Raw genomic sequence first — 144,179 nt, forward strand, 5'->3', positions numbered from 1 at the left:
GAAATACTATTAATTCAGTATTCAATCATAAATCATAATATGAATTTACATATTGTAATACACATATAGCCACATATCCTAAATATATATATATATATATATATATATATAACACACATATAGTTGGATTGTCCCGAGCCTTCTGGTCCCCAGTGACATTAATGTGGTTTGAACGTGTATGACCATGTACTGAAAAGCCCCAGTTGTGGATCTACCAGGAAACATTATAGTCGACCGAAAACCTCAGAATTCGTCAACAGCAGGGATTAGACACCAGGCAAAAATACCAACTTGCGACCCCAAGCGGTCCGAGAGAAGCAACGTACAACGGTATATACCCAGGTATAAGTCAGATACAGCATGTCCATTTACCCCAGCGACAACAGTCGGTGTCGACAGGGTCACCCACATAGCATTGTGCTCAAATAAGATTACCTTTTATGTTGTAGCGAGTACCCACATACGTTGGCGATGCCGACAGGGAACTCCATAGGTGTTTATAACAGAACACTGACGCCCGTCGACACAAGTGTACTAAAATGGGTATATCTGATAGGGGGCACACAGAAAGTACACACAGGAATGATTTCATGGTCATTCCTAACCCCACTAGTGTTATACAAGTGCCACATAACACTAAAACACCTCCCCCCCCCCATGTTTGTGCCTTACAAACTTCTTGGCAGGGACAGAAAGAAAATGGCACTGACTGTACGTGTGAGGCTAAGCCCTGCCCCCCCTCGGCGCGCTCTAGCTTCACCCTATTATATATATCATGGTCAGGCCCCGTATATAGTGTAAAACCACTACATACCCTCAGAAACAATGCTGCTCAGGGCGCCCCGTGCGCCCTGCACCCCAGGCAACCGTCGGCGTGTGGGAGTCCCGGCGCGCCCGCAGCGGGTCATCGCCTGCGGCGCCCGGGACCCTAAAACCACATAATATATATATGCTGCCCAGGGCGCCACCCCCCCCCCCCAGTGCCCTGCACCCATGGAAGCCGGCGGAGGGGGAGAAATGGTGCGCAGTGCACCATAACGCGCCGGCGGGGGTCTGGTACACGGAGCCCCCGCAGCGCAAGTTGTCACCTGAAAACTAAGTCGCTGCCCAGGACGCTCCCCCCCCCCCCACCCGCAGCGCCCTGTACCCGTGTAAGCGGTGGCGGGGGATCAAAGGCGCGTAGCGCTAAAACATGCTGGCGGGGGAATGAAATACGGTACCCAAGCACCGAAAATCTTTTAAAGGCCAGACTTATTAAGAAAACCAGTAACTTGCTGCCCAGGGCGCTCCCCCCCTTCAGCGCCCTGCACCCTGTGAGTGCGTTGGTGTGTGGGAGCATGGAGCGCAGCGTGACCGCTGCGAGTTACCTCCGTTACTGAAGTCTTCTGCCGTCACTGAAGTCTTCTGTTCTTCCATTACTCACCCGGCTTCTTTCTTCTAGCTTATGTGAGGGGGGTGACGGCGCGGCTTCCGGGAACAAGCAGCTAGGTGCACCAAGTGATCAAACCCTCTGGAGCTAATGGTGTCCAGTAACCGAGAAGCAGAGCCTTTAAACTAAGAAGAAGTAGGTCCTGCTTCTCTCCTCTCACTCCCACGAAGCAGGGAGCCTGTAGCCAGCAGGTCTCCCTGAAAATAAAAAACCTAACATAAAGTCTTTCAGAGAAACTCAGGAGAGCTCCCCTAGTGTGTGACCCATCACTCCTGGGCACAAAGTCTAACTGGAGTCTGGGGGAGGGGCATAGAGGGAGGAGCCAGTTCACACCCAGTTTAAGTCTTTATAGTGTGCCCAAGCTCCTGCGGATCCGTCTGTACCCCATGGTCCTTTTGGAGTCCCCAGCATCCTCTATGACGTAAGAGAAATACCATGTTACATAAACAATGAATTGTACACTGATATTAATTTAGTGCCTATCTATCCAGGACTGTATGGCTCCCAGCTGACTTTGGGGCAGGCTTCATCTAACACTAATGACATTCTATGATTCCCATATGGTGGTTCTTTTCGTGATTGGAAAAGCACGCAGTAGCATATTTATTTAATTTAAAATTCCAGGCACTTAGACTATCTATTCCCTAGCATAGACTAACAGTATTTTAGTATATTAGATGGGTTTTCAGGAAAGTGGACACAGCAAACAGTATTTATAAAAGCCCACAATTAGAGAGAAATAACTAATACTAACCATGTAATACCAATAAGATAAGTCCTACAATTCTGCAATAGGGTAAATGAATGAGGGTCACCACAAAATGGAGCACTCCAAAGTATATTCAGGAATAACAAAACTACATGTAGTTTACAATGAAATCATAAAATTATTTCTCCCCTGGATCCTGTGTCAATTAACCTCATTGGGGGTCTATATACGAAATAGCCCCCTAAATTCCCATTTTCTATTGCTATTCATCATAAGATAGAAAATATTTTTGGGTCTATTTGTTAAAAAAGAAATTAAAACTCTCCAGGTAACTGAACAATGCTCCACTCTCCGGATAGAGTGTTCATCAGCAGTAAACTGTCCCATCGCCGACCAATCAGGTCCCTTCTACACAAGTCTTGCTTACAAGTAATAATTTGGGAATTTGGGAATATACAGGAGCAAATGACAATCAATGATTTGCTCTCAAATGCTGTAAAACTGACAATGGTGGTTTTTGTTAATTTTACAGCATTTGGGAGCAATAGTGAAGTGTCATTTGCTCCCATACATTACCAGATTTTGTTTCCACCAGACAGGTTGGACAGATAAATCTTTAGGTGTGTGCCCATATTTGCATATTGGCCATCACTTTAGTGGTATGTGAAAGGATTTGCCCTTATACCTTAACCCTCGATGTGATGGCCTCTTAGACGTCTGGAGTGTAAACTCTTAGCCACAAGGTACATGCACAACACAAGCAGTAAGAATTCACACTGTTTTATTGAATGTTTAACATTGGTATAAAAAGAGAACACATAAGGGTGTAACTGATAAGTGTAAAAGGGCTCATTGGCTTAGGGGAGGTGCCTGGGTGGGGTACGTAGGGGTGGTTAATACTTGACATAACATAATTGGATATAGCAGTTGCTAGGCAGATGTTATATACGTTGCATCAGACGGAACTTAACAAAGGATCTTTTAGTAACACACAGAAGTAGAAAAAGCAGGTTTCATCTAGTATAGAGCTGACCTTGGATGCCAGACCCACACAAGCCTGGTATCTGTATGAGAGACAAAGGCATCTAACACAGGGCAGCACGCATCCATTGCAAACACATAAGAGTTCATAAAGCATGTTTTAACCCTTCACTAGGGAAATAGAAATATTCACTTTTACACTGTAACCACCACAAGGAAACTGATCATATAAAAAGTAATATGTACAAAGACAGAAGAGGTAACCCTTCAATCCCCTCTTAGAATCATGATTATTATATGACATGATTCTTGAGTGAGGCTCCTTTCTTGTTTCTCCAGTTCTTGAGATATTGGACATAATCGTCGGGTCCCTTACTATCAGAGGAGGTGACAGGACTGGTGGTTATGTCATAATACATCAGGGCCTTATCAATGCCTTTGGAGGTAAGTTTCTTTCCACAGGGAATTATACAATAAACTATAATGCCTAAAAGAATTAAAGTTATGAGTATAAATATGCTTATTTGCACAAGAGCCTGTTTCCAATTTTCAAACCACCCAAAATATTGGCTCCATGGGTTATCAATACCTGAATTTTTTTTAAGTTCTATGGATAAGGTTTCTAACTTGTTTATGGCTAAAGTAACCTTACCATTGGGACCAGTGTTGTCAGGAATATATGTACAACAGCCTTCCACCTTACTAATGTAAACACATGTACCGCCTTTTTCTGCTAGGATCATGTCAAGGGCCATTCTATTTTGGAATGTCATTTGGGAAGTGGCTTCTAGCTGTTCAGCTATACCTTTAAGAGCATCTTTGGTATCATTAACAAATCTTTGTTGATTATAATATATATAATTAATCCAGGCTACGTTTTTATTTACAGTTACTATAGGGAACAATGACTCAAAACCCGCAGCCACCTCATCTCTAGCTTTGAACTCATTTGGAACACCTCTTGGGACCCCTATAGCATCAATGTATACGTGGGGGTCAAAGCTACCTCCTGGGAGTGCTCTTTTCTTTCGATTAACAGGAGTATTAGAGGGAGGAGTGGGGTCATCGGTGATCATTAAAAAGGCTGAAAAAAAACAATTTTCTTGTTCTAGGGGTATATTAAGGGGCACTGTACCTAGGTGGGGCCTAGATTTGCCACAGACATAACAGTTGCTTTTATTGTGTTTGTTAGCACTATACTTCATCCATTCTAACCAAAAATTAATGGACAATCTTTGAAGTAAGTTCAGATGTTGACCATATCTGTTTCTGGCAGCTGATGGGCGATATCCCCAATCTGTTCCTGTATTCCACCCCACAGCTTCCCAGGAATTACAATTAGATCCATAATATCTAATGTCATAGTACCATTCGTCAGTAACACAAATATATACTGTCTCAGACATTCCTGATTTCCTTTTCTGCTGTATGAAATGTTTGTTGTCAGCAAGTTTAGGGAACATGAAATAATCAAGGATATATGTGGCTACGTGTGTGTTGGAGGAATTGTACCACAAGGTGGGGATCCCATTTGTTTGTGTGATGTCGACTTCACATATTGTGAGGTGAATGAGGGCCAGTAGGGCTATCGAGATAGTCCCCAGGATAGAGATAGGGGACAGGTTCCTCATCTTCTTCTGTTCTTCTTTCTTCGCTAGGTGGGAGGTCAGGGCTGTCTGCCCCGGTTCGTACCTCACTGGAATCACTTGCTTCCCTCTCTAGGTCTGGTCTAGGAACCTTTTTTACTCGGGATGCATGGATCCAGGCAGGATTTTCCTCTGTCAGGACTGCTGTCCGGGTAACTGCTACGACCTCTGTCTCTGGACCATAGGTGAAGTCTCCTGGGCTCTTGTTCCTGGGGAGCACCTTCACCACGACTCTGTCTCCGACTTTAAAGGGGTGTGTAGGTTCCTGTGGATTCAAAAGGGTTTTTACAAACAACCTCATGTTCAATTTCATTCAGTTTTGTTATCAGGGACCTGACATACTCTTCTCTGATGAGTTCTAGATCTCCTTCCTGTATTACTAGTGGTTTCTTAGCCCAGGGTGTAGGAAAAGGGTCTACCCATTAGTATTTCAAAGGGTGAGTAACCTAGAGTTTTCTGTGGGGTATTCAAGATGCTGGTGTTTAGCTTTATTAGGGTTGTTCCTGAGGCAAGTGATGCATCTGCTAACATACTGGTCCACAAGTGATTTGGCATTAGTAACATAAAAATCATTGGTTAGTAGGAGGAGTGTTGTGGCTTCACCACGGTGACCAACACCACGGCACTGGGCAACGAGCAAAGGGGCACTGGACTGGGGTATACAGGGTTTCCCCTCTTTGCAGATTAATCCTGATTTAGGATTTTTTCTGCAGAATTGGGTAAGTCCAGTCGGAGAGATCAGTATTAGTCGCAGCAGCTTGAAGTTGAGTGAGCAGATGGACGTTGTAAAGGGAGGGACATGCTCTAGTGAGTGCAATGAGTTCTGCAGCTTGCGCGGACTGATAAGGTATTGGCAGGGTTTCCAACACAGTGTCAGGGAGGGTGACAATGGCATAGCCAGCCTGGTATGCACTGTCATTGGGCCTACTACAGGAGCCGTCAACAAAAACTATGTCTGCGCCTGGTATGGGAACGGGAGACATGTCAAGTCTGGGAGAAGTTTCAGCTTCAATAGAAGCAGCACAGTCATGTAGGTCGGGTGGTTCATCCTCGGGACCTTTCAAGCCTAAAAGGGTATTGAGAATGGGTGCAGGGCCAGAAGAACTAGCAGTGTACTTGATGGTAAGGGTAGGGTTACTCAAAAGGAGTACTTCATATCCACTAAGGCGTTGTGCTGACATGTGCTGTGTGTAAGCCTTTAAGTATTGCCAGGACATCATGTGTGGTGTGGAGTACTGTGATGTGGCCTAAAGTGAGGGTAGTGGCCATTTCTGCAACCATTGCACAGGCTGCCAAAGCCCTGAGGCAGGCAGGCACACCTTGCACAGACACTGGCATGACTTTGGGAAAAAAATGCCACGGGGCGCAACTTCCCTCCATGAAACTGTGTGAGCACCCCCGCCATGGTTTTACAATTGTCCCTTGCATATAGATGGAAAGGTAGTACATAATTGGGGAGGCCAAGTGCCGGACTTTTCATCAACATACATTTTAAACTTTCATATGCAGTTAACATTTCTTGTGACCATTGTACAGTTTTAGGTTTGTCCTTCAGTGTGGCTTGTCTCAAAATGTTATCACAATAAGAGCAATCAGATATCCACTGTCTGCAGTAATTTACCATACCCAGGAAGGACAGTAGTTCCCTCTGGGTAGTTGGGGTGACCAGGCCCAATACAGACTGTATGCGTTGTGGACTGACTTTCCTCTCTCCCTGAGTGAGCACAAAACCTAAGTAATCAACATGCTTTTTACACCATTGCATTTTTATTTTGGACACCTTGTGTCCACATTCACAAAGCCAGTTTAGTAATGAAACACCATCCTCTCGGCAGGCCTCCTCAGTTTTACTACAGAGCAGCAGATCATCTGCATACTGTAGCAGGACTGAACCATGGTGAGGTTGCCAGGGCCTCAATGTGGCCTGGAGACAACAGGTGCGTCAATAATCTGCACCAGGTAAGTTGTTTACCCTCAAAAGAAAAGGCAAAAGTAATTGTGTCTGTGAATCTACAGGTATGCTGAAAAAAAAGGCATTCTTCAAATCAATTACAGAGAACGCAGCATCTGCAGGGATTGCAGAAATGAGTGAGTTTACATCTGGAACAATTGGTGCAATTGGGACAATTAGCTGATTGATTGCTCTGAGATTCTGTACAAATCTTATACTACCATCAGCTTTGGCAACAGGGTTCACAGGAGTACAGTATGGTGATACAATATGTCTGAGAATACCCTGTTGTAAGAATTGCTGTATCACGGGGCGGAGACCTTCTATCTTTTCTGGTGAGAGGGGATACTGCATAGGTCAGAACACAAAACACTGGTTGTTGCACCGCTGTCCACTAAAAAGGGAATTTTACTTCCATTTATAATAAGTGGCAGCAGAGGTGAATCTTTACTATGACGGGTGAGTTGAATAAAGGCTGGGATACCCTCCTCCGGGCCCCGTCAGTGCACGGGGTCTTTGGAATCTTCCCTGACTGCGGGGTTGGTTCTGTCTGTCAAAGCGTCTGGGGTTCTGATAGTTATGAGTGAGTGGGGAAGTGAGTAAGCTTTCTGAGTTAAGCAAAGGTAAGCCAGCGTCATCTGTCCAGCAGTCCTTAAACCTTTTTCAAAACGCAGTAACAGACTATGAAGGTTTCTGTTTACAAGCTACAGCGACAGGCAAAAAAACACAGGCAAAAAAAACTTCCTTCATATGTGTATAGCTGCGTCCTTTGCAAGCTTTGCGCAAATAAGATATACAGCCATCGAGGGTAATAGTGGGCTTGGGACAGTGTTTTACTATTATCTAAACTCTGGGTTATTGGTGCTAGGGATAGAGCTAGTGGACGCACCCTCCAGCAGTGGAGCTGGAGGCAATCCCATCTAGTGTGAAAGGGTTACTGCTGCCAAGAGATTTGTGTCTCTGAGCGCAGGATACATTGGAATGCAAAGGGGGGAGGCGAGAGGGATCTCTCTGCAGCCTCGCTTCTGTGCTGTTGGGAACTGACATTTTTTCTTAAATCTCCATATAGAAAAGGTAATTACTGCCTTCCCGTAGGAATGGGTCCTGTCCTGCTTTCTCTGTCCATCCCGCTAAATTATCCACCCATGGGTTAACTAAATAATACTCTGAGGTAGAGTTACGGGCAACATACATCTTGCATGTCTCACCAGGGAGGGGCGGGGGATATGCAGTTTTTTACTCTGACTAGAGCCCATTGTCAGACAGTAATATAAATCAACAGTACAACTTTAAAGGAAAATATCTAAAATTTACAACTCTACTATACATGCATCAGCTAACCAGTTAATTAGTCATTGACAATATCACAATATTATCTGTATAATGAGAACATGAAATCTTTTGACGGGTACGCTTACCTTCGTACAAGATGTCAGAAAAATACAGCGTTTTAGACAGGAAGCAAGAAAAGTGTTTGAGCATAGATATCTGGCAGACGAAAACTTACCAGCCGTCTGAACCAAATATAAGAACTTATCTCACTACAACATACAAGAATATATAGGCGATCAAATCGGGGTATTCTCTACGTTACGTATAGACCCCAGGTCTATGTTTTTTTTTTAAGTATCCCAGATACTGACGTCTTTGGAGAATTGCGCTTGGACCCCGGGTCCTTTCTCAGACGTATTCTTTAAGTCCCAGACATTAAAGATTCTATGGTATCCCTGATACCTGTTTTATGCTTTTACATAAAACTTCGTAATATTAAGTCCCGGACTTAAATATTACCTTGTCACGTGTTCCCGGAACACTGACACGGATTCAGCTTCAGTGTATGACCGCAATCCTGTATGGCAAAGACAGACAATAAATTCTCTATTTTTACCATTCAGGGACGATCACTGAATCGCGGACGTAGCCCCCAGCTGAAAGGATTTGCCCTTATACCTTAACCCTCGATGTGATGGCCTCTTAGACGTCTGGAGTGTAAACTCTTAGCCACAAGGTACATGCACAACACAAGCAGTAAGAATTCACACTGTTTTATTGAATGTTTAACATTGGTATAAAAAGAGAACACATAAGGGTGTAACTGATAAGTGTAAAAGGGCTCATTGGCTTAGGGGTAGGTGCCTGGGTGGGGTACGTAGGGGTGGTTAATACTTGACATAACATAATTGGATATAGCAGTTGCTAGGCAGATGTTATATACGTTGCATCAGACGGAACTTAACAAAGGATCTTTTAGTAACACACAGAAGTAGAAAAAGCAGGTTTCATCTAGTATAGAGCTGACCTTGGATGCCAGACCCACACAAGCCTGGTATCTGTATGAGAGACAAAGGCATCTAACACAGGGCAGCACGCATCCATTGCAAACACATAAGAGTTCATAAAGCATGTTTTAACCCTTCACTAGGGAAATAGAAATATTCACTTTTACACTGTAACCACCACAAGGAAACTGATCATATAAAAAGTAATATGTACAAAGACAGAAGAGGTAACCCTTCAGTATGCAAATGTGTGTTCCGGAGTGGGATGCCCATTGTTTGCCCATTGTTTTTGCAACCCAACAGCATGGGGTTTAGCCAGGGCCGGATTAACAATGGGGCGGATGGAGCTGCAGCTCCAGGCCCCCCATTGAAAATAGGCCCACAGAGTTCCTGCAGTGCAGCCAGCGCCAGCCAGGGTGGTGTACCTGCTGGAGTCAGTGTCATCTCGCCACTCGCCGGCCAGTGTATGTTAAAAGCCCTCCCACTGCTCCGCCTCCGCTCTCTGCCATCCAGGGGTGGGTGGGAAGAGTGAATCTAGGTAGCCACGCTCACGATGTAATTGACGGGCCAATAGGAGTAGGATGGGGCGGGGATGCAAAGCCAGCATCAAAGGGGTGGGCGGGGTGTCCAGACCCCGGAGGCTCTGAGAGGGGGACAGGGCTGGCGCCAGACTGTGCTTTTAAATGTCACTCGTAGTTACCGCGGTGCTGGATTTTAATTTTAGCTGCTACGAGCCCCAACCAGTTCTCTCCCCCTGCAACGAATAATGCTACATATGTTTGAAAGTACCACAGTGCACGCCACGCCCGCCTCCCAGCAACAGAGAGTCGGGTCGGATCACGCCGGGCAGCTCCCGCCATCCTACTGGCAGCATCAAACGGACCACCAGGATGAGAGGAGCCTGCACCCTGACGCCTCCAAGAAGTAGCTGTACATCCAAGAGGTGAGCGCTCAGCGCCTGTAGTGAGCTGCAGAAGCGCTTACACAGTGAGAAAATGAGCAAGGCTGGGAGGTGTGCCCACTCATGGGGGAATGCTGTGGAGATGAGAAATAACTCTCTAGCATCTTGGGGAGAATGGGGGTGAGGCATCATCCCTGTGTGTGCCTGATGCCTCACCCCCATGTGTTTACTGATGCCTCACCCTGTTTATGCCTTCCACCTCACCCTATGTACCTGCCTCCTCACCCTTGTGTGGCTGCCACCTCACTCTATGTACCTGCCTCCTTACCCTTGTGCGCCTGCCACCTCACCCTGTGTGCCTGCCGCCTCGCCCCTGTGTGTGCCGGCCAGGGCTGGATTAAGGCCCTCATTCCGAGTTGAACGCTCGCTAGCTACTTTTTGCAAACGCATAGTCACCGCCCACGGGGGAGTGTATTTTCGCTTTGCAAGTGTGTGATCGCATGTGCAACCGAGCGGGACGAAAAAGTTTTTTGCTGTTTCAGAGTAGGTCTGAACTTACTCAGCCCTTGTGATCATTTCAGCCTGTCAGGTCCCGGAATTGACGTCAGACGCCCGCCCTGCAAACGCCTGGACATGCCTGCCTTTTCCCTAACACTCCCTGAAAACGGTCAGCTGCCACCCATAAACACCCTCTTTCTGTCACTCTCCTTGCGATCATCTGTGCGAATTGATTTGTCGCTAGAAGCATTGCCCAGCAACGATGCTGTTTGTACCCGTACGACGCGCGTGCGCACTGCGATGCATGCGCAGTAGTAACCTTATCGCTGCGCTGCGAAAAATCGGCAGCGTGCGATCAACTCGGAATGACCCCCTAAGGGTGGTGGAGGCCCAGGGGCAATGAAGCTGTGTGAGCCCCCACTACTATACTCCTGAGCACACCCCGACACACACATCCTCCTCCTTCCATCTACCCCCTACCAACTCTATCTAGCCTCAACTCCTTCTGTCTACTTTTTGCCATCCTCTATTTACCTCTGCTGTCCTCTGTTTACCCCTTCCTGTCTATACTTACCCCCATAGTCCTCTACCCACCCCCTCCCGTACTAAACCCCACAGTCCTCTCTTTAACCACTCCTGTACTTACCCCCACAGTCCGACATCCAGCCCCTCTTGTACTTACCTTCAGTCCTCCCTACCCCCCTCCAGTACTTACCCCCACAGTCCTCTCTCTACCCTCCTGTACTTTCCCCACAGTCCTCTCTCTGCGTCCATCATCTCCCACCACTTAGTGTCAGCAGTCTCCTTAGCTAGAAGCTTGCACTCTCTATCTAACCTAACAGCCTCCTTCCCTGATACCCCGGTTGCTGCTGCTCTGCTGGTTTTGCCACTATCCGCAGGTCTGCTGTCTCATCCCCATGTGACAACACTGTGTAACCTGACCTGGCAAACACTGACCCTCCTTTGCTTCTTCCTCCCTCCTTGCGCGGCGACGCGGCCCTCCTGAGCCTCCCGTAGACCCAATGCACATGTGAGGCCAGGACTCCACTGGACACACACGGCTCACTAATAAAGAGGAGCTCCGGGCGGCTGCTGTTAATGAACAGCAGAGCCAACGAATGGAGACTCCTCCGATTCAACCAGCTATGTGTCGGGGCCCAGGGACGACCGCACCTGGCACCCATGCTTTAATCCAGCCCTGGTGACGACCATCTCACCGCTGTGTGTGCCGGCCGCCTCACCCCTGTGTGCCTTCCACCTTACCCTATGTTCCTGTCATATCACCCCTGAGTGTGCCTGCCACCTCACCCCTATGTGTGCCTGCCACCTCACCCCTGTGTATCTGCCACCTCACCCAATGTGCCTGATGCCTCACCCCTGTGTGTGCCTGCCACCCTGCCCCTGTGCTGCCCCCTTACCCTCACCTTGTGTGCCTGCTGCCTCAAGGCAATTTAAGTGGAGCAACATCATGTGTGGGTACCACTCCATGGGGGTTGCAGCGCGGCCATCGCCAGGACCGATGACTGGCGGCAGCCAGCCACCAACACTACTGCATCTGTATGCAGTTCCAAATAAAAAATAATTTCTGTCCCAGGATGTGTTTGAGCCCAGCGCTACTCGGAAGATGAGTCCAGCGCTGCCTTGGCCATGACATCATGGAGGTCATGCACCTGCGCACCGCACAGTGCATACTGAGTTAGGCTGCCGCTGAGGGCAAAGGAGGAGGAGAGAAGCCAGATTCCACTGCAAGTTCTGCAATGACAACTCTGACAGACTGTCTTCATTTCAGGTTAATCTTCTGTGAGGGCCAATGTGTGTTATTATTTTCCTGTGGGGACAATGTGTGTTTGTCTGTCAATAAGTGGTGTCTGTGTCAGTAAGTAGCATCTGTCAGTGTGTCTAACTTTATTTGTGTTATGTGTGTCAGTAAGGGATATCGGTCATTAAGTGGTGTCTGTCAGATAATGATATCTGTCAGTAAGTGGTGTCTGTCAAGTGTCTCTGTATCAGTAAGGGGTATCTGTGTCTAAGTGTGTGTGTCAATGTGTATGTGTCAGTAAGTGAAATCTGTGTTCGTAAGGGGTGTATTGTCAGTAAGTGGTATCTGTCTGTGAAGGGTGTCCATGTCGGTAAGTTGTGTCTGTCAGTAAGTATGTATGTATGTATGTATGTATGTATGTGCCAATAAGTGATGTCTGTGTCCGTAAGCGGTGTGTGTGCCAGTCTTTATGCCAGTAAGTGTGACTGTGTTTGTAAGTGAAATTTGTGCCAGTAAGGGGTGTCCAGGGCCGTCTTTACAGCAGTGTAGGCCCCTGGGCACAGCAATGCACTGGGCCCCCTACCCACCCTCCAGCGGTAGGGCTGGGGGGTGCTATCAGTTGCAGCTTTGATGTCCCGCGGGCGGTAGGGGGTGTTCTATCTTCCGCTCAGCATGTAGGACCTGGAGCAGTAATTCCTGATAATTACTCCTTTACTGCACAGATGGGGCTAAACTGTAGAAGGGGGCATTGGGCTGAATGAAGGGGCCCTGGTACATGACTTCCAGGGTGTTAGAGTGTGTTTAATGCGTAGGGGAGGGTGGATAGTGGAGTGGGCTTAATATTTATCATTTTCTGGTGGGAGGGCAGCTTGCTTGACTGCAGATATCTCATGTTCCTGAAAATATATTTCTTAGCTTTGAATGGTATAAAAAAAACTAGAGAGTCCCACCTTTCAGAAGGTACTGGGGACTTGGGGATCAGAGTTCAGGAGCCAGAGCAATCCACCAACGAAAATCTAAAACTGCATATTAGGTGTGTGGAGCTGGAGCAGGGACCAGCTGCTGGAAGGCTGATATCTCTGGTTCTGGGCATAGTACAGACAAGCTGCCAGTGTCCACCAAAAGGGGAGAGTCACAGCTTTTTGGTTATCCACTCAGAGAAACTCTAAGTCAGACAGAACCAGAGATATCTTTCTGGGAATAGCAATTAACAGGCTTGGATGGGGACCCCTGCTTTCAAGTCGGATATCTCCAGTTCCCCACTGCCAATTTTCAAAAACCTGGTACCCCTGGAAAGAGGGGACCCTCAGCTATCAGCCTAGGGCCCTTACACTCCTGGGGCCCTTGGGCAAGAGCCCATTGAGCCCATACGAAAAGACGGGCCTGGGGGTGTCTGTGTTAGTAAGTGGTATCCGTCAGTAAGGGGTGTGTGTCAGTAAGGGTGTCTGCATCAGGGTGTCTGTGTCAATAAGGGGTCTCTGTCAGTAAGTGGTATCTGTGTATTTGTGTCAGTAAGGAGTATCTGTATCAGTGTATTTGTATTAGTAAGGGGTGTCTGTGTCAGTAAGTGTATTTGTCAGTAAGTGGTGTCTGTGTCAGTTTGAGTGTCCTTGGAGCCCTCAGTTCCCTGTCTGTATTGCCCCTATCTTTTCTAATCATTCCATATCTGCTCTGTTTTACCCCCATCTTTTCTAATCATTCCATATCTGCTCTGTTTTGCCCCATCATTGCTCCCCTTTTCACTTTCTTTGCATGTTGTGTTATATGGAGGTCACTGTGATGCTCTCTGTATCATATGGTCAGCACTGATGCTCTGCTTTATATACAGGTCACAAACTTTTTCTTGTTATAACTATTAAGTGGTTGAAGGTAGGCAAGGTGGGCACTAGCTATGACCGCCATGGAGATAAATAGCCACACTCATGGCACCGGCCACACCCCCTATTTAGACCACACCCACACCACACTGATCGCACACCCTCATCGCTAATTACACCACTGCAGCACTTGTTGCACCTCCTTCCGAGGCACACAATAGGCCCTTCATAAATTTCAGCTCCAGGCCCATGTGGATCTTAATCTGGCACTGGGTTTAGCCATGCAAAGCAGCAAGAAAAATGTGTGAAAACCCAGACTGTTTTCACATCTCTGCTTGCCCCCCTCAGGAGGCAATTGCCCCCATAATGTTAATGTTATCCCACTTTGAAACATCAGCTATAGCTATAACTTTAAAAAGTGTTAGGAAGCGATACATCCTCTGTAAGTGTAATACCAGTCAAAGGACAAATTAGGACACAAAGCACTGACTAAATGAAATGTGTCTGCTTCAAATGTCTTCCCTGCTTTAATCTGTTTGCCAGTATTTAGCAGCTTATATGGCTGGTATTTAACCTATTTTCCCTAATGGCAATTAGGAAATGTTTTCATTTCACGTGAAGGGGATTGTCTGTGAAATCCTCTCTCTCTCTCTCTCTCTCTCTCTCTCTTCCTCTTTCTACTTATCCTCACATTCTACCTCCCTCCATCGCTCTCATATATCCCTCTCTTATATAACCCTTATCCTCTTTTTCATTCTCTAACTCTGTCTGACTTTCTATTTCTTTGTCTTTCCTTTGTCTCTTTCTCGTTCTCTCTCTCTCGTTCTCTCTCTCTCTCTCTCTCTCTCTCTCTCTCTCTATATATATATATATATATATATATATTTCTCTTTCTTTCTCCAGTCCTGTGTCTTCATGCCCCTTGTTACTTTTTTTCCTGTGCTTTTCTATCTCAAGTAGAGCAGGGCTCTCCCAATGTCTTTGGGTTCGAGAGAAGAAATGATTAAGGAGCTGAATGGTTGAAATCCAGCTAAATGCACCGATTATTATCTCCTTAGAGCTTTCTTATCTCAGACTATGAGGTGCTTACTGGCTGGACTATTGTTTTTAGCTTGGAGGTATTAATGTAAGAATCAGGGCAGCAAGTGTGATGTCACAGGTGGTGGGAAGGTGACCCAGTGCACTGATTTCTCCTCTCCTCCTCTCTATAAGCTCTGTCCAACTTGCACATGAGTGCTTGTATTTTTAGATGGGAAGAAAAAGAAGATTGTATTGACGTGTCTGGCTAAAGGATTGCAGAGGCTCCCAAGTATCCTGCTTAAAAGATGTGCCCTCCGCTCATGCTCCACTTTCTAAGTTAATAAGAGCCATTACACTCAGGCAGGGACACATTGTGAAAGTACTTGCTTGGCTGTGGCACTACAGGCTTCATCCTTTTGTGCTGAAGGTGAGCACCTAAACTTAAATATTGAAACTTATTTTGTAAATCCATTTACCTCTATATCCAATACTTCCTTCACATTTAGATTTTATATTTTATAAGTCTTTAGCAACTGAATACTTATCAGTTTTTTACAGCTATGGGATGGAAATGAAAGGCAGGAAAATAATTAGCAAAACAATATTCATTTAATATGTTTAGTGTAACAAGTTTTAGTAGTTCACTTACAAAACACTTTATAATTATTATTTCATTGTGTCCTTGCTGTTTCTAGGCACTGCATCCCCTCAGGTTTACACATTCGTTTATTTTTATAAGTCAGCTCAAACGTCAATTACAAGTTATTCAATGGAAAGAACCAAATTGTTTTTAAATATTATTCTGACCACTCAGTGTCCACTCAGAAAGCTTTCTTTTCCTCAATTTACCTTTGCTCTGATTTCTTATTGAGGAAAGCATAAATCTACAACAGAAAGTGTGCTTGCCCCGAAGGTCACGACCTATTAGAAGCCAAACTATTGCTGACAGGGTTCATGTTCTAAGATGGTATTAGGCCTTATGTTAAAAATGTGCAAATTTTATTGAAATTAGAAACCAGCTAGCTTTCGTAATAAATACGGTAAGTAAAAAAAGCAGTGGCAGCTCCAGAGGTAGTTCTGCAGTGCAGTCCTAAGTTCACATAGGGGAGCCCCTCCAACGGGTGTAGTATGACTGACCGGCGGTCTCCTGACCGCCAGTCAGCTTACCGACGCCGGGATCCCGGCAGCATACCGACGCCGGGATCCCGGCGGGGAGGGGCGAGTGCAGCAAGCCCCTTGCGGGCTCGGTGCGGTCGCCACGGGTTCTATTCCCACTCTATGGGTGTCGTGGACACCCACTAGTGGAAATAGTCCCTGTTGGTCGGCATGCCGACCATCGGGATAGTGGGGGTCGGGATGCTGGTGGAGGTCATGTGACCGTCGGTCTCCCGACCATCGGTCACATGAATACCACCCCCTCCAACTGCCAGTGAGTCAGTTTGGGATGACATTGGTGGCAGTAGGTGTGGCTGCCCTATTTGAAATTTGGACTGCTCCGCAGCCCCACCTCTGGAACCGCCTCTGAACATAAGCAATTTACCACTTCTGTATCTTGTTAAATAAGCAGTTTTTACAATGTAAATGTAAGAATACTGTCACATTGTTACATATGCAAACAACAAGTGAAACAATGATACTTAGGGGTAAATTTACTAAAGCTTCTAAAATAGAAAATTGGTGATGTTGCCCATAGCAACCAATCAGATGCTATCTATCATTTATCTATTGCCTTTTAGAAAATGATAGACAGCATCTGATTGGTTACTATGGGCAACATCACCAATTCTCTGTTTTAGAGGCTTTAGTAAATCTACCCATTAATATCTAAAGAATAAAGACACCACATCACTCATTATAAGTAAAAAAATTATTTGGTAGTAGTGTTTAAGTGAAAAAGCACATTTACAATGCATTATTAAAAACTGAACATAAGTAATAATAACATTCAACAAATAATAACATCAGATCCTTAAAAGCGTAGCTAAGACAGGCCAGGCAAATTCCTACATCTTCAAAGTACTTCAAATTGTTCAAAGAACTGTAACTGCAACAAATATAGAGGGTAGAAGAAGGGAATTTGTGGAGAGGTCTTTTCAAGAAGTCTGGTTTGCTCAGCTGAGTTGTGCAGTTCATTTGCCACTCACTTTAACCGCATGGGTGTGTCTCTCTACAATATACTACTGCTCACAGGCAAAGGAAGAGATGGGATCACCCGTGTCTGTCCCAGAGGTGGGCTGGCCCGGGGGGCAGGGTGCCATGTGCCCCCCCGGGCCACGCTACTGCCAAGGGTCACGGGCCAGCCGCCACCTTCCACTACCCCAGCGGTGGCCAACCCACGGCTCTCGAGCCGCATGCGGCTATTTCTATCTCCGCATGCAGCGCGTAAGCTTCCTGCAGCGCCCTCCCGCTGCCCTAGTCTGCAGTGCCCAGCGCCGGCCCGTGAGCCAATCAGTGCTCGCGGACCGGCAGCCAATCAGGATTCTTAGCTGCCGGTCCGCGAACTCTGATTGGCTCCTAATTAGAGAATCAACGCCACCAGAGAGTGGAGACTGAGGGGCAGGAGAGCACGCTGCGCTCTCCTCCTCTCACAAGCAGCAAACTGAGCAGATCAGCAGCGCGGCGGTGAGCATGTGTATCTTACACTGGGGGCATATCTGGCACTGGGGGGATGTGTATCTGCACTGGGGGCATATCTGGCACTGGGGGAACATGTGTTTCTGGCACTGGGGGCATGTTTGGCACTGGGGGGACATGTACCTGGCACTGGGGGCATATCTGGCACTGGGGGGGCGTGTACCTGGCACTGGGGGCATATCTGGCACTGGAGGGGACGTGTATCTGACACTGGGGGCATATCTGGCACTGGAGGGGACGTGTATCTGACAGTGGGGGCATATCTGGCACTGGGTAGACGTGTAGCTGGCAGTGGGGGCATATCTGGCACTGGGGGAGACGTGTAGCTGACAGTGGGGGCATATCTGGCACTGGGGAGACATGTAGCTGACAGTGGGGGCATATTTGGCACTGGGGGCATATCTGGCACTGGGGAGACATGTGTATCTGGCACTGTGGGCATATCTGGCACTGGGGGAACATGTGTATCTGGCACTGGGGGCATATCTGGCACTAGGGGAACATGTGTATCTTACACTGGGGGCATATCTGGCACTGAGGAGATGTGTATCTGGCAGTGGGGACATATCTGGCACTATGGGGACATATATGTATCTGGCACTGTGGGGGCATATATGCATCTGGCTTTGTGGAGGAATATATGTATCTGGCACTGTGGAGGAATATATGTGTCTGGCATTGTGGGGACCTATATGTATCTGGCACTGTGGGGACATATATGTAGCTGGCACTGTGGGGGCATATATGCATCTGGCTCTGTGGAGGAATATATGTATCTGGCACTGTGGAGGAATATATGTGTCTGGCACTGTGGGGACCTATATGTATCTGGCACTGTGGGGACATATATGTAGCTGGCACTGTGGGGGCATATATGTATTTGGCACTGTGGAGGCACCTATTTTTTGGTGTTTTTATATGTATGTGGCACTGTACAAAAGGTGTGCGCATAAAAATGGTGTGTGGCTTTGTGACAACTATGCCATGCCCCCATTTTTGCTTGTGCGCCTTCGGTGTACTGACCAGGTCTCTGTGTTTCTGACTGCTCTCTCTATTCCCAATTGCTTCTTTATTGTCCACAAATGTACCAGACTTTTGCACTGTATAAGACCACCCTTTGATGCTGTTTGTCCTGCAAATGTGTACCGGAATTGTGCTTTTCCCACACTATAGGGGTCATTCCGAGTTAATCGCTAGCTGCCGTTGTTTGCAGGGCAGCGGTCAGGCTAAAAATCGGCATTTCTGCGCATGCGTATGGGCCACAATGCGCACGCGCGTCTTTTGGGTACAAAGCGCGTTGTGGTTGTGCACAGGTTGTAGCGAAGTTTTCAGTCGCACTGACGGCCGCAAGAAGATTGACAGGAAGGGGGCGTTTCTGGGTGTCAACTGACCGTTTTCAGGGAGTGTTTGCAAAAACGCAGGCATGTCTGAAAAAATTCAGGCGTGACTGGGCGTTCGCTGGGCAGGTGTATGACGTCAAATCCGGACACGAATAGGCTGAAGTGATCGCAAGTGCTACTCTGAAACTGCACAAACTTTTTTGCAGAGCTCGGCTGCACATGCGTTTGCACTTCTGCTAAGCTAAAATACACTCCACAGTGGGCGGCGGCATAGCGTTTGCACGGCTGCTAAAACTAGCTAGCGAGCGATCAACTCGGAATGACCACCTATGCCTAGATTTACCAAGCCTTGGAGAGTGATAAATTGCATGGTGGTAAAGCACCAGCCAATCAGCTCTTAACTGTAATTTTTCAAACACAGCCTGTAACATGGCAGTTAGGAACTGGATGGTTAGTACTTTCTCATCGTTCAATTTATCACTCTCCAAGGCTTGATAAATCTGGTCCTAATGTCTGTCCCTTGTGCCACTGTACAATGATTCCTGATATATGTGCTGCTTATTTGTATTACCAGTTACCATATAAAATATACTAATGCCAGGAATACCTGCTTTGTTTTTCTGCTTATATACCTAAACATACCTGTTCCCTACAGTCTTGCCTCTGATTATAGAGGTCTAGTCATTGGGGGTCTTCCATAAACATACGAAGGAAGCAAATCTATAATAATTACATGACAGGGCTGTACAGTAGGGCTAAGGGGGAATAGAGCACAGCATCATAAACATGGGTGTAGCTAAAGTGGGGAGTGGTCTTCAGTATGCCGAATGTCGGGATCCCGGCGCACAGTATACCGGCGCCGGGATCCCGACACCCGGCATACCGACAGCTATTCTCCCTCGTGGGGGTCCACGACCCCCCTGGAGGGAGAATAAAATAGCGTGGCACGCGTAGTGCGCCACCGTGCCTGCAGCGTGGCGAGCGCAGCGAGCCCGCAAGGGGCTCCTTTGCGCTGGCCACACTGTCGGTATGCCGGCGGTCAGGCTCCCGGCACCGGTATGCTGGTCGCCGGGAGCCCGGCCGCCGGCATACCATACTACACCCATAGTGGGTGCAGGGGGTGCAATTGCTATCAGGCCCAGAGGCTTAGGAGGCCCTGGAAACAGGTCATAGAGTTGTCTACCAAATTACAAGAACTGCCTGCTAAGCAATTGGGTCTGACCTGTTGCCAGGCCTGTATGGGGTGACATTCTGTGTTCAGTGAATGATGTGTGGATGTTACAATGGTAAGGGAGTCCTGTAAGGTGGCATAAGCTGAACTGGCCAATGTAATATGGAAACAATATGAACTGCGGCACTGTAATGTGGCAAAATATGTTGTACTGTATGATCTATGGGTACTACAGCATGGCATAATATGAACTTGAGACACTACAATCTGGCATATTAACTGGAAGCACTATAATGTGGCATTATGAACTGAGAACACTTCAATGTAACATACTGCAAGTGACATAACACATACTAGGAACACTGTATGGCATAATGTGAATTGGATGTACTGTGTGGCATAATGTGTACGGTCAGCACTATACTGTGACATATCGTTAACTAAGGCACTACTATGGTGCATACAACAAAGTATGGTCCTACCACTGGACCTAAAATGAAACTGGGCACTGTTATGGGGCATATCATTAACTAGGATACTACTATGGGGCATAAAATGAACTAGGGCATTATTATGGGTCAGAAAATGAATAACTGCTGCAGGGAAAGGTATCTTTCTAAAAGCATTGGGGAGGACGCCATTTCAAAATTTTGCTATGGGGCCCAATAAGTTCTGGCTACGTCCCTGATCATAAATAAATTGCTGTACATGCCAATCAACTGAATACACCAATATGCTTGTCTAGGTTGGTGTCTGTGACTTGTGATCAATTGCTTAGCAGCTCGCGTTGCCTAACTTCCAAACACCAGTTGCCCTGCGTAAGTGAAACTTAGAAAAAGGTTTAGTAACACCAAGGTGGGCTTCCAGTGTGTCACATGGACACACCCAGAGCACTGACTTTCTATTTGGCCTTATATTATCCAAATATGAATTAAAATATCTGTTAGCATATGTCTTGGTTCTTAAATTTGTACATCAGTTTATGGAGAGCAGTGATATATCTTGAGTTTGTCACAAGTCAGACAGATGGCGTTAAATTATTTGTTTCTGAGCATTGCTGGCTATTTCACATTAGGTGCACCACACACAGACAATGAGGTGTCTCAGCCATATCAGATGTGCTTCCTGTTAGTAATAACTTACAATGCTTTTGGCCCAAAACAGTTCCAATTGAAGTAATCATTCTGACATATTTAAAGACACAAATTTTTTTGCATACACAAATATAGCCACAGGGCACCTTGTTCACAGTTGTTCACTGTACAGAAACACATTGCACAACCAGAATTACGGTAGATTGCATTTCCTGGGAAAAATTTAACATTTCATAATGGCAGTATGACGAGCTAGCACGTCTCTTTATTTTCTGTCTTACCAATTGTGTTCTGCAATTCTTTCTACATGTAGTTTTAGCAAGCAAATGTTGTTTAATGTTAAATTCACTATTCAGCAGTACGGCTGTCGGAGAATCTAATATTCCAGCAATAAAAGTATGCCGTCTTTTTATTTATTATTCTGCATTTTAAGGAATTAGACATTAGATAATCTATGTCAGGGACGGCCAGACTTTTGGAGTTGGCGATCTACTTTGAAAGCTAAAAAGCTTTTGTGATCTACCTAGGAGGAATAATAGCGCCTGCGGCGCGTGCTATTATTCCTCCTAGGTAGATCACAAAAGCTTTTTAGCTTTCAAAAAAAGGGCGTGGCATAACAAAAGTGGGCGTGGTATAACAAAAAGTGGGCGTGGTATAACAAAAAAAGGGACGTAGCCTTGCTGCACAGAGTGTAATGACTGCCTCACATGAAATAACACATTGGACCCCACAGGTAAAAACCTCAAACTCATATGCCCCCACAGTGCCAGATACACATACCCCCACAGTGCCATGTGCCCACAGTGCCAGATATGCCCCCACAGTGCCAGATACAGATATGCCCCCACAGTGCCATGTGCCCACAGTGCCAGATATGCCCCCACAGTGCCAGATTACAGATATGCCCCCACAGTGCCAGATATGCCCCCACAGTGCCAGATATGCCCTCACAGTGCCATGTGCCCACAGTGCCAGATATGCCCCCACAGCGCCAGATTACAGATATGCCCCCACAGCGCCAGATTACAGATATGCCCCCACAGTGCCAGATATGCCCTCACAGTGCCATGTGCCCACAGTGCCAGATATGCCCCCACAGCGCCAGATTACAGATATGCCCCACAGTGCCATGTACCCACAGTGACAGATATGCCCCCACAGTGCCAGATATGCCCCCACAGTGCCATGTGCCCACAGTGCCAGATATGCCCCCACAGTGCCAGATACAGATATGCCCCACAGTGCCATGTACCCACAGTGCCAGATATGCCCTCACAGTGCCAGATATGCCCCCAGTGCCATATGCCCACAGAGCCAGATATGCCCCCAGTGCCACATATGACCCCACAGTGCCAGATATGCCCCACATTGCCAGATATGCCCCCACTGAGCCATGTGCCCACAATGCCAGATATGCCCCCATAGTAGAGCTCACCGGAGTGGAGAGCGCAGCGCAGCGCGCGCTTCTCCTGTGTTCAGCCCTGCTTCTCAGTCTAATCTCCGGCGGTGACGGCAGCGTGTATAGCTCAAATCAGGCGCCGGTCCGCGAGCTCTCATTGGCTAACGAACCGGCACCTGATTGAGCTATACACTCTGCCGTCACTGAGGAGGCAGAGCGTCAGGCAGGAGAGGCGCGGCTTCAGGTGGCTGGGCGGCGGATCGCGATCGACTAGTCGCATGTCTGTGATCGACCAGTCGATCGCGATCGACTGTTTGGCCACCCCTGATCTATGTGGTACCATTCTGTCAAGGCTTATGTTTAAATATTAGGCCCACTTTTTTTCTTTTCATATTGGTGTGTATTGCTAATATGTGCTTGGAGGGATTTTTGCTAATATAATGATGTAATTTACTGCCAGTCAGAAGAAAATGAGCTAGAAAAGGATAAAAATGTTGGTACAGTGAAAAAGAGGCATTTTGTGTTATATTGTGTGTGTTATATTGTGTACAGGTAGGGCACTGAGTGTCATATTACAGTATTTACAGGAGGTACTGAGTGACATATGTATTGTGGGGTCACCTAGGGGTAAATTTACTAAGGTGGGAGATTTTTAGAACTGGTGACGTTGCCCATAGCAACCAATCAGATTATATCTATTATCTGCTAGAAGCAGCTAGATAAATGGTAAGTAGAATCTGATTGGTTGCCATGGGCAACATCACCAGTTCTAAAAATCTCCCACCTTAGTAAATTTACCCCCAGGTGTGGATCCATAAGAAAATTATAGGGGAGCACCACGATAAAGAAGGTAGGAAGGAGGGAACAATGGTATTCTACTACACTGTTTTTAACTGTTGAGGTTTCAAGATTAAGGTACAGGATTTGGACCCTTTGTAAACATTATAACATCCTGATAATCTATAGATAAAATTGTTGTATGCATTTCTCAAATTTATTTTGAAATGAAAAAACAAACTGTGATAATGTGAAAGGAAAGGTGTTATCTCTTCCTTCATTTGTCCTGATGCTGATCCCATCCTAAATTAAATGCAATGCTGCTGAAATTACTTTCAAGTTTTGAAAATTTAATCAAGAAAGGCCTTGGTAGTTATAAATTTGTGGCAGCAATCCTTAATTCATCTTGTCATAGTCTGAATTGACTGTCTCTGACCAGGCATCACCTCTGTGGACATTTAATGAAAGACCAGAGGGAACGTGAAGGTCATCCCTATTTGATGCAATTTTCCTTTTTCCTTGATATAATAGATACATGTGCTCACATTTAAAGCATTTATTTGTATTTTTTTATTCTCAAAAATATAGATATCACTGTAGAGCAGTCTAAAAAATGTCTTGTCTAGATTTATAGTTGGCTAGACCTAGCTGTGGCACCTTTTGTACTGTACTGGGGAATGTAGTAAGAATTAAGCATATGATATGTTGTGTAATTGCAAAGTCAGTACCATTTCCAGTTATAGGGAGCAGGAGAAAAAAGAAATTCCCAGGAAATCAGTTGACAGACAAGTTGTTGTACAAGAGAGACTGCCTTCTGCCTGACGTCTGCCTTCTTTACCCCCAAATTGATTTTACTAAATACAGGAAAAAAAGGGAAAATGGTTAGACATGATGAAATGTTGTATTTCTGAATCTATTTCTACTCTGTGGTTCTAGAAAGAGGAACTCATTTCCAGACTGCCTACATATTGCTTGTTTGATAATGTCTTCTTGCTTTCTAGCTTATATAGCTATTTGTTGTTTTGCTTAAACGCTGTTCCTTTCTCCCCTTCCTGCTTATCTTTAAATTGCAGAATTACAAACTTTAATTATTTGAAAAACTGCAGCTTCAGGCAAAGAAAAAATCCTATTGCTAATGATCATTTTTACTAGCAGAGAGTATTTCCCCCTTTCCAGGAAAAGGGCTCAAGTCTAAACTACACTTCATGTAAATTGAGGAGAGCCCAAAAATGAGGTCAATTTGAGGTCCGTGGTCCTGGAGTTAATTATCCAAGATGAAAAGATAAAACAGCAAGGAAACCAGAATAACATTTTGGAACCCTTTTTGAAAATGCTAAATGTTACAATTTTTTGAAGAACAAAAACCGAAAACAATGAATATATTTAGCAAAAATTAACAGTAACCATATGCAATTGCGCTTAGACATGTAAACACAGATATTCTTTACACACTGTTGTTTTTGGTGTGCTGAGTGTCCAAAATTCACCGGTCACAATGTTGCTCCAGGAACATGAAATATAAACAACAATAAAACCAATATAGTGTAGTATTTTTAATATGAAAAAATGTCCAAAGGTGGATAGCCACTCTGTGAATACAGTAGGAATAAGTTGTGGACCCTTCTCCAAGCAATTTTCTTCCACCAATTGTTGCTCCCCTTCAATAAAGGGGGAAAACCACCAAGTGTACCACCAATATGCATGTATGTATGCTTACATAATGCTTACTTGTAAGCCTGCTTGGTAAATGCCCATAAAGGTATCTTTTCCCTTCTATGTCATCTGAGTTTTAAGGGTTAGACCACAGATACGTTTCCAATGCCAAGTAACTTTTTCTTCAGCTCATAGTCTAACCTTCTTCTTCAGCTCAACGTATCTATGTGGCAAATCTAATGGGGGCACAGCTACTAGGGGCACAACTACTGGGGGCACAGCTACAGGGGGGGCATAAGTACAGGGAGATAACTGTGGTCATGCCCCTTCCCTATGAAGAAGCCACGCCCCTATTTTTGACCGCACCAACTCCATTTTACCGTGGTGGGAGCCACAGGAAACTTTCGCCCTGGGCGCCACAAGGTCTAGAACCGGCCCTGTGTATATAGCGTCATAATGCTTACATCGGGTGGTCTTCTTTATGCCGAATGTCGGGATCCCGGCGCACAGTATACCGGCGCCGGAATCCCGACACCCGGCATACCGACAACTATTCTCCCTCGTGGGGGTCCACGACCCCCCTGGAGGGAGAATAAAATAGTGCAGCGCGTGTAGCACGCCACCGTGCCCGCAGCGTGGCGAGCGCAGCAAGCCCGCAAGGGGCTCCTTTGCGCTCGCCACGCTGTCGGTATGCCGGCGGTCGGGCTCCCGGCGCCGGTATGCTGGGCGCCGGGAGCCCGACCGCCGGCATACCGTACGACACCCCTTACATCAGTTCTATTGAATTAGGTTTTGATGACTGTCATAATGTATTTTACAGTAGATGGTTCGGTGTGCAATATATTGGGATCAAGCAGAATGATTTGAGATGCTATACAGTTTCTCTCAGAGTCATTCCAGTGACTTAGATGTGGGATGGACTTTAACAGATACTTAGCAATGTTCATTGAATAATTTCTGACTGATTTAAATTTCAAAGGAAACAGCTGTTACGACATTTTTACCTGGAAGAACAAAACTGCAAATTTTATTGTATTTCATGGAAAAATATATTTTGAGGCACTAAAGATTGTTACATTTTTCACATACTGAGAAGTGCTGTCTGTTATGTTGAGCATGCAGTGGGGTGCCGTCATACTTTATAATTTCAAAAATATTTGACTTTTGCCTAAAGGATAGTTCCAATTTAGCAAGTGGACTCAGTGTGTTTCTGTGCAAATTTATGCTATTTATGGTGCATAAAACAATACTTTTGCTTGCACTACTAGAATTGATCAGCAAAGTTTATTACAATAAATATCCTGCAAATACACATTACTACTGAAACAAACACTTAGTGGTTCTTGGTAACCTTCAAACCTATAGGTGTTCCTAAATTCACAGTAAAACCCCAAAAATCACAGTAAAACCAAAACATTTTACATCTGTGGTGGTACTACAATCCTGCGTATACATGTGTTCATATCTTCCAATATATATATATATATATATATATATATATATATATATATATACATACACATACTATCTGAATACCCGTGCTACGCTACGGAATTTAAAGAATAATGGCAATCTTTGTCAGGCTGCACCTCTGGGCTTCTCCGGATTGATGCTGTCAAATGCTGGTGCTGAGGAGAATAATCAAATCAAATTTTCCAGTCCCCCCTCCGTGACTTGGTATCGCCGGCACCATGACTCACCTCTGTGAAGGGGGGATTTCCAATAATCATCTCACCCCTTTTAACCCCTATGTGGGTGGAATTTTTAAAAATCCCTTCTTAGTGGGTGCCTGCGTCACAAAGGCAAGCTACTGTCCAAATGTCCTTATGGTTCAGGAGATTTTGTGATGAGTCAGTGGTAAGTTTAAGTTCACTACTCCTTCTCACCCCCCACGCTGATGGGGGCTGAACTTGGACTGAAACGGCATCGCGAGTGTCACTATTCATCTCGGCGCCCCTAAAAACTATGTATTTCTACATGTCACCCCTTTCCCACCCCTAGGGTGCTAGGGGTGTCTTAACTCTACAGTATTTTTATCCAGATTGTAAGCCATATGTGTCAAGTTTAGTGTAAATTGCTCCAGGTATTCCAGAGTCATGCTGGAACATACATACACACATATACACATATATATATATATATATATATATATATATATATATATGTGTGTGTTAAGTGTGCTTTCATTAATAATAATCAACAAAACTCTCAAAAAGAAAACATTTCAAATCATCATCAATTTTGTCTCATTTTGTTTGTGCTTGGCTGATTTTGTACAATACTTTATTATTTATAAGGACGTCTAAGATAATAATTTATATTCTCAGATATAGCATACACAAAAGAAATAATACAATCAGCAACATATTGGTGCAACTCTGATGGGATGTATGTGAATTTGGAGTAATGTTAAATATTTTAATTAAAATCTGCCAGATCATACTGATTACAGTAGCTTGATGTTTAGGCCTGAGCTGAGAAATCAACCACAGGACAGCAGATCTAGAAGATGGGGATGCCTTTAGATACTGAGAGAAAGATTACGTCCAAGGTGATTAAAATACAGTCTTTCCATACAACAGCAATAGTTTATTGTGATATTTTGTATTATACCTAGAAATTAGCATACAATAAACCCAAGAGGGCCTGCAGTGCAGGTGGAGGGAGGTAACGTGCCTTGATTACCCCAGAGTGAGATGACATTTCCAGCCCTCCCCTTTCACAGCTGCAAACACAGATTAAACATTTTTCATCTTTACATTATATGGTCTGAATCACTGGCCATGACCACTGCAACACCATGGAGATGCATAAACATGTGACCTGCTTGATACTCCTGTTGACATACAAGGCAGTGTGATCTTCATCTTAGGGTGGCAGAAGCAATGAGTTGACAGTGCAAGTTGTTCTTTGACTGCAATGAAGAGCGAAAGCTACTCAAGTGCTTGTGAAGTACAGGACCTTGCTGAGCCCTTAGTGTGGAGTGCAGGCACTCAGGAGATCCTTGACAGAAAAGTGAGTATAAAAGGCACACTCTCATGTCACTTAAGTGATGGAGAGGGTAAGACACACACACACACACACACACACCACACACACACACACACACACACACACACACACACACACACACCAATTGTATTAGTTTACTCATCCACTAATATGAGTGTGTTAATGTTATTTATTTTGTACTATTTGAGTTACTTGTGAACGAGTGCTATGTTACCAAATGGTAATACTATTTCCTTTCTGTGCTTGGAAGCATGTCTCTCTATGGCTGTCAGCACAGGCTTATTTATAACTAGTGAATCAAATACTGTATTTAGTATCTTTTTGCCCCACACTTTATTGTGTAAATATGCCTTAATAAAACATTTTATTCAACAGGCCTTGCCATTACACTAGACACTATCCCATATATCTTATAGATTCATAAAGCTATCATTACCTATTATTTCATAATATTAAGTAAGCAAAATATTATTTTGGAAGCTGTACTTCTGTCCTAAGTAACAGCAGATGGACTAGTAAAGCTTTCACTACTATCATCATGTAGAAACATAAATACATTTGGTTTCTTTAAGGCTATTTTCATATAAAGAGAAGAGTGCACAGGTCTTGGAGATGTCTTGAAATGAGGGAGGCATCTGTCCTGAATTGCTCAGCTGTTATTTTGCTTGTTTAAGTGACTGTTGTCTGGACAGGTGCCTGTTTCAAGAGAAGAGATGATTGAGATGACTGGCATAACTTGTCTTAAGCAGTTCTTACTCAGTTAAACATGTTGATGCAGTAAAATGGGACATCTTCCTAGTGACGGTACTACAGGTTGAGTATCCCTTATCCAAAATGCTTGGGACCATAGGTATTTTGGATATCGGATTTTTCCGTAGTTTGGAATAATTGCATACCATAATGAGATATCATGGTAATGGGACCTAAATCTAAGCACAGAATACATTTATGTTACATATACACCTTATACACACAGCCGGAAGGTAATTTTAGCCAATATTTTTTATAACTTTGTGCATTAAACAAAGTGTGTGTACATTCACACAATTCATTTATGTTTCATATACACCTTATACACACAGCCTGAAGGTAATTTAATACAATATTTTTAATAACTTTGTGTATTAAACAAAGTTTGTGTACATTGAGCCATCAGAAAACAAAAGTTTCACTATCTCACTCTCGCTCGAAAAAGTCCGTATTTCGGAATATTCCGTATTTCGGATATTTGGATATGGGATACTCAACCTGTACCACTAGTTTATTATGCTGGATTACCTTAGAAAATGGTGATGCAATGATGATTTGGGTTTGTTAAAGAAATGCTAACCACACAATTTTTAAAAACGTGTACATACAAATAGGTACAGTCCGGCTATAGGGGGTTATTCAGAGTTGTTAGCAAACCAAATAAGTAAGCAATTGGGCAAAACCATGTGCACTGCAGGGGAGGCAGATATAACATGTGCAGAGAGAGTTAGATTTGGGTGGGTTATTTTGTTTCTATGCAAGGTAAATACTGGCTGCTTTTTTTTACACTGCAATTTAGATTTCAGTTTGAACACACCCCACCCAAAGCTAACTCTCTCTGCACATGTTATATCTGCCTCACCTGCAGTGCACATGGTTTTGACAATTAGTGTGCTTTTTTTTGTTTGCTAACAAACCTGAATATCCCCTATAGTCTGCTGTATCATACACTGCTGCACACAGGAGCCTGACTCTGAATCACATTATGCCGATGTCGGACATGGTTGAACTTTTTTTTCACTGCACTGGTGTCCAAAATTGTGTTCGTACAGAGGCGTACACATAAGTGTATTGAAAATGTTTTCAGGGATCCTGCATGGAGACGGAAGGGGAGATGTACCAAGCCTTAGAGAGATAAAGTGGAGTAGTTGCCCAAAAGCAACCCATCAGCTTCTGTCACTTCAAAGACTGCGCTAGATCAATGAGAGAAGATGATTGATTGCTTTGAGCAGCTTCTCCGCTTTATTTCTCTCCAAGGCTTGATACATCTCCACCTGATACTGGGAGGTGGCTATTCAGAAGCGTGGAAATGGCGTGTCTTATGGCTGTGTTATGGCAGTGTCACGGGCGTGTTGCTGAAGTGGTTGTGTACACCTATGCATAATCACTTACATTGAACAGCGTACTAGGATAGGGCTTTTTTTAAGTTTCAAGATGCAGCAAGCGGCACTGCAGTGCCCGGAGAGACTGGAAGTGGGCGTTTCAGTCCTTGCACATTCATACGCATGGATGTACATAAGGGAAGGCACTTGTAGTGGTATTAGAATAAAGTTGCAGACATGCGACCAGCAAAAGACGCAGACTGCAGTCAAATCAGGCCCACAGTATTTTGTTTATTGATCCAAATTGACTGGATGTGGGTCAAATTTTCAAAGAACCTCCATTACTCATACGTGTGAGGAGCAAATCAAGACTGAATTATTTTGGGCTAAAGTTGATTGATGATGGAGATAATGTACCTGAACCTAACCTGAGACGGCCAGTGACTTAGGGGTCTATTTACTAAGCCTTAGATGAGACAGAGTGCACGGAGATAAAGTACCAGCCAATCAGCTCCTAACTGTCATTTTTCAAAAACAGCCTGTGACATGGCAGTTATGAGCTGATTGGCTGGTACTTTATCTCCATGCACTTTATCTCCATGTAAGGCTTAGTAATTTGACCCCTTAGAACGTTAGTTTGCCCTCAGCCACACAGCAAATGCTCAAACACTAGGAAATACGTCAAGTTCTGTAAAGGTATGTAAACTTTCACATAAATATATTTTAAGGTGTTAAGAATAGTTGCTGTATGTAAGACAACTTGTGTTTTAGTTTTAGTGACCCTGTAATGCTTGTACCATTATCTATAATAATAACAATATGAAGTCAATTGGATCGTTGTTATTGGAAGTACATTGGTTATGTGTACATCATTCTATTACTACTATTCAAGAGTGGTTTAGATATAGTTAAATTCCTGTAAATATGAGGCTTAAAAATTCCTGTAAATACATAGTATTTATATAAAATGTACATAATAATTCCTTTCTATGAAACAATAAATAAAATGGTTAATTAGATTTTTTTTTAATCTACATAGATTTACCAAGTTGCCCTAATTTAGACTGTTGTATATCCTTCCTGTCAAATCAGTTGGCAAACGGGGATCAGAAATAACACACAAGCCATCTGGGGTAGATAGGTTATGCACTCCCTGTAAAACCTATTGAAATAAAAGTCTCCAGGGAATCTCCATTACACAAGCAGATTATGTCTGTATTCGGTGGCCTCCACACACAAGTAAGAAAATACTGAGACTGATGCACATTTGTAGATCACACTAAAAATGCAGTTTGTATTTCATACATTATCTGTGCTGTATAGGATCTGACTGAACTGTAACAGAGAGGAACGTAAACATGTTATTTTAGGCTTCAGTTATTCTGGCATTTATCATGGTTGTAATGGATTTTAAAAAGCTCAATATCCATGCAAGCATTATGGGGGGTAATTCAGACCTGATCGCTGGGCATCGATTTTTGCAGCCCTGCGATCAGATAGTCGCCGCCTACAGGGGGAGTGCATTTTAGCTGTGCAAGTGTGCGAACGCATGTGTAGCAGAGCTGCACAAACTGATTTTGTGCATTCTCTGCGCAGCCCAAGACTTACTCAGCCGCTGCGATCACTTCAGCCTGTCCGGGACCGGAACGGACATCAGACACTCTCTTCCAATGCTTGGACACGCCTGTGTTTTTCCAGACACTCCTTGAAAACGGTCAGTTGCCACCAACAAACGCCGTCTTCCTGTCAATCTCCGTTGCTGCGGTACATCGCGCCTGCACATTGCGGTGCATACGCAGTTCAGATCTGATCGCAGGCTGTGAGAAAACGTAGCCTAGCGATCAGGTCTGAATCGACCCCTATATACCTTAATGGGGAAAATGCTACTACAGTATGTTTTAATCAGTTGCAGGGGGGGCTGTCAGCTTATTGACCACAGAGCCATTGTATCTCTGCAAAACAACTTGATGACCAGTGACCAATATTGTGCTTTCAGAAGGATGCATGTTGAAAAATTCATACATTTTAACAATATTAAAGTATGGAAATGTACAAATGTGATGCATGAAACTTAGACATCACAGTATCTACTCACTTTCATGATTTGTTTAAGTCAGAAATGAAGAGTAGGTGTATTTCAGAAAAATATGGAAAAGTTTGAAGTGGTGTAAAAGTGCAGTTGACTGGATTTACAGTAAGTGATATTTTGACCTTTGTCACATGAGCATTTCCACCTCCACCACAGGTCACACAGATGATACACAGGGCATATGTAGGAAGCAAGGCCGGCTCTAGGCATGTTTGACAGGAGCGCTTGAAAGGGGCACCAGGCTACTAAGGGCAAGTGGCCATTTGAAATGTGGTGCCGGCCGTCAACCAATCAGAGCTTGTGGACCGGCTGCAGTGGCTCATGATCGGCTGCCGGACCGCAAGCTTCAATTGACTCATGAGCCAGCACCATATTTCAAATGGTCATCGGAGACTGGACTCAGTGAGGGGTAAGAGAGCTGCGCACTGCACTGTACTCTCCTCCCCTCAGACATGGACCGAAGCAGCCCGGCAGCAGCCGCAGCTCAGCCCTGTCCAGCAACCCAGCCCTGTCCAGCAGCCAGCAGCAGCCCAGCCCTGTCCAGCATCCCAGAAGCAGCAGTAAAGGCAGAGGCTGTGGTGGTGGTGGTGGTGGTGAACACTACTGGGGACATTGTGTATGTGTCAGCAGTCATGGATGAGACGGGAAGAGAGATAACAGCCTCCCCATATGGTCCGAACTGTTCCATTTTTTACCAGATCCTTGGATCATACAGAAAGGCTGTAATCTCACTCCCTGTTTCCCCGGTGACTTCTGTCACATACACGTCCCGGGACAAGACACCCCTGGACAGGGACACACACTACTATCTCCGAAGTAGCTGAGATTGCTGTAGGGATCTGGTCCGGCGTTCCGGACCATTACGGGTTTTACCTAATCCCCATTACTGGGGGCAGTTTGTGTATGCAGCTATTACTGTGGACATTATGTGTATGGAGCACTGATGTGGGCATTATGTGTAAGGCTGCCAATTGTGTGTGTAAACAGAGGTGTGATTATATATATATATAGTTATAGTTTGACAACACAATATATAGTTGCAAGGCCACACCCACTTACCAAGGAGCGCGCGCATTGGAGGGGGGCGCTTCAAAAATTCTTGCTTGCGATGCTAACGGGGCTGAAGCCAGCCCTGACAGGAAGGTACTCTTAAAATATAAAAATTGAGGGTGCTATTATGAATGGGGACATTACTTAAATAGTGATGCAAAATTAAATGCATTACTCATCTGCACTGTTTTATAAGGTTCCAAAAAAATTTGAACCATGAGTGTAAATCTTTGCACAATGCATTTGTAGCCAACCCTGAAAATGCTTCTTATTTATCTCTAAATGGATAGGCTTCATGTGATTAGCTTTTTAAAACCCTGCACATAAAACCTGAGTAATATATGAGTAAAAGAGAAAAAATAGCCACTCTCTCCAGCGTTTCCATTGGGATGGGACATTGTTAAAAAGCTATAAAGACAAAGCCATTCACCACACCCAGGTAAGCCCACCACCTTTTAGGTGTGATTCAATGTTCTCAAAACAGTCTAACAAACATCAACTGCTAATTATACTCAAACCGTAGAAGCCAAAAGCCTTTAAAAAGAAAAAAGAAAGAAGCTTTCAATCCCTGTGGCACAATCAGCCTTCCCTCTTACTCCATTAAGATAAAGAGCTTGAACAAACTTTGAGATGATTTTGCTGGTGTAAGGAAATCACATTTTTGACACATTCTGCCACTCAAGGCAATTCATTTATCTTCAGCACAGAGGGGTTTTACACTAGGTGCAGCTTCATTTCCTTACAGCAGATAAGCAGCAGTTAGGCAAACTCACAGCTCTGTAGCTACTAAGTACATGATGTTCAATGTGTTAAGTCTTTACTTTGAAACGGAATATTGTTATGAAAGTCATGTAAAGATATGGAGAAGGATCTGGGAATACTGTAGCCAAAGAACAACCATTTGTATGCATCTTAATAAATAAATAAATAAATAAATAAATAAACAAACTGTAAACTGTTCCGTTGTCTGAGATGTAGAACTTCAGTACTGATAGAATAGGTAAGGGACACTTATTATTTCCAGGCAGTACATGTTAACATAACCTACATGTTTATTCAGTAGGAAAATGCACCTAGCCCCCTCTCTGTCAAATATATTTCTGAAAGTTACTAATAGTCTCTTGTACCTGTTCCGCAGTCAGTGATGAAAAAACGCACCTATAGTCCAGTATTAATTGATATAAATAATCTGATTCCGATTTAGGTTTATAATCAGCCACAAATTCTGCAATACACAGTTATTATGGCTACAGTGCTGTCGTTTTTAACATACACTTTTATAAATACTAAAGATGTTTAACCAACCATCATATGCTATACAGGGGGCCATTCTCTAACTGTGAGGGAGTGAGGTCATATTTGTTGCTAGAAGATTGTATACTGGTGCAATTATGCCATTGCACATTCAGACTGTTTAGGACTGCTGGATTTCAAAAATAAATAGTTATCTTTTGTGTGACGTTATTTTATTTTTAGATTCTTTGATCCCACACAATATGTCTATGAAGTGTTTCCTGTAGTCTTCATCCTTCCTGTCAGTCATAATCTTCCTTGCGTCTGGAGTTAATCTTCACTATATTAGGGCCCATTGTACTCTACTTATATTGTTGTATTATCCTTACAGACTGAGCAAAAGTCCAGTTATGAGTAATAAAGTCTACTTGGTCATATTCATTGTGCTTGATTTCATCATTTTCTTTAAGGTACAGCCATAGGTGTTTTTAAAGCAAATATATTATATGCACTAACTCATGTAAGATGAACAAATGTAACCTACATTGTGAAACAAGCTGCCAGGAAGATACACAGTCATGTGAACACTCCACACAGTGGATGCATTGCCATAAGGGACTCTCTACACCAGAGTCCCCTAGGTACACTAAAGCTGGGTACACACTAGACGACGTTTCACACAAATTTGCAGATAATGACCAATCGTTACAACAAATTTGTTTTATCATCCAGTGTGTACCCACTAGATTGTTGGTGATGCGCGCGTCCTCGGGCTGCTAGCGACATCCCCAGTCAGCTATACATGCAGCTCCATCTAGGGATATCGCTAGCGATACCAGCCCCGCTCATCCTCCTACCGCCGCTCCGTCACTGTCAACATTGCCAGGTGTGTATACACTTGCCGAAGCTGTCACCCTGCCGGGACAAGCTCACCGAGTACACACATCGTTTAGTGTGTACCCGGCATAACGGTCCAGGTTTTAAGGATATCGATATTTGAGCACAGGTGACTTAATTAGTACCTTATTTATTTTGATTTAAGCATCTGTGTTCAAGCATGGATATCAATAAAACCTGGACTGTTAGTGTGCCTTGATTACCAAGGTTGGGAAAATAAGAATTTACTTACCGATAATTCTATTTCTCGTAGTCCGTAGTGGATGCTGGGAACTCCGTAAGGACCATGGGGAATAGCGGCTCCGCAGGAGACAGGGCACATCTAAAGAAAGCTTTAGGATCACCTGGTGTGCACTGGCTCCTCCCCCTATGACCCTCCTCCAAGCCTCAGTTAGGATACTGTGCCCGGACGAGCGTACACAATAAGGAAGGATTTTGAATCCCGGGTAAGACTCATACCAGCCACACCAATCACACTGTACAACTTGTGATCTGAACCCAGTTAACAGCATGATAATAGAGAAGCCTCTCGAAAAGATGGCTCACTACAACAATAACCCGAATTTTTTGGTAACAATAATTATGTACCAGTATTGCAGACAATCCGCACTTGGGATGGGCGCCCAGCATCCACTACGGACTACGAGAAATAGAATTATCGGTAAGTAAATTCTTATTTTCTCTGACGTCCTAGTGGATGCTGGGAACTCCGTAAGGACCATGGGGATTATACCAAAGCTCCCAAACGGGCGGGAGAGTGCGGATGACTCTGCAGCCCCCAATGAGAGAACTCCCGGTCCTCCTCAGCCAGGGTATCAAATTTGTAGAATTTTACAAACGTATTTGCTCCTGACCAAGTAACTGCTCGGCCAAGTTGTAAAGCCGAGACCCCTCGGGCAGCTGCCCAAGATGAGCCCACCTTCCTTGTGGAGTGGGCATTTACAGATTTTTGGCTGTGGCAGGCCTGCCACAGAATGTGCAAGCTGAATTGTACTACAAATCCAACGAGCAATAGTCTGCTTAGAAGCAGAAGCACCCAGCTAGTTGGGTGCATAGAGGATAAACAGCGAGTCAGATTTTCTGACTCCAGCCGTCCTGGAAACATATATTTTCCGGGTCCTGACAACGTCTAGCAACTTGGAGTCTTCCAAGTCCCTAGTAGCCGCAGGCACCACAATAGGTTTGGTTCAGGTGAACGCTGAAACCACCTTAGGGAGAAACTGAGGACGAGACCTCAATTCCGCCCTGTCCGAATGGAAAATCAGATAAGGGCTTTTACAGGATAAAGCAACCAGTTCTGACACGCGCCTGGCCCAGGCCAGAGCCAACAGCATGACCACTTTTTCTGTGAGATATTTTAACTCCACAGATTTAAGTGTGTCAAACCAATGTGACTTTTGGAAACCAAAAACCACCTGGAGATCCCAAAAGTGCCACTAAAGACACAAAAGGAGGCTGTATATGCAGTACCCCTTTAACAAATGTCTGAACTTCAGGGACTGAAGCTAGTTCTTTTTTGGAAGAAAATTGACAGAGCCGAAATTTGAACCTTAATGGACCCCAATTTCAGGCCCATAGATACTCCTGTTTGCAGGAAATGTAGGAATCGACCCAGTTGAATTTTCTCTGTCGAGCCTTACTGGCCTCGCACCACGCAACATATTTTCGCCAAATGCGGTGATAATGTTTTGCGGTTACATCCTTCCTGGCTTTGATCAGGATAGGGATGACTTCATCCGGAATGCCTTTTTCCTTCAGGATCCGGCGTTCAACCGCCATGCCGTCAACGCAGCCGCGGTAAGTCTTGGAACAGACAAGGTCCTTGCTGGAGCAGGTCCCTTCTTAGAGGTAGAGGCTACGGATCCTCCGTGAGCATCTCTTGAAGTTCCGGTTACCAATTCCTTCTTGGCCAATCAGGAGCCACTAATATAGTGCTTACTCCTCTCCATCTTATCAATCTCAGTACCTTGGGTATGAGAGACAGAGGAGGGAACCCATACACTGATTGGTACACCCACGGTGTTACCAGAGCATCTACAGCTATTGCCTGAGGGTCCCTTGACGTGGCGCAATACCTGTCGAGTTTTTCCCAACGGTTTATGATCATGTGGAAGACTTCTGGGTGAAGTCCTTACTCTCCCGGGTGGAGGTCATGCTGAGGAAAACTGCTTCCCAGTTGTCCACTCCCGGAATGAAAACTGCTGACAGTGCTATCACATGGTTTTTCGCCCCGCGAAGAATCCTTGCAGCTTCTGCCATTGCCCTCCTGCTTCTTGTGGCACCCTGTCTGTTTACGTGGGTGACTGCCGTAATGTTGTCCGACTGGATCAACACCGGCTGACCTTGAAGCAGAGGTCTTGCTAAGCTTAGAGCATTGTAAATGGCCCTTAGCTTCAGGACATTTATGTGAAGTGATGTCTCCAGGCTTGACCATAAGCCCTGGATATTCCTTCCCTGTGTGACTGCTCCCCAGCCTCGCAGGCTGGCATCCGTGGCCACCAGGACCCAGTCCCGCATGCCGAATCTGCGGCCCTCTAGAAGATGAGCACTCTGCAACCACCACAGGAGGGATACCCTTGTCCCTGGTGACAGGGTTATCCGCTGAAGCATCTGAAGATGCGACCCGGACCATTTGTCCAGTAGGTTCCACTGGAAAGTCTTGCGTGGAATCTGCCGAATGGGATTGCTTCGTAGGAAGCCACCATTTTTACCCAGAACCCTTGTGCATTGATGCACTGAGACTTGGTTCGGTTTTAGGAGGTTCCTGACTAGCTCGGATAACTCCCTGGCTTTCTCCTCCGGGAGAAATACCTTCTTTCTGGACTGTGTCCAGGATCATCCCTAGGAACAGAAGACAAGTCGTCGGAACCAGCTGCGATTTTGGAATATTGAGAATCCAATCGTGCTGCCGCAACACTACCTGAGGTAGTGCTACACCGATCTCCAACTGTTCCCTGGATCTCACCCTTATCAGGGAATCGTCCAAGTAAAGGATAACTAAAATTCCCTTCCTTCGAAGGAATATCATCATTACGGTCATTACTTCAGTAAAGACCCTGGGTGCCGTGGACCATCCCTACGGCAGCGTCTGAACTGATAGTGACAGTTCTGTACCATAACCTGAGATACCCTTGGTGAGAAGGGTAAATTTTGACATGAAGGTAAGCATCCTTGATGTCCCGAGACATCATGTAGTCCCCTTCTTCCAGGTTTGCAATCACTGCTCTGAGTGACTCAATTTTGAATTTGAACCTCTGTATGTAAGTGTTCAAAGATTTTAGATTTTAGATTTTAAAATCGGTCTCACCGAGCCGTCTGGCTTCGGTACCACAATAGTGTGGAATAATACCCCGTTCCCTGTTGCAGGAGGGGTACCTTAAATATCACCTGCTGTGAATACAGCTTGTGAATGGCTTCCAAAACTGCCTCCCTGTCAGCGGGAGACGTCGGTAAAACAGACTTTTGGAAACGGCGAGGGGAATACGTCTCGAATTCCAATTTGTACCCCTGAAATATTACCTGAAGGATCCAGGGGTCTACTTGCGAGTGAGCCCACTGCGCACTGAAATTCATTGAGAACGGGCCCCCACCGTGCCTGAACTTGTAAAGCCCTAGCGTCATACTGAGAGCTTGGCAGAGGCGGAAAAGGGTTTCTGTTCCTGGGAACTGGCTGATCTCTGCAGCCATTTTCCTCTCCCTCTGTCACGAGCAGAAAAGAGGAACCCTTTTGTCCGCTTGCCAACCAGGACTGCGCCTGATAATACGGCGTCTTATTTTGAGAGGCTACCTTTTTTAAGGCAATACTTCCAAATGCCGTTTGGAATCCGCATCACCTGACCACTTTACTGGTATAATTGGACAACGCACTTATACTTGATGCCAGTCGGCAAATATTCCGCTGTGCATCATGCATATATAGAAATGCATCTTTTAATTGCTCTATAGGCAATAATATACTGTCCTTATCTAGGATATCAAATTTCCAGTCAGGGAATCCGACCACGCCAACCCAGCACTGCACATCCAGGCTGAGGCGATTGCTGGTCGCAGTATAACACCAGTATGTGTGTAAATACATTTTAGGATACACTCCTGCTTTCTATCAGCAGGATCCCTAAGGGCGGCCATCTCCAGAGAGGGTAGAGCCCTTGTTCTTACAAGCGTGTGAGCGCCTTATCCCCCCTAGGGGGTGTTTCCCAACGCACCCTAACCTCTGGCGGGAAAAGGTATACTGCCAATAACTTTTTAGAAATTATCAATTGTTATCGGGGGGAAACCCACGCATCACACACCTCATTTTATTTCTCAGATTCAGGAAAACTACAGGAAGTTTTTCCTCACCAAACATAATACCCCTTTTTTTTTTTTGGTGGTATTTATATTATCAGAAGAGTGTAAACTTTTTCCATTGCCTCAATCATGCAATGTGTGGCCCTATTGGAAATCACGGTTGTCTCTTCACCGTCGACACAGGAGTCAGTATCCGTGTCGGCGTCTGTATCTGAGGTAACGGGCGCTTTAGAGCCCCTGTATGAGACGTCTGGACATGCACAAGCTGAGTAGCCGGCTGTCTCATGTCAACCACTGTCTTTTATACAAAGCTGACACTGTCACGCAATTTCAACAGTACATCCACTCAGGTGTCGACCCCCCAGGGGGTGACAACACTATTACAGACACTCTACTCCGTCTCCTCATCATTTTTCTCCTCATACATGTCGACACAAACGTACCGACACACAGCACACACACAGGGAATGCTCTGATAGAGGACAGGACCCCACTAGCCCTTTGGGGAGACAGAGGGAGAGTTTGCCAGCACACACCAGAGCGCTATATATATACAGGGATAACCTTATATAAGTGTTTTTCCCTTTATAGCTGCTGTATTGTTTATACTGCGCCTAATTTGTGCCCCCCTCTCTTTTTTAACCCCTTTCTGTAGTGTAGTGACTGCAGGGGAGAGCCAGGGAGCTTCCCTCCAACTGAGCTGTGAGGGAAAATGGCGCCAGTGTGCTGAGGAGATAGGCTCCGCCCCTTTCTCGGCGTCCTTATCATCCATTTTCTTGTATGTTTTGGCAGGGGTTAAATGCATCCATATAGCTCAGGAGTTATATGTGATGCATTTATTTTAGCCATAAAAGGTATTCTATCGATTTATTGCGTCTCAGGGCGCTGCCCCCCCAGCGCCCTGCACCCTCAGTGACCGGAGTGTGAAGTGTGCTGAGAGCAATGGCGCACAGCTGCGGTGCTGTGCGCCTACCTTTATCTGAAGACAGGAAAGTCTTCTGCCGCCGATTTTTCCGGACCTCTTCGCTCTGCTGGCTCTGTAAGGGGGCCGGCGGCGCGGCTCCGGTGACCCATCCAGGCTGAACCTGTGATCGTCCCTCTGGAGCTAATGTCCAGTAGCCTAAGAAGCCCAATCCACTCTGCACGCAGGTGAGTTCGCTTCTTCTCCCCTTAGTCCCTCGATGCAGTGAGCCTGTTGCCAGCAGGTCTCACTGAAAATAATAAACCTAAACTAAAACTTTCACAAAGAGCTCAGGAGAGCCCCTAGTGTGCACCCTTCTCGTCGGGCACAGAAAATCTAACTGAGGCTTGGAGGAGGGTCATAGGGGGAGGAGCCAGTGCACACCAGGTGATCCTAAAGCTTTCTTTAGATGTGCCCTGTCTCCTGCGGAGCCGCTATTCCCCATGGTCCTTACGGAGTTCCCAGCATCCACTAGGACGTCAGAGAAACCTACATTACACTCTACACTCACACACACTCCAACATGACAATTTACGGTCAAGGAACTAGGAAGCAGTAGTGTTGTAAATGTAGTTTTGATGCTGAAAAATACATCTCCATTGTCAAAGCTATGCAGGTGTGGTCACAATCTGAGCCCACTGTTCTTCTGGGGAACTGTCACAAATTTGATAAAATGGAGAGAAATAAACTACCAACCAGCGATGCCTTAAGAGAGGAGGAGGCCATTGTGCAGTCTCCGACTGGGCCTTATCCGCGCTAGCTGGCAGAGCAGTGGGACCCTGAACACTAGGGTTACTAAGAGACCCTAGTGCTGTCCCAGAGTGCAGTGCACATGCGCAGGTTGTGGTAAAATGGCATGGTGGTCATTTTCCTACTGCACATGTGCACAATGATGGGAAAATATGCGGCAGCCATTTTACCGATGATTGGTGAAGCACTGCTGCTGCCAACTCGGGACTCTGGAGGGGTACATATTCAATAAATGGGTGCAGGGTCTTGCACCCATTATAAATACACCACTGCTACCAACCAACCAATCAGCTCCTGTCATTTTTTTACCCAGCCTGTAACATGGCAGTTAGGAGCTGACTGGCTGGTACTTTTATCTCTCTCTATTTTATCACTTTCTAAGGCTTAGTACATCTGCCCCTGGGTCTGCAACCACCACTGCGTATTTGCAAGCAGTTGCCTGGATCTTCAATCCTGTCTGTGGTGTCTCAATGCATTTCCAGGTGGCTACAGCATTAGCATTCAATCGCACATCCACTGTGTACAGGATCATAGCTATGAATGCATTAGTGTACATCTCTGAATCATGCCCTTAGTTTGTCTTTAGTAGACAGAGACATTTTTACTATGAGTGAAATCACTATAATTAATATCAATCTGAAAACCAAGGAAAAAAGTGAATATGTATATTCCATTCCACAGCCTATTTCAATGAGTAGTAGATTGTGAGTGTTGTAAAGGCAGAAGGAGAGATCAGTCCACTTGATTTAAGAGGGTCATGGGTCCTTTTACTTGACCATTTTTGTTTGCTGAGTGATGTAATAGTTTGCTAGCTAAACAATTTGTGGAGCTGTTATTCTCAGCAGAAACTGTGGTCATTTTACCAATTCAACAGTTTATTGCTGTAATTGAGGGGGGTGCTGTGGTGTTTATTAACTAGTGTTTGTTCCATATTTACTTTGTGGGTATGTGAACAACCTTTGAACATACTCCATTGACATGCTCCAATGTTCATATTCTACCTGTGAATTTACTTCATCTTAACATTGGTGATTTAATTCTTTGTTTTCTGAAGAGTGTGTGATTGATTTACCCCTTCATTGCTGCAAAACTGTTTTCTCACAGGAATATTTATTTTACTACATTATCTGTTTAATGGAAAAATAAGACATTTAGAAAATAACATAAAGAAATATTTAACTGTAATTAAAGCTCCCAGAATTATCCAGTATGGAAGTGTCAACACAAATCTGTCTGGTATTCCATCCCTTAATGTAACAGCATGGAGCAGTAGCTATCAACACCAAGTACTCAGCTGAGTGAATAATTATGTGGAAATGAACTTTTGAATAAAAATAAACCCTTTATGCCGCGCTGCTGCAATCAAAACAGTCCAGTGATTAGATAAGACTTACATGGTGGTGACAAGACGACGTTCAGCAGAATTTCACCCTTGAGAAACTTAGAGCTTATTTAGAAGAAAAGGAAAGGTTTTAGAAAATACTTAGCACATGGGGATTATAGTGTCCCACAAACACACAGACAACAGCGTTACTCACAGAGCGGCAAAACAAATGAAGAAGCATACATCAATTTTTTTGCTTTTTGTCAGTGTTGACGACAGAATTTGCTAAACTGTAACACTTTCATAGCCCTTCTATGGCATCAGTGGGGGCTATGAGGGGCTGAAACACTATTTACTAAGTCTTGGAGAGAGATATAGTACCAACCAACCAGCTCCTCCTTGTCATTTTTCAAAACAGCCTGTAACATGGTAGTTATGAACCGATTGGCTGCTACTTTATCTCTCTCCAAGGCTGAGGAAATGGACCCCATAGTCTGTAAATGTATGTACGTCTATTAGCATGTGCGATTTGAGCACCATGCAAAACTCAGTTTTCATAGAAATTATATATCAGTGATAGTATGCCTAACCCAGAGGTTCCCAAACTGTGTGCCGTGGCTCCCTGGGGTGCCTCGGGACACTTGCAGGGGTGCCCTGGGTTGATGGTCCAGGACCAATTCAAATTATTTATGGTCAATATAATAGGCAAAACCAGTGCTGGTGGCTGCCAGTCATAAAATATGTGGCCAAACAGAAGAAAATCTTCTCCCTCACCACACAACTGACCCTAAGGAGGACATATAAACGCGATCTACTTAATGTAATATTTATTTCTAAATTTCTCAAAAAGAAATTTTTGGCCTAGGGGTGCCGTGAAAAAAATTCTGATATTCGAGGGCCCCGTGATTCAAAAAAGTTTGGAAATCACTGGCCTAACCTATTTGTTTGTTTTAGAGCAGTGATCAATGAAATGCAGCCACGACCCCCCTAAAGGGAGAATAAAATAGTGTGGCGTGCCCGTAGCGTGGCGAACCCGCAAGGGGCTCATTTGCGCTCGCCACACTGTCGGTAAGCCGGCGGTCGGGCTCCCAGCACCGGTATGCTCGTCGCCGGGAGCCCGGCCGCCGGCAAATCGTAGTGAACCCCTAAAGAGTATGAGGGTGTCTATTACTGCTTAAGAGAATGTGTATAACAGTGTTATATAGAAAAAATTAAAGGAATGTTCTTTTTTAATATTTTTTATTTAAACATGTTTATCTGCAGTTCACGTTCATACTCATTGCCAACCGGCCGTTTCATCAAATATATTGTGTTTTCAAATTGTTAGCTATTGTACCTGAGTGCACACTGCATACTGCAATAAAGCCAAGAGCTAATGTAAGGAATACTCTGCACTTTCCAAGTACCTGTATTTCACCTAAAGCTGTATACCATCAAACTTTTATTTTGTGTGATATCGTTTTTATAAAACAGTTTAAAAGAACATTTGTCATGTATTGCTATTTCTATATTTAAGTGAATAGTGAGAATATCTTTATTCTGTCTGTGATAAATCTATATTAGTTTTTCAATATTTGTCTGAGGAAACCAGAGTGTTGATGAATGGTTTATCTGGATGTGCTACTGTACTCGTGCTCTGAGCTGTACGGGTAACTCCAACAGATTTTCTCTTGCATATGCTGTTGTCCCCAAATCCTGTGTTGGTGTAGTACAATGCTGCATGTGCAGGGAAACAAAGAGCCCTGATTTGTGATAGGTCTTTGACCTCCCCCATTAAAACTGGTTAACTAGAACTAATTGGCTGCTCCTGAAGAGCAATTAGTGGATTTATTAATCTAGCTATGACAGGTGTGAAAATCAGTTAGTGGTCTTTATTTAACCCAATCACCAATATGCATATCTGATTAACTGTTTAGGATTACGCTATCTGTTAATGCATCACAAAAACTGCATCAAATTTATCCCTGTAAATTGAACCTGACTAGTAATTAACATTTGTTATAATTGGCCTCCTGTTGATATGTTTCTTTTTCTAGGGTAGTCAGGTTAGTTTAATCGTATAAATGCGATGTCAGAGTGTACTTGTCATTTTCTGCTTTGTTATTTTATGCACGTGTCTGGACGCTGAGAAACAATATCAGGGGATTCCAGATGGCACACTTATCTGGTACACGTGTACACACATTACCCCATTGTTGTACGTTACTATATGCTTCCCCAGAATTCCTGCTATAAGTATACCAGTCATATAAGAGGTGCACCAAATCCTTTGTCTATTGGTTTTGAGACGTTTGTTACCTTTCTTTCACTAAAAAGCAATCATAACTTATTTTTACAGAAGCCCACTTACTAAAAAAAAATAATTAATTCCTAAAAAGAACTATTAAAACATACTGCTGTTTACACTTGCATGTCATATCCACCAACTGTCTCTTAATTTCCATTCTTCTTGGCTTAGATAAGTATAGATAACATCCTGTAACTGGCTCCAAATATTGTCTCTTTGGCTATCTATAGCCCTTTTCCACCTAAAACCGGGTAACTGAACATGGCTTTAAGCCGTGTCACAGCAGCTTGAAACCCAATTCACATGGCAGGCTGGACCCAGAGGATGGTCTTCCCTCTGTCACACTTGGAGATGACATTATCTGCTTCTCCATAGGCTTTTAACGGAACTCATCATTACCCGGGTCCTTCCCGGGCCCAGGGTCGGACTGGCCCACAGGGGTACCAGGGAAACCACCGGTAGGCCCCACTGCCTGCGGGCCCACTCCTTCCTCTAGGGATCAGGTTCCAGACTATGCACTTGTATTATACATGGTAGATATGTTGTATTATACTGCACTAAACTGTTGTCTATTTCAAGCCTCTGTGGAGGCTGGCCACACCCCCTTTGTAGGCTGGCCACACCCCTAAGTATGGGCCCCTATAACTGCATTCCCCCGGTGGGCCCTTCATGTACCAGCCCAACACTGCCCGGGCCCGACCTGGTAGCTACCCGGGTTGGATCCACGGGGTCAGTGGAATGAGGTTATTTTTCAAGGACCCTTTTCCACTGAGCTGCAACCTGGATTATAGCGGCAGTGAATAAAGGGATATAACTATATTACTGCAGTCATGTTACTGCATACAGGGATCTTTGAATGCATGAAACAAATAGTGAATATTGGGAGGTAATTGATATGCTTCATGAAATTGCAATATCTGCATCTGTTTAGGATTATTTGTTCATGTTCAATTAGAGTTTTATTATACTCTACGTAATATGAGCTTACATAAATGGAATACATACGAAATCCCGGCGGTCAGGATGCCACATGACTGACAGCGGCATCCCAACACTAAAGATCCCAACCTTGGAGGGAGTAAGTATTTATGCCCTCCCCCTGTCCCCTACCCTAAGCCTCAGGGGGTGTTGGCTATGGCTAACCCTCCCCCCAGGTCCTTATCCCAATGCTCACCTACGAGATTCCAGCTGTCGGTGATCCGGTAACCGCCAGCTTCCCAACAGCTGGGATGCTGAATGCATCCCACACATGTTATTTTGCACTGCTCCTGTATGTGTCTCACAGTGGGTGTTATCTGTTGATCTGCGGTGTATTCATCAATATCAAAGTACAGCTACAGTGCACCTGCAAATACAGAAAATTGTTCAGTTTGGAGATAGGATCGTCTGTACACAACAGCATTCAGAGCCAATGCAGAGTGACTGATCAACTAAGATAATTTGGGTAAACTCTGTTTTCATACCTGATTTTGCAAATTTGCTAACACTGCAAAAATGATTAGGTCTTTGAAGGTCATGAGTCAGATTGCAATGGCTAACTAGAAAAATGTGCTAATCACCAAAGACTGAAGTACAGGTTGAGTATCCCATATCCAAATATTCCGAAATACGGAATAATCCGAAATACGGACTTTTTTGAGTGAGAGTGAAATAGTGAAACCTTTGTTTTTTGATGGCTCAATGTACACAAACTTTGTTTAATACACAAAGTTATTAAAAATATTGTATTAAATGACCTTCAGGCTGTGTGTATAAGGTGTATATGAAACATAAATGAATTGTGTGTATGTACACACACTTTGTTTAATGCACAAAGTTATTAAAAATCTTGGCTAAAATTACCTTCAGGCTGTGTGTATAAGGTGTATATGAAACATAAATGCATTCTGTGCTTAGATTTAGGGCCCATCACCATGATATCTCATTAAGGTATCTAATTATTCCAAAATACGGAAAAATCCCATATCCAAAATACCTCTGGTCCCAAGCATTTTGGATAAGGGATACTCAACCTGTATATTCCCAATCAGAATTGCCCATTTAACCCACGTTTAATGTTGTATTATGTTATTTCTTTAAAAAAAGGTTTCCTCCAAAATGTGTTGCATTTGCCTACAATTTTTGGGTTATACACCACTGGGGTTTTTTTTTATAGTTAAGTGTCCACCTAAACAGGTATCACCTATTAGAACTTGGAACAGCTGACATACACATTTCTCGCTCTAACTAAAATTACTTGTCTACTACTAATATATTAAGATCAATGACACAACAGTCTGCTGTATGTATGATGTACCATCTTGTTGTTAGACACAATGGGGGTTATTCCGACCTGATCGCTAGCAGGCTACTGCGATCAGATAGTCGCCGCCTACAGGGGGGAGGAGGAATCGCTGTGCAGGGCTGCGCTCGCTTGTGCAGAGAGCTGCACAAACAAAAATGTGTGCAGTTTCTGCACAGCTCAGGACTTACTCACCCGCTGCAATCATTCAGGATGGAGCTGATGTCAGGATCCCTCCCTGGAAACGGCTGGGCACGCTTGCGTTCGGACGGACACTCCCTGAAAACGGCCAGTTGACGCCTCCGGCCATCCTCTTCCTGTCAATCCTCTTGCGGTCGCGGGTGCAATCGCTTTCTTCATTAGTTCTGTCGCTCCCTGGTGACGGCCGTCGCCAGGGAGTGACGCGCCTGCGCATTGTGACCCATGCACAGGTGCACTACAGACCTGATCGCACCGCTGCAAAAAACTGCAGCATGCGATCAGATCGGAATGACCCCCAATGGCCCTGATTTTGCTTCTTTTGCCGCAGACGTATCTGTGTGCTAATGCCGTGACTGACTGTATTCATACTGAGGCATCTGTCTGCAGCGGTGCAAACCCGTCTCAGTGTTTTTAGATGCACCACTGGATGCACTATTGAAACTTGCGCCAGCCCTATGACAAGTGCAGTTTCTCAATCTGAATAGGGCATCCTGTGTGAGACGTTCTGCATCTTTGGATGCAGCCACTGTCAGCAACACACCCACTTCTGCCTACCCACCTCTCTGTTACCTCCTAGGTATGCCCACTAATATCCACACTCCACGCATCCAAATCTGTTCTGTGTCTCTGGGCAGGATGTACTAATATGTTACGCTGCGCTGAGCTGCATTGCGCTAATAGCCCTGTTACTGCTCCGAAGCCCCCAACCTCCACCTCCTCCTTCGATAACGATCTGGGGCCTGGCCACCATGCCTCAGGTCACATCACATGGGGAGAATAGCCACAGCCTGATCCCGGCCTACCCTGGGGGAGGGGGCAATGTGGGGCACCACAGTGTCATTACACAATGGGAAGGGGGGGTATCGCCCAGGCGGATAGATGCGCCATTGTCCGGACGCAGCTCCATGACGTCTCCCATTATCCGCTCACTTGCTGCCGCCTGCAGCTAGCGCCGGGTGGGGAGAGTGTGTGCAGCTCGGGGCAGCACAACATCTTAGTACATCCCGCCCTCTGTGTGGTAACTGTCAGGAAGCATGTACAGTACATCATTGGACAGTTGTGTGCCTATCCATGTTGTGTGCAGTTAGTGTCTGACTAAAGCTGGGTACACACTAGGCAATAAATCAACAGTTCAATTGAGTGGCTGCTATATCACAGGCACATTGGCGGGTGTGTACCAGTGATGTCCGTGAACGTCGTTCACAGACATATCATGTCAGCTGTGCAGTACATGTAAATGCCCACCCACTTGTGACGTCAGGCATGACACATCGTGATTGGTAAGTGTGTATGCAGTCACCAATTGCCAGACAGATTAACGGGTCAGCCAGACAACCGATCAGTCATTTTGGTGTGTGCCGAATACAAGAATCGGTCCCAATTTGTGCCACATCCAATCACAGAAATCCATCTGGCTGATGGTCTTTACTCATATCAGAAGTTTGTCAGGGCAACATACATGACCATAGATAGTCATGATTCATGATCTGTGCTAGAGATACCTTCCAAATAAAGACTATTTGCAATCAAAACTGTGATAGAACAACATACTATATGCTAGTATTAATGGTATCATCAGTCCCATTATTATGGATCAATTGTCAGTTTTGTTGAGTCCTCCGGGTTATATTACCTCTGTATTAGTCATTTGCAATGACCTCTCAATTTTGAATATATATTAATGTAACTATATTATCTACCTTACATTAGAGAGGTGTTGAAGAAACACAGGTCATTCATAATACAAAAAGCCAACAGTTGAATCCAAAAATGCAGGCAGCTGTTTGAGATATATGTCTGTAGTTTTAGAACGAGACAAGGAGATTTGTATTTCCTGTTTTAATTAAAGAGGACTTTCTCAGTACAAGAATAAAAGAGGATTCTTGTCCCTTAAGGCACGCATCTGTTCTGCATAAGGCATAAGTGTAGTATAAGTGTGAGAAATTGCTCAAGGATGGTCGTATGATTCAGGACACTGCGTGTTCCTGCCTCACAGACGACTAAAGTCTGTTTTCCACATCGGACTTATGGATCTCACGAATGTTTGTACTCTACTAGAAACAAAATGTTAATCTCCAGGGTATTGTTTACATAAGGAAACATAATGTAGCATTTTATCAAATGCTGTTTGCTTTCTTTAAGTCACTGCTCGCTATATTTATGACTGCAAAATGTCACTGCGCAATTAAGGTCTAACATATTGGCTTTTGTCAGATTAAATCAGAACTATTTTGCCTATACGGAAAAATCTATGGTGAGAGCTGAGTTTAAAAAAAAACATAAATACTTGGAAATATCCGACACCTAGTCAATATTAATTTCACTGGATGGTATAATTAAAAGGATGGAATTTACTATTTCATTTTACTTAGAAATACCCTTATTTCACAAATTCAAATCATGTGGCTTTTAAATCAGGCTGTACCAAAAAACATATAAGGGAACTGTCACAATGAACAGTATGGTATAGATAGATAGATAGATAGATAGATAGATAGATAGATAGATAGATAGATAGATAGATAGATAGATAGAGTACAAAACCTGTATCTCATATACTAGGGCCTACTGCTATAGCATTGCTTCCTCTTTTTGTTCTGGGCACCTGAAATTATTTTTCCTAATATTATTTAGTGAAATCACAGTTTATAAGGCATAACAGCTACCATAGCCAGTAAAGTAGTGATGTGAAACCTCATGTGCTCAGTGACAGTGATGTATACTCTTGTCTGCACTCTGATAGTCTGAGGCCAAGGCATAGAAAGGTGAAAACGGGGATAATAGCTACTGCTGTCTGCATTTCGAAAGTCAGAGGAAATAGCAGTAAGAGAACGCAAATGAAGATGGATGATTTACTAAGGGATGGAAGTGATATGTCCTGAGGAGTGGCAGATATGGACGAATGGCTCCTATTCGGCCTCAACTGTTTCTTTTCCTTGTGCTGTTTAGAAAGGGCAAGGTTTCAGAAAAGTACTTCCTGGCGGTGACCGCTGCGCACTACTTTGTGTACTGCAGCACAGGGTCAGATACAGGTCATCATGGGCAACCTCAGATATGTAATGAGTAACTAAGACTAGAGTTGGGTTTTTACAAGCAATTGTATAGAAATATATTGGTCTTTTAAATGCATTTGCGAGACTGCCAAACCTACTGAAAATGCATATGATGGGACATTTAATTAAGACCTGATTCTTAGGTGAAGTTCTATCTTTCAGTTGCATAATAATATGTGGCAAGAAGTGGATGTGAGAGACGAAGATAATGGATTACGCTTAGTGATTAAGGTTCACAAAATATATCAACATTCATAGAAGTCCAGTATATTTTAAAAGGATTAAGCCTCTAGTCACACAGCCCTTGTGGTAGCGCAACTGCAGAACCACCTACAGCGACCAAGGGATGCTCTGGGCAGGCACCCAGCAGCCTGTGGAGATGCCCAGAGCATGCTTAGGACACTCTGGGCAGTGTTGTACTTCTCAGAGCCGTTGGTCCCACCCCTAGGCATGACATCACAAGTAAAGGGGGTGGGCATAGAACAGGGAGCACTGCCACCCTGTAATGGCACTGGTGACATGCATTAATGCATGACAAACGTCAAACGTCTCTGCAGCCATTCAGTAGTACTCCAGTTTGCATTTATTATCTTCAGTAGATGGTGGAACATATTTTAGCATTCGGTGTGTACAACAGAAGTGCATCTAATGTTGTGTGATCACCTTTGTAGTGCGTGATGGCAAACAGACAAGCCACTGAGCCGTCACCCATGGCCCATCTCCTTCCTGTTTTATGCCACAACCTTTTCCCTGCTTTTTGGCCTGTTGGCATATTATTCTCGGCTTTATGTCATTCTGCCATTTACAGTCTAACTTTCAAAGGCTGGTAGTAATCTGATCACTCAGATGTCACATATAAGCATCAGATTTGTTTAGTATAACTTGTAAAACTTGTTTATTTTATAACAAAATGCCTACTGACATGTTGTTAGGTTGCTTTGCAGTATGTATAGCTTGTGCGACCCATCTGAAGGTTACAGGGCCATGTATGCAGCCCTGAAGTCTATCATAATGCTGCCGCTGCTATATACTCATACAAGTCAAAATGTTGCAAGTTGAAGATATAGAACTTTTTCTACATGGTAAATTGGTCACATATGTGTTATATTTTCTGCCAATGCAGCTAATTTGGTGCACATCAGCATGTCATTACCATGTGTACTGGGTGCACCCACCCTAATTCATGCTGAAAATGCAGTCACCGCCAATGGAGTCTATGGAAGACCAATTACCAGGGTTCACTACGATCTGCCGGCGGCCGGCCTCCCGGCGACCAGCATACCGGCGCCAGGAGGCCGGCCGCCGGGTTACCGACAGTGTGGCGAGCGCAAATGAGCCCCTTGCGGGCTCACTGCGCTCGCCACGCTACGCGCGCCACACTATTTTATTCTCCCTCCAGGGAAGTCGTGGACCCCCACGAGGGAGAATAAGTGTCGGTATGCCGGCTGTCGGGCTCCCGGCGCCGGTATGCTGGTCGCCGGGAGCCCGACCGCTAGCATACTGAAGACCACCCCAATTTTCAGCCTAATCACAAAAGGTCAGATTAGGCCACTCATGCACAGAAAGCTTATTCCATTTGCATATTACACTGAAGGTTAACTGCTGTTTTGAAGCATATACAGTAGTAGTATAAATATTCAGATAAATACTGTGAAGTACTACAGCCATTAAAACAAATGCATATTTCCTTGTATGCAAAATTCAAATTCAAATCACTTGACTCCGAATGACAATAGGTTTGACTGATAAACCTGTGCTTAGCACATGGAAGAAGTTAAAGGAACAACATTTACAGTACTATGGCCCTCATTCCGAGTTGTTCGCTCATTATTTTTCTTCGCATCGGTGCGATTTTCCACTAACTGCGCATGCGCAATGTTCGCACTGCGGCTGCGTCAAGTAAATTTGCTAAGAAGCTGGTATTTTACTCACAGCATTACGAGGTTTTTTCTTCGTTCTGGTGATCGGAGTGTGATTGACAGGAAGTGGGTGTTTCTGGGCGGAAACTGACCGTTTTATGGGAGTGTGTGAAAAAACGCTGCCGTTTCTGGGGAAAACGCGGGAGTGGCTGGAGAAACGGGGGAGTGTCTGGGCGAACGCTTGGTGTGTTTGTGACGTCAAACCAGGAAAAAAACTGACTGAACTGATCGCAGTGGCAGAGTAAGTCCCGAGCTACTCAGAAACTGCTAAGAAATTTTTATTTGCAATTTTGAGAATCTTTCGTTCGCAATTCTGCTAAGCTAAGATTCACTCCCAGTAGGCGGCGGCTTAGCGTGTGCAATGCTGCTAAAAGCAGCGAGCGAACAACTCGGAATGAGGGCCAGTATGCCAGTGCAACTTCTCAGTTATAATAGATAATTGACAAGATACAATTTCATTTTAAATTAATTTACCATCATGCTGAAACTGTGTTACGTACATCATTCTCGGCAACACTGTTCTGGTGGTGCTATTGTTTCTGTAACACAGACTGTCATGTAGGTTGGTTGAACTCTGCCATTCGATCTGGGCACATTTTCACCACTTCCAGATTGTAGTCTGTTATTGTTTCGTGCCAACACACTCCCAGTGTCTTACCTACAGCCAGGAGTAATATGGTTTATCTGCCCAAATGGCAGTATATATGTTTGCCTTAAAGTGTGTGTTTTTGGATGACCCCCTCCTTAATAACAAAAAGGATAGACCCCAACAGAAAGCACATCTTATTACCTGAATCTGGGATCAGGATCTTTATGTAGCCTAATTTTCTACAAGCCGTCCATTGTTTTTCTGTAGAAATATATTGAAGAAATAATGAATGGATTGCGCTCTCCAGTACGTCAAGTCATGTTGTGATACAAATCTCAAATATAACAATGATGGGATCCTGGGGGACATAATATATTAAAGATAGGCCATGTTAAAGTCATCAGTAAGAATTGTTTCACTTTAGAGAAAACTGAATCATGGAACAGGAGCAAAATTAAATAATAAAGATTAGTAGATACAGTAGATGATCAATGGATCACATGGTGGAAGTAGACACCCAACATTTTGATGCGCATGTAGAGTAGGACACACAGCATGTCTATTTTTTTCATAATATATAGTATTTCAATTATATGCTTGCGCACCAACAATCCATAGAATATATATGTATGCAGATTGTATATGCTTGTACGGTACACCAGGGCAGGAAAGGTTTGGTCTAGTATACAGTATGTAGAGTACTGTAAGAGCGTATAAACATATCTATGACAGAGGTAGCCCAGGACACTTAAGGGCCCCATACACTACCGCGACATGTCCATCTGACATGTCACGGGCGATCACCCCCGGCAGACTCACGGGGGGCAGGATCGCCCATGATACATCGTATGCTGTCCTTTTGCATACGATGTATCTTGGACGATCCTGGACGATCCCAGCCATGCCTGCGGGGTCGGGCCAGATAGAATGTGCAGCACATTCAATCTGGAGGATCCGATCCGATGCTCACGGGAACGCGGATCGGATCAGAAACACCTCCAAAATGCCCGATTTCATCCGATATATCGGGCTGAATGCTCGAAATCGGATGAAATCAAGCATTATCGTCCTAGTGTATGGGGCCCTTTACACTCAAGGGGGCAAATCCCTTGCAGGTGCCATGATGATTATTGCCAAAACTAGCTAGCTTCTGATTTGCTGAAGGAGTCTTGGCTCCTCCCACTGACAGTAATTCCTTAGTGTGGCCACTACATTAGAAGACGTAGCTATTTTCTTACTTTAATAGTCTTCAACTGCACCGGTTTTCTGACACCTGATACGTATTTCAGTGTCATCTGCGGCTGTAGCTATGTTTATTTACCCTGTACTTGTCCTATGTTGTCTTCAACTGTAAGTCACTATTTTCCTGTTTTGATTATTTATGTACTCTGTAATTGGGCGCTGCGGAACCCTTGTGGCGCCATATAAATAAAGGGTAATAATAATAATAATTCAACATTATTTAATTGCAATTTCTATTTGAACTGTAGCAGGAAATATATTCTTAACGAAGAAATCAATAGATGTTAGCATTTAATTTAACTTGTATTCAAACCTAATTACATTTTATATGGAAAGTGCGACTTTTGTATCTTTATTCACTATTCTCTATTGTTATTATATTGTGTACAAATAGGTAAATGCAAAGCTTTCCTTGTCTATTATAGTAGGTAAGTACAAAAGTTTGCTGCTTCTGATGTAAGCCTGGCTCATGTGCTAGTGTGCAGAGCTGGATGCACCGTTAGACACATGTATATTTGTTTATAACTATGCGCTGGGGAGAAAGTACATCCAGCGCCTCTACATGATACCTTCTAGTTGAAGCAAAAGCTGCCCCCTGCATAACTAGCTTTTGCTGCTATGAGTCCATTGTTCATCTGATCCTGTTCCTAAACACTCAATTGCACTGACTAACTATTGGTCATAAGGTCTGCAACAGTAATATATAAATGGCTTTTTTTCTTTGTTCCGGAAGCATTAGTGCAACTTTACTGAAATTGTAATTAAGATAACAGTGAAAGAGAAGAAACATAGGATATCTTTAATTAAAAATAGCTTCAAGTGAGTAAAGTTCAAACATCAAAGCACCTCACAAGGGGTATGATGCCCGGTCTCTAATTTTACCTAATATCCAGCATCTGGTGCAGACTGGCTTGTGGTATGGCAGAGACTCGGAGGAAGTACATTACTCACAGATGAAAGGAGGAAAATCACTGTCCTCACTAAAAATAGCTTTTTTTGCCAGCCAATATTAGTTGGACATATGATTAAACAGTAGTTGTCTGGGATCAGTAAGGAGACAATAATTAAGCACAACTGTTTCCTTTCCAAGGCTAGATCCAGGTGGTGAAAGTTAAGTGTTCTGTCACTCAGATAAGGCACTGAAAGCCATTTTCCTGTATGTCCTCTCTGACTCTTCTTCCCATGGTGTGCTGAGCTGTGGACAGACACAAACCAGGCCTTCTCAGCACACACAGGCTGGGCCGTGGGGAGGAAGGACTTACGGCCCACATCAGATAGGATTCATTTATCCCACTGGTAGAGTCACCTGCAGCTGGTAGCGTACACCCGACAAGTGGCTTGTGTTAGGGAGAGTACCTGTCCTGACACCTACTAAATAATATCTGGTTTAGAATTACAAATACCGAGGCCCCCCCATGAGATATAAAAATACATGTTCTATATGGATAAGTCACTTGAACTATGTCTAATCGATATTATTTTCCGGGGGAGGGGGGATTTTTATTTTTTGGGGGGGAAGGGGGCGATTACTATTATTTCTTCCTTTTAACAGCCAGCTTAATCTGTTAAGGGGTGTACACACGGAACGATGTTCAGCTAATTTCTAAGCAATCTGACTAGATTGCTTAGAAATTAGCTGAACATTGCTCCGTGTGTAGGGGTACCGGCGACATCAATGCGCGGTCCCGCGTGTCGCTATCACCGGTGCTAGATTTGGCCTGCATGCAGGCACAATCTAGCAGGTTGCTCATTTCACCGCTGGGTGAAATGATCGGCCCCCCGTGTCCCCCCCTCGCTCAGCATATCGCGCTGTTCTCAGCGGGAAGAGATGTGTGCTGAGCGGTCTGTGCTAGACCGCTCAGCACACATCTCTGGGGAAATCTCCCCGTCAGTACAGCCCTTTTGTTTATCCTCAGACACAATGCAAATACCACAGATTGCTTTCAGAACAGAGAGGAGGACTCTACTGAATATGCCCAGGCAACATGATGCACCAGACTTGTAACATGTTTTAATGATAGACACACACACATACAATTGTGTCCCCATACATCATTGCTGCAATTGTGCCAAACAGCCCCTCTCATCACACAAGGTTCCATGAGACTCTGCTAGCATCAGGCATATTTTTTGCTGAAAATGCATCTTAGTATTGCGGCTGTTATGCACTAGGAGACTGTGCTGATTAATTTGATATTCAACACTTGTATATCTGTGTGTGACTGAGAGAGATATCCAATTAGCCCCGGTAATTTACCGGGGCTAATAGTTCCGCCGGGGGCTATCTAAATAGCCCCGATAAGCCGGCGCGTGACGCGGCTTATCAGGGATTTTGTTTCACCTGCCTCCGGCAGGCGAAGCAGAATCCCCGGGAACAGCACCGTTTCACTGAACCTGTGTGTTTCGGGAGAAAGAGTTTTTTTTACAGGCGATCAATCTGGAAAGCCTGTAAAAAGAAAAATCGGTGAAACATCGGAAAAAAGTCAGAAAAACTGCAGTTTTTCGGACCCGATGTTTTACCGGGGATAATTGAATATCCCCCTGAGTCTCCTAATCTGTGTACGAAGTGCTACGATGCAGCAGCCACAGTTTTTTTTCCATGCCAAGTTCTGTTGTCCTCCATATACAGACTCAGGGCCTAATTTGTAAATCTATCATTAATTAACCAATAACTTTAAAAATATGTGAATTCATATGCAACTTTTAAAAATAAAAATGTCATGTCTCAATAAGTCACGTGAGGAGAGGAGATAAAGTCAGTCTTGGGAGCTTGTGGCTTCCATATTTTTAGGCTGTGGTTTCCAAAATCAAAGAGCTGTCCTAATAATCCTAATGGATTGACTTCCAAAATTCTTTGGATTTGCTGATCTAGTCTCTCCCTGTGGCTTATCTCGATCCCTCTAGATGATTTTCAGGGTTATATACCATAATTCCACTTAGGCCAGCTGTAAACTTGTGGCTGTATTTTAATGCACCATTTTATGGATGATCTTATATTGAAAATGTTGAGACACACTTATGTCAAAAGCTGAGCAAGCAGGCAGCCCTTTTAAATGAGTTGCTTGTGCGGCTTGGTTTAGAAACGGCCTCCATGCTAACAATGCTTTGTCTGTGGTATCAGCTTGCTCCTCATTTAGAAGGCCAAATAAAGAGTGATTCTGTGGTTTGTCATTAATGGCATCACAATCGGGCAGGGGGTTTTGTTCTTAAATGGGGGCTTTGTCTTATCCCTGCTGTGTAAGCCCCAACCAAGCACTCCTCACCTGTCATAACTGTCATACATTTAATTCATCATGCTGCCTGGTCACAAGCCATGCGCTGATACCATCAGAAGAGGAGTGGGAGGTGGATATATTCTTATAACTTTAGTGATCAAAAGGAGATTACAGGGCAAATAAGAATTTAATGAAGAAAGGTCTGTGAAGAATTTGCTGCTTTTCATTTTAAAGAAAATTCTTTATTAATGTAGCATATTATTTTTTTTTTCTGGTATATAATCAAATGTTTCTGTGTTGCTAAAATAGAACTAAAGCTTGCAATCGAATGTTGATTTACTTTTAAGTATGTGTAATATATCGATTTCACCGTGTATTTCTAACAATATACTGCAAGGCTTGTATTCAGACCAGGCAATACACATCACTGCCGCATCACGGTGTACAAGTGTATATTTTGAAAGCCTTGAAGAGTCAAAGAGAGAGATTTTTGCTGTAAACATTATATTCCATAAAAGTCACAGAGGCATTTTATTTTATTTTATTTGGGTGGTCTGATAAACGTCTGTTCTACTTTCTCCGCACTGTGAGAACATTGAGGCTGAAGGTTTTGTCCAGAAAAGAGAAGGATGATAACTGTTGCATAGATGATGAGCATTGTGTGAGATGTGCTCTACGTGTGAGGTCTCCAGAATATTATGTCTATATCAAGCTAGTTTCACTGGCTTAGCTAATGCTGCCAACCCCCTGGCAGACAGCATGCCACTCTGCTGGGTATGGCCCCGTATTTCAAAGTGTTTATGTGTGAAGCCATATGGATGCCCATGGCTTGTGCCAACAGTATTCTCAAATTCCCAGGAGTGGTTTAGAAATCAGCTGTAATACAGCTTTTGTTATTTGGCTAATGGTAAGCCTAATTTACATGGTTCTCAGAAAGAAAGGAGTCTATTTTATTACGAGAATTTAAAATGTTAGTTGAAATTCAGTTATCAACTGCAACCTGTCCACACCGCAATGGTTCACTAATACAGACTATGGGTGCGTAGTATTAATGATCATATTTATTACTGACTATTAACGTACTGTACATCATCACGGACTTCAAAATCTGTATCAAAATCTTGAAATTAAATTCTGTATTGTTTGTAAAGGTTACGATATTTTAGAAAATCATCATTCTGTAAGTTCATAAAACGACTAAGGGGGAATTCAATTAGCCATTGCTAATTGATCCCCAGGGGACTATTTAATTAGCCCCTTAAGCTGGCAGTATTGGGGGGGTTTTTTCACCTGCCCAGAGGCAGGAGAAAAAAAAATCCCTGATAACTGACCCGTTTTCGCAGCCGCGATTGCAAAAAAACACGGATCCAGGAATTTATCACCGGATCTGTGTTTTTTTCGCATGAAAACTGAGTTTTTTTAAAATGGAAGAATTGTAATTCCCCCCTAAGTCTAGAAAAAATAAGAATTTACTTACCGATAATTCTATTTCTCATAGTCCGTAGTGGATGCTGGGAACTCCGAAAGGACCATGGGGAATAGCGGCTCCGCAGGAGACTGGGCACAAAAGTAAAAGCTTTAGGACTAGCTGGTGTGCACTGGCTCCTCCCCCTATGACCCTCCTCCAAGCCTCAGTTAGGATACTGTGCCCGGACGAGCGTACACAATAAGGAAGGATTTTGAATCCCGGGTAAGACTCATACCAGCCACACCAATCACACCGTACAACCTGTGATCTGAACCCAGTTAACAGCATGATAACAGAGGAGCCTCTGAAAAGATGGCTCACAACAATAATAACCCGATTTTTGTAACTATGTACAAGTATTGCAGACAATCCGCACTTGGGATGGGCGCCCAGCATCCACTACGGACTATGAGAAATAGAATTATCGGTAAGTAAATTCTTATTTTCTCTGACGTCCTAGTGGATGCTGGGAACTCCGAAAGGACCATGGGGATTATACCAAAGCTCCCAAACGGGCGGGAGAGTGCGGATGACTCTGCAGCACCAAATGAGAGAACTCCAGGTCCTCCTCAGCCAGGGTATCAATTTTGTAGAATTTTACAAACGTATTTGCTCCTGACCAAGTAGCTGCTCGGCAAAGTTGTAAAGCCGAGACCCCTCGGGCAGCCGCCCAAGATGAGCCCATCTTCCTTGTGGAGTGGGCATTTACAGATTTTTGGCTGTGGCAGGCCTGCCACAGAATGTGCAAGCTGAATTGTACTACAAATCCAACGAGCAATAGTCTGCTTAGAAGCAGGAGCACCCAGCTTGTTGGGTGCATACAGGATAAACAGCGAGTCAGATTTTCTGACTCCAGCCGTCCTGGAAACATATATTTTCAGGGCCCTGACAACGTCTAGCAACTTGGAGTCCTCCAAGTCCCTAGTAGCCGCAGGCACCACAATAGGTTGGTTCAGGTGAAACGCTGAAACCACCTTGGGGAGAAACTGAGGACGAGTCCTCAATTCCGCCCTGTCCGAATGGAAAATCAGATAAGGGCTTTTACAGGATAAAGCCGCCAATTCTGACACGCGCCTGGCCCAGGCCAGGGCCAACAGCATGACCACTTTCCATGTGAGATATTTTAACTCCACAGATTTAAGTGGTTCAAACCAATGTGACTTTTTGGAACCCAAAAACTACATTGAGATCCCAAGGTGCCACTGGAGGCACAAAAGGAGGCTGTATATGCAGTACCCCTTTTACAACGTCTGAACTTCAGGGACTGAAGCTAGTTCTTTTTGGAAGAAAATTGACAGGGCCGAAATTTGAACCTTAATGGACCCCAATTTCAGGCCCATAGACACTCCTGTTTGCAGGAAATGTAGGAATCGACCCAGTTGAATTTCCTCCGTCGGGCCTTACTGGCCTCGCACCACGCAACATATTTTCGCCAAATGCAGTGATAATGTTTTGCGGTTACATCCTTCCTGGCTTTGATCAGGATAGGGATGACTTCATCCGGAATGCCTTTTTTCCTTCAGGATCCGGCGTTCAACCGCCATGCCGTCAAACGCAGTCGCGGTAAGTCTTGGAACAGACAGGGTCCTTGCTGAAGCAGGTCCCTTCTTAGAGGTAGAGGCCACGGATCCTCCGTGAGCATCTTTTGAAGTTCCGGTTACCAAGTCCTTCTTGGCCAATCCGGAGCCACGAATATAGTGCTTACTCCTCTCCATCTTATCAATCTCAGTACCTTGGGTATGAGAGGCAGATGAGGGAACACATACACTGACTGGTACACCCACGGTGTTACCAGAGCGTCTACAGCTATTGCCTGAGGGTCCCTTGACCTGGCGCAATACCTGTCGAGTTTTTCCCAACGGTTTATAATCATGTGGAAGACTTCTGGGTGAAGTCCCCACTCTCCCGGGTGGAGGTCGTGTCTGCTGAGGAAGTCTGCTTCCCAGTTGTCCACTCCCGGAATTGCTGACAGTGCTATCACATGATTTTCCGCCCAGCGAAGAATCCTTGCAGCTTCTGCCATTGCCCTCCTGCTTCTTGTGCCACCCTGTCTGTTTACGTGGGTGACTGCCGTGATGTTGTCCGACTGGATCAACACCGGCTGACCTTGAAGCAGAGGTCTTGCTAAGCTTAGAGCATTGTAAATGGCCCTTAGCTTCAGGATATTTATGCGAAGTGATGTCTCCAGGCTTGACCATAAGCCCTGGAAATTCCTTCCCTGTGTGACTGCTCCCCAGCCTCGCAGGCTGGCATCCGTGGTCACCAGGACCCAGTCCTGAATGCCGAATCTGCGGCCCTCTAGAAGATGAGCACTCTGCAACCACCACAGGAGGGACACCCTTGTTCTTGGTGACAGGGTTATCCGCTGATGCATCTGAAGATGCGACCCGGACCATTTGTCCAGCAGGTCCCACTGGAAAGTTCTTGCGTGGAATCTGCCGAATGGGATTGCTTCGTAGGAAGCCACCATTTTACCCAGAACCCTTGTGCATTGATGTACTGAGACTTGGCTCGGTTTTAGGAGGTTCCTGACTAGCTCGGATAACTCCCTGGCTTTCTCCTCCGGGAGAAACACCTTTTTCTGGACTGTGTCCAGGATCATCCCTAGGAACAGAAGACGAGTCGTCGGAACCAGCTGCGATTTTGGAATATTGAGAATCCAATCGTGCTGCCGCAACACTACCTGAGATAGTGCTACACCGACCTCCAACTGTTCCCTGGATCTTACCCTTATCAGGGAATCGTCCAAGTAAGGGATAACTAAAATTCCCTTCCTTCGAAGGAATATCATCATTTCGGCCATTACCTTGGTAAAGACCCGGGGTGCCGTGGACCATCCATACGGCAGCGTCTGAACTGATAGTGACAGTTCTGTACCATAAACCTGAGGTACCCTTGGTGAGAAGGGTAAATTTGGACATGAAGGTAAGCATCCTTGATGTCCTGAGACATCATGTAGTCCCCTTCTTCCAGGTTCGCAATCACTGCTCTGAGTAACTCAATCTTGAATTTGAACCTCTGTATGTAAGTGTTCAAAGATTTTAGATTTAGAATCGGTCTCACGAGCCGTCCGGCTTCAGTACCACAACAGTGTGGAATAATACCCCGTTCCCCGTTGCAGGAGGGGTACCTTGATTATCACCTGCTGGGAATACAGCTTGTGAATGGCTTCCAAAACTGTCTCCCTGTCAGAAGGAGACATCGGTAAAGCCGACTTTAGGAAACGGCGAGGGGGAGACGTCTCGAATTCCAATTTGTACCCCTGAGATATCACCTGAAGGATCCAGGGGTCTACTTGCGAGTGAGCCCACTGCGCGCTGAAATTCATTGAGACGGGCCCCCCACCGTGCCTGATTCTGCTTGTAAAGCCCCAGCGTCATACTGAGGGCTTGGCAGAGGCGGGAGAGGGTTTCTGTTCCTGGGAACTGGCTGATTTCTGCAGCCTTTTTCCTCTCCCTCTGTCACGGGGCAGAAATGAGGAACCTTTTGCCCGCTTGTCCACGAAAAGACTGCGCCTGATAATACGGCGTCTTCTCATGTTGAGAGGCGACCTGGGGTACAAACGTGGATTTCCCAGCGTTGCCGTGGCCACCAGGTCTGAAAGACCGACCCCAAATAACTCCTCCCCTTAATAAGGCAATACTTCCAAATGCCGTTTGAAATCCGCATCACCTGACCACTGTCGTGTCCATAACCCTCTACTGGTAGAAATGGACAACGCACTTAGACTTGATGCCAGTCGGCAAATATTCCGCTGTGCATCACGCATATATAGAAATGCATCTTTTAAATGCTCTATAGGCAAAAATATACTGTCCCTATCTAGGGTATCAATATTTTCAGTCAGGGAATCCGACCACGCCAACCCAGCACTGCACATCCAGGCTGAGGCGATTGCTGGTCGCAGTATAACACCAGTATGTGTGTAAATACATTTTAGGATACCCTCCTGCTTTCTATCAGCAGGATCCTTAAGGGCGGCCATCTCAGGAGAGGGTAGAGCCCTTACAAGCATGTGAGCGCTTTATCCACCCTAGGGGGTGTTTCCCAACGCACCCTAACCTCTGGCGGGAAAGGATATAATGCCAATAACATTTTAGAAATTATCAGTTGTTATCGGGGGAAACCCACGCATCATCACACACCTCATTTAATTTCTCAGATTCAGGAAAACTACAGGTAGTTTTTCCTCACCGAACGTAATACCCCTTTTTGGTGGTACTTGTATTATCAGAAAATGTGTAAAACATTTTTCATTGCCTCAATCATGTAACGTGTGGCCCTACTGGAAGTCACATTTGTCTCTTCACCGTCGACACTGGAGTCAGTATCCGTGTCGGCGTCTATATCTGCCATCTGAGGTAACGGGCGCTTTAGAGCCCCTGACGGCCTATGAGACGTCTGGACAGGCACAAGCTGAGTAGCCGGCTGTCTCATGTCAACCACTGTCTTTTATACAGAGCTGACACTGTCACGTAATTCCTTCCAACAGTTCATCCACTCAGGTGTCGACCCCCTAGGGGGTGACATCACTATTACAGGCAATCTGCTCCGTCTCCACATCATTTTTCTCCTCATACATGTCGACACAAAAGTACCGACATACAGCACACACACAGGGAATGCTCTGATAGAGGACAGGACCCCACTAGCCCTTTGGGGAGACAGAGGGAGAGTTTGCCAGCACACACCAGAGCGCTATATATATACAGGGATAACCTTATATAAGTGTTTTTCCCCTTATAGCTGCTGTATCTTTAATACTGCGCGTAATTAGTGCCCCCCCTCTCTTTTTTAACCCTTTCTGTAGTGTAGTGACTGCAGGGGAGAGCCAGGGAGCTTCCCTCCAACGGAGCTGTGAGGGAAAATGGCGCCAGTGTGCTGAGGAGATAGGCTCCGCCCCCTTATCGGCGGCCTTATCTCCCGTTTTTCTATGTATTCTGGCAGGGGTTAAATGCATCCAAATAGCCCAGGAGCTATATGTGATGTATTTTTTGCCATCTAAGGTATTTTTATTGCGTCTCAGGGCGCCCCCCCCCCCAGCGCCCTGCACCCTCAGTGACCGGAGTGTGAAGTGTGCTGAGAGCAATGGCGCACAGCTGCGGTGCTGTGCGCTACCTTATTGAAGACAGGACGTCTTCTGCCGCCGATTTTCCGGACCTCTTCTGCTCTTCTGGCTCTGTAAGGGGGACGGCGGCGCGGCTCTGGGACCCATCCATGGCTGGGCCTGTGATCGTCCCTCTGGAGCTAATGTCCAGTAGCCTAAGAAGCCCAATCCACTCTGCACGCAGGTGAGTTCGCTTCTTCTCCCCTTAGTCCCTCGATGCAGTGAGCCTGTTGCCAGCAGGACTCACTGAAAATAAAAAACCTAATTTAAACTTTTTCTAAGCAGCTCAGGAGAGCCACCTAGATTGCACCCTTCTCGTTCGGGCACAAAAATCTAACTGAGGCTTGGAGGAGGGTCATAGGGGGAGGAGCCAGTGCACACCAGCTAGTCCTAAAGCTTTTACTTTTGTGCCCAGTCTCCTGCGGAGCCGCTATTCCCCATGGTCCTTTCGGAGTTCCCAGCATCCACTAGGACGTCAGAGAAATAGCTCTTGACTCTCCCAACCTAGTCATAGCATTCAATTAGGTATATACTATTGTTATACAGATGTGTCCCCACTTACTGGGAATCCATAAGTCATACAACGCAAGATTCCCTGCGTGGCTAAGATGCTCCAAGATCAGTACCGTAATGTATTTTCCTATATATTTTGTGTTAAAAACAAGCCACTTACAGTGTACCAGAGACTGTAGGCTAGATGTACTAAGCCTTGAAAATTGATAAAGTGGAGAGTGATAAACTACCAGCCAACCAGCTCCTTTCATTTTTCAAACAGGGCCTGTGACATGGCAGTTAGGATCTGATTGGCTGGTACTTTATCATTCTCCACTTTATCACTTTTTAAGGCTTAGTACATCTGGCCCACGTGACTTTGGGGGTTATTCAGTAAGTATTGTAGATTCTGCTAAAAAACAGACCCTTCAATCCTTTCTATCGCATGCTGGGGGCCGCCCATCGCAGGGCAAGGCCTCCAAACATGCTAAATGGTCTGCCCAGTGGCTGCAACCACAATATAATTGCAGTTGCAGCAACTGTGGATGACCCCCTGCAGCCGCCATTTTCTTGATCGGAGCGAGTGCGTGTGATGTCATGCAGCCATCCCGAAAACACAGCCGACCTGTCCCCGTTATGCTCCGATGCCAGTCCGCGAATGCCTCTGTCTGTCAACCAGGCAGAGGCTTTTGCAGGAAACTGTTAACATACTGCCAGTCGGGATCTCAGCGATCACAGTACAGACGCCAGAATCCCGACAAGTGGTGAAATGTCGTTGCTGGAATCCCGCGACACAGGCTATTCTCCCTCTGTGGGTTTCCACAACAACCATAGAGGGATAATATAACCTGTGGCGAGCGCACCGTGCCCGCAAGGGGCTTTCTAGCGCTCGGCCCACTGCCGACATACTGGTGGCTGGGTTGCCGCTGTCGGTATACTGACGGCCGGCATCCCGGCCGCCGGTATATGATACTGAATCCGCATTCGCTGCCAATGCGATCAGGTCACCTTGGCTGCTAGTGCACATGCAGCACAGGGTTATTGCTGTTGCATTTATTAGCGATGTGACCTGAATAAACCCCTTTACCCGCACAGGAATTTCTATTACACACGTACAAGGTCGCAGATGAAGCCCATGGAACCTGTTGTGGGGAAAAACTGTTGCTGCTTGAATCGGAGTCCTTTTTAGACAGATTTACACTCAGTCGCACAGCAAATTGATCAGGGTACACTAGTAATGCAGTTTAGTCACTTCTACATGTTTTTTTAGTTATAAGAATAAGAACGGACGGGATAGAGCCTCACAACCAGTGGCATAACTACCATGGGTGCAGGGGAAGCAGCTGCTATGGGGCCCCAACTGCCTCCAGGACCCACGTTTCCTGCACCCAGTCACAATGCATGTCCTCCAATAGAAACGGCCCTGCTCCGGGGTCATGCAGGGAGAGGCCTGATAGGCCACAGGAGCCCAGCAGCCCCCGCTAGTAATCTGGTGCGCGCCCACATGGGACCCCATATTCAGCCACTACCACGTGCCCCTGGCATATCCACAAACAGCTTCCCCATACCCAACAGTTACTGCGTGACCTTACAACACAGTTTCCCCTTACCCGGCCATAGCCGACCGCTTCGACGGCACACCCGCACCTCTCTGACACCTCACACCCCCTCCCAGTTGGAGGACGGGCGTCGTGAGCAGTAGTAGCGCTGGCCAGCGCTTCTGTGCTCCATGGCTATCTCAGCCTCAGCTCATCCGCGCTCCCCACCATGGCTAACTAAATACAAGTCCCGCCGGGTTCCCCCGAGGTGCCCCGCTTGGTACTGACTATGCTGAAAGTGGCTACCGGGAGAGGGCCATGCATCTGGTGAAGAAGCTCCAGCCAGTTTGAAGACGGAGGAGGTCACCACCCAGATGCAGGGCTGTGTATGTGTGGGGATAGGGCAGTGTTTTTCAACCACTGTGCCGTGGCACACTAGTGTGCCCTGAGCAGTCTCCAGGTGTGCCACCATAGAAGCACAGCCAGGCCCATCAGTGTTTTGCCGCTACTGAGGCCCTGGAACGATAAATACTGGTGGGTTTAGTGGTTGCAGAGCCAGTTCTAATTTTGGGTCCAGGCAGTGTTGGGCTCTTCTGGCTTTCTCAGATGTGGCTCCGGCATTACCTATGGAGAAGCTGTGACATGACATCCTAGGACACGCAACTGCATCCTGCATCACCATTATATTTGAGTGTGCCTTGGCAATATTTAAATCTTATTCAGTGTGCCGCGAGTTGTAAAAGGTTGAAAATCCCTGGGATAGGGTGTGTATGTGGGGGAACAGGGGGACTAAGGGGTGCGTGTATAAAGGAGTATGGGGTGAATTTGGGGGACAGGAAGAGTAGGGTATAGGGTTATTGGGGGGGGGGAGGGGGCTGTGTGCTGCAGGATGGGACTCCCATGGGGAATTAGAGGTGATGGAGTTTCTGTCCGGCACCCTCCAAAACTCCAACAGCCGCCCCTTGAGGTGGAAACAAAGCTCTGCCTCCCATTCCAAAGCACAGCTACCCCTGGTCCCGAACCTGACAGAAGAGGCAGCTCCGGTGCTTAGGAGAGCTATGGAGGCCTGTACCTGGGTCCACTGTTCTCCCTCTCCGACACAGAGCGTGAGTGCATAGGGAGCCCTGTATTCCTCTACGCGTGTGTTTCTGACACCCCATACCCCTTTACTCCTGTGTGTGTGACACCCTGTACCCCCCTACACCTGTGCGTATGCACTCTGTACCCGTGTGTATAACAATAACAATGTGCCCCCCTAATCCATGTATGTGACCCTGTACCCTCCTACCCGTGTGTGTGTGTACGTGACACCCTGTAACCCTACTCTACCTCCCCTCTCTGTAGTAGGGGGGCCCTTTCAAAATTTTGCTATGGGGCCCACAAAGTTCTAGTTACGCCCCTGCTCACCACCACAATATAATCAAAGGCGCGTACCAACAAACTCACTTAAAGAATACAGCAGAAAAATATGGAGGGCTGTTCACGCTGCTGGGGCCACGGAATCTGCATGCAATGAAGCAGGCCCTGGCTTCTCCACTCCCAGAAAACAGGGCGACACACCGCCCATTTTAGAAACACTGCCCAGCTCTTATTACTCCCCGCCTCCAAACGCCCGCAGTCTGTTAACTGTCAATCAGGCTGTGGCTTGGGGGCACTGCATGCGAGGACGCAGGATGATTCCTGCACATGCGCAAACGGCCCACCATCGGAGATGTACGTAAACCCTATGTTCCCTTCTTTTAATGGGAACTAAAATGAAACATTTTTATGGAAGTAAGTTACATATGAAAGTATGGGCAGTTTAAGAAATGTTATTTTATGGAAAATTACAAAAAAAACAAACTTATTAAAGTGCAATTTTGTAGTTCTCCTACATACAAGTTAAAGCGCAGCCACCTGGTGATTCCACCTTTTGTTTCCAGCTTTGATGAAATGTGTTTTCCCAATGCAAATAAGTTGGCAAGTGTTATAGTCTGTTAATGTTCACAGCAGCAGAATAAACTGCAGCAGAACTGCCAGACTAGGTGAGAACATCCCTCCCCTCTTGGTTAATGGGGTGTAAATGTCTGTATGCGTCTTAATGGGGTGTGAACATACATCACTCATTACACAGCACTGATTGACTAATAAATACATTCATCTACTGTGCGGCTGTAATCTCCCTGTTTGTATTTGTTAACATACAATACACATTGCTGAGTGTGTGTGTGTATAACTTTAAGAGGTGGTTCATGACAAAACAATAGTAGCACCCGATAAAATTTTACTCTGTGTTAAATTAGAATTATAAATAATTTTCAAGACCCTTTTTTTTTTTGCCTTCGTAGTACTGTATATATAGCCATAAGAATAATATGCCTTGTTGCTTAATATGAACACTGGGCTTATAATACTAACAGATAATACTAACAGATAATAGTGCAAACACCGTGGAGATCAAGAACAAATACTGAGAACGAAATGTAGTGCACAGAACCAAGGATAGAGCAGTTTATTATTATATTTAAAGAAAATGAGGCTAAACCTTCAATACCTGTACATTTTCTTTATAAACAAGCACAGCTGGCATCTATGGGCTGTTTTTAAGTGCGTATGTAAATGCAATGGACACAGCATTGTGTCCAGTCATAAAATGATTAGAATTCACCTTTTAAATATTAGTTTATGTCCCACAGATTCAGTTTAATACTTCACATCCACTGTACAGGCTGAAGGAGAAATAGAGTGAGTGGAGAGAGAGTTGCTAAGAGTCTCTAATGACGCGTGCCAAGCACGTGGAAGGTAAATCCCCTAATTCAGTCTATTCTTCCAGCATTCTCTGGCTGGCGGCCAAGCTAAATATTTCTGCTGGAAAAATGCACTCTTGTGAGCTGTGCTCTTAGTAACTGCAGCTGAGATAGAGGGGGCTTTCCTTCCAGCCAAAGCACTTCTGTGTCATCTTGTGTGTTCTCAGCACATTTCCTCTTTCATGTCAATACACTCTCCCAAAACCCAAAAATCAGATTTACAGCTTGTTCTATGTCTTACGTGCTTCATTTTTTTAAATTAAGATATTTAGATTTGTTGGGTTATTTACCTTTATTATAAGTGGTTGTTATATTATAATTATTTTTATTATTATTAAAGTAATCACAAATATGTTTGCCTTTTTGAGACTGAAAGCAAAGATGTTGTCACTGTGGAAACTGTCTGTAGTAATATACATTTGCTGTGTTTATTTTTTATAATAAGAATAGTGGTGTTTTAGTACAAGATAAATACTTGTGTGAACCATAATTGGATTATTTTAATGAACCTAGAAAGAAGAAGAAAAACAAATTGGCAAAACGGTTTTGAGCTCCCACCTCGGTGACATCTTCTGGGATTTCCTGGCTGGCTGCCACCTTGAATCTGCTGAATGTTCTTTAGATAAATCAATTAAAGGGGCTTTAATATTTGGGTGATTGGAACACAGCATATGGGCTGCCTCAGCTTGTGCCGTGTGCTGCCTTCACTTAATTGAAAAGATTAATAGAGGTGTTCTTTTAATATATATTATTCCTTTATGATAGCAAGTTGGGAGTGTGCACTTGCACAATGTTTTGCGAGTATATACTACTTAAGATACATTCAGTATTACTTATAAAACAGTTATTTCAGAGGCTTCAAAATAGAATGATAGTTCTATTACTGTTATTATGCTATCCAATCCTGTAATTTTCTGCCAAAGAGTGGGTTACTTCAGTGTTTCCGGATGTTGGTACATGTTCATCTGGAATTGAGCTTTGTCTGGAACAGCGAGTGATCACCAATTGTGGGAGATATTCCTTTCCAGTGTTTCCATGTTTTCCCTTCCCATTAGTATTATATCTATCAATTTAAGCTAATTATGTAATAGCATAACTAATGTATACAACTAAACATAGAAGTATAGATTTGAAAGGATAGTCTCTCATCATCTACGCAATCTGCTCATTTTTTGGACATTATCACAAGAAGTGTGTGTGTGTGTGTGTGTGTGTGTGTGTGTGTGTGTGTGTGTGTGTGTGTGTGTGTGTGTGTGTGTGTATTTGCATTCTAATAATATTTCAAGTGTATAAAGTCCTACCCATTCTATTGAACTTGCACAGCATAACAATAAGTGAGTGGAAACCCCATATTTACTGGAAAATGAAAACACAATGAAAGATAAATGCTAGCTAGATGTATACACACAAACACGTTCATGTAACCTATATGAATAAATAAAAACAGAACATTTAATCAGTGAGTTATTTCAGGAATGCCAAACAGGTGACATGCCAAAGTGTCAGGATCTCAGTCGTTTGGTACATAAAAACAAGGGAGGGTAACTTGTGGCACACTGGAACAGTCATAAATAAAGGAAGTTGGTGGTAACATGCATACAATATTATTTTATGTTCCCATAGAACGTTTATATTGAGAGTACTTGAAACACTATATAAATGAATGGTGAAATTATTACGGAAGGTGTAAGAAAGTAAGACAACCTATGAAAATGTATTAAGTCAACAGAACCTTTTTTTTTTTTTTTTACATTGAATGTGATCTTTCCTACTGAGTATACATCACTGTCCAGTAAATGTAAATACAAAGCAGGGTAATATAAGGACAATGAATTCCAGTGTTATATACAAAATGTTAATGTTACCTAATTCTGCATATAAACTGTACCTCTAAGACAAGGCAGAAATGTGGGGGGCAATATTTAAAAAGAAAAATCTCTCATTTTTTTTATCTTACAAACAAGACCAAAAATATCGCTAGCCTTAACAGAGCAGCAATTTAACACCAGAAATATGCTGAAATGCAGGTCATTTCAATGCATGTTGTTTGTCTGTACATTAAATAATTACAATGTAGCATGTCTATTTTATGTGTCCTATTTTAAAAAGCCATTCTGATCACCTTACATACTATCAAGTAACACTATCAAAAATGTGTGATTCTGTTTTAACATTCCTTTTATGGTTTCATTATAAAGATGTTTGCTGTTTGTGCAGATCAGAATTTGTTGTGAATATAAAATTTTCACTGTCCTTTCTCACCTCCAAAGGGACGAAATGTGGTTCAGTATGGCAGGTCTGCATATATAATGAAATTAAAACTTATATTAATTGTAATATGGTTGTTTTGTAATAAAAAAAAAATTCTGCCTTAAATATCTATAATATACATTAAAGTATTCTCCAGTTACAATTTGAGTAGACAAAAATAATCGGTAAAATATACCATTTATTTCTCAGTTACAGCGTAGAAATGACTACAAGTTCTCCTTTGACAAAATAATTTTGATCAAATTTGTTAAATATATAAATCTTAGTTCTGGTGATAAGCATCTTGAATTCCAATTTAGAGGCTACTAAATAAATAAAGTTATTTTATTAAATGTAAAAGAAATTATAGTTTGACATTTTGTCAATCACATAAAAACTTCTATATAAACTATTAACATTTAGGGGTTTACATGCATAAAAAAGATTGCATTATGACAAATTAGTATGCACAAGCCTTGGCAAGAGAATCTAGCTTTTACATAGTCTCTGTGTCATTTTTTGGCACTGTTTGCTGTATTTTATGATCATCAATACACCTGTACAGAGAATTCTGACTTTGATCGCACTTCTTTAATATTAAAAAAAAGTCTGATTTGATAATTAAGAAAAAAAAGGTTATTTTTCCAAACCGCACAACAAATGGACAATAAACATATTCTAACCTTTTAAAATGGATAATTCCACATTTTTGTGCCTTATGTACGTAGATTTATGGTATATTTCTTGTTCTACACAATAAGTAGTTATATATGGCCAATACGTATTTTGTGACTAGAAAGGTTACTCTTTATTTATAGTAGTACGTTTTCCTTAATAAATATTATATATGTTTGTGTAAGACTAATATATTTTGTTTTCAATTAGAAGTAGTCTTTTTAAAGTATGCCAATAACAACAATTATTGTCAATATATTCCTTTGGAGGTGAATGGTTCTGCCCTCTTAAACAGTTCATGTGCTAATAAAATAAATTCAGAAACTAAACCAGGCTGCTATTGTGTCGTTTTATTTTCTTTCTTTCCTTTTCTTCCTGATTTCACTCAGCCTAAGCAAACTGTCTTGCACATCTTAAAACAATTTGGCAATCGGACTTATCAGCCTGGCCAAAAAGAGTTTGTTTTGTTAATTGCTGTTGTTAAGCCTAATTACTAAATGGGGGAGGAGCTGATGGAAGGGGAGGGGGAAGCATGTAGTAAGGGAAAACTTTAAAATCCTTGAAGCAGTCTGGAAGACGGCTAGATTTAAAGAGCCAGTGAGAGTGTGTATACAGACAGTGAATGCGTGCAAGTTAGTCACAGATGTTACACATGGACTAAAACTGGAATGCACTTACTCCAGACTGAAGAATACCTGCTGTATGGAAATACCACAAGGTACAAAATTGCATACTCCTTTTATACATGGATTATTTTTATTTTATTTAATGTATTACGTTTTGGAGATGGAATTCCTGGTTCATTTTTTTACTGGTTTTATAGTTACTATTAAATGTCATTCTGCAAGTAATTCTTGTGTTTTGCAAGCAATAATACATGTAATATATGTGAATATTTTTATAAGGATCACTGCTAGACATATATACAGTAGGTTTGGATGAAATTGAGTTCACTTCTATAATTAAACCAGTTAGAGGGGATTTGCTACATACAGCAGGGAAAGGTGTTGGGCTCCTGCTGATTTTCTTTGTTTACTGGAGAAACTGTTGAGAAGCAATGTTTACTTTTGTGTGTTATTTAGACTAGTTAATGTACTATACTAGATAGATCTACTTCCTGGGCCCCATGTTTTAGCCCCGGACCCTTTTACTTGACAAATGGTTTTGATTTGACACCATTTTATCAGTAAAGCTTCTGCAGGGTGCTGCTTGCTTCTGCTTTATCATGGAAAAGTGAGTTATCTGAGACACATTAACTGTCTGACAATCCTCTGTGGCAGAGACCGATGTGATGTACTGTGGGGAAACTGTACACAGCATGGTTCTCTCATACTCTGGGATAATTCACCGTGTGGGACATATATCATTATAGAGCCTTGTTTGGGTTGGCGTAGTCCTGTTGAACTGCATGTGGTATTTGAAATGTTGATAAAAAGAGAGATATTGATAAGAAAGTCTGACATATTTAGTTTATTGCTGTGTGTGTGTGTGTGTGTGTGTGTGTGTGTGTGTGTGTGTGTGTGTGTGTGTGTGTGTGTGTGTGTGTGTGTGTGTGTGTGTGTAGATGGATATAAAGATAGATCGAGTCAGGGCTATTTCGTGTTTGCAAGTTTGTCTTATGCTTTATCCTTCCTATTGCCTGGGACAAATTGGTTGGTGCTGTAAAAAGGGGTTAAGTTATAGGATTCTTTCTATTAGCATTTTGTAAATTTGGCAACTAATTCTTCAGCTTGTCAGTGTGCATCTGTCTTGCTATCCGAATGTAATGAAAAGTACAGTTTAATCACTGGTGAGCCAAATTGAGCATGATTAGCTGTTATTGCAGATTAGTGTACAGTATTGTCTGGTGGTGCAGAGTATTGATCTGGTGGGTCTCACCTCGCTGTTGGCTGTTTTCTATGTGGCGATAGACTCTGAAGTGAGGGGGGTTGGTAGGAGGCAGGCGCAGGTCCAGATGGGGCAGGAGACTGGTCCTGAAAAGACCGTGCCAGGAAGTAGGTCAGGTACTCTGAGAGATTATCGGAAACACGCATCATCCCTGTGTGGCAGGAGGCAAGACAAGCAGCACACAATTATGAGGAATTAGACCAGCAACAAGTAGTGCAGATTTATCAGCATTAATTGTCTATTGTCAGGACAGGGCCCTTCTTGCAGATCACGGCTGTTGCCAGCCTCCTAATACCTCTAATGGACTCTCCATTGTAGGATTATCTCTTCTAAGAACAATGTCTTTCTTTAAGAAGAGTTGCTTGTAGTAAAAACAGCCACTATACTGCCTCAGTGTGCCTTTCTTTTCTGCCTTCCATTTACAGAGGAAGTTAGAAGAGCGCCCAGTGTTACTCTTCTGTCAGCAACTGTATTCCTTGAGGGGATTGAGAGCTACCTATTGAACATTAACCGTATTACTCCACCTTCCTCAATGAGACCCATCAGGAAACAATAGGCTGTTTGATAGTGGTAGAGATAAGTAAGGACACCGTTTTAAAGAGTCATTTCTCCCCCTTTTATTTTCAGTGTTTCGCATAGTAAACACTGCAATGTTTATAAATGGATAAGGTGCCAACTATGAATTGAACAGCGGGAAAATTTGCGAAAGGAAAATATTAGCCGTGTGTGTGTGTTTCGCATTGATTGCTTTTCATGTTGCTGCAATGGGGAATTTCTCAAATCCGCCTCTATTGCCAGTCACAACTTGATGCAGATATGAAAGTAGCATGAGACACTGCGTGAGAACTGCTGATTAATGAGGTAATTGAGGCTTTTTGGGAACACAAGGAGGGGGAGACTTAGTAAAAGCACAGTCATGACTTTCAGTCTCTTAGGGGAATACAGATACCAGTTATTGGCAGAAGCATAAGTGAGAGTACAATAGTACATGCACAGGTGGGCAGCAAGTAACACCGGACCCTCACATGGCCATAATAGCCAATCTTACATTCCTGTAGGACCCATTTTATATAAATGACCTCTCTAACTAGTGTCCATAATGCCAGCACCCCACTATACATACAAATGAGGTTTTGGGGCTCAGTCTCTCAGAATATAAATAAGATTGCTTTAGATGAGATCCTGTACACTGCTGCAGCAGCGCTACATAGAGAAACATGGAGACACACAGACCAGGGGACAATGTAGAGTTTAGCAACTGTGAAGTTTCTGTTGTAAAAGCGGAGTTTAGCATAAGAACAGTCAGTGTGTGTAACAGGCTCCTTCCCCCACACGCACACCGCACTACGTTATGCCGGTGATCTCTGCATGTGAAAGTGCTGCTGCTGCCCTGGGCGGCTGGGGCCACCTCCCGTCTGTACTGCGCGGTGCACCTGATTAACCCGTTGATGCCCACCTGCAGACACAACAGCTGCACATGTGTCCCGCGAACTATGATTATCATGAGTGCCTGTCTGTGTGAGCAGCAGCATGAGCTGGGTCTAGCCGATGTCTGTATAGAACAAGTCTCGGGTCAGAGTAACGCGCCGCCCTGGTTGCTCAGTGAGACGTAGAGTAATGAAAGGTGTAAGAGCGGAGGTAATATACCTGCCCCGTCCTTATCAGGCGGCAGCGGTGGCAGCAGCACCAGCAGCAGCACGGACTCTCCGCTGGTGATAGCTGCTGAGCTGATTGGCAGAGCACGCCAGGTACTGGAGCTGAGTGGCCCCGCCTCCTGTCCTGTGTGAGCGGCGCGCTGTGCAGTCACCCTAGTAGTAGTGATACAGGAAGAGAGAGGAGCCAGTCAGCAGCCGGTCACCCTGCCTGTGGGGTTATTATAGCAGTGACATGAGCAGAGCAGGTATGCGCCGTCCTCCAGAGCAGCAGGGAGGCGAGAGCACAGCACGCAGCACCTGTCTGCCAGTGTACTAGGCGCCGTGCTCCCCTGTTTAAGTTCCCGTGTCAGGGTGGGAAGGAAGCGTCCTCTGTGTGTATATGAGAGAAGAACACTCCAATGTTGATTTTTTGTTTGGAAAAGTGTGTGGACTCTGCCTGGGTGAGACACTCTTCCCTCTATCAGCTTCTCAGTAGCGAACACTTCTCTGGATTCTTTCATCTTATGTCATATTCATCTTTTTCCTTTTTTTTTCTTTCTTTTTTTTTGGGGGGGGGGGTTGTTTTTTTTTTTTTTTTTTTTTTATGGGGGGGTAGTTTCACGTCAAAATATAGTATTCTGTGCTGCATATGCTTTTATGTGCAATATCTATTATCCTACAGAATGTTTAGAATTATTAGGAAACTTTATTTCAATATAAAGTTGCTCCCCCCCCCCTATAATTTTGTTAAATGACTATCTGTACCTTATATTGAGCGGGCTTCATGTACTGTAGTTGGAGCAAAATGTGTACTACATTGTATAATACGGTTCTTGTATTGTGCGGTTACTAGAGAACGGTCTGACTTGAAGCACACAGATGGGAGTTGCATATGCTCAGAGGAAATGCATGATGTGTGCACTGGAATTAGCCTGACTGTCCAGGAATATCTAAGAGAGCCTACATGAGTGCAGAGAAGGAGTATTATTCAATATGGTATAGGTATTGTGGCTAAGATCTGACTCTGAAGGAGTTAACAAGACCCCCTCCCAGTAGTCTAGGAGATGTTGTTGCTGCAAGGGATGCTGGCAGGATGTAAAAGTTTTTGAAGTTTTTTTTCTTACATTTTCTTTAACTTGGACAGGATGAAAAAAAAAAAGACGTCAGAGGAGTTAGGTTGTTTTGAAAGTTGTTTGTCAGCTGGAAGCTGGTGGGAAAGTTCAGGCTTCCCCATTCGGAAGAGTCAGGCTGATTTCCGCTCCTTGTAGCATGCAAGTTCCATTTTTAGCTTCATTCAGACGTAGACAACAGCTTCTTCCCCTTCCTTTCCTTGTTTGCGACACTTTCCAAGGCAGTGCTTCCAAGGGGACAGAATACTCTTAACGTGTGTACACACGGTGAGATTTCTCCTTTTGATTTTGACTATATAGTCAAAATCACAAGTAAATTTAGTGGAAATTGCAAGGTGTTAGGCAGCTTGCGGTACCGATTCGATCCCGATGCGCGCTCCCGTGGGGTCGGTATCGTCAATATAGATAGACTGTGCAGGCAAGCCAATCTTGACTATCTAGTGTACTATCTAGCACAAAGAATAGTCAAAATTGGCACTTAGTCAAAATCGTACATAGACAAAATTGAAAGTACAGATCGTTAAAATCTGTGCTATCTGGGCTCTGAGGGAGTTCAATGGAAATGGCATTGTCAAAATCAGGCATAGCAAGGATCTTACCGTGCGTATGCACCTTTACAGTTACTACACTAAAGGGGACATTTACTAAGCCTTCGATGGAGATTAAGTACCAGCCAACCAGCTCCTGTCATTTTTCAAACCCAGCCTGTAACATGGTAGTTAGGAGCTGATTGGCTGGTACTTTATCTCCATCTAAGACTTAGTAAATAGACCCCTAAGCATGCTTACTTGTAGTATATAACATGCAAGAAGCCATTTAGTCATTACTTAATTGATTAGCATATGCACAGGTATGTGATACTTGGTCATTTTTTTGTATTATAGATGTCCATATTGTATGATTACTTGAAATTTGTAATATTAAAATAAACATTCTATTACGATATCTAGTTTCTGTTTATATGTGGACTTTCTGATTTCAATTATTTGGATAGTAATTCCACTTAAACTTATTGCTTGTTACTTACACAGACTCAAAGGAAATCACATTATTGAAGGACTGTGAGAACTTAGCTCTGTCTTCTCTCCCCCCCCCCCCCCATATTCCAGGTTGCCACACCACAAAGTGCAATTGCAAATTTTGAATCTCCCCATCCAGAGGGGACATAACAGACCATGAAAATGGACATGGAAGGAGTTGATATGACGCTGTGGCCAGAGGCTGAGTTTGAGGCGAAGTGTACATACATAGTGAAGGATCATCCATGGGACAGCAGCTCAGATGGAAGTAATGTTGTACAAGCTCAAGCGTCATTGCCTAGGAACTTGCTCTTTAAATATGCGTCAAGCTCCAAAGAGGTTAGTATATTAGAAATGAAATGGTTAATCAAGATCCTGTTTCAATACTTGCTTCATCTATCTATCTATCTATCTATCTATCTATATATATATATATATATATATATATATAAAATCTGTGTGTGTAATATTCCAGTATTGCTGTGTATTGGGGGACTTTTGTTATGTTGGCCTATGACTTAAGAGGCTCATTGTCATTTGATACCTATAGTTCGGTTCCCAGTACGTGAAACTTTTGCAAGGTGTTACAAAAAGGAATGAAGAAATAAAAAATGTAGAACAACTTTTTAGGTTCGATCCTTTACACACAGGAAGGTATACCTAGGATGGTAAAGCATTGCTTGGTGTCACTTAAGGTTGTGAAGCAGTCTCGTCTGATTCCGTAGCGGGCTCTGTCTGCGTTGTCTGTAGTGTTTTGTTTTGTATTTTAATTTCTCAGCAGACTGAGAAGTATCTATTTGTGAGTGGGTGCATTCTTTAAGTTTTTGTTTTTATAAGGGCTGTGAAGTGAGCAACGGGCTGTTTACATTTTATTTGGCAATTATAGTTAGGTGTATTACTGAAATGATCACCTGGATTGTAATCTTAGAGACCTTCCTTTGTGCCACTGCATTCCGCAGCTTTCCAGCAGAGCAACTTCTTAAACTGTTTTCCTGTAAGTACGGTTACAGTCCTAATGAAGGCATAGTCATAACATGATGCGTTTGTTTTTTTACTACAGGCATATTTAGAATATTACAATTCCATATTTAGCATAGATATTTTTTTGTTTTAATTTACACTTTTCACGAGCAAGAACTGTAAAGAAAATTGCCCAGCCACTTCTCGTACATTTGAATAATGTAGTTTAATAAAAATCAATTACTCATGGTAATCTAGCACAAAGAAAGGGTGGTACAGTTCCAAAAACGTCTCCTTGAGTTAGCCCCAAATATCAGTAATCTTCTTCAGCAAATGGCTCTCTGGCAGAGCATTACAGCAGCACCCCCAGGTATATAACCTGGTGCACTCATATTTAATTTGTGTGCTAGTAAATGTATGTGCATAGAGAGTGATGTGTGGGGCCATAGAAACAAATGTGATCACTGTATGCGGTCCATGGGCCTTGTTCAGGGGATACAGTCATTAGGTCGACCACTGTTGGTCGACATGGAAAAAGGGCGACATGCGTTTTTCAATTTTTTTTCATTTTTTTTTTTTCATTTTTTGAACTTTTTCATACTTTACGATCCACATGGATTTATGATGAAAACGATACCAAAAAAAGTAAAAATAAATAAAAATAAAATCAAGTTGACCTTGTTCATGTCGACCTAATAACTGTGCCAACCTATTTCAGGTGTCGACCTGGTCACTGTCGACCAATAGCGGTCACCCTAATGACTGTCTACCTAATGCATGTCGACCCTATGACCCATACCCTTGTTCAGGTCAGCTTTTAATTGTTGTGGTTGGAGGTTTTGTTTTTGGAACTGTGTTAGTGGAAGATGGGTCACTGTTTCTTGTCTGCTCTGCTGCTGGTTGTCAGGCAGCACTCCATGGACCAGAATAATGACAGCTATTATTTTTTTTTAAATTAGTGGAGAGGTCACTGGTGCTTGTAAAGGAATGGACTAGGCTAGGAGGTGGGAGATTAAGTATGGACTTGCTAAAAGCCCTCTGCCTTCTCTCCTGATGTGTTTACAGTAAAGGCCTTGCTCCAGCAATGAATCATTAGGACCTCTGGGCCAGTTCCAGTGGCAGTTTCATCCTAGTTTAGATTAGCAGTGTTGTAATGAATTTTTAAGCACTTGACAGATAAATACCAGTAGAGAACATGGGCCAGAATGATTGTGTTGCATAGCTTTCAGATCTAGCTTTATTCTTTCAATAGACTTTTAACAAATATGACAGCTACTGCAGGTCAGCCTATTCCTCTTTTGCAGACCATTGGCCATCAAAAACTATGTTACGATTGACCATATTCATATGACCTAGCTTTCGTGATGTATATATAATGTGTGATGTCCTGCATTTCACATAGCAGTTGAGAAGTTCATTTCACATATGAAAACTGAGGTATCAAATCCAGTCATTTGAGCAATGCTGTGTCACTGAAACCTAAGCGCCAGATGTTTTTCACTTTATTCTTTCAAGTAAGGGGGTTTTCAAGAACTTGTTACAAATGCAGTGTGCTAATCTAGACAACTGCAAATGCCTTACATGAAAGTTTTTGTGGGGCAGCTGAAACCCTGCTGTTCATGGCAGGTGAGGAATGGCTATACATCTGCATTGTTAATATGATTCTAGATTAATATGCGCTTAAGTACATAAACTGTCCTTTAATAGAATATACATATTAACACAAAATATTCATTGTTGTGGTGGGCATTAGATGTTTTTCATACATAGTAACACACTTGTTAGTGCTTGTTCAAATGATACCGATTACGCTAGAACACGCAGAACTTTATTTCCAATAATTAGAGGTTCATATAAATCCAGAGGTTCAAGGTATCTCATTTAATACAGCACCGCTTTTGGCCAATTCTAGTTATTTTGAAAAACCTATATAGTCCTCTAATTGACCATATTTTATTTTTCTCGCTAAACAATTGTTTCCTAATACATCTTTTTTTTTTTTTTTTTTTATGATTTTTTTTGTTGTTGTCTCTTATGTGCTAATGTCATGTCTGTTATTACCCATGCTAAATATCTCACCTCCTTTTATTTTGTTGTTTTGTTTTTATAATAGGTGATCGGTGTCGTAAGCAAAGAGTATATCCCAAAAGGAACTCGCTTTGGACCATTTGTTGGGGAGATATATACAAATGACACTGTTCCCAAAAATGCCAATAGGAAATACTTTTGGCGGGTGAGTTGCTAACTATGATACACATCTACTTTTTGCTGTGTATTGCCAGAACCGTATGTTTTGTAATTGAGTAAGTGTCTCCATTTATTACTGGAGTGCAGTGTGTATGTTTTTCTGTCCGCTTTTCCCTCTATTGTTATACTGACACTTACTGTGACATTTTATTACTGTTTGCATTATTGTATAATTGGTGCTTTAAAACTGTGTTTAAAAGTTAGAAACAGAAACCCACATATTTCTTTATCATTATAAATCATTGAGGAGGAGAAAACCCACAATTCTACCAGTCTTCCCTAGCTGCCTGTAATAAAACATTAGAGGAAATGATAGCAAATCACTTCCCATATGATATAATCCACATCCTGACTTTGATGGCTGTAATAGAAATGACTGCTAGGAAAGCAAGGTTCCCTTCTTCTCATGTATAGAAAGAGAGAGGATGTTTGGGGTTGAGCAAACCCCAAATGTGACATTATTTCTTGTAAGTGTACTGTGAGTCAGCAGCTTCTCTGTACTTTGTAGCATATGGAAATAGTATGGTTTTGTGTAGTTTCTTTCTCTGTAATCCTGTGATCTCACGCTGCCGCCTTTCCAGTTGCCACTTACAAATGTGCACCCTAATTCCAGTGAATAAAGACAACAAGAAGCCAATCACCCCTAGTTTCAGAATGAAATTAGGGCGCTTATTGCTTTCCTGCCACTGTAGATTTCTCTGTATCTGGTCTCTAGGTTGACCACACTTAGGTCGACGTGCATTAGGTCGACCACTATTGGTCGACATGCATTAAGTCGACATGACAAAAGGTCGACATGAATTTTTCGAACTTTTTCATACTTTACGATCCACGTGGCGTACAATTGGGAACGGTAACCTGTGCCAAGAGCAGCGGTAGCGGAGCGAGGCACCTTGCCCTAAGTGGACACTGTGCACTAATTGGGGTTCCCGGTCACTCTATGAAGCAAAGGACACCAATTTTTTTTTTAAACTCATGTCGACCTTTTGTCATGTCGACTGTGTTTGTCGACCTATTTCAAGTGTTGACTTAGTTACTGTTGACCAATAGTGGTCGACCTAGACACTGTCGACCTAAGTGCGGTCGACCCTATGATCCACACCCGATTTCTCTAAGCCTGTTGACCCAATGGTACAGGTTACTGCTTACACATTTGTTTGATACTTCAGTGTATACCCCCCTCCCTTAATTTGACAGCAACATTGCTATCATTATTTGTCAATAAAGCTATTGAGCTTGATTGCTGTGTACTGGTCTTAAATATTAATTGCATTTGGTCTTAAATATTAATTGCATTTGGAACCAGCACTTTATTTAAAAAATAAATGAATATGAAGTTGGTGTAACAGCTGTACAGGTAAACATATAGGCGCTTATGTAACAGTCTGCAGGATTTAGGCACATGCGAGAATCCATCGAGTTTGCCTGTATTTTGAAAGCGCCAATCACGTGAAAGGTCAAAACCAACCTGGTTTTGCCTCTTAAATGATTGCCACCTTAATAATGTAGACAGACTGATCAGAATTGCGACCATCCCTACATCTCGCAAACAATTACATAGTCATACTGCAGTACTCCATTTAAATAGTTCACATTATGAACCCGGAGTTTCAGAATATTTTAGAACTCCAGACAAAACATAAAGGGTACTGGGACAGTGACTTCCTCCTTGTGTGCAAAATAGAAGCTTTATGCGATCCATTGGCAGAAAAGAAATCATTGTGTGTTTTTAACAGCAGTCTTTCCTGTAGTCTCACTTTCAAAAGCAGAACGTGTTAAAAGAAGCGTATAAAGTTTTGTCTCGTGGCATTTTTTAGTCTAAATATACACTGTCTTAACTTTCCATTGTGTTTTTATTTTTAACACCCGGATTACGAAGGCAAGGGAGTCTTGTTTTTTTGTAAGTGCATAAGGCAAAAAAAATCACAAGACTGTGCTTGTCTTGCAAGGGAAATAGTGAGTGTCTTGGCTAAGAATGAATGGCAGAGCTGCCCGTGTTTGTGTTCAGCTCATTGTTTTGGCAGGTGAAATGCACCTTTGCTCCACCCAGTGTTCTGACAAAACCACTGCATTCCAAGTATTTATATGACTAAGTGTTACTTTAGTCCTATGTGAGGAAAAGGAAGATTGGGAGAGGCGGAGATTCTGCAAGTGCAAAAGCCTGTTTAGTTTGACGTATTGTTAATGAGCCTAAACTGACTCAGTATCTTTTTAATGCATGTGTGTAATAACAGATAAAGTTGGTATGATTAAATCATCATGCCTATTAAAGGAAGGAGCGGTTTTTATAAAACAGCATAGCAATTATGAGGACATTACTACTGAACATGTCTTCCTTTGTGAATTTTATGATATGAGTGAACTAGAGTGCTCAGTACAAAAAGAACAACTGTCACTTTGCGACTTTCACAATTCTTTCATCACTTGTACTTCCGTTTGGTGGTCATTGTGTTAATGACAATCTGCCTGTCACAGAAGATAGTTTGGTCCTTTTTTTTCTTTTTTTTTTCTTTTTTACCCATTGTCTTCTAATAGATTCCTTTTAACTTTACAGATATATTCAAATGGAGAATTTAACCACTTTATTGATGGTTTTAATGAAGAAAAGAGTAACTGGATGCGTTTTGTGAATCCTGCACATTCCATTCAAGAACAGAATCTGGCAGCCTGCCAGAATGGCTTGAATATCTATTTCTACACCATCAAACCTATCCCAGCCAGTCAGGAGCTGCTTGTGTGGTACTGCCGGGACTTTGCGGACAGACTTGACTATCCTTCCTCAGAGGAGCTGGTGATGAATCTTAGTAAGTAGATTAAAAGTGTAAATAGCAGGGAATGCTTGGAATGTTGCATGCACTGCCTCGGCGATCTAATAATAAAACCTATCATTATATGGGCGCAACAGCCAAACAGTTTCTGACAGGTAACAGGGTGACGTGTGTTTCTGTTCAGTAGAAGAACTTCCTCCAAATTATCTGTTGTAGACACAGATAACTTCTAGGCCTCCAGCAGTTTTTTTTTTTTTTAACAAAGTCACGTCTGTCTACCAGCCATTTCCTCCCATGAACCCACAAGATATTCAATTAAATATAAAATGTTATGGTCAGTGATGTGTAGACTTTAAAAATTATAATTAGGAATTAACACTTATTTGGGTCAGTGACATTTAAAAATAAAGGGAGGAATGTAGGGCTTAAATAAGTTATTACAAAGTTGAAAGTAAAGTACATTTATTTTTCACACGGTCACAGACACCGCACAAACCAACATGTGTGTTCTCTCTCTCTTTTTTTCTTTAAGCAATTTCTGTAGAATTTGTTCCTCACTTCCTATCTTAAGGGGAAGCCAACTGCATCACTTGTCCTACAAGACATATCTCTCCATCTCCCATTTACTGTCAGCTTCTGGTCTTTTTACTTAACTTTCACTTATGTGGCTTACTTAAAACTGAACGCTATAATGTCTTTATTCAAACTTGCCTGTAATTTGTGAAGTGGTTGCAGCGGTAGATCTGAACAATATGAAATGCACTGGTTTGCTTATGATTGTTGCCTAGAAGTACAGTTACTTAGGAAATATTACTGAATTTTTTTGTGTTGTAATACACTGTTTTAATGAAGTATCATTACAGTTACTTCTCATTCAGACCTCAAGTCTCCTTTATGGCCTTATTGTTCAGTATTGCACATCCTAATAAATGCTTATATTGAGGCAATATTAAAATTTCTGAAACTGAACTGTATACTTGTAAAGGTGGTCAGTTCCTTATGCCCCTTCATTTGAAGAACACATTTGAACTTCCAGTCAGTTGTGCCAAGTGATAGATCGATCAGTGAAAGTCGTAGTGGTTACTAGTCTACCTCTTCTCAATGCTCTGAATCAGCCTGTTAGATCAAAACCAGCGTAATGTCCCTACTTGTTCATTAAGGACCTAGTGAGTGACTACTGAGACTAGTGCCAAACACGTAGCATACAAAATTAACATTTCCTGTCCATTACAGATAAGTTTGTATGAGGTCATACAACCTACAGGCAGCGTAAAGTGTGTGCATGTAATATACTCTCACTGATGGGTGGTGTAACATTTTGCACATCTATCGGTTGATCTGTTGTATTATTTGATGAAGCGTAACTAATTTCTACATTAGATGTCATTGTTTTTATTGTTGAAACTTTCCATTGTTGTTCATTTGGCTGGTGCACAGGATAAATTGAAACTTTTAAATATTATTCTATTGTAGAGCAAAGTCTGATCATTACCGAGGAGCAGATTTCACGGAAAGAGATGACCTATCAAAAAATGACACCCAAAAAAGAGCACAGTGTGAAAGAGATCCTCAAAAACACAAATCATTCAAAGTCCAAAGAGGTACTATTGAACAATATTGATGTTGTCCCCACTGAAAAAGAAACCACAGACCTGCTTAAAAACTGTAGCCCTGAAAGGCCTTTCTTCCCAAGGGTTGTGTATCCTTTCCGTTCCCACATTCATGAAGACTACTTAAAGGCCTCTGTGGGGTACGGCATGGAGAGACCAAATTATATGATGCATTCACCAATACAGCCATCTACACCACCAAGTCCTTCAGCAAGAAGTAGCCCAGACCAAAGTTTTAAAAGCTCAAGTCCCCACAGTAGTCCGGGATCTGCAGTTTCACCGCACCATTCATCTCAGGACAACAGAGAAATGTATCCCTTTCTAAACAGACCATACAGCACTGAAGGACTGGCATCCTTCCCCAGTTATGCACCCCCAGCCAGTCATCTACCACCAACATTTTTATCTTCCTATCACTCTTCCTATCCAAAGTTCCTGTTACCACCATATGGTATTGGCTGCAATGGCCTTAATACACTGAACAATATAAACGCCATGAATAATTTCAGTATTTTCCCAAGAGTTTATCCATTTTACAGCAGTATGCTTGGAGGTGGTAGCCTCTCACATCACATGCTCAATCCTGCAGCCCTTCCAGGTTCCCTCCCTCATGAAGGAGGACGCAGGTTGATGCAACCTGACCAACCTCGAGACTTTCTCATTCCTGCACCCAATAGTGCCTTCTCCATCACAGGCGCTGCTGCTAGTATGAAAGACAAGCAAATCAGTCCAACAAGCGGATCACCTACTGCTGGCACAGCAGCAAGCTCCGAGCATGTAATGCAACCTAAACCTACCTCAGCAGTGATGACCACAAACCGGGAAGAAGCCATCAATTTGATCAAAAGCAAAAGGAACATGACTGGCTATAAGACTCTTCCATACCCACTTAAAAAACAGAATGGGAAAATCAAGTATGAGTGTAACATTTGCTCAAAGACATTTGGACAGCTCTCAAATCTTAAGGTAAACAAACAATATTATTTTTAGCTAAGCATATAGGAAGCACTGATGTGACCCATGGCCACTTATAATATATATTATTATTATTTATATATTATTATTATTATTACCTTACAGGTGCATCTCCGGGTACACAGTGGTGAGCGACCATTTAAATGTCAGACATGCAATAAGGGATTCACGCAGCTGGCACATCTACAGAAGCACTTTTTGGTACACACAGGGGAAAAGCCTCATGAATGTCAGGTATGAAAACACTATACATGTCTATGCATGGGTTTGGTCTCCTACTGGAAAACTATCCCTTTCACTCCAAGAGGATTCTAGATTATTTAAGTGCATGGAAAGTAGCTTGCTGCCTTCTTGCTGAATATTAATATTGAAAAGCGATAATTTATCCGTAAATTTCAAATTGAAAAGTACTTAATTTATTATGCAATAGATCATAGTAATTCATAGTTTGACGTTTATTGTCTATTTTAGGTATGTCATAAACGGTTCAGCAGCACAAGCAATCTAAAGACTCACCTACGGCTACATTCTGGAGAGAAACCCTACCAGTGCAAGCTGTGCCCAGCAAAGTTCACCCAGTTTGTTCATCTCAAACTTCACAAACGTCTTCACACAAGGGAGCATCCACACAAATGTGTTCACTGCCACAAGAGCTACATCCACTTGTGCAGTCTCCACGTCCACATGAAGGGAAACTGTCCTGTGTCCCCAAGACCTGGTCTCACTAAGGAGGACCTAAGTGTGATCAATGAGGAGATTGAGAAGTTTGACATCAGTGACAGTGCAGACAGATTAGAGGACAGTGACATGTCACCAGCAGTGGAGAAAGAAATAATGACTCTCCTGAGAAGAGAAATAGAAGGTGCCAGTATGAAAGTCTCTGTATCAAGGAGCATGGGAACTGGAATAATTACATCTGGGTGCAACTTTTATGAACAATCTGACTCTGTCATAAAGTTGCCTCATGGCACCCCCCTACCTCTGTTACCTGTAAAGGTCAAGCAAGAATCCATTGACCAAATGGACTCTTAAGACTAAAGGAAAAAGTGTTATTTATGGAAAGTTGGGGTGCCTGCAGCAGGTCTTTGTACAAATGAAACTGCTGCAACGTAGTCTTGGCTTGTGAATGGTAGAAGTCTCCCAGAAGACCAACTCCTAATTCCAAGAAGGAACTCCGAGATAAATGTATTCTCAGGGCATGGAAAGAGGCAGGGATATGGGTATTGCCTACTCACTTAATATTATTATAATTATTATTATTATTATTATTATTGAAAGACAATCATTTTATCTAATTATTTGTCATTGAAAAGTACTTCATAATTTATTATGCAATTTATCATTACAAAAGCAATAATTTGAAAATGTTTACAATGATGAAAGAAATCATTGTAATCCAAAATATATTAAAGAAAAAAGGTGTTTTTTTTTTTTTTTTGTGGCAATTGATGTAGATACTTTCTACAGATTTTGTTATTACTTTAAACTAAAGCAAATCTTCACATTGTTGCAAGTCCAGAATCTCCAGACCAATGAACAAGATTTTGTTACCAAAGCTGGACATTAGATTTGTAATTATTTGTTGTTTTTTTAATTATTTAATTTTTTGTCTTTTTCCTTACATGTTCATTTATTTTTTTTGTTTGTTCCTCTTCATTATTGCCCTGTCTCCCATGGGGCTTTGCCGAACAGAATTACTCACAGCTAATGAGAGTATCAAAGAAAGTGCACATGAGATGTTGTGGTGAACATTTCTTGCTACTTCTATATCTGTATTTCTTACCAGTCATACAGAAAATCCCCCCTCCCAGATATTTAAACTCCAAAAAATAATTTAAACTGTGTATGTATGAAGTTCAACACAGTTTCACACGTCCTAAAAATGGTCTTTTTAATATTTAAATGCAAATATTTAATAAAAAGTAAGGAAATATGTCTATGTTTTTATACAGCTCCTCTCCAGAAAAAAAAACTAAAAGCAAAGTTTTTGTTGAGGATTGATTATATCTCTCGGTCCAGTAGTAGACACGGGTAATAAGTTGTTGTTTTTTTATTGTTACTGGCGCCCATCTCATTTATTTTTCTGTGAGTCATTTCCTTCAGTATTTTGTGTCTTGTACATTTATTTGTTGTGGTTAATTTAAATGAAAAGGGCATTGCAAAGTTGTTCAACAATTTTTTACCTCATTGCTTGTGTCCAGTGGTGCAGAAAAATAGCTGGTTCAACCAAAAGCTTTGTGACTTCAAAGGAGAAACCAAATATAAGCAGTTATATAAGACTGCACTTACTCTTCTACTGTTGCTTTGCTCTCTAACTCCAAAGATATTCCATTGGCAGCCTTGAATATTGGGATATGCCCCCCTGGACCTTCAGGAAGCGAACTAGCAATAGTCCTTTTTCTGAACCATGTAGGCATTTCAGCTAAACAACTACCCCACACAATAAAGGGGTTTATAGCAAAACTATTTGACCATTGCTGCTGGAGCCCCCTCTGCTGGTGATGTTGTGTTGTGTCACAAGGCCGATTGCTAGGAATATTCAGCCTTGTATGTTCGCTTCCATATATAGCATAGCACACTTTTGAAATGCATAAACCTAAGATGTACACAAACCAGTAGCACTGATCATTTCTGGCATTGTAATGTTTCCAAAAAAGCCATCCGCTAAAGCAATGTCACAATATCTAGGAAAGGTACCAAAAAGACAGCTTTAGAAGATCATTACTTGATACGCTGTGTAGAAGCAGTGATCTGAACTAATGTAGCAACAATTAAAGTATTAATGTAATATATACCAAAGTATCACTACTGTCTGTGGGCATACACTTTCCTTACTTGTTGCCAGTAGTGCTTTTTTGTATTCACTTCAAAGACTTATTGTATGACTTTTTTTTTTTTTTCAAAATGCGTTACTTGGTTTCTTAGTTTCTTTAATACAAGTGAATGTAGCAAACAGTGGTTTCTAAAGTGTTTTTTTTTTTTAATAAGAATAAAATCTGACCAAAGTTTAACAGGCTTTTTACTTTGATAGAACAACGAATTTCTTATGTTTACATAATGGTTTACATTGTTATTTATGTGCAAATTGTCAAAAGATGTAAATTAAATCTAAATGTGCATTTCTTTATACTGAAGTCCTGCTTTTTTGTCTTATTTTTGCAAGAGGTTACATTGCTTGTCCTTTATTGCTTTAATACTGGAACATCATCATTTAAATGTGCAAAATCTTGGTGGAAATATCAGTACAACACAGCTGAAATTGAAGCGAGAGAGTTCTCAGTATAGCACTTGGTTGTGTAGCGTGTCATTTTGAGGATCTCCCTAAAAGCTATGTTGTAAAACATTGAATACATGTGAGAGGTGCGTGTAAGTACAAAGGCAGTGGTACAAATATGAATTTTGAAATATTATGAGGACATCTGTGAAGAAACAGGCTGATCCACATCACAGAAACCTCTTTAGAAGCATTCTACTGGAGTGCATTGGACCATCTGCTCTCCGTATGTTCCACTGTTTCTTTTTTACCTCAGGAAAGCCTTGTAACAATAGTCTACACTACTATACACACCCATGGAGTAAAGCAGGTTCTCTACCATATTTTTGTGTAGTGTTTTTATTTTCACTTACACTATATGTTCTGTAAAGCTCAAGAATGTAAATTTTATACTTCAAACCTACTATCTCTGCACAACTGGGAGATATGTGCTTGAAGCAAAATGAAACTTATCTAATTAACTGTGGCCTAATTAACATATAAAATACTAAAACACTTGGTTGTCTTTAGTAAGAAATACATTTTAAACCAAGAAACCTCAGGCGTGCAAATTACTCAAATAACTAAAAGCTATAGACCATATACATTAAGGGGGCATCTATAAAAACTATGGTAATGGGAAATGTAACTGTTGCCCATAGCAACCAATCAGATGTTTCCTTTCATATTCAAAAATGCACTATTAAAAGAAAAAATAAGTTTCTGTAGGCAACACCACTTTTTTCACTATACTCGGATAATATGCCCCTTTCTATCTTGGAATATACTAATATTTTATATTATGTCCATCCTTGTTATGCCTAACTATCTGTGTTTTTTAAATAATAGTAATGGGCATAATTTCATGCTAAGTTGCCCAGAGCAGATCATTGTTTCCAGTATTTGTTTGCATACATCAGCACTATCATTTTCCATTCAGTGGTTACTACACTGCTCAAAAAAATAAAGGGAAAACTAAAATAACACATCCTAGATCTGAATGAATGAAATAGTCTTGTTAAATACTTTGTTCTTTACATAGTTGAATATGCTGACAACAAAATCACACAAAAATTATCAATGGAAATCAAACTTATTTACCCATGGAGGTCTGGATTTGGAGTCACACTCAAAATTAAAGTTGAAAAACACACTACAGGCTGATCCAACTTTGATGTAATGTCCTTAAAACAAGTCAAAATGAGGCTCAGTAGTGTGTGTGGCCTCCACGTGCCTGTATGACCTCCGTACAACGCCTGGGCATGCTCCTGATGAGGTGGCGGATGGTCTCCTGAGAGATCTCCCAGACCTGGACTAAAGCATCCGCCAACTCCTGGACAGTCTGTGGTGGATGGAGCGAGACATGATGTCCCAGATGTGCTCAATTGGATTCAGGTCTGGGGAACGAGCGGGCCAGTCCATAGCATCAATGCCTTCGTCTTGCAGGAACTGCTGACACACTCCAGCCACATGAGGTCTAGCATTGTCTTGCATTAGGAGGAACCCAGGGCCAACTGCACCAGCATATGGTCTCCCAAGGGGTCTGAGGATCTCATCTCGGTACCTAATGGCAGTCAGGCTACCTCTGGCGAGCACATGGAGGGCTGTGCGGCCCCCCAAAGAAATGCCACCCCACACCATCACTGACCCACTGCCAAACCGGTCATGCTGGAGGATGTTGCAGGCAGCAGAACATTCTCCTTGGCGTTTCCAGACTCTGTCACGTCTGTCACATGTGCTCAGTGAGAACCTGCTTTCATCTGTGAATAGCACAGGGCGCCAGTGGCGAATTTGCCAATCTTGGTGTTCTCTGGCAAATGCCAAACGTCCTGCATGGTGTTGGGCTGTAAGCACAACCCCCACCTGTGGACGTCGGGCCCTCATACCACCCTCATGGAGTCTGTTTCTGATCATTTGAGTAGACACATGCACATTTGTGGCTTGCTGGAGGTCATTTTGCAAGGCTCAGGCAGTGCTCCTCCTGTTCCTCGTTGCACAAAGGCGGAGGTAGCGGTCCTGCTGCTGGGTTGTTGCCCTCCTACGGCCTCCTCCACGTCTCCTGATGTACTGGCCTGTCTCCTGGTAGTGCCTCCATGCTCTGGACACTACGCGGACAGACACAGCAAACCTTCTTGCCACAGTTCGCATTGATGTGCCATCCTGGATGAGCTGCACTACCTGAGCCACTTGTGTGGGTTGTAGACTCCGTCTCATGCTACCACTAGAGTGAAAGCACCGCCAGCTTTCAAAAGTGACCAAAACATCAGCCAGAAAGCATAGGAGCTAAGAAGTGGTCTGTGGTCACCACCTGCAGAACAACTCCTTTATTGGGAGTGTCTTGCTAATTGCCTATAATTTCCACCTGTTGTCTATTCCATTTGCACAACAGCATGTGAAATTGATTGTCAATCAGTGTTGCTTCCTAAGTGGACAGTTTGATTTCACAGTAGTGTGATTGACTTGGAGTTACATTGTGTTGTTTAAGTGTTCCCTTTATTTTTTTGAGCAGTGTATATTTCGGCAATAGACAGTAAGCTGTTATTTCAAAGGCCTAGAAAATGGCTAAAAGTCCAGATATCCTCCGCTATCACCTTCCTTTTCAGTATTTTCACCTTTACCCAAGCTCAACATGTTTACCAATTTAGCTGTGTCGCTGACTGACAAAATGGTTACCATAAAACTGCCTTCAACTTGTTAAATTGGAGTGAGGGCTTCAACAACATGGCCATCTGAGCAAACCGTAACAGTCTCACTGGGCTTTTTCTCTGTGTAGTTAACAAATTATTCTGAGTCGCTGCTTGTCCACGCCATACCTCCTGCCTGTAGTCCTGTATGTCACTATGACACTTCCTGGTTGGAGGTAGCGGACCTGGTAGTTTCTGATACAAGCTGCAATTGGGATTATGGGATATGAGTGACTATTGGCAGCCCTACTAATGTCATACATGGCTGCTTATGAATTGATTGGCCATGTTATAATTAATATTAATTCTTCCTGCAAAATGGCTGCCTCCACTATGGATAAATGACAGGTATACATAAAGCACAGGAAATTGTATCACTCAGTGGAAAAGTTGCCCATAGTAACCAATCAGCTTCTACCTACAATTTTATAGAATTATAAATATATACATCGATCACCCCCAGTGTTTGTTATAAGGGGGTTGTATCATGTAATCTGTAAGGCTGTTCACAAAATCATAGATTCATGCAAGACTGCACTTTGATGGCAGTCTCGAGAAGCATTGAAGAAGCTACCAACTGTTTTAAACCAAAACACATTGGCCAAAACTCCAAAGAAGGGGAAATGGTTCATTGCTAACAGAACTACAAATGGTAAAAATTAAAACTTTTAACAACAGCACTAATTGGTTAAACATTTGAAATCCAAATGAGTACACAATGTAGAAGCACTTCCCATGTTGCCGAAGGTGATAACAAGAGCTATTTTTTTTTTTATTATTATTTGTTCGAGTTTTATGTTTTTCATATGAACAATGATTTAATATGGTTGCTTTGTTACTGTGTGATAGTTACACATCTAATCATATATACATCAAAGTGATATGTATACAATGTTTCTATTAGTCACTTCCTCTATGGTTCAGCAAATGAAATCTTATTTGGGTAGAAATAGTCTTCAGCTAGTCTTTTTGGCAGCAGATACGAAATATCCTTGTGTTGCTTGCATCTAATCTGTTGATTTATATATGTCCTGATGAAATTTGCTGTCTCTGTAATAGAGGGTATTAAAAGGTATAATTAAGGTAGTTAGAGTTTGGTTGAACTATCACAAAAGATGTGCGCCCATAGGAATACACGGGCGGTGTACAAAGGCGCGGATCGGTGTACTAAGTTGCACCTGCACCTAGGCACGACACATGTGCCCGTACAGTCGTGGCGCAGGCCGGATGAATGTGGCTCGATCTGTATGTTAAGTGTATTCTTATGAGTTATTATTGGTATAAAAGCATATTTAAATACATTAGTTGACTTTTAATCATATTCAGTAAACGTAGTCATAATACACTACAGCTACATAGAATGAACCTTCTGCCCTTTGACTAGGATGTTAGTCATAATTTTTAGCGTAAAGTACATGTAGTGTTTTATGCCTGTTAGCATTGAACAGTAAATACAAATATGAATTTTGGGGTTTAGTCATTCATTAACGCACCACAGTTACCGCTGATTTTCAGAGCTATTTTACATGTAAGTTATTTATTAAACCATAATAGCTTAGTGTTGCCTATAAAAGAACTTAAGGAAATACTATAATAGAAAATAGCATTCTATACCAAAAAAGTAGTATATCAACGGGGAGATATAGCAAGTCATAGGGGGATATCCAATTAGCCCCGGTAATTTACCGGGGCTAATTGTCCCGCCGGGGGCCATCCTATTACCCCGATAAGCCAGCACGAGCGGTGGCTTATCGGGGGTTACCTGAAGCTTCCGGATGTCTGCAGTCCCAGCCTGCTGCAGCGGGCATGGGACACTGCAGGTTGTCCCGCTCATGAAACCAAATCCCCAGAAACTGCCCCGTTTCCGTGCGAAAACGCGGCTGTTTCTACCGAAAACACACAGTTTTCACTGAACCCGTGTGTTTTCGGGAGAAGGGCATTTTTTTTTTACAGGCAATCAATATGGATAGCCTCTAAAAAAAAATATTGGTGAAACATCGGGAAAAATTGCAAAAAACATACTTTTTTTGCACCCAATGTTTTACCGGGCCTAATAGGATATCCCCCTTAGAGAGAGATAAAGTGTCAATTTTTCAAACACAGCCTGTAAAATAATAGAAGCTGATTGGTTGGTACTTTAGCTCTCTCCCCACTTTGATACATCTCCCCCAAAGGCTGTGACAGTGGAAACAATATTGAAAAACAAGTTGTAGAAGAGGGTGAGCTGTAATCAAATCTCAGAGGCTAATCTTATTAAATCACGCATTTCTAATATTCCTGTTAAAGTCTATATCACATCTCTAGAGACTGACTATATATACGGTGTTCACTTACGAGTAACCAACCTTCATTAAGAAGTCCCCCACAATATAGCGAAGAGAAAGGCCCTTCTGAAGCTGGGCCCATGGGAGCCTATTAATGCGTCTATTCATAAAGCAGTGAAAAGTGTTGAGAAGTGAACCAGTGGAGAAGTTGCCCATGGCAACCAATCAGCTGCTATGTATAATTTATAGAATGCATTTCATAAATGTTCCCTCAACACTGATTGGTTGCCATGGGCAACTTCTCCACTGACTCACTGAAAGGATTTGACCTTATTTTCTTTAACCCTCGATGTGATGGCCTTACAGACGTCTGGAGTGTAAACTTTTAACCACAAGGTACATGCACACACAAGCAGTTAAAATTCACACTGTTTATTATAAAGTTAACAAGAGTATATAAGACAATGCATATGGGTGGAACTGACAAGTGTAAAAGGGCTCATTGGCTTAGGGGTAGGTTCCTGGGTGGGGTACGTAGGGGTGGTTAATACTTGACATAACATAATTGGATATAGCAGTTGCCAGGCAGATGTTATATATGTTGCATCAGGCGAAACTTAACAAAGGATCTTTTAGTAACACACAGAAGTAGAAAAAGCAGGTTTCATCTAGTAGAGAGCTGACCTTGGATGCCAGACCCACACAAGCCTGGTATCTGTATGAGAGACAAAGGCATCTAACACAGGGCAGCAGCATCCATTGCAAACACATAAGAGTTCATAAAGCATGTTTTAACCCTTCACTAGGGAAATAGAAATATTCACTTTAACACTGTAATTATTATAAGGAAACTGATCATATAAAAAGTAATATGTACAAAGACAGAAGAGGTAACCCTTCAATCCCCTCTTAGAATCATGATTATTATATGACATGATTCTTGAGTGAGGCTCCTTTCTTGTTTCTCCAGTTCTTGAGATATTGGACATAATCGTCGGGTCCCTTACTATCAGAGGAGGTGACAGGACTGGTGGTTATGTCATAATACATCAGGGCCTTATCAATGCCTTTGGAGGTAAGTTTCTTTCCACAGGGAATTACACAATAAACTATAATGCCTAAAAGAATTAAAGTTATGAGTTTAAATATGCTTATTTGCACAAGAGCCTGTTTCCAATTTTCAAACCACCCAAAATATTGGCTCCATGGGTTATCAATACCTGAATTTTTCTTAAGTTCCATGGATAAGGTTTCTAACTTGTTTATGGCTAAAGTAACCTTACCATTGGGACCAGTGTTGTCAGGAATATATGTACAACAGCCTTCCACCTTACTAATGTAAACACATGTACCGCCTTTTTCTGCTAGGATCATGTCAAGGGCCATTCTATTTTGGAATGTCATTTGGGAAGTGGCTTCTAGCTGTTCAGCTATACCTTTAAGAGCATCTTTGGTATCATTAACAAATCTTTGTTGATTATAATATATATAATTAATCCAGGCTACGTTTTTATTTACAGTTTCCCACATATGTAATAAATGTCGCCTAATGATCTAGTTTGGTTGACTAAAACAGTTGTTCTTTTATTTGCACAATACCCTGGTGGGAAGGTTTTTAAATTTCTCCCTGGGGTGATGTTAGATGTATAACAGGTATAGTTTCCAGGATATATGGTTATGGTGCTTCCTGGGTTGGGATTTTTTGACAATATGGGATATTCCCTTTTCCACATTTCGCACTGACTGTCATTTGTTTTGGTGTCATTAAAAAGGCTGAAAAAAACAATTTTCTTGTTCTAGGGGTATATTAAGGGGCACTGTACCTAGGTGGGGCCTAGATTTGCCACAGACATAACAGTTGCTTTTATTGTGTTTGTTAGCACTATACTTCATCCATTCCAACCAAAAATTAATGTCAGAGAAACCAGTTTCAATAGCTAGGGTGTCTTCAAAGGTAGGGTTAGTAATAGCCACCATATCTTTAAAAGTGGCAATATGGGGCTTTAAAGGTTTGTTTTGGGGAGCAATTTTAGGCTGGTATTTTGGGTTTTTATACATATCCCATAAATAAAACATTTGCCTTGCACTATAATACCCTGCTTGCCACCATATACCAAGTACATAAGTCTCATTGTCGCTTCTGCTAGGGTTCACTATGTTTAGTCTAAACCTGTATGAATTTGGGCCTTCATCCATCTTATGAATGGATAGTCTAGAAAGTAGGGGTACTCCATATTTGCTCCATCTATTCTTTGCAAACGATGGGCCATATTTCCAATCTACTCCTGTATTCCACCCCACAGCTTCCCAGGAATTACAATTAGATCCATAATATCTATTGTCATAGTACCATTCGTCAGTAACACAAATATATACTGTCTCAGACATTCCTGATCTCCTCCTTTGTTGTATATAATATTTGTCATCAGCAATTTTGGGGAACATAAAATAGTCAAGGATATATGTGGCTACGTGTGTATTGGAGGAATTGTACCACAAGGTGGGGATCCCATTAGTCTGTGTAATATCAACCTCACATATTGTGTGGTGAGTGAGGGCCAGTAGGGCTATCAAGGTAGTCCCCAGGATAAAGATAGGGGACAGGTTCCTCATCTTCTTCTGTTCTTCTTTCTTCGCTAGGTGGGAGGTCAGGGCTGTCTGCCCCGGTTCGTACCTCACTGGAATCACTTGCTTCCCTCTCTAGGTCTGGTCTAGGAACCCTTTTTTTACTCGGGATGCATGGGTCCAGGTAGGACTTTCCTCTGTCAGGACTGCTGTCCGGGTAACTGCTACGACCTCTGTCTCTGGACCATAGGTGAAGTCTCCTGGGCTCTTGTTCCTGGGGAGCACCTTCACCACGACTCTGTCTCCGACTTTAAAGGGGTGTGTAGGTTCCTGTGGATTCAAAAGGGTTTTTACAAACAACCTCATGTTCAATTTCATTCAGTTTTGTTATCAGGGACCTGACATACTCTTCTCTGATGAGTTCTAGATCTCCTTCCTGTATTACTAGTGGTTTCTTAGCCCAGGGTGTGGGAAAAGGCCTGCCCATTAGTATTTTAAATGGGGAGTAACCTAGAGTTTTCTGTGGGGTATTCAAGATGCTGGTGTTTAGCTTTATTAGGGTTGTTCCTGAGGCAAGTGATGCATCTGCTAACATACTGGTCCACAAGTGATTTGGCATTAGTAACATAAAAATCACTGGTTAGTAGGAGGAGTGTTGTGGCTTCACCACGGTGACCAACACCACGGCACTGGGCAACGAGCAAAGGGGCACTGGACTGGGGTATACAGGGTTTCCCCTCTTTGCAGATTAATCCTGATTTAGGATTTTTTCTGCAGAATTGGGTAAGTCCAGTCGGAGAGATCAGTATTAGTCGCAGCAGCTTGAAGTTGAGTGAGCAGATGGACGTTGTCAAGGGAGGGACATGCTCTAGTGAGTGCAATGAGTTCTGCAGCTTGCGCGGACTGATAAGGTATTGGTAGGGTTTCCAACACAGTATCAGGGAGGGTGACAATGGCATAGCCAGCCTGGTATGTATTGTCATTGGGCCTACTACAGGAGCCGTCAACAAAAACAATGTCTGCGCCTGGTATGGGAACGGGAGACATGTCAAGTCTGGGAGAAGTTTCAGCTTCAATGGAAGCAGCACAGTCATGTAGGTCGGGTGGTTCATCCTCGGGACCTTTCAAGCCTAAAAGGGCATTGAGAATGGGTGCAGGGCCAGAAGAACCAGCAGTGTACTTAATGGTAAGGGTAGGGTTACTCAAAAGGAGTACTTCATATCCACTAAGGCGTTGTGCTGACATGTGCTGTGTGTAAGCCTTTAAGTATTGCCAGGACATCATGTGTGGTGTGGAGTACTGTGATGTGGCCTAAAGTGAGGGTAGTGGCCATTTCTGCAACCATTGCACAGGCTGCCAAAGCCCTGAGGCAGGCAGGCATACCTTGTACAGACACTGGCATGACTTTGGAAAAAAAAATGCCACGGGGCGCAACTTCCCTCCATGAAACTGTGTGAGCACCCCCACCATGGTTTTACAATTGTCCCTTGCATATAGATGGAAAGGTAGTACATAACTGGGGAGGCCAAGTGCCGGACTTTTCATCAACATACATTTTAAACTTTCATATGCAGTTAACATTTCTTGTGACCATTGTACAGTTTTAGGTTTGTCCTTCAGTGTGGCTTGTCTCAAAATGTTATCACAATAAGAGCAATCAGATATCCACTGTCTGCAGTAATTTACCATACCCAGGAAGGACAGTAGTTCCTTCTGGGTAGTTGGGGTGACCAGGCCCAATACAGACTGTATGCATTGTGGACTGACTTTTCTCTCTCCCTGAGTGAGCACAAAACCTAAGTAATCAACATGCTTTTTACACCATTGCATTTTTATTTTGGACACCTTGTGTCCACATTCACAAAGCCAGTTTAGTAATGAAACACCATCCTCCCGGCAGGCCTCCTCAGTTTTACCACAGAGCAGCAGATCATCTGCATACTGTAGCAGGACTGAACCATGGTGAGGTTGCCAGGGCCTCAATGTGGCCTGGAGACAACAGGTGCGTCAATAATCTGCACCAGGTAAGTTGTTTACCCTCAAAAGAAAAGGCAAAAAGTAATTGTGTCTGTGAATCTACAGATATGCTGAAAAAAAAGGCATTCTTCAAATCAATTTCAGAGAAGAACACAGCATCTGCAGGGATTGCAGAAATGAGTGAGTTTACATCTGGAACAATTGGTGCAACTGGGACAATTAACTGATTGATCGCTCTGAGATCCTGTACAAATCCCAAACTACCATCAGCTTTGGCAACAGGGTTCACAGGAGTACAGTATGGTGATACACCATGTCTGAGAATACCCTGTTGTAAGAATTGCTGTATCATGGGGCGGAGACCTTCTATCTTTTCTGGTGAGAGGGGGTATTGCATAAGTCAGAACACAAAACACTGGCTGCTGCACCGCTGTCCACTAAAAAGGGAATTTTACTTCCATTTATAATAAGTGGCAGCAGAGGTGAATCTCACTATGACGGGAGAGTTGAATAAAGGCTGGGATACCCTCCTCCGGGCCCCGTCAGTGCGCGGGGTCTTTGGAATGTTCCCTGACTGCGGGGTTGGTTCTGTCTGTCAAAGCGTCTGGAGCTCTGATAGTTATGAGTGGGCGCAGGTTTCTTTTTACAAGCTACAGCGACAGGCAAAAAAACACAGGCAAAAAAAAAAAAACTTCCTTCATATGTGTATAGCTGCGTCCTTTGCAAGTTTTGCGTAAATAAGATATACAGCCATCGAGGGTAATAGTGGGCTTGGGACAGTGTTTTACTATTATCTAAACTCTGGGTTATTGATGCGTTAGGGATAGAGCTAGTGGACGCACCCTCCAGCAGTGAAGTTGGAAGCGATCCCATTTAGTGTGAAAGGGTTACTGCTGCCAAGAGATTTGTGTCTCTGAGCGCAGGATACATTGGAATGCAAAAGGGGGGGGGGGGGGCGAGAGGGATTTCAAAGACTTACAATTCCTCTGCAGCTTCGCTTCTGTGCTATTGGAAACTGACATTTTTTCTTAAATCTCCATATAGAAAAGGTAATTACTGCCTTCCCGTAGGAATGGGTCCCGTCCTGCTTTCTCTGTCCATCCCGCTAAATTATCCACCCATGGGTTAACTAAATAATACTCTGAGGTAGAGTTACGGGCAACATACATCCTGCATGTCTCACCAGGGAGGGGCGGGGGATATGCAGTTTTTTTTTACTCTGACTAGAGCCCATTGTCAGACAGTAATATAAATCAACAGTACAACTTTTTAAAAGAAAATTATCTAAAATATACGACACTCTACTTATACATAGGTCCCTCCCATAGTAAAAATGCAATCTACACCAGCTTTCTACGCAATTTCCACAACAACCCACAACAACTGTCTATGCAATATCACAACAAAAATGCAGTTTACAAAAAAAACCTTCTATGCAATTTCACAACAAAAAGACTTTCTATGAAATTTCACAACAAAAAAAATGCAATTTACAAAAACTTTCTATGCATGCATTAGCTAACACCAGTTAATTAGTCGTTGACAATATCACAATATTATCTGTATAATGAGAACATGAAATCTTTTGACGGGTACGCTTACCTTCGTACAAGATGTCAGAAAAAATACAGCGTTTTAGACAGGAAGCAAGAAAAGTGTTTGAGTAAAGATATCTGGCAGACGAAAACTTACCAGCCGTCTGGACCAAATATAAGAACTTATCTCACTACAAACATACAAAAATATATAGGCGATCAAATCGGGGTATTCTCTACGTTACGTATAGACTCCCAGGTCTATTTTTAAGTATCCCAGATACTAACGTCTTTGGAGAAGTGCGCTCGGACCCCTGGTCCCTTCTCAGACGTATCTTTAAGTCCCAGACATTAAAGATTCTATGGTATCCCTGATACCTGTTTTAAAAACTTCGTAATATTAAGTCCCGGACTTAAATATTACCTTGTCACGTGTTCCCGGAACACTGACACGGATTCAGCTTCAGTGTATGACCGCAATCCCGCATAGCAAAGACAGACAATAAATCTTCTATCTTTATTATTCGGGGACGATCACTGAATCCCGGACATAACCCCCAGCTGAAAGGATTTGACCTTATTTTCTTTAACCCTCGATGTGATGGCCTTACAGACGTCTGGAGTGTAAACTTTTAACCACAAGGTACATGCACACACAAGCAGTTAAAATTCACACTGTTTATTATAAAGTTAACAAGAGTATATAAGACAATGCATATGGGTGGAACTGACAAGTGTAAAAGGGCTCATTGGCTTAGGGGTAGGTTCCTGGGTGGGGTACGTAGGGGTGGTTAATACTTGACATAACATAATTGGATATAGCAGTTGCCAGGCAGATGTTATATATGTTGCATCAGGCGAAACTTAACAAAGGATCTTTTAGTAACACACAGAAGTAGAAAAAGCAGGTTTCATCTAGTAGAGAGCTGACCTTGGATGCCAGACCCACACAAGCCTGGTATCTGTATGAGAGACAAAGGCATCTAACACAGGGCAGCAGCATCCATTGCAAACACATAAGAGTTCATAAAGCATGTTTTAACCCTTCACTAGGGAAATAGAAATATTCACTTTAACACTGTAATTATTATAAGGAAACTGATCATATAAAAAGTAATATGTACAAAGACAGAAGAGGTAACCCTTCACTCACTTCTCCGCACATTTCACTGCTTGATGAATAGACCCCTTAGGCTCACAGAGCTGGATGAATGGGTGTATGATTATCCTCTCCTCTTGGAAAGCACTGAACAGAATTCCAGTACTGCTGAGCGGTACAAAGCAGATTCTAAAGAGCTCCTCACTCACCCCCATTGTAGAGATTGAGGCAACATGAAAAAAATCCTGGTAAATTAGCTCAATGTAAAAATACTGGAATATATATGTCAGTATGGGTACTCTCACTGTTAGCCTACAAGCTCGGACCGGGCAGGTGGATCATCATATATTTTCATGTGTGCAACTAACACTAGTTTCTATATTTCAAAGTTACATGTGGGGCTAATGTTACAGATATGTACAATTCATAAAACAACTGTTAGGTTAATCTTTTTTTCATTATTCACATTTGTTTCTAATTTGCACAAATAAATCACCTTCGAGCAGCAAGTTGCTGGTAAGATTTCTGTCTAGGACAACAGGAGGCCCTGGTGTTCTCAATTTATTCTAGTTACAATAGTAGTGGGCCCAGGGTGCTTCTGTCTCTCGGTCCCTTGTATTGGGTCACAGCCAGGGAACGTATCACAAGAGAACTGTGCATCCTCCCCCACTTCCTCTATTGGCCACCCCTATTTCTGTGCATGACACAGTCTGGACACAAATGTTATGTTAGTTGCTTTCTTTGAGTTGTGCTGGGGCTGCAAAATAATAGACCCAGCCCAGTAGAGATAGAAATGCTCAGAGACCCCCTCTGATTGGCTTATTCCATGAATTCTCCACAAATGACACCTCCATCCACACCATATTGGTTCAACTTATCCATTATCTATGTCTTTACCCCCCTGTGTATGTCTTCTGTCTTTTTTTTTTTGTCTTTTTCCAATTTTATAAGTGTACAGTGCATCTCTACACTTCTGTCTTTCCATTAGTGCTGCTGCTTTTCCTTTATGTGTGTGCATTAATGTCTCCTTCCTAACATCTGTTCCTAACATTTGACACTTTTCTATGTCTGCCGCTGTGCAAGGCCTCAGAGACTTCTTGGAGGTTGGGGTGCTTGTGGGTGTCTGGCCACTAGAGGGGGTGCAACTACTCTTCAGTATATAAAGCATGTGAGCATGATTGCGGCATCAAAGGGGGCGTGATTATGCCTCCCTCGCACTCCTGGCCCCCTAAAGGGAACCGGGTCTGCGTAATCTGTACCCTTCCACAATTGTGTACTAGGCAGCATTGTTCAGTTCTGCATTCACGGCTGCATCATTCACCATAGCCAGTTGGGTATACAGCATTGTTTTACATTACTGGCTATTGTAAGCAGAGTCACTTCATTCTCCACTCCTGCAAGAATTAGGACTCTGTCTGAAGTAATTTCCATGAGGTATTTTGTGGCCAATTCTGCATTGGAGATCTTGACTCAGACAGCCCAAGTCAGACATGGGAAGAGAAAGAGAATGTATTACAGGTATATAAACTTTTACTTTGGTAAATGTATGTAGATGTATAATATTTGTATATACTTACTGTCATTTATATGTTATTATAAATGTATTATTATATTTCAGTTTTTTAGATTAAAAAATAGCATTTCAGTTATAGACTCCTCAAAATAAATTGTGCAAAAACACACTCTTTTAGTTTAATATTTCTTTCTCTTTATTCTTCTTGATAAACAAACTCCATTGTAGTGCGTGTTACTCCAAACAACCATGCACCATGCTGAGATGCCTTCTCTGTAGTGATAGACAGTATTTACCAAGCAGCTGATACGTACGCCTGAAGTACTGAACTGAAACATCTGAATAATATTGCTCCTTCCTGTATAATTAATAGAAGAACATACAGTATAACAATTACAACAATGACAATTACGCAAATATTTCTCTTGAGAGGGGTTTCCTGGAAGCGGGTAACTCAATTTCTTTACTGCATCTCCACGATCAGGAGGTTTCACCACATGTTAGAGATAATCCCTTGCTATGGAATTCAAGGAAAATATGTCATATTGTTATACACAAAGCTGGATTGAATTCCCACAAACCCTTGTTTTTGCCTTTTATAGGGAACCCTGATTTCCACAATGGTTTGGCATCATATCCGTTCACAATATGGCGGGTGGTAGGCATTACTAATCTGGGCTCCTTGGTGAATAGAAATACACATTGTGTATTGACATTCTCTGAAGCTGTAGAGAAGTAAGGTACTCTGTCGGGCTACCCTGACGTTTCTGCAGGCAAAGCATTATATGAATTCGGTGGTTCGAGATTGGCAGAATACAATAGATACTGCACCCTTTCGTCTGATCTGTCGACACTTAAGAAAGCCATTTCCTTTTATTATCAGTGTTTTAGGGACATTTTGGATCACCCGTCCTCCTCAAGTGGATTAGCACAGGTTATTGAAGTGTCCTGCATATGCGGTTAAAAATCTTCTTACGTCCCTCAAAGTCTTTCATTATCTATTTACAGGGAAATGTTTATAAATATTTTCCATAGAGTATATTTGTCTTCGTATAGAAGATTTTTAATGAGGTGTTCTTCCTCGCATTCATTTTGTGTGGGGATTACGTGGACCAGTACCACTGTTTTTGCTCCTGTCCACTGATTAGGAGGTTCTGGTTTCAGGTCAAAAGTTACAGTATGTTGAGACTTCCTTGCTAAACTATGGGGGTCATTCCGAGTTGATTGCTAGCTACCGTTGTTCGCTGCGTAGCGATCAGTGAAAAAAATGGCTAATCTGCGCATGCGTATGCACCGCAATGCGCACGCGCGTCGTACGGATACAAAGTCCTTTGTGGTTTTGCACTGGTTCTAGCGACGATTCCATACGCACAGCCGATCGCAAGGAGACTGACAGGAAGAGGGCGTTTCTACTGTCTGGGTGTCCACTGACCGTTTTCTGGGACAGTTTGGAAAAACGCAGGCGTGGTCGGGCGTTTGCTGGGCGGGTATCTGACGTCATTACCGTGTCACTCGTCGCAGCAATCATCGCACAGGATAAGCAACTACAGGGCTGGTCTTGTTTTGCACAAAATGTGTTTGCAGGCGCTCTGCTGCACAGGCGTTCGCACTCCTGCAAAGTGAAAATACACTCCCCCGTGGGCGGCGACTATGCGTTTGCACGGCTGCAAAAAACTGCTAGCGAGCGATCAACTCGGAAAGACCCCCTATATCCCCTTCATGGCAGAGTGGGCTATACTTGACCTCGTTCCAACTAATTTGAGGACCAGCAAGTGGGGTAGACACTTGCTCTTAGCGGGTAGTGCAGCAGCCAATAAAACAATTCTGCATTAACGGATATCACCATCTTCTCAGTCATTGTCATTATTAAAGTCCAAACTCTATCATTTGTTCCGTATGGATTGGATTGAAGTAACTTTAGATAGGGACTCTAAATTGGAGAATTTTTTTATCATGTGGGGGAGTTACATATCCACGCTATCCATAGAAATTCACTATTGCCTGAAATATACTTATTGGTCATTAAGAAATTAATTGTAACACTCAAATTCCATCTTAATTTCGATCTTATGTTCTACTTGCTTTGTCCTATGACATTAGGATTGCATAAATGTATTTTCTTGGATACTGTATGTTGTATGCATATAATGCTTCAATAAAAGATAATAAAAAAAAAAACACCAACGTGTTTATTAAAGCATAGTCAAAGTTAGCAGCAATGTTTTGGGGATACCTCTGTGCTTTATCATGCAATTTTAAAAGTGAATGCAAATGGTTTCAATACGTTATTTTAAGGTGATCGGAGGTGTAGGCCAGAGGTTTCAAAAGAGTTGCTGCAGCCTGCGCTTACTGGGTACTGGGAACTAAGGCACTATGCCAGTGAATAAAACTCTGTTTGATGTTGTGGGCAATAGCATTTGGCCACTTTCCTAAAATAGTAGTTCTGCAAAAGTAAAGAGGTACTTTTACCAGTGGCCTGGAGCAGGAATATATATGATAAGTCTACAGTCACTATGTCAACAGTAACTGTGTAGACAGGAAAAAAAAGCCAGTGCCAGGATTCTGACACAGTTAAAATGTTGCTTAATGCAATAGGAGTATGTTTACAGTGATAATGGGCGCACGATTAAAATGCTTTAAGTAGTATTTCAGCTGTGTTAGGTCACAGCACGGATCACTGCTGCATGCTGAAGGCATATACTTATATCAGATGCCTGCTGCTGCATTATCATATTCAGGGCTTAAAGTGGTCCTGGAGAGGTGGTGGAACTCATTTCCTCCACCACACTCCCATTAGGCATAGCCAGGGCCAGTGCTAGGATTCCCCCCCCCCCCCCCCCCTGCAAACTATAAATGTATGCCCTACCTCCCATACTTATAAAGAGACAATGGTCTCACAAGGAAGGGGTGAGGTCACATAATAGTACCCCAATTTAAATTATACCACCCAGTAGCATGATTATATTCACATTACACTGCACGTAGTGCCCCTGATTCATATTACACCACATAGTGATGCCCCTTATTCATGTTACATCACTCAGTAGTGCCCCTATTTATGTTACATCACTCAGTAGTGCCTCTTTTTCACGTTACGCTACACAGCGGTTCCCCTTATACACATTATGCCACACAGTAGTGCCCCTTATACACAATGCCCACAGTAGTGCCCCTTACACATAATTCCCACAGTACTTGTGCTGCTTATACACATAATACCCGCAGTAGTTGTGCCACATATGCACATAATGCCCGCAGTACTGCCACTTACACACATAATGCCCATAGTAGTAGTGCCCCTTATACACATAATACTCACAGTAGTGACTCTTATACACATCTCTGCCTCTGTCACTCCTGCAGCTCACCACCTGTGCCCTCTCATCTTGTCTTAAGCATGCACAGATCCTGCCCCTTATCATGGCTCTTCTTCACTTCAGCGGCGTTAACAGCATGACAAAGCATACACAGTGCCAGAAAATGAAGCCCCTAGGACCTGAGGAGGGGATAAACACTGTCCAACAGACACAGCATGTGGGAATACCAGGTGGGTCGGGCCGCAGGTGAAGGAGGACCATGGACTTAAGGACAGGGGAGGTGGCTGCAGCTCGTCAGTGACACAAACGCCGCCTGCATCATCTATTAATGTGGGTGGCGAAGCAGGCATTTCTGATGGAATTACTGTGCAGGGCCATGGAGGAGGTGGAACTAGTTCCCCCTACCATTACAGGTGCTGGAACTCAGTTCCACCCCATTCCCCCCACTTTAACCCCTGATCATATTAGTGCGATAGCACCTCCAACCACATCTGAATTAGGCCCACTGTCATAAAGTTTTTTTTTTGATATATGATTAATTAAATAATATTTCCGGTTAATTTGTTAATTTAAGAAAATGTGATAGTGTGATAAATATGTTTGTACCGGCTCTTGTATTTATACCAGTGTTTCTGTAGTCGATCTTTTAATCTTTCAATACTCAGCTGATTTTTTGAAGTTTGAAGACTGACATAATGACATTACTGTACTAATAATCAGGCACATTTACCATTTACATGGCCACTTTAAAGAAATATTTTCGGTCTGAGCAATAAAGTAGAAACACTGAAAATTTGTGATCACTACATAATCACTTTATTGCACGAATGCGAGAAACCTGTTACAGGCATATACTTGTCTCAGACGTCACACATTGTCCCAGACACACTGACTTTTTGATGTTACCTGTCAAACTATTTCAGCTGATTACCAATTTGACCTGTCAAAGGTGTCTTTGTGGAAGTGTTTCTCTGTATTTAGACCACATAAGTTTATTTTCTCTCCCGTTTAGAAGGCAGACTGATTGTATTGTATTCCCAGGGCAGGTCTAAGTTAGACAATTTGTAGAGCTAATATGGGCTTGTCAAAACTTGACCATCAGACTGCATCAGGTCAGGTTGTGAGGACAATACAGTCTGTACCTAACCATAATGCATAGTGCACTTTTAAGCACAACTAATCACTTTCCATATTAATTAAAGATATACATTCTAGAAACTGAAAACATATTCTAGAAAGCTCCACTATAGTAGTGCTACTGGCTTAGCATAGCATGATCCTAAGTAGATAGAACTTTTTACATCAAGTTAAAATGATCACATTTGCATAGTAGTTCTTGGTTGGGTGAAGCAGTACCTCCCTAGGTTAAGATGCGATGGTGGGGATTAATTCTGATTACACACTATGAGATATGTCATTTGATCAGACCAGTGGCGTAAATTCATTCCAGTTGCCCGGAGGCAAGATAAATATTGCCCCCCTCCCCCCTATATTTAGATAAGTGTGTGTGTGTGTGTGTGTGTGTGTGTGTGTGTGTGTGTGTGTGTGTGTGTGTGTGTGTGTGTGTCATGACCTGTTACACGGACAGCAGACACTTTACTGATGGAGCTATTTCCTCCTGAACAGGAAGCATGAGAATTCTAACTATATGAAGTTACGTGTAATTGTCAGAGAAGTAACTTCATATAGTTAGAATTCTCATATTTTCTATACATGAGCACATAGCTTCATCAGTAAGGTGTCTGCTTCCAGTGTAATAGGTTGTTGTTTCTAATTCTGGGTATGACATTTGTAAAATGTGTATCTACAGTCTAAAAAAAAGGGGTTGATTTGTAAGGTGCAGGGACCAGTGAGGAAGTCGGCCACTGAAGAGATAGCGGCAGCTATCAATTAACATAATTCAATGGTGTCACAGAATGGGAGGAGAGGTGACCCTTCAGAGCAGGAGCCTGGCGGCAGATGACTCCATTGCCTCCCACAGTTACGCCACTGGTTCAGACGGTGAATGACATATTACACAGTGCATCTGTCCATGTGTATGGATGATATATCTGTGAACAACGTGATTCACAGACATATTGCATCGGACCTGCAGCACAGCCAATGCCATCTGTCTGTGTGTACGGTTAATACATTGACCGTTAAGCGGCCGCAGGAACCTCCGACAGTAACATCACAACTGGGCAAGCAAATTTAAAAAAGTCGGCCAAGTGTGTACTCTGCATAAGACATTGAATTAATTGGTTTCACTGTGAAGGTATTGGGATTATGGTGCTTGGTATGCTGGCAGTAAGAATACCGACAGCAGCATCCTGACACCTAGTATGTAAGTATGCTATCCCTCTCCCCTTATCCCCCTAACATTCCTCTCCCACAGACTTACCCTAAGCCTCTATGGTGGTGACTAACCCTAACTCAACCTCCCTGCATCCAAAACCTAACCATCCTCCCCCACAGCCTAACCCTAACCCTTCCCTGTGATGCATACTTGGTAGGACTGTAATCTCCAATTGTCAAACTAATAGTTGTGGTGTGAAGGCAATACCTCCCTGAATGGATGCAGGACCTGTTCAATGAGATGCTGGTCTCACACTTCCCTACAGCAACTCTTCCAATTCTGCCCTGCACTTCCATATCTTTAAAGTTGTTGGTACACATGTTAGCTCTAGCAGTGACCGTTCTACAGGCTAGGAGTTCCAAAGTAAGCACTTTATCTGCATAGGGTGGAGGGAACACATATGGGATCATATATGTGACTAAATTCTTAAATAAAAATCTAGAACCGGGGTTCTCAATCATGGTCCTCAAAGCACACTAACAGTCCAGGTTTTAAGGCTATCCTTACTTGTGCACAGGTGACTTAGTATCTCAGTTATTTTGATTTAACCAATTTTGGTTTGCTCGAGCATGAATATCACTAAAGCCTGGACTGTTAGTGTATCACTAAATCCTGGACTGTTAGGGTGCCTTGAGGACCATGGTTGAGAAACACTGGTCTACAAACTTAGCATTGACCAGTGTCAGGTAAATTGTAACTACGGCATTACATATTGCACCCTATCAGTTTTACTATGAGTGATTAATGTTTAATTCTATTTCCTGCACATTAGGAAAACGTGCTCTTCACTTTAGAATATTATGTACTGTATTTTTACTGCACTATGAGACAGAAGTACCAAAGACTTCCATCATTAGTTCTATTATATAATTAAGGCATACATTTATTTTGTGTACATTATGTGATTACTGTGTCATGAGAACAAGAAAAACCAGTAATCCATGCTGTACTCTGCATTCATCAATGAAAACTGACACCAATTAGTACATGCCGTACTCATCTCCGAAAACCAAACTTTATAATCTGTTAAACAACAATGTATGACTGAAAAGTTAGTCATGGATTGGAAAAACTGGTAACCAGAATGACTTCACCATAAAAGTGTAAATAAAATGTTTAGAGTGTACATTATACCACCATGGGAGTAGTTTAAACAATACGGACACTTTGCTTAGTAGTAAGCACAATTTAGCTTGTTATTTAGATTACTGTAGTTGTACAAAAGGTCTTTCATGTATTCCAGCTGTATTATAACAAATATTCAGCAAGAAAATGTTGCATTAGATGAAAAAGCTTTAATTTATAGCAGTTAAGTTATGCAAGCTTAAACCTACCATTAAAATATATATATATTTCAAAAATTTGTATGCATACAGTATATAAATATGTTTTAATGTCCTTGTATCTATCTTTTGTCAGTAATGTCACAGTATGTCCTCTAACTCTTCAGTGTCAGATGTTTGATTTTCATATTTAGCTCTGCATAAGTGTAACCACCAACCATTTTTTCCTCTCCAGTGAATCATATAGGGGCTGGAGTGAGGGCAGTGTGACCAGTTATTTCATACAGGGTGACATGCCCCGGGGGCAACACAACTGTAGCCCCAGCCCATGATGATTCTACCTACATGTTGTGCCGTGTACCCGCCCTGATTAATGAAAACTCAGCCGGTACACCTGGCTGTCCCTGGCTCCCCTACTGCTCTTTATCAGGTACATAGGTGGAGAATGAGATGTGATGACATCACAACGCCATCCCCTCTCATCCTTGAGAGAGACAGAGATACAGAGGAGTTAGACGTAGGAGCCTACACAACCAACCAGCCTGGACCAAGCCTCAAAGACAGAAGTAGAAGAAAAGGAAAAAAAAAGAAAAAGCAGATGTGGAGGAGCAGGTATAAAAAAAAAAAGGGAGGGGCATTTTAAAAAATGTGAGTCCTTCCTTATTTTATCAGGTTAAGGTTAGTCTGCGAGAGGGAGAGGTTAGGGTTAGGCTGTGGGAGGAGTTGGTTAGGGTTAGGCTGCGAGAGGAGTTGGTAAGAAGGAGTGTTACAGAACTTACCAAAATGTGTCAGAATTTTGACAGTCATATGCAGCGGCGTTTTGACAGAGGAGGGGGCCAAAGTGCAGACTCCGGTTGGGCACATGGCGCCCACTATGTTCCGAAGACTAAACCTCTACTGCGCATGCACAGCGGCCATTTTGCTGGTGATTTTTTACCACAAGTGAAGCTACGATGTGGGACTCCGGATGCATTATAGAAACGCCAACGGTCATATGCCATAAAGAGCACTGTTGTGAGTGGTAGGAAAAATCCTGTAGGACGTAGGTAATAAGGTGTCTCATAGGAGACCCTCCTGTTCCATGTCACCGAAGCCATGCCATGATCTGCCTATACCATGCTCTATTAGGCAAGACAACACACCCTTATCCGGATAGACAATGGGCCTAATTCAGACCTGATCGTAGCAGCAAATTTGTTAGCAGATGGGCAAACCCATGTGCACTGCGGGGGGGGGGGGGGGGGGGGGGGGGCAGATATAACGTGCAGAGAGAGATAGATTTGGGTGGGGTGTGTTCAAACTGAAATCTAAATTGCAGTATAAAAATAAAGCAGCCAGTATTTACCCTGCACATAAACAATAATGGAGCTCAGAGGCAGAGGAAAAAGGGATGGGAATTTGGGGCAGGGAGCCAGCTGCATGAAACGATACCTAGAGGGGGCAATCCAGAGTTCTTGCAAACAATGAGACAGCCTTTACCAACCTGGTAAGTCTGCTTTATGCTTCAGTGACAGCGGAGATGCAAACACAAATAAAAAAGTTGCGCTCTATGGGGGAAATTCAACTGTGGTGCGAATGCAGAGAGAGTTCGATTTGGGTGAGTTATTTTTGTTTCTGTGCAGGGTAAATACTGGCTGCTTTATTTTTACACTGCAATTTAGATTGCAGATTGAACACACCCCACCCAAATCTAACTCTCTCTGCACATGTTATATCTGCCCCCTGCAGTGCACATGGTTTTGCCCATCTGCTAACAAATTTGCTGCTACGATCAGGTCTGAATTAGGCCCAATGGGGGTAATTCCAAGTTGATCGCAGCAGGAAATTTTTTAGCAGTTGGGCAAAACCATGTGCACTGCAGGGGAGGCAGATATAACATGGGCAGAGAGAGTTAGATTTGGGTGGGGTGTGTTCAATCTGCAATCTAAATTGCAGTGTAAAAATAAAGCAGCCAGTATTTCTCTGACGTCCTAGTGGATGCTGGGGACTCCGAAAGGACCATGGGGAATAGCGGCTCCGCAGGAGACTGGGCACAAAAGTAAAAGCTTTAGGACTACCTGGTGTGCACTGGCTCCTCCCCCTATGACCCTCCTCCAAGCCTCAGTTAGATTTTTGTGCCCGAACGAGAAGGGTGCTCACTAGGTGGCTCTCCTGAGCTGCTTAGTAAAAAGTTTAAGTATAGGTTTTTTATTTTCAGTGAATCCTGCTGGCAACAGGTTCACTGCACCGAGGGACTAAGGGGAGAAGAAGCGAACTCACCTGCGTGCAGAGTGGATTGGGCTTCTTAGGCTACTGGACATTAGCTCCAGAGGGACGATCACAGGCCCAGCCATGGATGGGTCCCAGAGCCGCGCCGCCGGCCCCCTTACAGAGCCAGAAGACTGAAGAGGTCCGGAAAATCGGCGGCAGAAGACGTCCTGTCTTCTATAAGGTAGCGCACAGCACCGCAGCTGTGCGCCATTGCTCTCAGCACACTTCACACTCCGGTCACTGAGGGTGCAGGGCGCTGGGGGGGGCGCCCTGAGACGCAATAAAAACACCTTATATGGCAAAAAAATACATCACATATAGCTCCTGGGCTATATGGATGCATTTAACCCCTGCCAATTTTTCCTTAAAAAAGCGGGAGAAAGGCCGCCGAGAAGGGGGCGGAGCCTATCTCCTCAGCACACTGGCGCCATTTTTCCTCACAGCTCCGTTGGAGGGAAGCTCCCTGACTCTCCCCTGCAGTCCTGCACTACAGAAACAGGGTAAAACAAGAGAGGGGGGGGGCACTAATTGGCAGATAAATCTATACAGCAGCTATATAAGGGAAAAACACTTATATAAGGTTATCCCTGTATATATATAGCGCTCTGGTGTGTGCTGGCAAACTCTCCCTCTGTCTCCCCAAAGGGCTAGTGGGGTCCTGTCCTCTATCAGAGCATTCCCTGTGTGTGTGCTGTGTGTCGGTACGTTGTGTCGACATGTATGAGGAGGAAAATGGTATGGAGGCGGAGCAATTGCCTGTAATAGTAATGTCACCCCCTAGGGAGTCGACACCTGACTGGATGGTCTTATGGAAGGAATTACGTGAGAGTGTCAGCACTTTACAAAAGACTGTTGACGACATGAGACAGCCGGCAAATCAGTTATTACCTGTACAGGCGTCTCAAACACCGTCAGGGGCTCTAAAGCGCCCGTTACCTCAGGTCGACACAGACCCAGACACGGACACTGACTCCAGTGTCGACGGTGAGGAAACAAACGTATTTTCCAGTAGGGCCACACGTTACATGATCACGGCAATGAAGGAGGTTTTGAACATTTCTGATACTACAAGTACCACAAAAAAGGGTATTATGTGGGGTGTGAAAAAACTACCCGTAGTTTTTCCTGAATCAGATGAATTAAATGAGGTGTGTGATGAAGCGTGGGTTTCCCCCGATAAAAAACTGCTAATTTCTAAAAAATTATTGGCATTATACCCTTTCCCGCCAGAGGTTAGGGCGCGTTGGGAAACACCCCCTAGGGTAGATAAGGCGCTCACACGCTTATCAAAACAAGTGGCGTTACCGTCTCCTGATACGGCCGCCCTCAAGGAACCAGCTGATAGGAAGCTGGAAAATATCCTAAAAAGTATATACACACATACTGGTATTATACTGCGACCAGCAATCGCCTCAGCCTGGATGTGCAGTGCTGGGGTGGCTTGGTCGGATTCCCTGACTGAAAATAATGATACCCTGGACAGGGACAGTATATTATTGACTATAGAGCATTTAAAGGATGCATTTCTATATATGCGAGATGCACAGAGGGATATTTGCACTCTGGCATCAAGAGTAAGTGCGCTGTCCATTTCTGCCAGAAGAGGGTTATGGACGCGACAGTGGTCAGGTGATGCGGATTCCAAACGGCATATGGAAGTATTGCCGTATAAAGGGGAGGAGTTATTTGGGGTCGGTCTATCGGACCTGGTGGCCACGGCAACGGCTGGGAAATCCACCTTTTTACCCCAGGTCACCTCTCAGCAGAAAAAGACACCGTCTTTTCAGGCTCAGTCCTTTCGTCCCTATAAGGGCAAGCGGGCAAAAGGCCACTCATATCTGCCCCGGGGCAGAGGAAGGGGAAAAAGACTGCAGCAGGCAGCCTCTTCCCAGGAACAGAAGCCCTCCCCCGCTTCTGCCAAGTCCTCAGCATGACGCTGGGGCCTTACAAGCGGACTCAGGCACGGTGGGGGCCCGTCTCAAGAATTTCAGCGCGCAGTGGGCTCACTCGCAAGTGGACCCCTGGATCCTGCAGGTAGTATCTCAGGGGTACAAATTGGAAATCGAGACGTCTCCCCCTCGCCGGTTCCTGAAGTCTGCTTTACCAACGTCTCCCTCCGACAGGGAGGCGGTATTGGAAGCCATTCACAAGCTGTATTCCCAGCAGGTGATAATCAAGGTACCCCTCCTACAACAGGGAAAGGGGTATTATTCCACGCTGTTTGTGGTACCGAAGCCGGACGGCTCGGTGAGACCTATTTTAAATCTGAAATCCTTGAACACTTACATACAAAGGTTCAAATTCAAGATGGAGTCACTCAGAGCAGTGATAGCGAACCTGGAAGAAGGGGACAATATGGTGTCTCTGGACATCAAGGATGCTTACCTCCATGTCCCAATTTGCCCTTCTCACCAAGGGTACCTCAGGTTTGTGGTACAGAACTGTCACTATCAGTTTCAGACGCTGCCGTTTGGATTGTCCACGGCACCCCGGGTCTTTACCAAGGTAATGGCCGAAATGATGATTCTTCTTCGAAGAAAAGGCGTCTTAATTATCCCTTACTTGGACGATCTCCTGATAAGGGCAAGGTCCAGAGAACAGTTAGAGGTCGTAGTAGCACTATCTCAAGTAGTACTACGACAGCACGGGTGGATTCTAAATATTCCAAAATCGCAGCTGATTCCGACGACACGTCTGCTGTTCCTAGGGATGATTCTGGACACAGTCCAGAAAAAGGTGTTTCTCCCGGAGGAGAAAGCCAGGGAGTTATCCGACCTAGTCAGGAACCTCCTAAAACCAGGCCAAGTGTCAGTGCATCAATGCACAAGGGTCCTGGGAAAAATGGTGGCTTCTTACGAAGCGATTCCATTCGGCAGATTCCACGCAAGAGCTTTTCAGTGGGATCTGCTGGACAAATGGTCCGGATCGCATCTTCAAATGCATCAGCGGATAACCCTGTCTCCAAGGACAAGGGTGTCTCTCCTGTGGTGGTTACAGAGTGCTCATCTTCTAGAGGGCCGCAGATTCGGCATTCAGGACTGGGTCCTGGTGACCACGGATGCCAGCCTGAGAGGCTGGGGAGCAGTCAGACAGGGAAGAAATTTTCAAGGCTTGTGGTCAAGCATGGAAACGTCACTTCACATAAATATCCTGGAACTAAGGGCCATTTACAATGCCCTAAGTCAGGCAAGGCTGCTGCTTCAGGGTCAGCCGGTGTTGATCCAGTCGGACAACATCACGGCAGTCGCCCACGTAAACAGACAGGGCGGCACAAGAAGCAGGAGGGCAATGACGGAAGTTGCAAGGATTCTTCGCTGGGCAGAAAATCATGTGATAGCACTGTCAGCAGTGTTCATTCCGGGAGTGGACAACTGGGAAGCAGACTTCCTCAGCAGACACGACCTCCACCCGGGAGAGTGGGGACTTCACCCAGAAGTCTTCCACATGATTGTGAACCGTTGGGAAAAACCAAAGGTGGACATGATGGCGTCCCGCCTCAACAAAAAACTGGACAGATATTGCGCCAGGTCAAGGGACCCTCAGGCAATAGCTGTGGACGCTCTGGTAACACCGTGGGTGTACCAGTCAGTGTATGTGTTCCCTCCTCTGCCTCTCATACCCAAGGTACTGAGAATCATAAGAAGGAGAGGAGTAAGGACTATACTCGTGGCTCCGGATTGGCCAAGAAGGACTTGGTACCCGGAACTTCAAGAGATGCTCACGGAAGACCCGTGGCCTCTACCTCTAAGAAAGGACCTGCTCCAGCAGGGACCCTGTCTGTTCCAAGACTTACCGCGGCTGCATTTGACGGCATGGCGGTTGAACGCCGGATCATGAAGGAAAAAGGCAGTCCGGATGAAGTCATCCCTACCCTGATCAAAGCCAGGAAGGATGTAACTGTGCAACATTATCACCGTATTTGGCGTAAATATGTTGCGTGGTGTGAGGCCAGGAAGGCCCCTACAGAGGAATTTCAACTGGGTCGTTTCCTGCATTTCCTGCAAACAGGACTGTCTATGGGCCTAAAATTAGGGTCCATTAAGGTTCAAATTTCGGCCCTGTCGATATTCTTCCAAAAAGAACTAGCTTCAGTTCCTGAAGTTCAGACGTTTGTCAAGGGAGTACTGCATATACAGCCTCCTTTTGTGCCTCCAGTGGCACCTTGGGATCTCAATGTAGTTTTGGGTTTCCTAAAATCACATTGGTTTGAACCACTCACCACTGTGGACTTAAAATATCTCACATGGAAAGTGGTAATGCTGTTAGCCCTGGCTTCAGCCAGGCGTGTCTCAGAATTGGCGGCTTTATCCTATAAAAGCCCTTACCTAATTTTTCATACGGACAGGGCAGAATTGAGGACTCGTCCCCAATTTCTCCCTAAGGTGGTTTCAGCGTTTCACTTAAACCAGCCTATTGTGGTACCTGCGGCTACTAGGGACTTGGAGGATTCCAAGTTGCTGGACGTAGTCAGGGCCCTGAAAATATATGTTTCCAGGACGGCTGGAGTCAGAAAATCTGACTCGCTGTTTATCCTGTATGCACCCAACAAGCTGGGTGCTCCTGCTTCTAAGCAGACTATTGCTCGTTGGATTTGTAGTACAATTCAACTTGCACATTCTGTGGCAGGGGTTGGGGGGAAAAAGAATAGGAAGAAACTGTATAGTGCGTCAACTATACAGTTTCTTCCTATTCTTTTTCCCCCCAACCCCAGTACATATACACTGTAATTGACAGCACCCCCTTACGTTACTGAATATTATTCAAGATCATTTTGAAAGGGGATCTATACTGTGATTGTATGGTGATGATTCACATACACCTACACTATTGAAAACATACAGTGAGTGTGCAGATACCCAACCTTTGTACATTCTGTGGCAGGCCTGCCACAGCCAAAATCTGTAAAAGCCCATTCCACACGAAAAGTGGGCTCATCTTAGGCGGCTGCCCGAGGGGTCTCGGCTTTACAACTTTGCCGAGCAGCTACTTGGTCAGGGGCAAACACGTTTGCTAAATTCTACAAATTTGATACCCTGGCTGAGGAGGACCTGGAGTTCTCTCATTCGGTGCTGCAGAGTCATCCGCACTCTCCCGCCCGTTTGGGAGCTTTGGTATAATCCCCATGGTCCTTTCGGAGTCCCCAGCATCCACTAGGACGTCAGAGAAAATAAGAATTTACTTACCGATAATTCTATTTCTCATAGTCCGTAGTGGATGCTGGGCGCCCATCCCAAGTGCGGATTGTCTGCAATACTTGTACATAGTTATTGTTACAAAAATCGGGTTATTATTGTTGTGAGCCATCTTTTCAGAGGCTCCTCTGTTATCATGCTGTTAACTGGGTTCAGATCACAAGTTGTACGGTGTGATTGGTGTGGCTGGTATGAGTCTTACCCGGGATTCAAAATCCTTCCTTATTGTGTACGCTCGTCCGGGCACAGTATCCTAACTGAGGCTTGGAGGAGGGTCATAGGGGGAGGAGCCAGTGCACACCAGGTAGTCCTAAAGCTTTTACTTTTGTGCCCAGTCTCCTGCAGAGCCGCTATTCCCCATGGTCCTTTCGGAGTCCCCAGCATCCACTACGGACTATGAGAAATAGAATTATCGGTAAGTAAATTCTTATTTTACCCTGCACAGAAACAAAAATAACCCACCCAAATCTAACTCTCTCTGCATTCACACCACAGTTGAATTTCCCCCATAGAGCGCAACTTTTTTATTTGTGTTTGCATCTCCGCTGTCAGTGAAGCGTAAAGCAGACTTACCAGGTTGGTAAAGGCTGTCTCATTGTTTGCAAGAACTCTGGATTGCCCCCTCTAGGTATCGTTTCATGCACCTGGCTCCCTGCCCCAAATTCCCATCCCTTTTTCCTCTGCCTCTGAGCTCCATTACTCCAACTTCTACCATGGTCATAAGTCCTATGACAAAGTACTATTTTCTTTTCTGTCACTGATGGAAGAATCATGGTGGGAGAATTCAATTGTTTTACGTAGTGCAATAATTAAAGGCCACACGATAGACCAAAGCAATTGTTTCCTGGCTCCCATTAATTATCCTGCTTGTTGCACACAAATAGACCGGTCTTAGCCACATATAGTGGCTAAACCCGTCTAAAAAGTCCCGGTTAGGGTCCAAACCACAGAGTTTTTGAACAAATTTTACCAGGAGGCTGTCAGCATAAATATGTTCTCCTGCGGCATTCACACCCAAATGGAACAACAATTGAATTGCTCCGTGTGGGCACCCACTAAGTAGCCCCGCTGGGAGAAAAATTTAATCACCTCCTTGAAGTGTTAAATGTTACACTGAAGCATGAGGCACTACTAGACACTTGATGTGTGTGGTATGTATCTCTGCTTACAACATGGCGGCTTCTAGCATATTAATAAACCTTACAAAGTAATTTAAATAAGCCTAGGGCCGAAAAAACTTAACTTTAAAGAAGTAAATGTGTTTTCAATATCAATATGTGCTGGTAATTCTTCCAGTGAGCAACATGTTTTTTTCGAGCAGAACACTACAGTCCCAGGATTGTTTTCATTGGCTTTTGATGTGTGTGTGGGCTGCAGTGAGACACAGTTGCTGCACCTAATTCATGCACGTTTCCACAATCACCAGCACTTTGTTTTACTAGACTCCTTAATGGTATTTCTATTTTATCTATCAAATTCTGATGTTCGCTCTTCAGCCTCTCAGTTGTTTGCTTGTTTTCAAAACAATATGTATACAAAATGACTGTATAGCTCAAAACAGTGAGATAGCCTTCTCACAAACTAAAACCTTTGTAACTGCAAATTACAGACAAAGTGAACATGACTGTAAATCTCCCAAAAAGGACAATATATATATATATATATATATGTTACTATTTTACAGTAGGAAGGCTGTTCCTGAACCTCTCAATAAATATGGCATAATAATAGGCCTATATGATTCTTCCTTAAGGTAAGTTATATTTTAAAGACCCCTTTGAGTGCCTACATTTCTGAATAAGATATTTGTGTCTGGGACACGAACCACCCACTGGATATAGCCAGGGGCTATCTTATTATACCCAATGCTGGCGTGATGATTCCCCAAGCCGGCATTTGTTGGGGATTATGCTTTGCAGACCTCAGACACACAAAGCATAATCCCAGATAAGCAGCCCCAGGAGACCACATTTTTGCGGTGATCACACGTAGTCCAGGAACTTATCCCAGATTCCATGTGTTATCGTCCGATAGCTTTAAATTACCTCATGGCAAAAATGGCCTACAATAGGATAGCCCGATAACAACAGTGGGCTAATATCGGAGATATTAGCCTAATTTTGCCATGCAGTAAGCTACCACCGGTAATAGGATACCCCCCCCCCCCCCCACCCATAGTGATCACATGCTAGTGACCTCTATATAATTCAGAAACTATTCCAGCAACTGAGATGAAATGTAAGCATCTTAATGACAGAGAAACAATACAAGCCACATCTTAATGAACACTATATAGTGTTCTGTATTGCCCTGTATACAATGACATGAGCATCTTTATGCCTGGATCATACAGTATCTCCCAATATATTTACTCACAAAACTGGTACAAAATATGCCACAACTACTTTCCGCCAAGACTCTATCTGATCCACCCAAAAACACCCACTTTGTATTTACCTGTATGCCTTTTTTTTTGGTCTGAAAATGATAAAAGTCTGTTTAAATAATGTATCTTAAGAGACAGCTTCATTTACAATCATGGAGGTTTTATCCTGCACATAACAGACTTGCTGTCAGTACTCCACATGAAGAACATTCCATGCAGCCACTTTTAAACAGCTGATACCAGGAAATTGCCGATACCAGATAGGCTAGGGCCACACATAGCGGCCAAGCGGGTCCCGTTCAGTAGAAGGAGACTGCACATGGGCATCTATGCAGGCACCCACATATATGCGGTGGTCCCGCTGCCACCGAATCCAACCACAGCATGCTTCGGTTGAGCTGGATAATAGGACGGCAGGATTTCAATGTGAACACACACATTTCAATGTATGTGTTCACACAGTGCAACTACTCTATTGAAATCTCAAGTGTCACTGGCCAGATCCTGTTCTGCGGCACCCCGCAGACCAGGATCCATGTGCACACAAAACTCCCCTCCCGGCCAAGCGGGTCATGTTCAGCGGGACCTGCTTGGCTGCTATGTGTGGCCATAGGGCCGATTCTAGACCTTGTGGCGCCCAGGGCGAAAGTTTCTGCTGCCCCCCACACACACACAGGTAAAACCGGGTTTGTGTGCGCCGTAGGTACGCGTAAAAAAATAGGGGCTTTGCTTCATGGGGAAGGAGCGCGGTCACAGTTATGCCCCCTGTAGCTGTACCCTCAGTAGTTGTGTCCCCAACAACTGTGCCCCTGTAGCTGTGCCCTCAGTAGTTGTGCCCCAGCAGCTGTGCCCCCTGTAGCTGTGCCCCCAGTAGCTGTGCCCTCAATCCAGTAGCTGTGCCCCTAGTAGCGCCGATTACCTGAAAAAAAAAAACTTACCAATGCCATGCAGTGTGCGATGATGTCATCGCGCACGGCAGGCACCAGTAGTGGATCTTGCCATGGCGGCGCTCTCGGGAGAGCAGTGCCCCGGGCAAAAATCCTACTTGCCCGTGGCAAAATCCACTACTGGCCCTAGCCATAGAGATGTATACTAATACACCTTTGCTCTAGTCGCACCAAATAGTCCTACTTGGCACACCACAGACTTAAGGGCCCCATACACTAGAACGATAATGCCCGATTTCATCCAATTTCGGGCATTCGGGCGAAATCGGCCATTTTGGATGTGTTTCCGATCCGATGCGCGTTCCCGTGAGGGTCGGAACGGCTCCCCTAGATAGTTAGTGCTGCACTCGTGATATGTTGGTTCCCGCAGGCATGGCTGGGATCACATACGATATATTGCATGCAAAATGTACCAAATCCTATGGAACCACTCCCGGGAAGCTCTTGGGAGAGTTAAAGGGAAATCGCCTCCGACTTCAGCCTCAGACATATCGTTGTAGTGTATGGGGCCCTTTAGTCGTGTCAAGTGGCTTCTTTCTAAACAATTGTGTTTTATTCGCAACACTAAAGTGACAAAACTACATTGCAAGTGTGCACTGAACACTGGGTCTGGCAGTGCTAGTGCTTTTGTGTGCGGCTAAGTAGGAAATCTATGTAGTAAAGGTTTGGATACATATGGCCACAGACATTCCTCCTGCCATGTTTCATTATGCCTAATCTGTGACTTTGCAATAAAGTATCAATGTAGTATCTGGCTACAATACCACTAAGAAGCTATATTTAGTAAAAAGTATGCTTCGCTACCCATCAGGGAGCATCAAAGTAGCAACAAGCGTCTCACACCATATGCCAAAAAGACGTTAGGTGTACAGAATACACATCTGTATTATGCACTGTAGCAATTAAAATGTGCATGTTCTCTGGTCTGTAAAGGCATGCTTGTCTACTGTCCTAGAACGTCTGAGAAACTCATGCATTTTTGGTATGTAGCAGAGGTTACATCAGGATTATTGGTCCAGCACACACAATGGTTGCCTCCTATGATTACAGGTTTCAGGGTTACAAGAAGTGGAGGTCAATCATACCAGTATGAAGGTAAATGTTTATTCCACAAGAATATTCATTACATTTTATGTATAAATGACTGTAGATTTTAGCAAAGATTTTAGCCGAGATCAACTTCTTTATTTATTATTTTGCCATAATAAAACAGAATTGAAGCCTCAGTCATTGGCACGCCTCCTGGTTACATAACTCAAGGTGTTTGTGTCAGAGTGTTAATTGTTATCATCTGTCACCTGTAAGGAGAGGTAACAAAGCCAGGTATTGGCAAAGCAATATAATTAGCTGGGAGTATGCTGTAGTATTACTCATTGCTGTTGTAAGAAATATTTATAGTTCTCTTTCACTGTTTGGAAATTGTGTCATTGACAGATATTTAAAAACATTTGAATAAAGGCGAGTGCCAAGTTTTCCCAGTGTAATGGTCCATTAAATCATCTTGCTACTAAATGTGGTTTCAGAGCTCATAAAATCTAAAATGATTCAGGCTATTTATTTCATTCACAACTGTTCATATTTGCTCTATATGTGCAAAATGTATTTTCAATTTGTTATCCTGTGAAATATACAGTATAACATCTGATTATGGAAACCTACTTTCTCTCCATATTTGTGTATCTAGACGTATATTGGGGAAAGCCACCTTTAAATCACACACCTGCAGAGTAAGTTACATGCAGGCCAAGTACATAGAGATAATAGCGAGGGATGTAGTTAGGATCCCAATGGTCACAATGCCAATGGATCACGCCGGTGAGTATTAGGGTTAGGCACAAGGCGAGAGGGTTAGGGATAGGCTGTGGGAATGGAGAGTTAGGGGGATATCCTATTAGCCCCAATGCGTCGTGCTGATCCCATGATGCCAGCACTTATTGGGGATTATGCTTCATGTGCCTCAGACATTCGGATCATAATCCCCAAAAAGCAGCCCCAGGAGACCAGTTTTTGCAGAATCTGGGAACTTATAGCAGATCCCATGTGTTATCAGATGATAGCGAGTAATTTACTGCGCTGCAAAAATGGGCTACAATAAGATAGCCCGATAATAACATTGGGCTAAAATTGTCATATTAGCCCATTTTTGCCATGTGGTAAACTGCCTCTTGCAACAAGATACCCCTCATAGGGTTAGGCTGCCGAAGGGGATGGTTATTTTTAGGCTGCAGGAGCGGTGGGTTAGGGCTAGGGTTAGAATACTCACCGGAATCCGTCAGCATTGATCCAGTTGTAGGAGTGTGGTGTAATGCTTGGCTCACAATGCAACAAGTGGACATTTCCAGGTAATAGGGTAGACCCATTATAGGGGCACTGAGTGTAATCCTTCATTCTCATACTACACCATACCTAGTTAAATAAGCTTATAGGAAGTGTAGGTCAAATATGGTCATTTTTGGTGTTTGGGAGGAAACCACGGTGGAAACATTGATAAAGGAACAGAAGTTGCAGCCAGCAACAATTGGAGTTTAGCAACCTAGTTCCTAAAGACTGTACATATGAAGTGGAGTCTGGCACTGATACTTTAAATTGTATTGCATTGTTGACATAAAACAGGGGCATCAGTGGGTCAATCTCTGAGAGGGTGGCAAAAATATATATATACATAGGGGGAGATTCAAATGTTTGAAAAGTCAGTTGGGAGTCTGTTTTTTCCTATCTAATAGACAGAAAAAAAACAGACACCCAACCGACTTTTCATACATTTGAATTCCACCCATAATGTATTCAATGTAGAAAGTTTTTCTTATCACAGTAATGTGTATGTTCAATTGCACTCACCAAGTATCACGCCTTTGGCCCACCAGTGGTTGACAATACCTGTATAACAATGTGGTAACTTCAGACATCTGACATAAATATTTGGTAAATTTACTAATCTGCGGTTTTATCATCTTTTCATACTGAATATTGACGGGGGGTTTTGGTGCTGAAAATACAGACCTATTTGCTATGCAGCAGTTTTTTGAATCAATGCCTGGCAGTTTCTAAGCCTGTACCACCACCACAAATCTGCAGGAAATCCTCCCAAATTTGCTGCATTTTACAGGCACTAGACAGTAACCTAGGATCTGTGCAGGATCTGTGAAAATATGCAAAGTGTTAATAATAAACAGCGTGGGTTCCCCTATCTAAATTGATGGCCAGACCTAGGCCATAAGTCTACACAGTGTTTCTATGCATGTAATGGAAAAAAACATTGATGGTTCTCCTATGTTCTATTATATTCTAAATTCTGGATACAATTCCACTAGAAAAAAACTCTGATTAGTAAATATACCCCCTAGTGTCAACTAAAAAGTTTTGAAATGGGATATGTGTTATAAGGAATGCACTCCTGAAATCCCTCTCTGTACAGCACAAATCTATATTCTAGGTCACTGAATTAAGCTACTGATAATGTCAAGAACTTGGAGACCTATTTAATAAGGCAAATATGGATAAAGGAATGTTCTAGATTGCTGTTGGGGGTTCTAGCTGGAGGAAGCGTAAGAGCAGAGCTAGGGCATGCACCATAGCGAGATTAATCAGTATCTTGTGTTGGGACATGCACTGGGGTGGAACAGTTCTTCACCAAGCACCATGACAAAACTTAGGTAGGGACCCGCTGATGCTGCTGTAGCCTCCTCGGACCCTTATTCCTTACCAGGTACACTGAGATAGTAGAAAACCTTGCAATGAATACTGTGTTAACTGTATATCAAGTTAGGGGGGAAAAATGAGAAATAAGTTGCCTGAATACTTCTGATCTCAATCCTTCAATGAATGTTTCATTAATTAGCTAAGAGCAAGAGGGAACAATGATGTAATTGGCTAATGCTAATTTAATATTAAAGCTATGAGACAGTTACTGGAGCATTAATGAGCTTTGTTTATTATTCTTGCAAAGTTTTCATCATAAATTCCACTCTGTTTACCATAATAAATTCTGATGCAGTCAATAAACTGTTTCTTCATGATGAGCCTGCATGATGAAAGCTGCAGTGTAATAGCTGTGTGTATGATTGTGGGAACTTTGGTATACTTGACCAGTAGTGTTCTATTAGGACTTCTAAAAAGTTCTAAAAAAATAATAAAATATCTTCTAGGAAGTAACTATGAAGCCTCTGGAATGTAGTTGGTATTGTGTCCTTTTCATATGTCGACAGCCTACTGTCTGAGAGTTGCTAAAAGATTTTGCTGATGAGCATGAAGGCCAGAATGGTATGATATGACTTACATCCAGGGATCATGACTGTACTTACAGTAACTGTTTAAAAGGGTGTGTGACTGTCAGCCAGTCAGAAGCAAACAATGGCTACTACTGTATTTAATCCTCATGGTGATGTTAGAATATATAGATTTTTAAATACACTGTAAACAAAGTTCTTAAGCAACGCCACAAATCTCCTATAAATCAGCTATTAACCACACTAGCAGCTGGTAAGGTGTTTGCTACACTTGTTTTGCTATAACATACCAACAGCTGCTATTGCAGCTACAACTGGTGAGCATCTCCAGATTGGAATTTCTTAGGGAATCATATTAATGCTTTCCAATCTGCTCTAGAACCATCGGGCCTAATTCAGACCTGCTCACTGCAGCAAAATTGTTCTCTAATGGCTAAAACCATGTGCAGTCCAGGTGGGGCAGATATAACATGTTTAAGAGATGAGGGGACCCTTGTGCAGGCTTCATGCGGACCCCCTCCTGTCTGTGGTGCAGTGAGCTTAGGCACTTTGGATTCTTGATGACCTCTGTACTGCGCATGCGTGAATCTCTGGGAAAATGGCCACTGCACAAAAAGACAATACGAAAGAGGACTACATAGATTGCAACAATTCTGACCCAGTTGATGATGAAAAGTGGAACTTCAAGGGTTGTTTATATAACACCCAGTGTTCAAACTGATGCAATCAATTTGCCGGCTGTCGGGATCCTGGAGGTCAGGATACAGACGCCGGAATCCCAACTGCAGACAATGCTGACAGCTGGAATCCCGGCGCACAGGGCCTATTCCCACTTGTGGGTGTCCACTACAAGGGGACTCTTAGCGCACGCCCCACTGCATTCTGGCAGACTGGATGCCGCTGTCGGGGTCTTGATAGCCGGCATTCCGCCCGCCCGCCCGCTGGTAAATAGTATGCAACCCGTTCAAACAATTCTTAAGAAAAATATGTGTGGACAACTTTTCTTCTCGTCAGTAGATGACAACTCACCATGCAGGATATCGTAGCTTTTACACTCTTGCTTCACAGAAACGTGTATTTGTCTTTGAATATACAGTGTCATCTGCTCCAAAGTGTAAAAGAAACATACGGTCCTCTACTGGTTCAGGTTATACACCCTTACTTGAATCAGCCAAAAATAAACCCTTCAGAATTGTAGATGTTCTTTTTCTTCACTTCCAACATAGAATATTTTCCTATGCTTAGGAAGGAAAACTGGAAATATCTTATACAAATACTGTTGGATATTCAGGGCCTTCCTACCTCTATGACTCTTATTACCCAGTTTTGTTTTATCATTGTGCCCAGTTGTAAAGCGCAACGGAATTTGCTGCGCTATATAAGAAACTGTTAATAAATAAATAAGTAAAGTATCCACCACAAGATATATGCCAAGTGATCTTCCAGATATAATTACAGCACATTAAATGACTGTGCAATTTACTCTAAGAAATAAGAAACATACTGTACAGTGATCCATTCTGTTGTTTCATTTAGGAAAAGAAAGTTATCTACATTGATTGCTACATATTGGAACATAGTTGCATATGTGAATCTAAAATTAGATTGATGGAACTCCATGTTTAACTGCCTATTGCCACTATATTGTGGAAGCATTCTATGATCATCTGTGTGCCTTAATTATTAGTCATTCATATTTTGGTTTTATATTTTTTTTACAACACTACTCAACAGCAAGGGCAGATTTAGGGGTGAGGGTTCCCCCAAGCAAAACAGTAATGGTGCCCCTCCATCCCTCCTAATTTTATTATTTTTATTGATTGGTTATAAGCTCTCATTTGATGATAGCCAATTTAATAGAATTTTTTTTTAAAAAGCCACTAACTATGATGTGTTTATATTTTTAATGATGTGTACATATTTACTAAGTAGGACAGCTTACAGGGGCAGTATGCAGGGCCTGATTAAGGGTTGTGGGGGCCCAGGGGCAACAAAGTTGTGAGGGCCCCCATCCATTAAATTGACAAAACACACACACAGATAGGCAGAGACCAAAACACACTCTCTGGGTCCCCAGTATGGAGGCTCTCCTGGCAGGGTTCTCATTGGGGGGTCCTTACATGGGGCTCCTTCCTCACTGCCTGCACTGCTCCCAGCCGCTGTCTGCACCACTCTCAGCCACTCCTGGTGCCGCTCCCACCCAATACCAGCAGGGTCCTCACTGCCTATACCGCTGCTCCCAGCCACTTCACTGCTTCTGATTAAATACTGCCGCTCTGTATGCACTATGCATTAAGACACAGCTCTCAGCCTGCATGTGGGGCACTGCGACAACCGCCCATCTCTTAATTCGGCCCTTGCAGTAAGTGCATGTCCTACCTATTTACACTCCATTCAGGATGGCATATGGTTCAGTACAGTGAAAATATTTTTCAGTTACTGGTACATTTCAGGCTGACAGAACCAACATAGGTATCCAAGTGCCGCCCCCAGCCATTTTGTATCTGACATGATATATATCAATTTTCATTTAATTTTGTGCATAGAATCCAAATATTCCATCCGAAATGTTATATATTTTTGAGATATTTGTTAAAATTTAAATAAGAAAATTAAAGTATTTAATCACAATAAGTGCCCACACGGGGAAGATAAGGCAGGTGTGAGAACACCTAACTGCTGCAGTGGAGAGTCAGATTTGGAAGACTATGAGACTATGAAGTCAGGACACGCTGTGCCTGTGTGAGCTGCCCTGTTGAGACAAAGACAGACAGAGCTCATTGTGCTATTGAGCCATTGAGGGCCAGGAGGCCTGAGCCTCATCCTGTAGGAGCCAGAGAAGGCCATGAAACTCCAGACTGAGCTACACTTTATTTGGAAGAAGCCAGGTGGAGAACCTTGAGTGTGAGTAGGCTGGAGCCTGTGTTATGTCTGCAGGAAGCAGGACTGAGACTGTGCATGGTACCCGTGAGAGGCAAGACTGAGACTTTTAATTTAAGAGACTTTATGTGTGCAGATTAGCTGCCCAAGATTAGTCAGGGCGAAGAAGTGAGTCAGTGCCCTGAATGGGGGCTAGGCGTTTGTTATTTTCTGTTCACTTGTGTTCAATTTATGCTGAAAGTAAAGCACCATTCCGATCATTCACCTAAATGCTGAGTTGGATCCTGTTTTAACAGCTAGACACTGCACAAATTCACCCCTCTACTTAGCTAATTACCTCATTTCATCACATTATATATACATATATATGACTTACAGAATTATATAGCTAGCGCTCTCAGTCAGTCTACAGGCACCAGAGCTTGCACTGAGTTACATTTTTAAGGGAGTCTTCTATATATATATATAGATACATATATCTCCTGTGGTCAGTGGGACTACTGTGTATCCGAAATTGAAAATATATATGCAGTTTATTTTTATGGAAGTTATTTCTGTGTTTGATTCATCCATCTGCACGCCTATTTGCAGCACTTTCGGGATTTGCATTCCAATTTATCATCTGCTCCGGGGGTGGGACATGTTAAAGCTGCACTGTGTCAGCCGAGTTTGCCCACAGTTAGTAGTTGATAATCCACGGACTTTCATAAAGTGCATAGGTCACTAATGCAATTTTAAGGAACAGTACTGTATACTTTATTATTATATCATCTACTTTTATATATTTATTCATGTATGGATAATGTGGTTTTTATTATTTTTGTGACTATAGATACTACTGTGGTTAGGTACTAGGTATGCACCAAACAACTCTCTTTATTGCAATTTTATCCACTGTGAGACTAGGTACTGGTCTCACTAACCCTGTTTTGGCTGCAGCTTGTATACTATAGATGTAGCTCAGTTTCTCCTGTACGTTTATACATACAACATGACATCCTCCTCCTCACTTTTGATTGCAAGTGCTTATAGTCATATTTTTTTATATTTACACTACTGGGATTCCCCTAGTCCAGTGGTTCTCAAGCTTTTTTGAGTCACGGCGCCCTAGAGTATCAGAATTTTTGTCATGGCACCGCCTAGACCAAAAGTTTCTTATTGACAAATTCTGATTATTATTTTTTTAACTTAAGTATATTGTGTCTATAATGTATGTCCCTTAATCATCAACATCATCATTGTTTATTTCTACGCCACCACAAAACTGTGCAGCACCGAACAGTCGGAGTTGCAGCTCTGTGTAGTTCTTGTGGTACTTGTATATAGTTTGTTCAAATTCAGAGCACCAGTTTTCTTCCTGCCATTACTTCTGTCTTCCAGTACTGCTACAGATTCAGCTGGGAGCTACTCCAATGTACTCTGCACTCTGCAACTTGCAGTATAGTTTTTTACGTTTGTGATTGATCTTGGAACCAGTGGTGTTACTATGGGAGTGCGCTGTACCTGGGTGTCACCTTCCGAGGCATGACACCACAATGCCGGCTCCTCCTCAGTGACAGAAACCAGGTGCTGCACTGTAACATTATGTGCAGCAATCGGCTTTTGTCACAGTGTAGGAGCCAACACTGTCCCCAGACAGTCTCCGGGGGGCAGCCCAGCAACTTCTTGACACCCAGAGTGATGAAAATCGGGGTCAGGCCATGAGGCCACGGCCCTTCCCTAAAGGCCATGCCCCCTTTTTGTTATCACACGGGATGTATTTACACTGCACTAGGTGTCAAAGAGAAAAGCAACATCCCTGCTTGGAAGTACTGGTACCAGGGGTACTAAACCTAAACCTGTACTAAACCTTGGAAAGAGATAAAGTGGAAGGAGATAACCAAGGACCACTTAATCAGCTCCTACCTGCCATGTTACAGGCGGTGTTTGAAAGATGACAGTTAGTAGCTGGTTGGCTGGTACTTTCTCTCTCTCTCAAGGCTTAGTTCAAAGACCTCTGTGTTCCAAGGGAGTCAACCGTTTCCTTTGGATAAAAAGGATGTGGGGGTAAAAGTTCTGCACTTGGTTCATTTCAGTAACCTTAATATGTTACTGCTAAGAGAAAACAAGGTATATCTCAAAATACTACAAGAATGTATGTGTGATATATGATAATTCTCTAGCGCAGCAATATAAATAAAAAGAAAAATGTATGATCACAGATTTCTTTCTAAAATATATTTGTATTTTATTTTAAAATATCAGTTTTTAACAAGCATTCGTTGCATTTATATTTCTGTTAAAGTCCACCCCCCCTTCCCAACCACCACCACCACCACCATCTTACGTGGCAGCAGTTGCAGCTCTGCTCCTCAGCCTAGCACACGCTGCTGTGTGTTGGGCTTCAGTGTGGCCAGGGAGGAGCTTAAATAACTATTGTTTTCTGTATCATGGCCACGCCTCCTGTGATTACATCACACCCCATGAAAAGTACCTGGGCCCAGCCAGGCTCTCTACTGCCCTGAATACGGGACATGCTGATGCACAGTAGAACACATACTAGTTTGTGGATCTTCTCTTGCTTAAATGCACACTGCACACAAATACGGCTATGCATTGCATTAATGTTTTTCAACAAGGTTTAAGGTCTTGAAAAATTTCAAGGTTATTAAACCTTGTGCAACCATTCACCCTGAACATATACTTGCATATCTCAATGGCATTCATCAGATGGACCCACAGTCTACTTTGCTAGTAAGTGGAACTTAACATCTCAGCATTTATTTCTCTGTCCTGCTGGACAGGTTTTACCCCCTTATCCCAAATGGTGATTGTGGTGAACTTACCTCGGAGATCTGAGCAGAGGCAGACACTCCAAGCAAGGATTCCACTAATGGATAGCTAACAGGTACATATGGGACTGGATAGCTGACACTAATTAGGAGTATTACACCTGCTTAAAGTTCCTAAAGACTTTACTGCATTATTGTTCACTTATAACTTGGACCACTTGCTATTTGGACTACATTTTAACAACTTCTGCAATTAATTAACTTAACTATAAGTCTTGTACTAAACCTATTATAAATTACATTAGAGGTGTCCATACAACTACCAATAATGAAATAAAAGTTTTCCGAATGAATTTTATATCTTATGTCATGTACTGTATGCTTATGTTTTATTCCTTTTATTGTTTAGAAGAGTTTGATAATAAATGCTATCACAATAATCATCTTCTTGTATACTACATTGGAATTCCCCAAGAAGTGTAATGATTTATTATCACCAGGTAATGTTTACACCAGGGCAGTGATCCTAGCCTAATTATTTCTGCTGTCAGCTGTTGTATACAGACACTAGCAGGTGTCTCTTCTATTACCAGCACATATTCAATATCACCCGCTATTAGTAATGTTTTCCAATTTCTCCAGTTGCAAATATTGATCCAGATTTGTAAGCAGTTTTAGGTGATTAGTAAAGTATGACAAGGCCATGCGTGGCTGGTCGTCCATAACGTGTGTGAAGAGCAGGAGCTGCGTGTGTGCTAAGCTTCCTGCCCTCATGCTTGCAACTCAATGAAGCTCATGAACAATTGCTGCCTGAGGGCCTCACTACTGCGCTGCCACTGATCACCAATTTCCCTTAATTAATATTGCTGGTAAGTGATCTTTCCTATTTAAACCATACTTGCCTACCTGACCCTCTCCATGAGGGAGAAAATGCTCTGTTCCTGGACTTTCCTGGTAATGTATGATTGCCATCACCTGTGGTGAAACACCTTTCTTAGAAATGAACTAACTCACCACAGGTGATGGCAATCATACATTACCAGGAAAGTCCAGGAACAGAGCATTTTCTCCCTCATGGAGAGGGTCAGGTAGGCAAGTATGATTTAAACCACAGGTTCTCAAACTCGGTCCTCGGGACCCCACACAGGGCATGTTTTGCAGGTCTCCTCACAGAATCACAAGTGAAATAATTTGCTCCACCTGTGGACCTTTTAAAATGTGTCAGTGAGTAATAAATACACCTGTGCACTTGCTGGGTTACCTGAAAAACATGCACTGTGTGGGGTAATGAGGACCGAGTTTGAGAACCCCTGATTTAAACTAATAATAAGCTTTTGTGTGCACACGCAATGAGAAATGTTCACTGCACCATTGTTATGTGAGGGGCAGTATCATCACATCTCTGATAGCAACATGCTGCTGTGGATGCACGACTATGTGCATTAACTGTATTTGAGAAAGTCTACATGGTAGGAAAACGTCACAATGGCCCTCATTCCGAGTCGTCCGCTCAGTATTTTTCATCGCAGCGTTTTTCTGCTTAGTACGCATGCGCAATGTTCGCACTGCGACTGCGCCAAGTAATTTTGCTATGAAGATAGTATTGTTACTCACGGCTTTTTCTTCGCTCCGGCGATCGTAGTGTGATTGACAGGAAATGGGTGTTACTGGGCGGAAACACGGCGTTTTATGGGCGTGTGGATAAAAACGCTACTGTTTCCGGAAAAAACGCGGGAGTGGCTGGAGAAACGGAGGAGTGTCTGGGCGAAAGCTGGGTGTGTTTGTGACGTCAAACCAGGAACGACAAGCACTGAACTGATCGCAGATGCCGAGTAAGGTTGAAGCTACTCAGAAACTGCTAAGTAGTTTGTAATCGCAATATTGCGAATACATCGTTCGCAATTTTAAGAAGCTAAGATTCACTCCCAGTAGGCGGCGGCTTAGCGTGTGTAACTCTGCTAAAATCGCCTTGCGAGCGAACAACTCGGAATGAGGGCCCATGTTTGATCTTTTGCCAAGTGGATCCATAAATTGAGTCATTTGTTGAAACCCCACAGCTCAGGTTGTTGCACTTCTGGTGGGGGTAATCACCAAAGCTTGTTGCGAAGGAATGAAGTCAGCATTTTCATCACTGAGACTTACAGCTTTACTAGAGGATATTGTAAGTACCAGGGTTTTATCAATTTGTATACACTATTGCATGGTTTAGTTTCTAGGTAGACCAATACTACCAGAATAGAAGTGGGCGGGTTTCTGACTTAAATTGTAACAAAGCATGTGAGTGCCTCAAGGGCTGCAGTTTATTATTGCAATTAGGTTATGATTTAACCTTATATTATCAACCATGTGGTAAATTTACTAAGGTGGGAGATTTTTAGAACTGGTGATGTTGCCCATAGCAACCAATCAGATTATATCTATTATCTGCTAGAAGCAGCTAGATAAATGGTAAGAAGAATCTGATTGGTTGCCATTGGCAACATCACCAGTTCTAAAAATCTCCCACCTTAGTAAATTTACCCCCATGTCTCTCTCATGTTGCTGTGAACTAAAATACTAATATTGGGTGGGAATCTGTGAATACTGGGCCTAATTCAGACTTGATCGCAGCAGCAAACTTTTTCTCTAATGGGCAAAACCATGTGCAGTGTAGGTGGGGCAGATACAGAGGCGTAGCTAGGGTTTTAGGAGCCCAGGGCAAGATCAATAATGGCGCCCCCCTCCCCCCCCCCAAAAAAAAATACAAATAAAAAATACAAATTAAAAAAAAAAATGTAAAAAAAATACAAAAGGAAAGTATGTGCAGACGCCACCGGTGTCACTGTATATAAAGATGTCAGGGTGTGTATGTATAGATGTAGGTGCAATGGTCAAGGTTGAATTTTTGAAGGCGGAATGAAAAAGTGTAGATAGCAATTATGCGCGCGCGCTACGGAAAAGGGGCGTGGTCACTCAAAAGGGGCATGTCCTTCAGTGTAGTAGGACCCCTTATACTATCTAGTCTGGTGCCCCTTTCACATTATAGCACACGGTATGAGCCGAAATTCACATTATAGCACACAGTATGAGCCGAAATTCACATTACCCCACATGGCATGAGCCGAAATTCACATTATAGCACACGGTATGAGCCGAAATTCACATTACAGCACACGGTATGAGCCAAAATTCACATTACCCCACACGGTATGAGCTGAAATTCACATTACCCCACATGGCATGAGCCGAAATTCACATTACCCCACATGGTATGAGCCGAAACTAACATTACAGCACACGGTATGAGCCGAAATTCACATTACCCACACGGTATGAGCCGAAATTCACATTACCCACATGGTATGAGCCGAAATTCACATTACCCCACATGGTATGAGCCGAAATTCACATTACCCCACATGGTATGAGCCGAAATTCACATTATAGCACAGGGTATGAGCCAAAATTCACGTTCCAGCGCATGGTATGAGCCAAAATTCACATTATAGAGTGAGGGGATCGTACCCCCTTAATTAACTAATCCTGCGGGGCACTGTGGTGAGGGGAGCCTACCCCCTTAATAGACTGATTGCAGAGTTTAGCAGCGGAAGGGCTGCAGCGGTTTCTCACCCCAAGCTGCGGCGCTTCTGCCACCTCCGACACTCCACATCTTCGGCGCCACCCGGGATGCAGAGCACCGCATCGGGGATGCACCCTTTTCAGTGTGGCCTGCTGTGCTCCGAAGGGGTTCTTCTCTCCTGCTGCAGGAGCTGCAGTACACCGGCAGAGGACACCCATCCCCCGAACCCTGCGTAGCCCAAAGCCGGAGATCGGCAGCATGTTGAACGCGGAAGCAGAAGCCGCTTGTTGCCGGTCAACATGCTGTCGATCTCCGGCTTTGGGCTCCGCACGTGCCTTACAGTCCGCACCCTCGGCTGCTGATATCCGGCATGCTGCCCCTGCTGCTAACTTTCCACCTGCCCGGCTCGCCCACCCAGCTGGATGGTGAGTGAGAAGGGCATCTCAGTACCCGTGGTTTAATACATATCCCTCTTCGGTAAATGGCCATTAGTACATCCCGCCCACACACACACAGACTGCCCTACCCCCTTACTTACACACACACACTGTAGATTACACACACACAGACTGGCCACCCCCAAACCCCACACACACCCACTTAGACTACACATACATTCTCATACTTTCCCCTCCCCCACACACACTGGACTGCAAAAATTTACACACACTCACACTGTCCCACACACACGCACACACACAATTAACACACACTCACACTGTCCCACACACACACACACACACACACACACAAATTAACACACACGCACACTGTCCCACACACCAGTGACGTGCGGTGAGGTCAGTGGCGTGCGGTGAGGCACTACAGCCATAATGTCCGCCGAATCCTGCCGATGACCCCTACCGCCACCGAGCCAATGCCCACTACTGCCTCTGAGCCGCTGCCTGCTGCCACCGCCAATGGCTTACAAACCCGCCCACCATCAACTGACCCAGCCCTCCGCCACTAATTTGCATCTCAGTCCGATGCCGCCAATGCCTGCTGCCTGCCTGCTCATCATACTTGTGATATATTGTACATTTTTATAGAAAAAAATAATTAGTGTTTGGGACTGGGAAGGGAGTGGGAGGAGGACATGAATGCAATTTTGTTGTCGAGGGCTTCCATTATCTTAATGGAGAAGGGTCTGAATGGGTTAAAAAATGTAAAAAAAAAAATGCGTAAGGTCCCCCCTCCTAAGTATAACCAGCCTCGGGCTCTTTGAGATGGTCCTGGTTGTTTAAACACTGGGAAAAAATTAGACAGGGGTTCCCCGTATTTAGACAACCAGCACCGGGCTCTTAGTCCAGTCCTGGTTCCAAAAATATGGGGGACAAAAGATGTAGGGGTCCCCCGTATTTTTAAAACCAGCACCGGGCTCCACTAGCCAGGGACATAATGCCACAGCCGGGGGACACATTTATGTAGGTCCCTGCGGCCATGGCATTACCCCACCAACTAGTCACCACTGGCCGGGGTTCCCTGGAGGAGTGGGTCCCCTTAAATCAAGGGGTCACCCCCCCCTCCAGGCACCCAAGGGCCAGGGGTGAAGCCCGAGGCTGTCCCCCCATCCATGGGCGGTGGATGGGAGGCTGATAGCCATGTAATAAAAAAAAATAATATTGTTTTTTGTTGTGGAACTACAAGGCCCAGCAAGCCTCCCCCGCTTGCTGGTACTTGGAGAACCTCAAGTACCAGCATGCGGGGAAATAACGGGCCCGCTGGTACCTGTAGTTCTACAACAGAAAAAATACCCAAATAAAAACACAACTCACACACCGTGACAGTAAAAATGTATTAAAACACACTGACACACTCATGTCCACTTGTCCAGTAGAATCCAATAGGGGTACCTGTAAAAATGAGAGACAGATTACTTACCTACATCCCACGCCGGTCACGACCACTTGTCCAGTAGAATCCAATAGGGGCACCTGTAAAAATGAAAATTATACTTACAAACTTCAATCCACAGGAGGAGAGAGAGAGAGAGAGAGAGAGAGAGAGAGGGGGAGAGAGAGAGGGGGGGGGAGAGGGGGGGAGAGGGAGGGGATGGGGAGGGGAGGGGAAGAGAGACTAACCTGCTGCTGCTGCTGCTGGGGAGAGCCGCACACACTGCAGGGCCACGCTGGGAGGACGGAGCCGGCAGAGGAGGGGGAGAACCGCACACCGCCGCTCCTGTCAGCGGGAGGACGGAGCCAGCGGAGGAGGGGGGGAGCCGCACAACACCGCTCCTGTCAGCGGCGGAGGAGGACGGGGGGGAGCATCACTCTGCAGACGCCAATCACCGCCGGGACAATTAACACGCACTCACACTGTCCCACACACACACAATTAACACACACGCACGCACACAATTAACACACACGCACACTGTCCCACACACACATAAATAACACACACGCACACTGTCCCACACACACACAATTGACCCACACTCACACTGTCACACACACACACACACACAATTAACACACTCACACAATTAATACACACTCACACTGTCCCACACTCACACACAATTAACACACTCACACAATTAACACACTCTCACACTGTCCCACACACACACACACAATTAACACACTCACACAATTAACACACACACACACACACACACACACACACACATTCACACGCATTCATCCAAGGGTTCTAATGGAGCTTCACTCTGAACTGGCAAAACCGCTATCTTTGATCTTTAAGGATTCAGTTATATCAGGTATGGTTCCCAAAGACTGGCATATAGCGGAAGTAGTGCCTATATTCAAAAAGGGAAGTAAAGCTGAACCAGGTAATTATAGACCAGTTAGTCTTACATCTATAGTGGGGAAAGTATTGGAAGGTATTCTAAGAGATAGTATTCAGAAGTTCCTTGAAACCAATAAGGTCATTAAAAGGAATCAACATGGGTTTATGAAGGACAGATCCTGTCAAACCAACTTACTTGGCTTTTATGAAACAGTAAGCGCAAACCTAGATCAGGGTAAAGACGTGGATGTAATCTTTTTAGACTTTGCCAAAGCGTTCGATACTGTACCACACATGAGACTTATCTACAAGCTACAAGAATCAGGGCTAGGAAGCACAATATGCACTTGGGTCAAAAACTGGTTAGATAATAGGGAGCAGCGCGTTGTGGTTAATGGATCTTTTTCAACTTGGACTGAAGTGCTAAGTGGTGTGCCGCAAGGCTCAGTATTAGGACCGCTATTGTTCAATATTTTCATTAACGACCTAACAGAAGGTCTAGAGAGCATGGTGTCAATTTTTGCAGATGATACCAAATTGTGTAAGGCTATAAATACAGAGGAGGATGCCGAGTCTCTTCAGAACGACTTAGTTAAATTAGAAGCATGGGCAGCCAAATGGAGAATGCGCTTCAACACAGACAAGTGTAAGGTAATGCACTGTGGTAACAAGAACAAAAATTACACCTACCTACTAAATGGGGTAAAATTAGGGGATTCTGTACTGGAAAAGGACTTAGGTGTCCTCATAGATAGCAAGCTAAGCAGTAGTACCCAAAGTAGGACTGCAGCAAAGAAGGCTAATAAGATATTAGCATGCATAAAACGGGGTATTGATGCTAGGGACGAGAGTATTATACTCCCGTTATATAAATCACTAGTGAGGCCACACCTTGAATACTGTGTACAATTCTGGGCACCGTACTACAAAAAGGATATCCTGGAGCTTGAAAAGGTACAGAGGAGGGCGACCAAACTAATTAAGGGCATGGAGACGATGGAATACAAGGAAAGGCTTGAAAGACTAGGCATGTTTACATTGGAAAAGCGGAGACAAAGAGGGGATATGATCAACATCTACAAATATATAAGGGGACAATACACAGAGCTTGCGCGGGACCTGTTTTTGGTTAGATCAACACAGAGGACTCGTGAACACTCGCTCAGGTTAGAGGAGAGGAGATTCCGCACAATACGGCGTAAAGGCTTTTTCACGGTAAGGACAATACGTGTTTGGAATTCCCTGCCCGAGGGAGTTGTAATGGCGGAATCTGTCAACACCTTTAAGAATGGGTTAGATAAATTCCTAATGGATAAGGATATCCAGGGGTATGGTGCATAGTCATGCATTATAGTTACTATAAATAGGGATAAAATGCAACGGCTGACAGCAGCATCAGTCAGAAATTTTAGTCAAATCATCATGCATAGGAGACCACAAACAGGTTGAACTCGATGGACAATTGTCTTTTTTCAACCTCAGATACTATGTTACTATGTATGTTACTATGTTACACTGTCCCGCACCCCCCTCCCCCCCTCTTCCAACAGAAAACGATAAACATCTTTAAAAACTATAAAGTCCGCTTACCTGTGTAACCCAGCTCACCGCGGCCGCGCGTACCTCCGAGGTCGCGGTCGCGCGCACGTGCGATCGTGCAATGTGCAGGGAGGAGGGGAGGCTCCTGGCTGCCGCTGCCTGTCCAGTGTGACAGGCACAGCAGCCGGGGAGACAGGGAGAGCGACGCAGGTAGCGCCGGCGGAATCCCTGTCGCATGGGGCGAGCGGGCCGTGCCAGTGGCGCCCCCTCTGTTGGGGCTTCCACGGCGCCCAGGGCACGTGCCCTGCTCGCCCCGTGCTAGATACGCCTCTGGGCAGATATAACATGTGCAGAGAGAGTTAGATTTGGGTGGAGTGTGATCAAACTGAAATCTAAATTGCAGTGTAAAAATAAAGCAGCCAGTACTATTTACCCTGCACAGAAACAATATAACCCACCCAAATCTAATGGGGCCCACACACCGTGCTATTTGTGCTAGGTGAAGACTTGAGCTATACAATCTGTGCTATGCGATTTGGACTAAGTGGGGTATGCTATTTGAACTACATGCTATTTGAACTACTGTACATCAGATTTTGAATACACTACAATGTACTATGTGTGCTGTAGTATAGAAATACCTGACTGCACATTCTAATTTGCCTTGAGATATGGACTAGACGGGAGCGTGCATTGCATCGCAAGGGACAATGGGGGTCATTCCGAGTTGTTCGCTCGCAAGCTGCTTTTAGCAGCTTTGCACACGCTAAGCCGCCGCCTACTGGGAGTGAATCTTAGCTTATCAAAATTGCGAACGAAAGATTAGCAGAATTGCGAATTGACACTTCTTAGCAGTTTCTGAGTAGCTCCAGACTTACTCGGCATCTGCGATCAGTTCAGTCAGTTTCGTTCCTGGTTTGACGTCACAAACACACCCAGCGTTCGCCCAGACACTCCTCCGTTTCTCCAGTCACTCCCGCGTTTTTCCCAGAAACGGCAGCGTTTTTTCACACACACCCATAAAACGGCCAGTTTCCGCCCAGAAACACCCACTTCCTGTCAATCACATTACGAACACCAGAACGAAGAAAAAACCTTGTAATGCCATGAGTAAAATACCTAACTGCATAGCAAATTTACTTGGCGCAGTCGCACTGCGGACATTGCGCATGCGCATTAGCGACTAATCGCTCCGTTGCGAGAAAAAAATAACGAACGAACAACTCGGAATGACCCCCAATACACACGGTGCTATTTGAACTACTGTAGATGCGATGCTATTTGAACTAAATAAAAAAAAACTGAATACAATACATTACATGTCCAGTTGACACAGACTAATTAAATATGCAGGTTATAAATGCTATTACAGACGTGAGATAGGAGAGTTGGATTGTCTACATTTTACTACCTGGGATTTTCAGTGAATGACAAACACAATATGCTAAAGATTTATTGAAGTGGTTACCTGGCCATTATGATACTTTAATTAGGGCTCTTGCTGACAATAATATAATTAATTTTTAAGCTCATTATGGGCCTGATTCATAGTTGCATGCTATTACTGCTGTGATTTTCGTAGAAAAACGAGAGTTATGGTAGACTTACCTATGTTACCTCTCTTTCTTCAAGGTTCATAGGGTTTACTAGGAGAATACCGGGGTAGTAGGTGGTGAGAGTCCGGGCACCAAAAAGTTAAGCTTTCCGGCTTCCCAGAATGCTCGGCTCTCTACCCTATAACCCTGCATCCATGGTCAGGCAGGTTAGTTTTGGTAACAAGCCCAAAACAGGAAGTGGGTAGGAGAGAAGAAAATAGGATTTTGGTACTTACCAGGTAAATCCTTTTCTTTGAATCCATAGGGGGCACTGGAGTACTCTTGGGATATGGACGGGCGGAGCCGAACAAAGGCACTGAATATTCAAATTTAGGACCCTCCCACCCCTCCATATCCCCGAGTACCTCAGTGTACTGTCTCAGTGTTTTTTACTGAGCGAACAGGAACGATATAGAGAGGTTGACAATGGAGAATACCTATAACATAACGGACAACAACAATGTTGACCCATAACCTTACTGTCAACTAAACAGTTGACACCATAACCGATAGAACTTTATAATTTGAACCAATCGGTGAAAATGTGTTACCATAAGCTCCTCTGAGCTTAATATCAATCAAGTAAAACTTGTTACCCTAAGCTCCCTTGAGCTTAAAACAACCCAGGTAAAACTGCTCTGGGTGGGCGTCCAGTGCCCCCTATGGATTCAAAGAAAAGGATTTACCTGGTAAGTACCAAAATCCTATTTTCTTTATCATCCACTAGGGGTCACTGGAGTACTCTTGGGACGTACCAAAGCTTCCCTCGTGGGCGGGAGAGCTGTTTGATACTTGTAACAGTAGGCAGCCCAAAGCTAGATGCTGATGGCGCCACCATTTATAACGTGTAAACGTGCACAAACATGGTGCACATGAAGGCTATATAGCCGCGTTTTAGACACTCCACGACCCATTGGGTCTGACATTCCCACAGACCTGTGGGATGAGCTATTACTGACGCAGGCGATTGTAACTTAGCCTTAAAGTAAACCTGACTTGTAGTCATTATTATTACCCAACTGGATAATGTCTGCTAAGAAACTGGCTAACCCCAGTTGGCAGTATCATAGAGAACAAACAACGTATTCATATCACGTACTGTTGACGTTCGGGACATATATAAACGCGTAATGCGTGTACCACATTCAGAATTCTAGAATGTGCTGTCCACACAGGAAACCCCTATTGGTATATTGATGTGAAGAATACGAAAGCGTGATTCGTCCGAAGATCTGCTTTGTCATGAGAAAACTCAAATACGGTGGCTTGGAATACAAGGCACCCAAATATGAAAACAAAACCCTTGCCGAAGCCAAGGCTATAAGAAAATTGTTTTCCAAAGTGAGAAACTTAATTCCCATTTGTTGAAAGGGTTCAAAATATGAAACTGTAAGAAATCTGAACCCAACTTCAAGTCGCCTGGCGCTGTAGGTGGGATAAATAGAGTGTGAACTTTGATGACACCGTGTAGAAAGATGTGTACAGACGCCAATAGAGGCAAACGTCTTTGACAATAAGTTTATCACACAGATACCTGCACTCTTCGTGCAGATCAACGCAGTTTTCCATCCCACCCCGTTTAACAGAATACGGGTTACTTGAAGGATGATGTTGGAAACTTCCGAGGTTTACAACCTATGTAAGCACACGAAATTTTGTAAAAATGAGCTGCCTTAAACGGCTTACTATTTCGTAACATGGTTAGTATAACCGATACTGTAATGCTCAATTTCTTAAGAGGGCGTTTGCACCCTCACCCCGTCAACCGCAGCTGCGGTACATAGATAATAGGTACATAGGTAACTATGGGTAAACTAACGTTCCCTGATGTAACAGGTTGGACGTATTATGAGCGGGCCAAGATCGTGTGCAAGTATTCCTTGAAAATTCGAGAAGCAAACTTCTCCGAAACCCATGAGCTACCACCAGTATGACTGTGACAAACTGTCTTATGAGCCGTTTTGACAACGGAGAGAGCAGCGGAAACTGGTGGAGCCAGATACACGATGCTGAATGACCACATGAATGTGAGCGACTCCACCGCCACTGCCCTTGTGATCTGTTTTGTACACATACTGAGCTTTTGTAATTGTGGCGAGATGCCATCATGTATACTTGAGGGTAACCCCCTTCTGTGGACTCACATATGAAACACCTCTGGATTTAACGTCCAGTTTTCAGGATCCAAATCCTGACGGGTGAGATCCTCTGTCTAACAGATGTCCACTCACGTAATGTGACATTTTCACATAATGGTGTTCTAAGCCATTGAGGATTTGAGTCACATGCCGCATTACCATGCGGCTTCTTGGTTCTCACTGGTTGTTGTGTATGCAACTGCCGTTGCCTTGTTTGACTGCTTAAGGCCAGCGTGAGACAGGCATCAAACATTTACCTGAAACTCATGGTTGTTCCTCTCCACAGAAATCTTTAGTAAAAGGCGAAAGATTTATTCGTTCTGAAGAGAAACCAGAGTATATACCTGGTCAGACTGAAAGCGAATCATGTATTGCATTGTAAAATGCACAGAGTTCTAGGACCTTTATCGACAGCAATCTGTCGTTGCTGATTTTAACTACAAATCCTGACCCTCTGCGACTGTCGTCCAGAGTATATGCACCCTTTTCCCTCTGTGGGAAACGCGAGTGAAGGGTGGCGAACTAAATTGAAAACACATCTTTATTCTTAATAGGTGAATACACCAATGTACCGCTAGTGTGCGTGTTTTGCACTAATTACTAGACGTACATTTGTTATTGCTGGTGTAGTAGGTAAAAGTCTTTGATTTATAATCTTACCTAGGAATTGACATCGTTTAGACGGAATTAGATGCGATTGTTTTCGAACTTGATCTGCTACCGCAGTATACCTTAGTAGCGCAAGTTAGAGGAACTTTGTTGAGACAGAGTTCTTATGAGCAGATCATCTAAGGTAGAGAAACTCTGTTGAGACAGAGTTCTTATGTGAGATGAGCTATCTTCCCCAACATAACTTTGGTAAATACCCGAGGCGATAAGCAACGGTAGACCCGAAATGGATAATGGTTGTGGCGATTTGCAAACGCTAGAACCCGTGAAGATCAAACCGGAATGGGTAAATACGCATTGTGAAGATCAAGTGCCATTATGCCACTTTGTGCTCCAATAAACAAATACTAACCGCAGAAAATTCATTTTCCCACTGCAGTAAGTGACCTGCTGATTGAGATTGCGCCAGAGCCGTCTGGTTTTGCTCAAACAGAGGGAATATGTAACCCTGACTCTGTTGGTATACTACTGCTTGGATTATAAAGACAGCTGAAACCCAGCAGAGACTAAATGGCAACCTGCCAAACCGGTCGACAGAGCCAGTATTGTCCTTTAATCTGTAAATAGCTGAGACATCCATGAATTGAAGTCTGGAAACCCCTCAAAGTAACATGTAAAGACGCGCTTCCACAATTGGAAAAGAGGTCATCAAACCACTGGCTTGCTGACTGTAGCGTCCTGACGTTACAAGGCGTGACTGTTTTGTACAACCGCCTTTGAAAAACGGAAGTCTAAAGGGATTAAACGCCGGTACCAGTATTCCGTTTTGATACTGGATGCGGTAATGGCTGAATATCAAATTTAGGACCAAACAAGCTCTGTCCTAGTCGTGCTGAACTAGCTACGATGAAAAACAGGCGTTAGTAGAGGCTTTACAGATAAACTCTGCAGCTTCTTTTAACAGTGATCTCATAGGTTCCATACCTAGAGACTAATGACCCAAATGTATCCTGGGTCTTTAAAAAGTTTAACACAGACGCATTTGCCAATGGCGGATCGCGTTATTTTGAAACGATTAAATAGTGGTCAAAGTCCACTAATATTTTCTAAAAAACAAATGGAGGCCTTGACTCACTGGTTTTTAGCAATGTATGTTGCCCAAAACCCCCGCACTATATAAGTGCTGGTGTAATGCACCCTTCTCACTCGAAGTTTCTGCATTAACCCTGGTACCCAAAGGAACTTGGCCCTTTGAAAAGACTATCTTTAGTTATAGCAGGCGGAGTACTTCCGAGACTCCGATGTTACCACTGTTTTAATTTGAATTGCCAATGCTTAACATAGGACCGTTAATTATTTTTAGTCTGCGCTAGAGCCTTACTAGCTATGCAGACTGACACCACAATAGGCAACAGACAGACACTTGCACTACTTGTTGA

The 144,179-nt window shown here is 43.5% G+C and overlaps 1 protein-coding gene, 2 long non-coding RNA genes and 1 other non-coding gene across 8 annotated transcripts; 1 reads left to right on the forward strand and 3 right to left on the reverse strand.

The window, feature by feature from the left end:
- Positions 1-27,282: 27,282 nt before the first annotated feature.
- LOC134909792 (uncharacterized) lies at positions 27,283-75,594 on the reverse strand. Of its 2 annotated transcripts, XR_010176028.1 has the most exons (6): positions 75,374-75,594; positions 73,718-73,877; positions 53,268-53,327; positions 46,198-46,368; positions 42,807-42,859; positions 27,283-28,766 (listed from the first exon to the last, which is right to left on the reverse strand). It is a non-coding gene; the product is annotated as an uncharacterized LOC134909792 (long non-coding RNA). The 2 variants fall into 2 exon arrangements; XR_010176029.1 differs by lacking the exon at positions 42,807-42,859 and having other exon boundaries at positions 27,284-28,766; positions 75,374-75,591.
- Positions 72,443-89,124, forward strand: PRDM1 (PR/SET domain 1). Of its 4 annotated transcripts, none has more exons than XM_063917055.1 (7): positions 72,443-72,557; positions 77,600-77,848; positions 80,583-80,702; positions 83,271-83,520; positions 84,958-86,060; positions 86,175-86,303; positions 86,541-89,124. In XM_063917055.1, exons 2-7 carry the CDS (start codon positions 77,666-77,668, stop codon positions 87,099-87,101), a joined length of 2,346 nt encoding a protein of 781 aa, XP_063773125.1. In that variant the 5' UTR covers positions 72,443-72,557; positions 77,600-77,665; the 3' UTR covers positions 87,102-89,124. The 4 variants fall into 4 exon arrangements, with proteins under 4 accessions (XP_063773125.1, XP_063773124.1, XP_063773122.1 ...); XM_063917054.1 differs by lacking the exon at positions 72,443-72,557 and adding an exon at positions 75,164-75,474; XM_063917052.1 differs by lacking the exon at positions 72,443-72,557 and adding an exon at positions 75,485-75,821.
- A 5,562-nt stretch (positions 89,125-94,686) lies between these two features.
- LOC134909793 (uncharacterized) lies at positions 94,687-101,498 on the reverse strand. The gene is made up of 2 exons (XR_010176030.1): positions 99,792-101,498; positions 94,687-97,165 (listed from the first exon to the last, which is right to left on the reverse strand). It is a non-coding gene; the product is annotated as an uncharacterized LOC134909793 (long non-coding RNA).
- A 40,858-nt stretch (positions 101,499-142,356) lies between these two features.
- Positions 142,357-142,471, reverse strand: LOC134913460 (U5 spliceosomal RNA). Its single transcript, XR_010177217.1, has one exon. It is a non-coding gene; the product is annotated as a U5 spliceosomal RNA (small nuclear RNA).
- Between the last annotated feature and the right edge of the window lie 1,708 nt (positions 142,472-144,179).

Source organism: Pseudophryne corroboree, chromosome 4, assembly GCF_028390025.1.
Source record: "Pseudophryne corroboree isolate aPseCor3 chromosome 4, aPseCor3.hap2, whole genome shotgun sequence".
In the NCBI taxonomy this organism is placed as follows: Eukaryota; Metazoa; Chordata; class Amphibia; order Anura; family Myobatrachidae; genus Pseudophryne; species Pseudophryne corroboree.

Bases quoted from the DNA above. Each gene is read 5' to 3' on its own strand.
- PRDM1 (XM_063917055.1), top strand. From the start codon at position 77,666: ATGAAAATGGACATGGAAGGAGTTGATATGACGCTGTGGCCAGAGGCT. The intron at 80,703-83,270 runs GTGAGTTGCTAA...TTAACTTTACAG, and splicing joins ATAGGAAATACTTTTGGCGG to ATATATTCAAATGGAGAATT. The intron at 86,061-86,174 runs GTAAACAAACAA...ATTACCTTACAG, and splicing joins GACAGCTCTCAAATCTTAAG to GTGCATCTCCGGGTACACAG.